This window comes from Paroedura picta, chromosome 4 (genome assembly GCF_049243985.1).
Source record: "Paroedura picta isolate Pp20150507F chromosome 4, Ppicta_v3.0, whole genome shotgun sequence".
NCBI classification, from domain to species: domain Eukaryota; kingdom Metazoa; phylum Chordata; class Lepidosauria; order Squamata; family Gekkonidae; genus Paroedura; species Paroedura picta.
In genome coordinates this window covers 112,579,193-112,698,317 of record NC_135372.1, presented here as the reverse complement: position 1 = coordinate 112,698,317, position 119,125 = coordinate 112,579,193, and the positions used below count along the sequence as shown (strand labels likewise).

At 42.9% G+C, this 119,125-nt stretch overlaps 5 protein-coding genes across 9 annotated transcripts; 2 read left to right on the top strand and 3 right to left on the bottom strand.

Annotated features, from left to right (window-relative positions):
* Positions 1–12,545: 12,545 nt before the first annotated feature.
* LOC143836185 (tubulin alpha-1C chain-like) lies at positions 12,546–21,017 on the bottom strand. Its single transcript, XM_077335154.1, has 5 exons — positions 20,861–21,017; positions 17,827–18,049; positions 15,678–15,826; positions 14,563–15,243; positions 12,546–13,055 (listed from the first exon to the last, which is right to left on the bottom strand). Exons 1-5 carry the CDS (start codon positions 20,861–20,863, stop codon positions 12,762–12,764), a joined length of 1,350 nt encoding a protein of 449 aa, XP_077191269.1. The 5' UTR covers positions 20,864–21,017; the 3' UTR covers positions 12,546–12,761.
* A 16,919-nt stretch (positions 21,018–37,936) lies between these two features.
* RABIF (RAB interacting factor) lies at positions 37,937–39,996 on the bottom strand. Its single transcript, XM_077335153.1, has 2 exons — positions 39,802–39,996; positions 37,937–38,854 (listed from the first exon to the last, which is right to left on the bottom strand). The coding sequence occupies exons 1-2, from the start codon at positions 39,988–39,990 to the stop codon at positions 38,609–38,611; spliced, it is 435 nt and encodes a 144-aa protein (XP_077191268.1). The 5' UTR covers positions 39,991–39,996; the 3' UTR covers positions 37,937–38,608.
* A 3,204-nt stretch (positions 39,997–43,200) lies between these two features.
* On the bottom strand, positions 43,201–69,930 carry KLHL12 (kelch like family member 12). 3 transcript variants are annotated; one of them, XM_077335148.1, is made up of 12 exons: positions 69,793–69,930; positions 66,710–66,948; positions 61,345–61,498; positions 58,161–58,378; positions 54,966–55,115; positions 53,789–53,903; positions 52,328–52,434; positions 49,967–50,162; positions 48,169–48,327; positions 47,054–47,152; positions 46,291–46,477; positions 43,201–45,114 (listed from the first exon to the last, which is right to left on the bottom strand). In XM_077335148.1, exons 2-12 carry the CDS (start codon positions 66,890–66,892, stop codon positions 44,988–44,990), a joined length of 1,695 nt encoding a protein of 564 aa, XP_077191263.1. In that variant the 5' UTR covers positions 66,893–66,948; positions 69,793–69,930; the 3' UTR covers positions 43,201–44,987. The 3 variants fall into 3 exon arrangements, with proteins under 3 accessions (XP_077191263.1, XP_077191264.1, XP_077191265.1); XM_077335149.1 differs by lacking the exon at positions 69,793–69,930 and adding an exon at positions 69,215–69,766; XM_077335150.1 differs by lacking the exon at positions 69,793–69,930 and adding an exon at positions 62,843–62,939 and having other exon boundaries at positions 66,710–66,870.
* Positions 69,931–78,219: 8,289 nt separating this feature from the next.
* On the top strand, positions 78,220–101,180 carry LOC143836181 (uncharacterized). 2 transcript variants are annotated; one of them, XM_077335146.1, is made up of 16 exons: positions 78,220–78,332; positions 79,551–79,654; positions 80,336–80,458; positions 83,249–83,360; positions 84,254–84,391; positions 85,507–85,613; positions 90,365–90,496; positions 90,649–90,853; positions 92,766–92,819; positions 93,795–93,960; positions 94,045–94,169; positions 94,310–94,433; positions 94,530–94,712; positions 95,814–95,933; positions 98,192–98,327; positions 100,197–101,180. In XM_077335146.1, the coding sequence occupies exons 2-16, from the start codon at positions 79,582–79,584 to the stop codon at positions 100,949–100,951; spliced, it is 2,553 nt and encodes an 850-aa protein (XP_077191261.1). In that variant the 5' UTR covers positions 78,220–78,332; positions 79,551–79,581; the 3' UTR covers positions 100,952–101,180. The 2 variants fall into 2 exon arrangements, with proteins under 2 accessions (XP_077191261.1, XP_077191260.1); XM_077335145.1 differs by having other exon boundaries at positions 78,223–78,345.
* Positions 101,181–102,187: 1,007 nt separating this feature from the next.
* On the top strand, positions 102,188–118,911 carry SHISA4 (shisa family member 4). Of its 2 annotated transcripts, XM_077335152.1 has the most exons (6): positions 102,190–102,753; positions 112,313–112,522; positions 114,882–115,053; positions 115,461–115,594; positions 115,928–116,104; positions 116,935–118,911. In XM_077335152.1, exons 3-6 carry the CDS (start codon positions 114,911–114,913, stop codon positions 116,979–116,981), a joined length of 501 nt encoding a protein of 166 aa, XP_077191267.1. In that variant the 5' UTR covers positions 102,190–102,753; positions 112,313–112,522; positions 114,882–114,910; the 3' UTR covers positions 116,982–118,911. The 2 variants fall into 2 exon arrangements, with proteins under 2 accessions (XP_077191266.1, XP_077191267.1); XM_077335151.1 differs by lacking the exon at positions 112,313–112,522 and having other exon boundaries at positions 102,188–102,753.
* The last annotated feature ends 214 nt before the right edge of the window (positions 118,912–119,125 follow it).

Genomic DNA, 119,125 nt, shown 5'->3' with positions numbered 1-119,125 from the left:
TAAATATTTAAAAATATTCATAATTGGCAATATTTTATATGAAGCTCTTGTCATTTCATCAGTGACAATATTTGAGATTTCATGACATTTGTTGCAGATTGCTGATATTTAATATATGACAGCCAAATTCTATTACATTTGCTAGCCCGTACCTTTAAAAGAACTCCCCCCCCCCCAAAAAAAAGAAAAAAAATCATTTCAGATCTGTTCCAGTTGTCTTCCTGGCTGATTAAATGCCTCAGATAAAGATGCCACATAACAGGAAAGCTTTTTTTCAAAATTCCTCCTGTATATCTTACTCAAGATGGTAGATGTTGCCTTTGGACTTTGAAACAGTCTTGGCAAGGGCAACAGAGTTTAGGCACCTGAAAACATTCAGATTGATAAACTTCTCCTTGATGCTACTTTCATGATGTTGTCTGAGATTCCCAGCATTCATATCCAGCTCAGCTCTTCATTTACAAATTTGGAATGTTCATTCATGTTTGTAATTATGGATTAATAAATCCAAACTAAAATTGTGAGACCACTTGGTATTTCTGGCAAACTAGCCAACTCATCAGTGAGCTACTAAATATCCCAGGTAGAGGCCTGATAGATCCTGAAACTCCAGATCCTGAAGTAACAGGAAGTTGTCATTGCACAGTGCTCCCTGGCTGAAATGTCACTTTCAGGACAACTCTGCTCCCCATGTTTTTATTTCCAGACTGCTCCCATGCCTTGTGTAAAGGCTGGCCTCATTGCTGTGACAACAGTCTAGTTGGCCGCACTGCAACTATTTCTCTCTATGACAAATAAGAAGGCTGTTCAAAACACTTTACCACTGTTCAAAAATGGTAAATAAGAAAACCCGCAATATTTTTCATCAGGATGGATGTTGTTGTTGTTGTTAGGTGCGAAGTCGTGTCCGACCCATCATGACCCCGTGGACAATGATCCTCCAGGCCTTCCTCTCCTCTATTCCCTGGAGTCCATTTAAGTTTGCACCTACTGCTTCAGTGACTCCATCCAGCCACCTCATTCTCTGTTGTCCCCTTCTTCTTTTGCCCTCGATCGCTCCCAGCATTAGGCTGTTCTCCAGGGAGTCCTTCCTTCTCATGAAGTGGCCAAAGTATTTGAGTTTCATCTTCAGCATCTGGCCTTCTAAGGAGCAGTCAGGTCCTCCTCTAGGACTGACCGGTTTATTCGCCTTGCAGTCCAAGGGACTCACAAGAGTCTTCTCCAGCACCAGAGTTCAAAAGCCTCAATTCTTTGACGCTCGGCCTTCCTTATGGTCCAACTTTCGCAGCCATACATTGCAACTGGGAATACCATAGCCTTGACTAAACGCACTTTTGTTGGCAGGATGATGTCTCTGCTTTTTAGGATGCTGTCTAGATTTGCCATAGCTTTCCTCCCCAAGATCAAGCGTCTTTTAATTTCTTTGCTGCAGTCCCCATCTGAAGTGATCTTGGAGCCCAGGAAAATAAAATCTGTCACTATCTCCATTTCTTCCCCATCTATTTGCCAGGAATTGAGAGGGCCGGATGCCATGATTTTTGTTTTCTTGATGTTGAGTTTCAAGCCAACTTTTGCAATCTCCTCCTTCACCCACATCAACAGGCTCTTTAGTTCCTCTTCACTTTCTGCCATTAGAGTGGTATTATCTGCATACCTGAGGTTGTTGATATTTCTCCCTGCAATCTTGATCCCAATTTGTGATTCCTCTAATCCCGCCTTTCTCATGATGTACTCCGCATACACGTTAAATAGGCAAGGTGACAGTATACAGCCTTGCCAAACTCCTGTCTCAATTTTGAACCAATCAGTGATTCCATGTTCAGTTCTCACTGTTGCTTCTTGATCTGCATACAAGTTTCTCAAGAGACAAATAAGATGCTCTGGTATTCCCATCTCTTTATGAACTTGCCACAATTTGTTGTGCTCCACACAATCAAAGGCTTTAGCATAGTCAATGAAGCAGAAGTAGATGTTCTTCTGGAACTCCCTAGCTTTCTCCATGATCAAGTGTATGTTGGCAATTTGATCTCTAGTTCCTCTGCCTCTTCGAAATCCTGCCTGTACTTCTGGAAGTTCTCGGTCCACATATTGCTGGAGCCTAGCTAGTAAAATTTTGAGCATAACTTTGCTAGCATGAGAAATGAGTGCAATAGTGTGGTAGTTTGAACATTCTTTGGCATTGCCCTTCTTTGGGATTGACCTTTTCCAATCCTGTGGTCATTGTTGAGTTTTCCAAATTTGCTGGCATATTAAGTGTAGCACTTTTACTACATCGTCTTTTAAGATTTTGAATAGTTCAACTGGAATGCTGTCACCACCACTAGCTTGATTGTTGCTCAGACTTCCTAAGGCCCATTTGACTTCACATTTCAGAATGTCTGGCTCCAGGTCAGTAACTACCCCATTGTGGTTATCAGGGATGTTAATCTTGCTCTTGTATAGTTCTTCTGTATAATTTTGCCACCTTTTTAAAATCTCTTCTGCTTCTGTGAGGTCCCTACCATTTTGGTCCCTTATCATACCCATCTTTGCATGAAACGTTCTCTTCATATCTCCAATTTTCTTGAAAAGATCTCTGGTCCTCCCCATTATATTGTTTTCTTCTATTTGTTTGCACTGTTCATTTAAGAAGGCATTCTTATCTCTTCTAACTTTTCTCTGGAATTCTGCATTCAATTGGGTGTATCTTTCTCTTTCTCCCTTGCCTTTCACTTCCCTTCTCTCCTTAGCTATTTGTAAAGCTTCCTCAGACAGCCATTTTGATTTCTTGCATTTCTTTTTCTTTGGGATGGTTTTAGTTGCTACCTCTTGTACAGTGTTGCGAACCTCCGTCCATAGTTCTTCAGGCACTCTGTCTATCAGATCTAATTCCTTAAATCTATTTGTCACCTCTATTGTATATTCGTTGGGGATATGATTTAGTTCATACCTGAGTGGCCTAGCACTAAACCCTACTTTCTTAAATTTAAGCCTAAATTTTGCAACAAAAAGCCGATGATCTGAACCACAATCAGCTCCTGGTCTTGTTTTTACTGACTGCATCTTTGGCTGCAGAGCACATAGTCAGTCTAATTTCTGTGTTGACCGTCTGGTGATGTCCATGTGTAGAGTCGTCTCTTGGGTTGTTGGAAAAGAGTTTTTGCTATGACTACTGTGTTCTCTTGACAAAAGTCTACCAGCCTGTGCCCTGCTTCATTTTGTACTCCAAGGCCAAACTTGCCTGTTATCCTGGTTATCTTTTGGCTTCCTACTTTAGCATTCGAATCCCCCAGGATGATAAGCACATCATTTTTTGGCATTGCTTCTAGAAGGTGTTGTAGGGCTTCATAGAACTGATCAACTTCATCCTCTTCAGCAGCAGTGGTTGGGGCATAGACCTGGATTACTGTGATGTTGGTTTGCCTTGGATTCGAACTGAGATCATTCTGTCATTTTGGGGATTGTATCCCAAGACTGCTTTTCCTACTCTCTTATTGAGTATGAAGGCTACTCCATTTCTTCTGCGAGATTCTTGTCCACAGTAGTATACCTGATGGTCATCTGAATTAAATTTGCCCATTCCTGTCCATTTTAGTTCACTGATTCCTACAATGTCAATGTTTGGTCTTGTCATCTCTTGTTTAACCACGTCCAGCTTGCCTTGATTCATGGATCTGACGTTCCAGGTTCCTATGGAATAAAAATATTTACAGCATCGGACTGTCTTTTCGCCACCAGTTACTTCCACAACTGAGTGTCCTTTCGGCTTTGGCCCAGTTGCTTCATTCATTCTGGCGCTACTCGTACTAGCCGTCTGCTCATCCCCAGTAGCATATTGGACACCTTCCGACCTGAGGGGCTCATCTTCCGGCGTCATATCGTTTTGCCTTTTGAACTTGTCCATTGGGTTTTCATGGCAAAGATACTGGAGTGGTTTGCCATTTCCTTCTCCAGTGCATCACCTTTTGTCAGAGCTCTCTGCTATGATCTGTCCGTCTTGGGTGGCCCTGCACGGCATAGCTCATAGTTTCACTGAGCTACGCAAGCCCCCTTGCCACGGCAAGGCAGCGATCCTTGAAGGGGGCAGGATGGATACTGGGGGTCATATCTTTGTCTTGTATTTTTCATGTTTGATGTTGGAATACCAGATGCATAGTAGCACAGGTGTGAATTTCTACTTTTGTAGACAGATATCCTTGGATATGGTTTCTGCAATGCAACAAGTAACTGTGATTGATTCTGCCCCTTAGGGGAAGCCATTTTATAACTGGTTCCATACACCTTGTTTAAGCCTTTTTGCAGTTGGCTGAGGCTCAAAGACTCACTCCTACCTTAGATCAGATGCTTTATTCTAATTTTCCACTAGATGGCAATCTACATATTTACTTATCTATACAAACATATCTAAAATGGAATATTAATACATCTAGTAGTGAAAATCAAGGACGTGGTGTTTTCTTCAGAACAGAGGTCAAGTAAGCCACAGATGGAAAATTGTAATGTAGAAGTTTGGTTCCCCCATCCCTCACATATTAATTAATCTTTCTCCACAAGTCGATGCTTGCAAAGCATATGTGGAAAAACTTGGTTTTAAGAATGGGAGTTTTTCCTGGCACCACAGGTAGGACAGATATGCTAAGCACGCAAGCAGACACATACATTTGCATTCTTATATTTCTCTTTTAAGAAATTAAATAATCTTCCCCTTGCAGTGACTTCTTCCTAAGCACTTTCCAAAAAAGCAATAATTTATCTTATGAATGCTTTGAGAGTCTGGAACTGATTATCTGGTCATAGGACCCAAAGAATCTTTCTCCCACTATAATTATTCTTAACATGTCAAAAGCGGCCACAAAAACATTTATTTCTTCTTAGGTATCATACATTTTGTTCCCAAGTAGTATGTTAAGCACTCTAGAGAATAGAAAAGTTGCATCGTCAGTATATGGTTGTCATCTGCCCAGGAAAAATAAGTACTGTAGTCTGCTCTTGTACCTTGAATAATAGCCTGATATGCACAAAGCACCATGTGAAGCTTTTTAAAATGGAAGACAGGGACTGTGTGCTGTCCTGCACATAATAGAGGAAAGGTGAATGAGAGAATAATGTTTGTTATCAATGACCATCCAACTGCAGGCTGTAAAGCTGGCAGTCCTTCAACAACACAAAGATATGTTGTAGTCTTAGGAAAATAAAGAAAAGGTATAGCACCTGTGGGGTTGGTGGGGATTTTCTTCTGTCATGATCTCTGTGATATTAGCCATTGCATAGCAGGAGGAAATACAGCCATTGAAACTTGTCCCATTATTGTACTTCCACACAAAATAAAATGTAATGGAATAATTTTTTGACTGCTATGCAACTGAGCCCTTCCAAAAAAATCTTGGCATCACTGTTAGAAACTGAATCAGAGAGGTTTTGATTTGAATTGAAGGACTGTATGTGAGAAAACGGCAGAAAGGAAACAGGAAAGTGTAAAGAACTGAGAATCTTTAGGTGAGAAAAATTAAAGCCACTATCAGATTACAGCTTTGTATTAGGATACTCCATTGAGTACTCAATCAGGAGGCTACTCTTTTGGATATCCTCAATCAGGAGCAATTAAATGCATCCTCAGAAAGTCCAGTTCTTCCATTACACTCCTGTGCTCTCTACAGGAAGTTAATAGTATGCACATATGGCTTTGTGCTGGTGTCTATACTAGATCCTATCAGATGTGTAAACTGAAAAAAAACTGCATGGATGGATTACTGATGCGTTTGCCACAGAGGGACTATTCCTGTACTGGGAATTTCACTGCAGTGCTCCAGTGTGAGAGCACAAATCCAGGGTGGACGAGGTGCACTGGGTCAAATGCTCCCCTGTGCTGGAGCAGGAAGAGGCAGACCAACCTGCCCTTGCTCAAATTCCAGCCTGCAGCCTGGAGCAAAGCTTCCAGTGTAGAAACGGTTCCTGGGAAAGGCTTATGTAGTTTCCTCTGTTGCTGCTGCAGCTGCAACACAGCACATTTCCCTGGCAAATATTTTTTAATTTGATTGGCAATTTAGTAGCATTATATCAGTATGCCAATATAGATTGCATTTTCTGAATTCTCAGCTTTCTTGTTAAAAAGAAGTAGATCTACCCCATTTCACTGGGGAGAAATGGATTTTCCCATATATCTTCAAAGCAAAAGGAGCTATATACATTTTTTTAATGAAAGCTTGGAATCCTGAGGTCAGAATACGTATTCTGGTATACTAGTATATCAATATAATATTATTAAATGGCAATTTAAAAAACAAAAACAAAATTCTGCAGCAGGTAGAAGAAATGGCTACCTCCAGGGAAATGGGTGCTGTGTGGTGGGACAAACCACATTTTGTCCATCCAGAGTTTGCTGCAATTTTCCTAAAATTTTGGAGCAAAGCAGGTTTGAGGAAGATCAGAGAAAAGCTTGGGAATTAATGCACCATGATGTGGTAGGAAAGCAAGAAACCTCTCCTCCACCTCTGATTCCCCACAGCACTAAACTGTTGGGAAATACCATGCATGAAACCACCCCTACACTAAAACTTCTGAAATAGTGCCTGAATGTACAGGTGTCAAGTCATATTATGTTTGCAACTATTGAGGAATGAATTCAAGGGGAAAGTTAGAAAGAGAGAGAGAGAGAGAGAGAGAGAGAGAGAGAGAGAGAGAGAGAGAGAGACCAGAGTGCAAAACAAAGACATCAGGAGGTAAATATGATGGTAGATAGCTTCTGGAGCTGCTCCACCAAGTTCAAGGTTGAAAGCAGATATCAATCCCGCTCTGTCAGAAAACTCCCTGGACGTGGCAGATGTTTTTAGCTACTTAAAATAATCTCTAGAATAATAAATTCAGCTTCGAGGCACACAGCAATTTGTAAATTAAAAACAAAGAAATTACATTATTCTGACTGCATAGCAGCTAAGAACTGAAATGGAAGTTGCAAAATTGTGGAAAGGACTTGTATCAAAGCCCATTTTAAAAGTGGGCTTTGAAAGGGGCGGCAGGCAGGAGGGCGTGAGAGGGTGACTGCGGCTCCCTTTGGCTTGCAAAGCAGGCTAAAGGGTGGAAAGCCCCCCCCCTGCCAGCGGCACTGCCACAGGAGGCTCCCTTTGGCCCGGCAAGTGCTCTCGCCGCAGCAAGAGTGCTTCCCAGGCTAAGGGAGTGGAAAGCCCCCCCCCCCGTTGGCGGCAGCAGGCCTTTGCAGCCCGCAGGGAGGCTTCAAACTCCTCCCAGCAGGAGCGTACCTGCGGACCGCAAAGCCCTGTCACTGCCTCTCTCCTCGTGGGCAACAATGGAGGCCGCAGCCACAAGGCTTTCTAGCAGGCAAGGAGGGAGGGCGAGGGCCAATCAGGGTGGACCTGGACAGACAGGGCCCTGGACAGTCTTCAACAATTGCACCATGAATTTAAAAGATATAATACCTTTCACATTAAAGATACAAAAACGAATTCAAACCAAAAAGAGAGGAGAAAAGTATAAGGTGGTGACTTATTAGATAACAATAATAGCCATCTATCAGGTTTTTGAAAAATCATTTCTGTGGCTATGAATCTGAGGTCTGACTTACCATCATGCATCCCTGCCTCTCAGTGGACAATATATTTCAAGGAGTTGTTTTGCTCTAGTCCCTCCAGTAATACTATAGTTGTGGGTACAATTCTTGAGCATCTTCCTAACTGGGCTCCTGTATCAGAGAAGGATGTATGTAGTACGATTTGTTGAATTTGATCTAGTAAGTCTCCAGGCTCGGACAGGGCCCCAAATGACAAAAGACAGATCCTTCCTAATAGAGTAGGAAATTAGCACAAGTTTTTTCTCAGATAAATTTGACAGTTAAGTCTTGGTTTGGAAGCATTTTACAATCATTCCAATTTTAAAAAAGAATAATTGACAAGTCATGTCAAACTAATCTTATCTCTTTTAGAGTTACTACCTTGCTAGATCAGGGGACAGCTGTGGACATTATTTACCTTGATTTCAGTAAGGCTTTTGATAAGATTCCGCATTATATTCTTATTGGCAAGTTGGTAAAATGTGGTATGGATCCTATTACTGTTAAGTGGATCGAGAACTGGTTGACAGATCGCGCCCAAAGGGTTCTTGTAAATTGTTTGTCATCTTTTTGGAGAGGCATGACAAGTGGAGTGCCTCAGGGATCTGTCCTGGACCCTGTGTTCAACATATTTATAAATTATTTGGATGAAGGCATAGAGGGTCTGCTTATTAAATCTGCCGATGACACTAAACTGGGAGGGGTTGTTAACACAGTAGAAGACAGAATCAGAATACAAGATGATCTTGACAGATTAGGAAACAGGGCTAAAATGAATAAAATTAATTTCAGTAGTGATAAATGTAAAGTTCTTCATTTAGGTAGGAAAAATCTTATGTATCGTTATAGGATGGGTGAGACTTGTCTTGGCAGTAGTTAGTGTAAAAAGGATCTGGCGGTCATAGTAGACCATACACTGGACATGAGTCAGCAGTGTGACTCAGTGGCTAAAAAGGCAAACAGGACTTGGGACTGTATTAAAAATAGGAAAGTATCCAGATCATGCAAAGTGATGTTACACAGTTTAGCCTGGAGAGAAGACTAAGAGGAGATATTATAACCTCCTTCGAATACTTGAAGGACTGACATATAAAAGATGGAGCAGAGTTGTTTTCTGTTGTCCCAGACCAGAATCAATGGGTTGAAATTCAAAAGAATTTCCAGCTAAACTTCCAGAAGTTCCTGACAGAGCAGTTCCCCAGTGGAACTGGCTTGCTGAGGGGGTGGTGAGTTCTCCTTCTTTGGAAATTTTAAAGCAGAGACTAGATAGTCATCTGACAGAAAGGCTGATTTTATGAACTTAGGCAGATTGTGATTGGGTGGGCAGGAAGGGATGTGCCAGTGTTTGTCTCTTGTAGCCCTTCCTTGCATACTCAGGGAATTGTTAATCACCACTGTGGTATAGTAGGTAAATTTCCTCCAGTCCAGGATGGATTCTACAGATTTTTGGTGTGGGCGGGATCAGTTGGGCATGAAATTGGGTTGGGCAGGTAGTTGTGAGTTCCTGCACTGTGCAGGAGGTTGGACTAGATGACCCTGGGAGTCCCTTCCAACTCTATGATTCTATGAATTGTTCTGACCTTGCTAATTTTTGCCCCATCAGCCCTTTATCATGTGTTGGGAAATTATATTCTTCCCCCTCTGTATCACGTGTTAATGGAATGGACAGAGACTATTTTATGGACTTTGCGCCAGCCGATTGGGCCCACCGCTTGTCAGTCTGGGGGCAAGGGGCCAATTGTTGCCCCCCCAAAAATCCCAGACCAAGCCCTCCCCCACACCCCTGCTTTATTTATACCACTCCCATGGATTTGTTACAGATATTTGTATTTATTAACCACCACTCCTGGACCTAGATTGCTTATGACGGTTTACCATAAAAACCTTTGAAACACACATAAGACCTAATGTATCACAAGAAACCAATGCTGGCAGCGAAATAACAATTGGCAGACCTCCCCTATCTCACCCACCCATACCCGACCACAACAGCCACCACTGCCTGGAGGGGAGGGGGATATCTACTGGTGATGTCTGGCCTATGGGCCAGCAAGGCACTCGATCTTCCTAGCCTGGCCTCAACCAAACGCCTGGTGGAAGAGCTCTGTCTCCCAGGCCCTGCAGAATGCTGACAGCTCCATCAGGGCCCTCAGGTCTTCTGGGAGCTCATTCCACCAGGTCGGTGCCAGGATTGAAAAGGCCCTGGTCCTGGTTGAGGCCAAGCATGCCTCCCAGGGACTGCAGACAACCAGCAGATTCATACTTGCAGAGCAAAGAGCCCTATCAGGGGCATAAGGAGACAAGCGGCCCCTCAGATATACAGGATCCAGTCTGCGAATGGCCTTGAAGGTAACACCCGTTTGGGAAATTTTTCCAGGGCTGCCAGGAAACCCCCGGGTTTCATAAACCCTGGTTGAGAAAATCTGCTTTAGGCAGTGAATTAACCACAATCCAGACAAAACACAGATTATGTCAGAAAGAGGTTTCAAGAATCTGCTAAATGTTAAATGCCTGTTATATATGAGACTGTACGATCAGTTTCATCATTTTGAAGTTCTTCTGGATCCATCCGTTTCTTAAATTCCAGACAGCATCTGTTAACATAAATTTTAACCAGAGCCACGACCTATACCTGTTACTAAAATGAATATACTATTAGTCATGCTTTGGAGATTTCTAAATTGGATTACCAGCTCATATGTAGGTTTGATCTTGAAATTTCTAGGACCGTATTAAATAAATTTAATTGAAATTTCAATTATTCCCAAATGCTGTTGCCCTTCTGCTGTAGGATATGAGGAAGGATCATAATCTGCTTTGAAAATTACAAGTGTTTGTGAGCATATTCAAAATACGGTTTTTAACCTTTGAAGCCCTAAATGCAGGGGTAGTCAAACTGCGGCCCTCCAGATGTCCATGGACTACAATTCCCATGAGCCCCTGCCAGCAAAGGCTGGCAGGGGCTCATGGGAATCGAAGTCCATGGACATCTGGAGGGCCGCAGTTTGACTACCCCTGCATGGTTTGGATGTTGAGCTACCTGAGGAAGTGTTTACTTTCCCATGAAATTTCCTTATGATTGTAATCTGTTCAAGTTCCTGTCATAGTATGAGACTGGCAAAGCAAGGCTTTTTCAATTATTGCCCTGACATTAACTTATTATCCTGGGAAGCTTGATTATCTTTTTTGCATTACTTAAAGCCTATAACTCTTGCACTGAATATTTGATACTGATTATTCATTTATTTTCCTTGATCTTAATATTTTAGTGGTTTATCTGAGGCTAGTTATTTTGTGATGCATTCTTTTAGGTGTCACTTGGAAAGCTTTAGATGTGAGACATCATAGGAATCTATGTAAATATTGCAAATGTTCATCTGTGTAGATTTTTTAGCAAGTTACGTCAGGCAGTAATAAAGTTATAAAGGTAAGCAACCATTTTGAGTCGGATTAGTCCAAGTTAGCAGCACATGTGTTGACCCTTTAGGACAGAAGCTTCAGTCATGTTTCCAGCTCAACCTTTGCTCCTGCCGTAAGTAACTTGAGAAGAGATATGATGGGCTAGCATTCTCAAACTCAGAAGTTGCTGTTCAGGAACCACACAACTGAGAGCACTATAGTGGCCAAAAGAAAAATCTATATAAACCCATAGCAAGGAAATGCAATCTTGTTCTTTGATAATTTTTTTTCTTTTAATAGTTCTAAAAGTGTAGCCATTTAAGTGGATGTGATTTGCAGATGAGATATCTTCTCCCAGCTAGTTTATTTTTATTTAGATCCTGCTTTCTTCACAGCGGGGAAAGCAAATTATCATTCCTGTAGTGCAAGGGGACCCTGGGGTTACACAAGAACTCCCCAGGAGTTATGCAGACTTCCCAGACATTCAGATGGCTCATGACATTGCTAGATGCTACTGGACCCGGTTTCTCCTGTTGCTGTACTGGCCTAGTCTTTCTCCACAGTTGAAATGGTAAATGATTGATTGGCTGCCTCCTGCATCTGACTGCCACACTCACTTCTCTCAAGGGACATTGTCACCACTTCTGGGGTTCCTTGAAACCTGAAAAAAATGTCTAGGGGTTCCCTGCAGTGCCTGAAAAAGGCTGCTGTAGGCATTCATTAGAGCCTCTTGTGGCACAGAGTGGTAAGGCAGCCGTCTGAAAGCTTTGCCCATGAGGCTGGGAGTTCAATCCCAGCAGCCGGCTCAAGGTCGACTTAGCCTTCCATCCTTCCAAGGTCGGTAGGGAAGGCACTGGCAAACCACCCCGTATTGAGTCTGCCATGAAAACGCTAGAGGGCGTCACCCCAAGGGTCAGACATGACTCGGTGCTTGCACAGGGGATACCTTTACCTTTAGGCATTCATTGTCAGTAGGATGAAGGAAGGTGGGGGAGAATGGGGGTTGCTTTCCTGCATGCAAATTCAGTTTCTTAGGTTATATAGTGGTTTAGTATACCATTATGGGATGCAAGACCTACTTGCATCCTGAATGTGGCTGAATGAATGTGAATGACAGAAATTTGAACAAAATAATCTTATAAAGACTGAAAGATTTCAGATTTATTATGGCCTAAGTTTTTTATGGATATCCATAAAAGCTTATAGATCCTCTTGTGGTGCAGAGTAGTAAGGCAGCAGACATGCAGTCTGAAAGCTCTGCCCATGAGGCTGGGAGTTCAGTCCCAACAACTGCCTCAAGGTTGACTCAGCCTTCCATCCTTCCGAGGTCGGCAAAATGAGTACCCAGCTTGCTGGGGGGTAAACGGTAATGACTGGGGAAGGCTCTGGCAAACCACCCCGTATTGAGTCTGCCATGAAAACGCTAGAGGGCGTCACCCCAAGGGTCAGACATGACCCAGTGCTTGCACAGGGGATACCTTTACCTTATAAAAGCTTATACCATAATCTGTTAGTTTTTAAGGTGCTACATAGAAAAAAAATCACTATAACAGACTAGCATGGTTATTGACCAAAAGAACTTAATAAGCATCACAGAAAGACATGACAGTAAATAATATTTTAATTGGTATCCAGCTAGATACTTTAGCACTTGCAAGATCATCTGGAAGATTACTTGGTTATAAGCATTTATTTATTCCAAACATGTTGTCATGGAATGCTAGGTATACAGTTTACTTTTAAGAGATGTACTTCCCATTTACTCTATTACAGGCAAGGCAGCAAGTGGTAATAGCCATACATTAGATTTTTCTGAAGTTTAGTATTCCTCGCCTTCGTCCTCACCATCCAAAGAGTCTGTACCCACTTCTTCATAATCCTTCTCAAGTGCAGCCAGATCTTCTCGGGCCTCAGAAAACTCTCCTTCCTCCATTCCTTCTCCTACATACCAATGAACAAAAGCACGCTTGGCATACATCAAGTCAAACTTGTGGTCCAGGCGGGCCCAGGCTTCTGCAATGGCTGTAGTATTGCTGAGCATGCAAACTGCACGTTGGACTTTGGCCAAATCACCACCAGGAACTGCTGTTGGGGGCTGGTAATTAATTCCAACCTAAAATGCAACAAATACAATAATTTTAAGGTTTTCCTACAACAACAAACAAAAACAAGGAGCTGCATTTGCTATCTGAGCTATGTACGCTAGAGTAGCGATCCCCAACCTGTGGGCTGTGGACTACATGTGGTCCTTCGACTAATTGGAGGTGGGCCCCAAAGGACGACTTCTCTCTCCCCCCCCGGCCCTTTACTTCATCCCCCCCCCCCCGGTCCTTTACAACACACTTTGAGTGTCATTGTCTCCCATCACTCCCAGATGGGACTATCTTCTCGCTGCAGAGAAACAAGCTCAGGGTTCCCATTGATTTGTCATTGTCATGAGTTAAAATTTCCATGAAAATGAAATGTTCCTTATGTTCATTGTTGTGGCGTGTCTGTATCTTATTTTGAAGGGCTGTTTAAACATTACCATAGCGATCAGAGAGCGTTAGGGCAGTGGTTGAGAGTAGAGGAGTAAACTACCCCCTCCCCACTGGGCCTCAGTAAAAGGAGTTGAGTGGTCCCTGGTGATAAAAAGGTTGGGGACCACTGCGCTGGAGGTCAAAGTCTGCACTGCAGTATAAAGAACTGAGGTTTCCAAATAATTTTAAACACAAATGCCAAATGACCTAAGGTGCATCTTCCTAGTACAGTTTCTCTTGCAGGAACATTCAGATTAACTTTTTCTAACAGATGTGGAATGTCATTTAGCAGGTTATCACAGGCAACTAGTAAAAGCATATAACAGCTCATCCCCTCCAGACTTAGTCAAATACAGGTTGGATCCTGCCATCTTTTTTTTAACTAATTCATTCAATTTCCTTTACTTCAGGCCCTTATAGCAGTGGTCCGCAACTTTTCTTAGGATGCGGACCGCTGCGCCGGGGTGCAGGGAGAGGGCGACCCGGGGCCCCGCGCGTGCGCGCGGCAGCCCCGGCGCAAACGCGCATGTGCGGACTTGCCGTACGTGCGTTTGCGCCCCCGGACGCAAACTTGCACGTGCGGCAAGTCTGCGCATGCGCGTTTGTGCTGCCGGCATGCCAGCGGCCGTGGCTCCCTCTCCCCGCCCCTCCAGGCCACAAGGAAATCGGCCCGGCAAGCTTCCCTTCCCACCCCCTCCCAAAGCAAGAAGCTTGCTGGGCCGTAAGCTGGTCGGCCGCTTTGCTCGCAGCCTGGCAAGCTTCTCGCTGTGGGGGGGTGGGAAGAGGGAGCCGCGGACTGGGGGTTGGGGACCACTGCATTTGTACGTCCTATGATCCCCCTAGCAGGCTTTTTTTGTGATCAAAGAGGATCCTGTTTCCTTTTTTACCAGCATTCAGCCTACTGTTTCCACACAAGTTCTGCAGCAGCAAAGTTAAGCCCTTTCTTATCACTTCAACTAATAATGTGCATACCCAGAAGTCATCTTAATTCCACTTGTCTTTTCATGTGAACTGTGGATTATATCTAAATGTGCTTGTTCAGCAAACTACACCATCTAGAAATGAGTAAAATCAATTTTGAATTTGATCAGCAGCACTTACCTTGAAACCAGTAGGACACCAGTCAACAAACTGAATGGTACGTTTGGTTTTGATAGCAGCAATAGCAGCATTGACATCCTTGGGGACGACATCTCCGCGGTATAACATACAACAGGCCATGTATTTGCCATGGCGTGGATCACACTTCACCATCTGATTGGATGGCTCAAAGCAAGCATTAGTAATCTCAGAGACAGAGAGTTGCTCATGGTAAGCTTTCTCGGCTGAAATAATGGGGGAATAAGTTACCAAGGGGAAGTGGATTCTGGGATAAGGCACCAGGTTTGTCTGGAACTCTGTCAAGTCCACATTTAAGGCACCATCAAATCTGAGAGAGGCAGTGATTGAAGAAACAATTTGGCCAATTAGGCGATTGAGATTGGTGTAGGTAGGGCGCTCAATGTCCAGGTTCCTACGACAAATGTCATAGATCGCTTCATTGTCAACCATGAAGGCACAGTCAGAATGTTCGAGGGTCGTGTGGGTAGTAAGGATGGAGTTATACGGCTCAACGACAGCAGTGGAAACTTGGGGAGCTGGGTATATGGCAAATTCTAACTTTGACTTCTTTCCATAGTCAACTGAGAGGCGTTCCATCAGCAGAGAGGTAAAACCTGAGCCTGTACCTCCTCCAAAGCTGTGGAAAATCAGGAATCCTTGCAAGCCAGTACACTGGTCAGCCTAAAAGGGAAATATGCAAATGAAATTAGGCCAATAGAAAAAAATGGGCTTTTGAATAACTCATTTCCCCTTTCCCTTGTTACTTATGATTTCCAATGAGTAACAAGATAACTATTAAATTAACCCATTGATCTACAATTCTTTGTTAGGTTGCTATTTAAATCTTGAGAATGACACTCAGGAGTAGCTTCTTGACATTGCTTTGGCATAAAAAACAACTCTTGCTTCTCCATGAAGCAAGTTACTACCATGTTTCATCATCTGCAGATCAAAGGAATTACTACCTATCACCAACATATGAATCCCAGCACAGGAGCACAAGCTTTTGGCCCTCAAATTACCAGAGGAATCTGGAGTCCCCAGGATCTTTCTACTATGTAAATTATAGATGTCAAAGTTTTTAATTTGTTTGAAATTTTAATAATAGTCCATACCAACTTCCTGACACGTTCCAGCACTAAGTCAATTATCTCTTTCCCAACAGTGTAGTGACCTCTTGCATAGTTATTAGCAGCATCTTCCTTTCCAGAAATCAGCTGTTCAGGGTGGAAGAGTTGTTTATATGTCCCATTCCGCACTTCATCTGCAATACAAAGTTTAGGTGTTATAACAAAAAAACCATGACCCTGTGTTGTTACCCAAATTTTCCTGCAACTGGGAAACAAAAGACAGTACAGAGCAGCACTGGCAGGGAGCTCTGAAATACCCACCCACCTCGGTTTAAACCAGGCTGCAAGAGAAGTTAGCGAGAACCAAAAAGGCTAGGTATGAAAACAATTATAAAAATAGATATATTTTATTGGAGATCATATTTAAAAACATTAAAATATCTGTTGGCACATATAAAATATCTGGGTGAGTACATCAGTACTGCCAAGTTGTTAGGACCTGTACCTAACACGTTTTGACCTAACAGATGTTCATCAGAGGTAAATTTACAGATGCATACATGTGAATATATATGTGTACAATATTACAGGGAAGTGAAAAATCTTATTTGTTCTGGTAGAGTTAGTTCCGGTCCTGCAAGGTATTCTCATTTAGCAGAATCCTCAGCCAGTTTATATCTTATACCTCCCCTGCATATTTGAGAATATTTCCTCCAGCTGACTTCTGCATTCCCTTTAAAGTTTAACATAATTACATTAGCCTCCCCAAGAAACAGCCGAGTTATCTACTTACATCCCTTGTCTGAAAAAAGCACCATGTGGTTATTCAAAGCACTATAAAACAAGTCATGCACAGGGTAGTTTGCATCCAAGCATATGCTGGCAGGGGCTCATGAGAATTGTAGTCCATGAACATCTGCAGGACCACAGGTTGCCTACCCCTGCTCTAGAGCAGTGGTCCCCAACCTGCGGGCTGCGGCACGGCGCCGGGCCGCAGCTCCCTCTCCCCGCCCCCCCCCGCAGTAAAAAACTTCCCAGGCCGCAAGCTTGCGGCCCGGGAAGCTACTTACTGCGGGAGGGCGGGGAGAAGGAATCGGGGCCGGGCTGCGCCCGTGCAGGCCGCACCCATGCGGCCCGATCCGCGGGCGTGGCCCGATGCCCTGCCGGTCCCCAGCCTAATAAAGGTTGGGGACCACTGCTCTAGAGGAGGCCTGCAGCCTTTCCCCTCCTACCTTAATGGATTTTGCCACAAGCTAGGGAACTGGCTTTCTCTGCCCAGAGAGCTTGATGGGTAGGCCATGGACATAAGAATCAAAGGGGGAGAGTTGGTTGTGACATAGTATTAGGGGGGGGGGTTTGTCCTGGGCTGCCTTCTCAGCTCCTGCCCTTCTTTCCACCCTACATGAAGTGGAGCCACCATAGTATTAAGTAAATGCGGGGGAAGATAACGAAAGGAAGGCAAAGGATATGGGTTGTTATGTCACTTCCTGGGGGTGTGACAGGGAAGTGTGACCAGCTGACATCACTTCCAGAGATCCATGAAGCCTGAAAATTTACTTCAGGAGCTCCTCAACAGTCAAAGGATGAAAAAGGCTGCCGTAAGGAAATATTTTATTGTATCAGTAAATTCATGTTGTTTTATTTTGATCTTTTAATTGCTTTTAATTTACTTAAATTGCATCATAGCAACTACAAAACAAGACTGTGACAAGAAATTAAAATCAAACCTATCTGGTAGAACTCAAAACATGCTAGCTATCCTTCGGGAATATCTGTACAATTTCAAACCTGGTGGGTACTTTAGAGACAAAACCAAGTACAAAGTTACCATAATGCCAAGGGATGACTTAGAAAGATATAGCAAAGCGTTCGCAACAGTGTCTACTATGCAAGCTAGAATGTTATTCTAGAACATACAAACATACTTGCCATCAAATCTTTCCAGTACTAAGTAATAGGGATATTCAAGAATTACATATTTAACCTGGCAACAATGGCTATTTTTTAAAGATAAAGAAATGCTATTGGTTGTCTCAACTGCCACTGTATATCCAAGCCTAAATGGAGACAAAACAGGTTAACAGAACATCTGGAAATTAAGCCTTATTGTTAGGGAAACAGGGATCTTCAAATATACACCCTGCAGCCCCCAAACTTCTCTTGTATCCATCTTAGCCACCCAGGCTGTATTTACCTATTACTGCTGGTTCCAGATCCACAAACACAGCACGAGGGACATGCTTTCCTGCACCCGTCTCGCTGAAGAAGGTGTTGAATGAGTCATCACCACCACCAATTGTTTTGTCACTCGGCATTGTGCCATTGGGCTGAATGCCATGCTCTAAGCAGTAGAGTTCCCAGCATGCATTGCCAATCTGCACACCAGCTTGGCCAACATGGATTGAGATGCACTCACGCTAGGGAAAAAAAGGAACAAAGGAAGAAGGGAAGTTAGTATGATGGCCCCTTTTGTTTCATGAGGAACAAAGTGGTAGGCAATTCATCTTGGACTGAAGTTATTACTGTTCTTTAAGCATTTACAACTTTTTAGTTGTATTACAACAAGTAATTTAAGAGTTTTAGCACTCACCGTTACCAACTTAGCTTCAGCTGTAGTACTGCTAGCAAAAAGACCCATTTACAGTACAGTAAAATATCAACTGAACCTTAATTAAATGAAATAAGCTAGCAATCCGGTCAACCCACCTAAGAGTATTATCCAACTAGAGTACCACATAGCCACACTTCCCCAGAACATATAAACTCATGAGCATATAAGGATGGGCTCCTGAAGCACTTCTCAGTGAAGTTTAGATATCCCTAGCTGAGATATCCCAATAATACTAGGTGGAAGATCATTTTCTCACATGAAATTCCACACACAGATGTGTGGAAGGGGCAGGAAAGACTTCCCCCTAGGAAACTTTCCTGCTTAGAGGAAAACTATCATATAGACAAGCCAGACTTAGTTCCACATGTCTTCATTCCTCATTAGAAAGGTCTGGTTTCCTTGTGACTTCCCCTATTCTACTTGCAGGTTAGCCTGGCTGAAGATTTTATATAGTTCAGATTTTATCTCCTGTATTAGTTTTGATTAATAGGACTTGGACCCAACTATTTTTTGTGTGCATCTCTAATGTATTCCAGTTTAAATAATCAACTGAAAATACCTGGAATTTTGATCCATGACAACTCAACACACAAATTGCTGGTTTCATGAAAATGTAATTTGCCCAGTATTACTTGCCCTACTTAAGATAGCTCACTTAAGAGGCACCCGAGGAGTGGTGGTTACTTGAAAGATCCAATCACAAAGTGCACAGCTAGGAGAATTAACCTATAGATGTAAATTGATTTGAACACAGTAGCACACACAGAACTTTAGACAGTAAGAGGAGCACAACAGAAATGGGATACTAAATATTTCTGTTTTAAACCCCAAGCACTGAGGTAACAAGAAGATCTTCAAAGAATATGGACAGTGCAGAGATAAATCTCAAAAGACATTGGTTGCTTCTTCTAGCAACAGGGTTTCTTTTGCCCTTTCTTTGTCATGACTCATGTAGCAGTCATTACTGCCTGTCATACTGCTCCCTGCTGTCTGTACAGGAAACAGAATTTTAATCGCATCAAGCCATTCTACGTAATCTGAACATCCTATATCAATTTATTTTTGCTTTTATCTGTACCGATTTATACAAAACATTCCTTATCTTCCAGTCATTGAAGGCAATGGTTTCAACAACGGAATTCAGTAGAATATTAATGGCAGTTTTTAAAAACACTCCAAGAGGTAGCGTTTGGTGTTCAGCTATGACGTTATGCTTGCTTCAGAGCAAGATTTCTTTTGCATCTATCCTTTACAAAAATTCCAGCATAAAACTCTGTAGGGAGAACACACAGTTGTAAAAAGTAATGCAAGACCTAACAGCCATTTAAGGGTTAAAAAGCCGTACTGCCAAAAAAAAAAAAAATCCCCCAAACTCCCCCCCCCCGCTCTCAGCAGCCAGTTTGTGGCAAACAAAATGAGACAATTAGAAATAATAGACAATTGCTTAAGCAATGCAAACTTTGTGCCAAACTGTAAAGAAAAAAGAAAAAGGGAAGCCCCCCCCCCAGCATTTTATAAGGTCTAACATAGGCTGTTGGAACACCAGAGGAGGAAAGAACATAGAGGGGCAGCCATCTTCTTTAGAAACTTCCCACCATTTTGCAGCACTGCTTCTTAAAGTTGGGGGGGGGGGAGAAAAGTATTCCGAACTACATCACTACTCAGAGCTACCAAGCGAAGAGATTCAAAGACAGCAAAGCCCCGAGGGGCCATAAAAATCAGCCGAGAGACAACTGAGGGTCTCGGATCAAACTCATCCTCCCCCCCCCAGACAAAGAGAAGACTGCTTGTCCTCCTCCTCCCCCCCCCCGCCAATTCAAAGTGACCCCCAAAAGTCATTTTAACCCTCGACGTCTTTGTCCTTGGGATCCAGGCCTCACTCGCGCACTCTTCCAAGGTTGAGGTCCAGCGCCCCTTCCTTCACAAGCCAAGGAGGGTCTCACAATCTCGGAGGGCGACGCTGTGCGAGAAACTCGCAGGAAGAACTAGGCCAGCCTGAGCCTACGGCAAACGCCATGCTGGAACCCGGAGGGGGAGACACGACAAGAGGTCCGGCCCTAGCGGTGCTGGCTTGGCCTCCCATGCAAGGACTTTGCCTTCTGACCCTGCCGCCCATTGCAATGCAAAGCCGAACTCGGGGCAAACACGGGAAGGGAGCGGCCTCTCTCCGTTTGACCTTCCCCGCTCACTTAATACAAAAATCAAAACAGAAACGGCGGGGCTGGAGCTTTTATTCAGCAAAGAGAGCCGGATTCCCAGGGCCACGACATGCAGGTAGGTAGGCCAATGCCTTCCGCACATTTTCGGGCGCGTCCGGTGAGCCGCATGTTCCACACGGGCACGCAGGTTCCTCTCCCCCTCCCGCCCTCAGACCCCCTTTCCTCGCCCTCCGTATCCCCACGCGGACAAAGCAAGCCTCGTTCCGCACGGGAAAATCCCTCTCCCCACGCCGCACTTCGCACGCCTCTGCGAAAGTTGCTAGCGTGGCACAGAAGGCGGAAAGCAGCGTCCGGACCAAGCGCGCCCCGCAGGCAAAGCGGACAACTTCGCCAAAGTACGCACACCGCCTTCGCAGCACTCCGTCTGGAAAAGAGACCCCCCCCCCCGCGGCCCTCACCATGTTTCCGGCAGCTTGAAAGTCTGTGGAGTTGTTGGGGTTATGGCGACAGCAGACGCGCTACGGGTCTGAACAGCACCGCGAAAACAGCTGCGGGCCCCTCCGGACAGTCCTTATATAAGCGGCCCGCCGAAGCCCCGGCCTCCCGGCAGCGCATTGGACAGCGCCGCGGCCTCCCCGCACCGCCCCTTCGGCCCCATTGAACGCCGCGCGGCAAGGAGCGCCCCTCCCTCCGCTGCCATTGGGCTGCACGTATGAATTTGGACCTCGGCGGCCGTCCATTGGGCAATTTGTACTGGAGCAAAAAATGAATTCTGCTTTCCCGCCAAACTCAAGACAGCCAGATAGAATCTACGGCCCCCTCCCCAGTCGCCCCCCCCCCTGCCAGACGCTCAAAGACTCGCTCGCGTTATCTCGGCCCTCCCGGAATGCGGTTTCATTTCCAAGTTCCTGTATGTCTGCTCTTGTCTGGAATCCCGCAGAGCAGGTGAACTGGGGGAGACTTTGCACTGTTGTCCGACTTTAGGAATGCTGCTCCGTCCGCCGCAACTGCTGGCTTGAGGTGGGGTACTGAGTGAATTGTTTGTGGAACTAACGTGGCAAAATGGAATCTCCAAAGGTTTACAGTGACATGTTTTTATGGTGTAGCCATAAAATAAATAAATAAAATAAATCCATCGGTTTTATTTGCTGTACCAGACCAACGAATTGTTGAGGGGCAACATCTGTTGGTGTTTGCAGCTTTGTTTTGCATTGAAGATAGCCCTTCTTCCTTCCTCAGACTAGCTTGCCTAGGAAATGTTTGCTAATCGTTTGCCTGCATTTTTCTAGGGACAACCTGTGTTGTCACATAGTATAGAGGCTCTTACATATGTTTCATAAGGGAAAAAGGCAAACCTAATATGGGAAGTATGAAAAGTGAAGAAAAAGCCTAGAAGTTTTTCTTAACATATTGGTTGGCATTTCTTTAGATGTTTTGTACATCCCCAAGGAAATCAAATTCACATCAGTCTTTATACTATATGTTTGGAAGTACCCAGCTAGCAAAGGTGTATCTCCCCGCCCCTCCCCTCATCTTTAGGAGGGAATTGAAGACAGTTTTACTTAGATCTGCATTTTACTATTTTAGTTTTTATTTACTGCCATTCCTAATTGGACATTTTTAATTGTTGTATGTGTTTATTATAATCTTTATTATTATTGTAAGCTGCCTTGAGTTCTGCAAGGTAGAAAGGCAGCTAATATTTATTTTAAATAAATAAGTAAATAGGACCACCATCATCAGCACCTGATTTGGGGTTTACACCTCCCTGTGATAGATTCATATAGGTAGCCATTTTTGCTATATATTCCCTGTAAGGAGTTCATAGTCTGAGGAAGAGTGCTTGCACTTGAAAGTTTACGCCCTGAAAAAAATCTTTGTTGTTCTTAAAGGTGCTACTGGACTCGGGTTTTATTGTACCTTCCTGGGAGATGAGCATATCATCTGTTCAGGACCATTTGTCTGTTATTCTAAGGCCTCTTTAAATGTCACACAATTCCTGTCCGAAAAGCACTTCTGTACAGTAACTGCATGTAATTTGTATATAGATTACCACCGCATATGACCATATGTGAGTTTGTATTTTGTTGACCACATACACAGAGCTAATGTGGTGGAAAGCTGACATTAACACACTTGCCCACCATGTACAAGTGAATAAATGCAGACATTTTTCAGATTTGATAGTCTATATTTGGGTTTCTCTATATTAAAGTGTATTTATGTAGCAGTTTTGTAATGTTCTAGGCCAGTGGTCCCCAACCTTTTTATCACCGGGGACCACTCAACGCCGGGGACCACTCACTGGGGACCACTCAATGCCTTTTACTGAGGCCCGGTGGGGGGGTAGTTTACTCCTCTACTCTCAACCACTGCCCTAGGGCTCTCTGATTGCTATGGTAATGTTTAAACATCCCTTCAAAATAAGATACAGACACACCACAACAATGAAGTGTCTTGTAAAGGGCCGGGGGGGAGGGGAGAAGGCGTCCTTCGGGGCCCACCTCCAATTAGTCGAAGGACCACATGTGGTCCGCAGCCCACAGGTTGGGGATCGCTGTTCTAGGCAGCTTTCATTTTGTGGGACTATGCTACAGTTGCTAAGTGCAGTGAGCAAAGAATCTCTTGTTTCATGTCCCAATCCCATCCTATTTTATTAAATGGCTGCAATTCTGTTGTTACTGAGCATGGGTTTTTATCATGGTTCAGTCTCTCCTAACTGACTAAAGGAATATTAATGTGTGTTAACCATTGTAGATACTTCCTCAAGGGGCCTTAAGCGCCATCTAGGCTGGAGGAATTGAGGGAGTGGCAGGCAGTGCTGATGCTGAAAAGGAAACAGGCTGTTTTGAATGGGCTGAAGTTTCTTGAGTGTTCAGGATCTCTCTTTGGGGATCTGATATAGGTTTGCAGTTCTATGGCTCTGTAGGAATGCTCCTTTGCCCCCACCCATTTATACACAGATTAAATACTACAAAAACACTATCAATCTCTGAGGTGCTTTCCTCTACAAAGCAAGCCAGCCGGAGGAAGAGCTAGCCATGGAACTTTTTACCACTCAAAAAGTGGGGCATGCACAGATAGCTCGTGTACCCTCCAACACTTAGGCAGCATTAAAAAGTTATAATGGATTTATGATAGACAAATGGAAGTTCTCACTTCCAGCATGGTGTAGTGGTTAAGATTGGTGGCTTCTAATCTGGCAAACTGGGTTTGATTCCCCTTTCCTCCTCATGCACCAGCTGGATGACCTTGGGTTCCTCACAGCAACGATAGAGTGGTTTCCTGTTGCTAATGTATTTGAATACATTGTTATTGTTGGTCTTTATGTTTTTTGCAATATGCTCCTCATAGTCCCTTTTTGCCTGTCTGGTCACTGAATTGCATAGTATTTGCCAAAGCCTGCCCTCCCTTTCATTTACCTCACTCAGACTAGCCTTCCATGACTTCAGGGAATAATTCTTAGCTTTTAGTGCTTCCATTATTTTGCAGGCCTCTTAAATACCTATTTGTACCTTTCCTAACTTGTGGGTTACATTTTATCTGTACTTTTAAACAATCTCCAAGCTTCCTGAAAGGATTTGACCCTCCTTACCTTTCTTTTCAGTTTCTTCTTCACAAGCCCCCTCCTTTTCATTTGCCCCTTCCTCTAAGAAGCCCATTGAAATGTACATGGCTCTCCCTTTCTTTCTGCACACCAGCCACATAAAATATGTTAGGCTGAGAAAGCGTGACTGGCTGAAAGTATTTCTGCAAAGTTCACGGCTGTATGACAATTTGATTCTGGGTCTCCCAGATTGCAGTCTGATCCTCTAATGCTACCTCACATTGGCTCTTTAATGAGGTCATTAGGTCCTGAATCAAAGACTTCCAGATTCAAGTCCAGCACTTTGATTATACTTGTTTTGCTTTGTTTTGTTCTGTGAGCAAGCCCAAGAGATGCTCAAGAAGTCAGACAATGCATAATGCTTTAGGATCAGGGCACTCAGATTCCCAGAATTTCATTGTCCTTTCAAGCCACTCAGAGGCCATAATCAAGTTTGCCCACCTATTAGCAACAGGACACTATTATTATGCAGAATTTACTTTTTATGAATGGTTTGTGGGAAGAATGGATTTGGCAAGATAAGGACCATATGAGAAAGTTAGCAAGAGAAATGCAGGAGGAATTTCCATTGCTTTGGGAGTTCCCTATCTGCTATAATTGCAGTGTGTAACATAGTTATTATCCAGTCAAACAGGCCTGGCAAGATAAACCAGGAATTATTTCACATTGTTGAGTGTATAAAATAAGGTTGGGTAGTAACAGCAAAAATGTCGCCAGGTGTAAACTGTGGGTGTTCAGATTCTTTGCTATCGCTTCCTGGAATGACCCACATAGTCTGAAGTAATTTATGAAATAATTTGTTGTATAGTTGGTGGTTTCAGACCATCAAGTGAAGGACAAAGTTTGCAAACTGGTCAGGAAAAATGTGCTTCCTGTTTAATTAGTGGAAATGGGCAATTGATGCTTTTCATGGCATCACCTGATACCTGCTTGCAGATCAAACAGATATTGTAAAGTAGCAGATGTAAAAGTTAATGACCTTAGTGACAAACCCATTGTTTTATAGTGTTAGAAAGTTGCACAAGGCACAATGAACTAAGTAAAACAGCTTACTAGTAGTATCTTAGATAATATGTACATTTTGAGTACAGTTTGGGTTGTTTTGGCTGTCTTTTGATAACAGTCTCTGTTGATGACTGTGCTTAACTATGCAAGTAGTAAATAGTCTAATAGATCTGGTTGTGAGGGGGTATTACTTTAAAATAACTACATAGAAACTAAAAGGTACTTTGGCTGAATTATAGCAACACACTAAGAACTGGGTGGTAAGTGAGCTTTCCCTCAGACTTTCACTACTTACAGCAGTTGAGCTTCCGAGTTTAAGGGGAAATCAGAAGTTTATTGACTTGTTCCAAGTTCAGTCTGGAAAACTTGTATTTCCCAGCCAATAATCACTCAGTGTTTTAGTTAAAAATGTATTTAAAAGTAATGTAGCAATTCACAAAGTAACTAGATAAGAGATTATTAGAGATACACAGATCACACTCTAAAATCAGAGTTCAGTAGCACTTTTAAGACCAACAAAAATTTATTCAGGGTGCGAACTTTTGAGTGCAAGCATTCTTCATATTACTTAAAACTTGCACTCAAAAGCTCACACCCTGAATAAATCTTTGTTGTTCTTAAAGGTGCTACTGGACTCTGATTTTATTGTGCTACTTCAGACCAACATGAACAGATCACACTGACATAAAACAATTAAGAACACATGAGCATATATAACCTTTCCTAATCTAAAGTGGAATTAAGAATGAACTGAAATTTCTAGGCTTCTTACTAAGAGACTTTGGCAAAGAGGAAGCAGGCTCACTGAAATCCGGATTGGAGAAATTCCTACATCATAGTATGCTGATACCTTAATAGGATGTACTTGCGTGTAGGGGAAAAACCAACTCTAAAGAATTGCCTGATTTTCACCATCTAAAAGCATGATGTTCCTCTGAACATACAAATAATAACTTAAGCTCAGCAAAACTAACAGAAGCCACTAATGCTATTGTTCTTTTTTTCAAGATTTATGCAGGCAGATGACCAGCTATTTACAGCAATCGGTAACAACAACGACAGCTGGTTACCACTGGATAGTATCTCCATGTGTGGGACTGAGAGAAAAATGCCTGATTTGAATTTTTCATGAAATCTCACAAACAATTTCTGTGAACCATTGCAATGTCAGGACTATTTACATTAATTTAAGAACACCAAATATATGAAAAAGCACATAGAATCTTTACAGCATACCTGATTGTTATTCCATTTCATGACAATGTAAGCATGCTTTGCAGATATCACTGATAGTATGAGTTTCCAGCATGTGAATTTGGAAAGATAATGCAACTCAGAAGAGGCAATTGCTTGTGTTAACAGATGCTATGCTTGACCCCATTGGTATTATCCATAACCCACTGGTATTATAGCAGCCACAGCGTAGGTATAAGGCTAGCCTCTTTCTCTCCACACATAAGTCTCTGGTAATGCCATGTTATGGATTTTATATTTATTTTGTACATTGCTGAGTATTCAGCACAAAGCTGAGAATTTCCTGATATGAAGCAGGGTCCCAGGACACTTTTAGCTGAATCTTTCTGCCCAAAGTGCAGTATGATTCATCAGTATTACTGGCTTCATCGTTGGATCCCTGGATGATTATCATATGTGTGTGTGTAGCTGGATGATTGAAAAGAGAAGGATCTGTTTGGTAATTTTAGCACATCTCTAAGGGGAGAGTTTGCGTCTATAAATTTAAGGATTTAAAATAGTTGCCTGGAGTTTCATATTGCATTTAACGGGAAAATCTGAAGAAAATGTCAAGGAATGATGCAGCAGTTTAGATTGTTATTGTTAGGCAACTGTCAGAAATGTGGAAAATTGTTATCAGTAAAATTAGATTTTAAAAACTATTCCTGATGAAGAATTTATCCACAAACTTAACTACAGAACTTAGGCTCATTCCACACAATGGTGGCCCTGCCGGAATGCTGCCAGTGTGGTGCAGCAGAGCATAAAGGTCTGCAGTTTACTGTGTCCCCATGGGGGACATATTACAGTGCCGGATCTGCTCCAGCACCAAAATGTGTTCTTGTGGGGGACACAGTGCAGTGGGACACCTGGTATCTTGCTGAAATATGTTCCCCTGGGAAACAAAGCAGTGACGGAATAGTTCCGCTGCACGGCAGGGTGGGGGCGCAGGGTTTTTAAAAAAATTCCATGCAACCCCACCTTCCTGTAAAATAAAACTGAATGCCCCAGTCCTCTGAATGCCTCTTCCCTGTCCACACAGGCCTGCTGCAGGACAGGCCCTGTTGGCCCCTGCAACAGCTACGGGAATGCAGAAGAATCCACATTCCATTAGCCCGGGGCAACTGAGGGCCTGCCCAGCAGCTACATCCATATGACTGCCCTTTCAGCTTTTTCCACCCGTGTGGAATTGGCCTTGGTCTGATAAAAAGGTTATATTGAGAGCCTTTACAGAAGTTTAATGAAACATTGTAGAATTTGTGTTTGATATGTTTTTTAATGTGGTACAAGTAAATAGTGTTTGTGCAATTTAACTTTAACACTAGGATAAGTGGAAGGTGGCAGAAGAAGAGGAAGTCCAAGCATGAGATGGACTAACTCTTTAAAGGAAGCCAGGATGCTCAGTTTGCGAGATCCAAGCAAGGCTATTAATAATAGGAATTTGGGGGGGTCATTAATTCATAAGGTCACCATGGGTTAGAACTGCCTTGATGGCACTTAAAAGACACATGTTTTAACTTCCCCGTTATACATTAAAGTTTAACATATTTGATACAAGTAAGTTTCCCCCAAGGCAACTGATTGGTTTAAGAAATGGATTACTGAAATGAGATGGTTTCATCTCTTGTCCTAACAAGACCCACCACTTTCAACATAAACATCTGCTTTTGGAATGAGTCCCAGAGTCAGATTCATGCTGTGAACATGCGTGCAATCTGGTGATTAAAGAGGTATCTCAGAAGATAAAAAGAACTTGATTTATGAGGAAAGATGTAAGGAGCTGTATTTTGTGGTACATGTAGATGGAGTCATTACAGCCTGCTTGAGCAGCTGCCTTCCCTGAGGAACTGTGTCATCAGCACACAGTAGATGAGGTATTTTGTTCCTTGCCCTGGTCATTACACTGCTCTGCTTTTGGGCACCCAAAACATTAACAAAAAAACTACATAGTAGCAGGAAAAGAAACTTTGGTCCAGTCCAGTAGGACTGCTGTTTGCAACAGTTATTCTACAATATGACAAGTTACCTAATGAATACATGAATATGTCTTCTAAAATTGAAATGAAAAGTACATAAAAGGTATACAAATGGCAATAAAAGAAGAATATTAAAACATTTTGAAAAGAGCATGAAGAAATATTTTTTCACTTTATTATTCTAAAGCATTATAAAAAATGCCCATTGCTGAGTAAATTTATTTGAGCATTGAAAATTTTTTCTCAGGGCCCTTTGATAATATAATAATATAGTTAATGACAGTCTTCCATACTGAGTAGAAACATTAACTCTCAGAGGGAAGTTATATAGATATAGATATTGCTGCTATTACTAGCTTATCATTTGAAAGGGCAACATATATATCCTTTTACGCAGCCTTACAGAATGACACTTGGGTGAGGGGATGTATTACAGTTCTACATTTAGTTAACAAACTGAATTACTGATTTATAAAAGGACTAAATTTTTAATATGACCAGAATTGTATTTAAAACAATCCACAATAAATGAGACATATTACCAATATTGGTCCCTCATATCTTTATACAGCTTCACTGTATCATTAAAGGATAAGGGCTAGGTGAGTGGAGAGTGGGTGGAGCCTGTCTGGACTTTGGCAAAATTGGGAGGTGCTTTGCACTTATTGATTGGGCTGTGGTCCGGACAGGGTCCGCTCCCCCCAGCCTGGCCAGGAGTGCTCTGGCGAACTTGCCGCCATTGCACTCCTGGCCACCCCAACCCAGTGGTAAGTGTCTTGGGGAAGGATTCCCTTCCCCCTTCCCCTGAGAAGCCCTCAGGCCACCTCATAGAGGTGACATGAGGGTATCCTGAGGCAATGGGAGCCACTGAGGGGAGGGGTGGTGGCTTCCATTCCCCGGGGAAACACGCTGCCTTGCAGGGGCGATGTAAGGGCTTCCTGGAACACAGCCACCTGCACCCTCTCCGCCCTGCCCACCCTGTGTGGGGGGGGAACCACTAGAATCTGCTGTATTTTTTCTACAGTGGGCTTTTTTGCTAGTTTCTATATATAGTAATAAGCCTGTCTAGAGTGAAATACCATGAAAACAAGCATTTAATGACATTTTCTTTTAAACTCAGAAATAAGTTTTAAGTACCACACAATTCCAGATCAACTTGTGATTCATCTGTATCAATACTGTTCAGTAAGTCCCTGTTTATTCTATGATATACCTTAAAGGAGCACTTTCTAGTGTTAATATCAAGAAATAGTAATTCAACCACCAGGTACTTGATCAGTAATATAAACTTAATGTTCCCATAACATTCCCATAACATTGAAATTATTCTTCCAAACCTTAAATTCATCTAAATTCTGAATATTCTATGACAGCTAATACTAAACTTAGTGGATGGTTAGCTATGTTGATCTGAAGCAGCAAAACAAAGTTGAAGTCCAAGGCATAGGCTTTCATGTACATGTACACTTATTCAGATACATTGAAAAAAAATCAGCAACCATTACATATAGGTAGAGCATGAGGAGGTTATTGCCAACTAGAGCTCAATGGGGAAAGAAAAGTATCTAAAGGCATGAGTTAAAACAATTCTAAATATATTGGTTTTAGAACTGAATTACTAAATCCTAATAAATATGTTCAAAGCATAAACTACCTCACAGAGTACTACGATCATGAGGACAATGTAAGCCACGTTGTGTCCCCATTGGAAAGAAAGGGAGGGTAGAAATACATTTAAAACAATTAAAAATAAACAACTGAACCTGGAAACTTATTGGTAAACAATGGAGCAGCTGCAAAATATGTGTTTGATGGGCGTACTCTGTCTAGCTCCTGATAAGAGATATTTTGTACCAGCTGAAAGGTATGAATTGTCTTAAAGGGCAAACTCTGAGTATGTTACTTTGCTGTAGCCTGGAACTGTGGCAGAGGCTTTTATTTCAGCATTTTCCAAACACTCCAGTATATTTTCTCAAGCATATTTGGCTCTTTTGGTTTTCAGAAGGCAGAGATACTCTGTCTAATATGCAAACTCCTTCACTAAATATACCAGTACTCTTCCTGAGTTTTAACTGATTCCTCAGAATTTAAAAGTCAGTTTCTAAATACACCAGGGATCTCTCTTCTCTTCAGAGCTATCTTCCTGTTTTAATTAAATGGATGGTCCTATGATGATCATCCTATGTAGACATTTCTTCTTCAAATTAAGAATCCATCAGCATTTCAAAGCACCTGATATGTGTACTATAGGCAAGTTTCTTGTTTAATTTAAATAATTCATTATACTTTAATATAAATGTTCAGTGGGTGCAGAATTCTACTAATGGAGAGGTAAAGAGGCCATTTTTGTGGATTCTCCTTCCCACAACAGACACCCTCCAGACACAATATTGTACCTAGTGCTGTACTATGGATGTGATGTTTTGGGAGCACAGTGGGTTATTGCAGGAGCACAGAGAAAAGTTATGTTCTGTAGATATGACTTGGCTAATAGTTGTGGGACATGACTCCTTCAATTTAAATTTCAAGTACATTTAAATGGGAGACTTGCAGAGTAAAGACTACAGACCTCTAGTTTCTTCCTTGTTCTACTTGTTAGGGAGGATCATATTTCTTAACAGAGCCTTTTAAAACCCTTTGACCAATCAAATTTCTTCTGACTCCATCAACTACATCTCAGATTATATGTTTTGTTAACAAGTCTTAACCCAACTGACAATTTGTTACTGGAAATTAATTGCAACCCTTGTTAGATAATTTTTTTTCCATGCACAAGGAAAGCACAGTTGCAACTCAGTTGACATTTCCCTAGCATGTGAATTGCAGTATTTTTTCATTGGGAAAATATGGTTTTGGCCCCAGCTGTTGTTTTCATTGCTGTGAATAGTATTTGATGGGCATTAATTGGTTAGTCCCCCTTCAAGGATCGCTGCCTTGTTGTGGCAAGGGGGCTTGCGTAGTTCAGTGAAGCTATGAGCTATACCGTGCAGGGCCACCCAAGACGGACAGGTCATAGCTGAGAGCTCTGACAAAAGGTGATCCACTGGAGAAGGAAATGGCAAACCACTCCAGTATCTTTGCCATGAAAACTCTATGGACAATTCCAATAGGCATAACGATATGACGCTGGAAGATGAGCCCCTCAGGTCGGAAGGTGTCCAATATGCTACTGGGGATGAGCAGACGGCTAGTACGAGTAGCGCCAGAATGAATGAAGCGGCTGGGCCAAAGCCGAAAGGACGCTCAGTTGTGGAAGTAACTGGTGGCGAAAAGACAGTCCGATGCTGTAAAGATTTTTATTCCATAGGAACCTGGAACGTCAGATCCATGAATCAAGGCAAGCTGGACGTGGTTAAACAAGAAATGAGAAGACTGAACATCGACATTTTAGGAATCAGTGAACTAAAATGGACAGGAATGGGTGAATTTAATTCAGATGACCATCAGGTATACTACTGTGGACAAGAATCTCGCAGAAGAAATGGAGTAGCCTTCATAATCAATAAGAGAGTAGGAAAAGCAGTCTTGGGATACAATCCCCAAAATGACAGAATGATCTCAGTTCGAATCCAAGGCAAACCATTCAACATCACAGTGATCCAGGTCTACGCCCCAACCACTGCTGCTGAAGAGGATGAAGTTGATCAGTTCTATGAAGCCCTACAACACCTTCTAGAAGCAACGCCCAAAAATGATGTGCTTATCATCATGGGGGATTGGAATGCTAAAGTAGGAAGCCAAAAGATAACCGGGATAACAGGCAAGTTTGGCCTTGGAGTACAAAATGAAGCAGGGCACAGGCTGGTAGAATTTTGTCAAGAGAATACAATGGTCATAGCAAACACTCTTTTCCAGCAACCCAAGAGACGACTCTACACATGGACATCACCAGACGGTCAACACAGAAATCAGATTGACTATGTGCTCTGCAGCCAAAGATGGAAAAGTTCTATCCAGTCAATAAAAACAAGACCAGGAGCTGATTGTGGTTCAGATCATGAGCTTCTTGTTGCAAAATTTAGGCTTAAATTGAAGAAAGTCGGGAAAAGCACTAGGCCACTCAGGTATGAACTAAATCATATCCCCGACGAATACACAGTGGAGGTGACAAATAGATTTAAGGAATTAGATCTGATAGACAGAGTGCCTGAAGAACTATGGACGGAGGTTCGCAACATTGTACAAGAGGTAGCAACTAAAACCATCCCAAAGAAAAAGAAATGCAAGAAATCAAAATGGCTGTCTGAGGAAGCTTTACAAATAGCTAAGGAGAGAAGGGAAGTGAAAGGCAAGGGAGAAAGAGAAAGATACACCCAATTGAATGCAGAATTCCAGAGAAAAGCTAGAAGAGATAAGAATGCCTTCTTAAATGAACAGTGCAAACAAATAGAAGAAAACAATAGAATGGGGAGGACCAGAGATCTTTTCAAGAAAATTGGAGATATGAAGAGAACGTTTCATGCAAAGGTGGGTATGATAAGGGACCAAAATGGTAGGGACCTCACAGAAGCAGAAGAGATTAAACAAAGGTGGCAAAATTATACAGAAGAACTATACAAGAGCGAGCTTAACATCCCTGATGACCACAATGGGGTAGTTACTGACCTGGAGCCAGACATCCTGGAATGTGAAGTCAAATGGGCCTTAGGAAGTCTGAGCAACAATAAAGCTAGTGGTAGTGACAGCATTCCAGTTGAACTATTCAAAATCTTAAAGGACGATGCAGTAAAAGTGCTACACTCAATATGCCAGCAAATTTGGAAAACGCAACAATGGCCACAGGATTGGAAAAGGTCAGTTTACATTCCAATCCCAAAGAAGGGCAATGCCAAAGAATGTTCAAACTACCGCACTATTGCACTAATTTCTCATGCTAGCAAAGTTATGCTCAAAATCCTACAAGCTAGGGTCCAGCAATATGTGGACCGAGAACTTCCAGAAGTACAGGCAGGATTTCGAAGAGGCAGAGGAACTAGAGATCAAATTGCCAACATACGCTGGATCATGGAGAAAGCTAGGGAGTACCAGAAGAACGTCTACTTCTGCTTCATTGACTATGCTAAAGCCTTTGATTGTGTGGAGCACAACAAATTGTGGCAAGTTCTTAAAGAGATGGGAATACCAGAGCATCTTATTTGTCTCTTGAGAAATTTATATGCAGGTCAAGAAGCAACAGTGAGAACTGAACATGGAATCACTGACTGGTTCAAAATTGAGAAAGGAGTTCGGCAAGGCTGTATACTGTCGCCTTGCCTATTTAACTTGTATGCAGAGCACATCATGAGAAATGCGGGATTAGAGGAGTCACAAATTGGGATCAAGATTGCAGGGAGAAATATCAACAACCTCAGATATGCAGATGATACCACTCTAATGGCAGAAAGTGAAGAGGAACTAAAGAGCCTGTTGATGCGGGTGAAGGAGGAGAGTGCAAAAGTTGGCTTGAAACTCAACATCAAGAAAACAAAGATCATGGCATCCGGCCCTCTCAATTCCTGGCAAATAGAAGGGGAAGAAATGGAGATAGTGACAGATTTTATTTTCCTGGGCTCCAAGATCACTGCAGATGGGGACTGCAGCAAAGAAATTAAAAGACGCTTGCTCCTGGGGAGGAAAGCTATGGCAAATCTAGAGAGCATCCTAAAAAGCAGAGACGTCACCCTGCCAACAAAAGTGCGTTTAGTCAAGGCTATGGTCTTCCCAGTTGCAATGTATGGCTGCGAAAGTTGGACCATAAGGAAGGCCGAGCGTCAAAGAATTGAGGCTTTTGAACTCTGGTGCTGGAGAAGACTCTTGCGAGTCCCTTGGACTGCAAGGCGAACAAACCGGTCAGTCCTAGAGGAGATCAGCCCTGACTGCTCTTTAGAAGGCCAGATCCTGAAGATGAAACTCAAATATTTTGGCCACCTCATGAGAAGGAAGGACTCCCTGGAGAAGAGCCTAATGCTGGGAGCGATCGAGGGCAAAAGAAGAAGGGGACGACAGAGAATGAGGTGGCTGGATGGAGTCACTGAAGCAGTAGGTGCAAGCTTAAATGGACTCCGGGGAATGGTAGAGGACAGGAAGGCCTGGAGGATCATTGTCCATGGGGTCGCGATGGGTCGGACACGACTTCGCACATAACAACAACAATTGGTTAGTGTCAGTAAAATCACTGGTAGGCACAGTCTATATCCACATAGGAGTATAAAAATGTGCCCCCAGTGTGGCAGGAGCAGCGGCACATAAAACCAAAGTGAATGGGAAGCATGCCCACACAATCTATTCCTGCATACTTTACAGCTATGCTCTCCTTCTCCTTTCCCTCCTGTCATGACTGCACAAAACACAGGTGTGATAGTGATCAGAATGGGAAAGCTAGATGGACCAGTTTAAATTGTGTCTGTCCTAGCTGATAAGAACATTAAAAAGTATAGAGAAATTTCTACTAGCCCTACTAAAGTTCTCATAGCTGTAGATAAATTCAGTTGAAAACAATGGGAATTAAATAGGAGTCTTTATTCTTGTAGCATAAGCTTTTGTGAGCTGTAGTCTACTTTTTCAGATGAGTAAAATGGGCCTTTGTTGTGACCTACGCACACATGCATACCCAGGGTCAAAGAACCAAGAAATAAGGACACACAGATATGATAGAATTATGTAACATTCAAATACAATCAAGAAAAGTACGGAAATCATTCACAATAGTGGTAATCAGTGGTATACGATCTTCTAAGTTTGCAGTTGTTTTGAGCACTTTCACATGTGCTAAATAATGCAGTTTCAATCCACTTGAGCAACTGTTTGCAAATGGATTTTGCCTTTCCACACATTGAAATCCAGCTGCAAAATACATTGAAAGTGCATTGAATGTGTGTTATTTAGTGCGTGTAAAAGTGCCCTTAGAAACAATTACGATGTAACCTGAATAAGAATTTATCTCTTCTTAGTTAATGTATCAAGTGAAGATATTGTAATATTCTCCTGTTTTCTGTCTCGATCCCATGGTTCTTCCATTCACCCATTAAAATACATCTTTTGCAGGCTGCCTGCCAGTAGAGCCAAGCCACGATTTACACAGAAAGTCATTATTCTATAGAGAAGAAAAGGCAAAAATTTTCTGGCACTTGTTTCCCATGCAATAAGTTTCCCCAGCAAGTTGGTTACAGTAGCCTGGATTGCAGTGCCTCTAAAGGTGTTTTGTTCCATCACAGGAGGGTGCTATTTCACACATCTACCTGAATAGGATGAAACTGCTGATGTGGCATCTGTTTTCCTATTGCATACTAGCTTTTGGACTACAGCAGGCATTAGTCCTACACTTGTCAAAGTTGCTTGTTGAAATGTTGTTCTAGCTAATATGTTGTTATTTGTTATATTGATATCTGTTATATTGTTATTGTTATCTGGATATTGTTCTCTGTAAATGTCCTATATGTTTTATGTAAACTGCCCAGAGCCGTAGGGATGGGCGGTATAAAAATCTAAATAAATAAATAATCAACTATTGGATGGCCATACAACTTGCTGTGTTCAAACACTTTAACTAAAAATTGATGTATAACTCAAAAGTACAAGAGATGCTCTCTGTCCCCTCACCACTACCTGGACAGGTGTATCTGGTGGTAACGATAGGCAGTGCTTTTCAGTGGTAGCACATCACTTTCAGAACACCGTCCCCCTTGAGGCTCCCCCAGTGACTACTGTCCTTTTTCCAACTCCCATTTATTTAACCGAGATTATTAACAGAGAGGGTTTCAAATTTTAGTACTGTTTCTATGGTCTGAGTTCTAGCTAGAAGACTGTTATATATATCTTTTTAGGCTGCTTTTTAATGTCCCTTGCTTTTTAATAGGCTTCTTTTAATATTGATAATTCTTGTGTTGTTCATTTTATGATTGCATTCTATTTTCACTTGTGAGTCACTGTGAGCAGGTCTCTGGAGGGGCAACATTACATAAATATTACATAAACATTACATTACATAAATATTTAGTTTATATTTTCAGTGACATGGAATGTTTTCTGTATATCCTACAAACAGATTAACTATGCAAATAAAAGACAAGGGAATGAAAGAAACTGTTAGAAGATGGCATAATCACATCTATAATAGGGCCATGTTCCCTGTTTTGAAGAGCCAGGAAGGGAACCTACAAGACAAACCCCTTCAATTATGGAGCCACAATGCCACCAAAAGGTGGAGTTTTGAAACTGAACTGTCATTATAATAGGCCTTCCGTAAGAGGAATACAAAATCATTCCCATTGTTTTGTATTTTCAAGCCATGGTATAGGGGTTAAGAGGGTCTGCAAGACCCAGGCTTGAATCTTCAGCCTGTCAGGAAAACATCTGGATGACCTTGGACCAATCATATACTCTTAGCTTAACCTACCTTCAGAGTATAGTTTTGAGGATAAAATGGAAATAATTATGTAAGTCCTTTTGGGCCCCTATATTTTGTATAAACGATACAGAAAAATAAGTTCAGACCCATTTCCAAAACAGCTGATGAGGTAGCATGATGTCAGCTTATGTTTACATATTTAAGGATCTAATCTTGTGTAAAACAGAATGCATATGTGCAGTCTCACTTTGGCAGTGAGGTTAAGGAGCCAAAGCTTTCTTACTTCCATCACCTGAGGCATTCCACCCCTCCCCCCCGCCACTCTCATCACTGGCGAGCCAGTCTAGGAGAAAAGTATCCAAAAGGGCATAGCATGAAAAGGAAAGACAACAGACAATTCACCTGTATATTTAAAAGAAAAAATATACCCCACTTTATATAAGAACAGCTATGTTCTGTATTCATTTTCATTTCAAGTTAACCCTCAATTGTTAACCAAAATTCACATTATCAGCAAAATTTAGACCAGTAGAGGCTAGACAAATTTCACCTACTACCCATTGTATTTCAAGACAGAAAGCTGTATGCAATGTGTCATAATGTTCATCCACTCACTTTACCATAGGGACATTTGCCACTCACTTTTAAAGCCAGGAAACTGGAAAGGAGGTAGGGGTCCATACTTTGCTATGCCATGTAGTGAAGGCCCCCCAAGGCCCCCTGCTCCTGCTCTTAAGCATGCCACAAACAGCCTTTTGTTGTGGTACAAGCTGGGCATGATTACCCAAGGTATAATATCCACCACTGGTAATCCTTAACAACTATACAATTTAGCTTAAAAGTTACACTGGATCTAGTTACAGGTTTTTTTTAAAGTGTTGGTGTTTTCAGAAAACTATATTTAGACATCCCCATATAGGCCAACCACAACCTAAATCTTACTGGTCCAAACAAAGTAACAATACTTCTCTTCTTACAGGCTCTGAGTCATATTTTGTAATTTTAGTCCACAAATGGTTCCTCCACTGTGCCATTTTCCATGGCTGGCTTTTATTATTTGTTCCATTGATGAGCTGTTTGTCATTGCTATTTATGCTAATTTGGTATATACTTTTCCTCATATTAAAAATAAAATGTTACGTTATTTCCACAGAACAAAGGTTGAGTCCTTTAATACTAACAAAGTTTTATTCCGGGTATGAGCTTTCGTGGTTCACTGTTGGCAATAAAAATGGATCAAGCCTGAAAAGTTGTCCGTAAGAGATGGGGAAAGGAAGGAATGCATTCTCCTGAAGCATACCCTCTTACTTCAGCTGTGTTCTACTGTTTTTGTTACCTGATTCATTCTTCCCAGGAACATTGTATGGAAACAATTCACATACACAAATTGAGAAGCATAGGTTTAAATTTAATAATAAAAAAAACCCATTCATAATGCTTTGAGACTTCACTGACATTAATTTCTTGTAGTTTAATTTGTGACTTTCATTCAACTTAAAAAAAAATCTGCAATGTCCATCAATCAGGATGTGGCTTTCAATAAAAGCACAAGCTATCCATATTATAGTTATGAAATGGAAACCAACAGAAATATAGCAGCGATGCTTGTAAACGTAGTCCAATGTGTCCATCCTTTGGTCCAAAGCACACCAGAAAGACATAGATCTGGATGTGATACTGCTGAAAGAGGCTTTTTATATACTTTTCACAGGACAAACAATTCAGATATATTGCATTTTCTATTTCAGTAATTAAAAATGGTGAACCACCAAAGTCTTGCATCTCAGAATATACCCATGGAATCTGCATAATATTATCCTGGAACAGAAATAATGATGAGTTCTGAAAGAGAGAGGCTCTAGAACTCATTTGAGAATATATATAGATACTTCTTTTAAAGCACCACAGTAGTGACTTTTTTTTGGGGGGGGGTATTTTTAGGGCTACACATTGGCATTACAAACCAGATATTCAGTAGAGGGAAACGGGATAGTTATAATGTGGAATGAGCCAGTTGACAGGATGTCCAGCCATCTGTCTTCAGCTGCCCTTCGGCACGTCATTCATGGGACACCCGATCCAAGGCCACATAGAAACTCTTCTTGTCATCCAGGCAGTGCCAGCCAATAGGACCAATTTCACAGTCTGCACAGATCAGAAACTTTATGTTTCCAACATCCTTGGTAAAGCCAACGTTTTCAAAAGAGAACATGTCATCAACCAGCCAATGGTCTTGCAGAACGTCTCCATCTGGATCACTACTTGCCACCAGTGCAGTCTTCTTCTTCATGGAGGGAAGGAAAAGCTATCAAATAACAAGAACATTTATGTTACGTTGAAGCCAACAATGTGGTGTGACTATTACAGCAGCCGAACTCCAGGTGGGGCCTGGATTTCTCCCAAAACAACTTATGATCTCCAAACTACAGAGATTAGTTTGTCTGGATAAAACAACAGGTTCCCTCTATAACAGTGAGCACAGGGGATAACTTTACCTTTACCTTTAGGGAATGGCAAACCACCTCTGAATGTCTCCTGCCTTGAAAACTCTACAATAACTATAAGTATTGACAGCACTTTCCACTACCAGCACTTTGTATCTTGGATAGATACATGCCACAGATCTTTTAATGTCTCCATATATGTTAGGATTACTAATTCTGGCTTGGCTGATTCCTTAGATTTGTGAACAGTATCTACTGAATGTGGAGTGTAGGGAGACAGTTCACGGTTATAGAGGGAACCTGCCATTCCCTAGCCAAGGTCAATTCTGCGTATCTTCTGAAATCTGATGATAGGCTGAGCTAACTAGTAGGCCATGGCCAAGATACAAAATGTGGCAGCTCAAAACGTGTGTGTGCATATAAATACCACCCCCTTTCTTTATTGCACTGAATGTCTATATTCATGTATTTCCTAAATACCGGCAGTTTTTGCGTGCAAAGTAGGCCCTCCCTCTCGGTTCTAAAGCCAAGGCTCATTTTCAATGCCCAAGACAGCTTAGTACCACAACCTGCGCCCAGTGCCAGATCTGTAATACAAAGCAAGGAATAAGAGCTGGGTGCATCTCTGAGCATGGGCAGCATGCTCTTAGTCTCACCACCCAGCGACCCCAAGCAAAGGATCTCAGGAGCGGACGGCCTCCACGGAAGCAGAAGGCGCTCCAACAAGTCAGTTGCTCAAAACCCAGAGAAATGTCGCCGGCAAGGAAGCCCCTTCCTCACCCTGGGAGGCTGCCCTTGCGCGCCCTACCTCTCTGCGGGCGAAAATGGCCGCCCCAGGGAGAAGGACCCGGGAGCCGCAGCGCTGGCACAGGACTGCCTTGCGGTTCCGGCCCCGCGCGCACACCAGCTCCTCCGGCCCAGTCGCGGCGGCCACCTCCATCTCCGCACCGGGCGCCGCCATAGCCGCGCAGGCGCAACTGAACGAGGGCGGGGCCATGCCCTGGAGCGGGCGGGCTCATGCAAAGAGGAACCCACGACCCCCCCGAGGTCGCTGCAAACGCGTCTTTTCTGCGCGCCTTCTTGCCCTCGGCGCTGAAGCGCCCCTTCTTGCCGCGCGCCCCTTGGGACTCGCCCGTTCCCTCGTGGTCTTCCTCACGCAGTGGCCTCGCAAAGAAAATGCCCCGAAGCCAGGGACTACGGCGCCTGACTTGCTGCGAGGGTGACTTGCATGGGTTCAATCAGCGATTTAAGGCAGTGCTTGGGCGACTAACCAGGAAGCTCTGCCACACCGTCTTGTGCGCTCTGTTGAGCCGGACATGCACCCCAGTTTGGGTCAGAGTCCTAGGTCCGTAAGTATGGACAAGAATTGAGTATCGCTTGACGGCATCCCTCCCTTCAAGTACTCGCTGGCTGCTCTGGGATCTCTCTTGCCTTGCCCTCTAAGCACTGCCAACGCTGTGCTCTCCTTTCTCTTATATCCCCAAACATCTGATTTTATTTGTTATTAATTTTATGCCACCCTTGAAAATAGCTCAGGGCGGTTTACCTACTAGTAAAAACATGCAGTTATAAAACATAATCCCAGTTTCACAGAAAAAAATAAAATCAATAAATATTTAAAACTATTTCCTGTATTTTAAGTCCGTTCTTTTGGCCAGGAGAATCGCTTTCCTTCCTGTAGTGGGGTGGGTGGGAGAAAGTGCTAAACTGGATGTTTCAAATATGTTGAGGTTGCAAGGTATCTATTTGTGGACAAAGGGAGGCCAGGTATGTTGATGGATTCTGGTCTCAACCATAGGTCTGGCGAAACATCCTTTTTCCTCCAGCTTCCCAACTCTTTTCTGCCCGCAACCGTAGAAGTCTCCCCTGCCACCTCTCATTTTCCAGTCCTTGCTAAAAGCTCACCTCTGTGGAGAATTTTGAGTGATGTGCTGAATTAGTGCTGCATTCCCAAAAATATCATGAGCACAGCAATTGCCCATGGACCTCTTTATTGTGCCTAGCAGACTGATAGTTTGGTTTCACTCCCGTCATTTGATTCTTATATAGAATAATTTGATTCTATATAATTTTTATATCTTTCCTAGCAAGCGCAGGGCAACTCATAACAATTTAAAACCAAGACAAAAATCTAACAATAGAGCAAACAAGAATGGAAGCATACAGCTCAACAAATTCATCCACAACACAGCAATTTACCAGAAGTACTGTTCAGCATTCATTTGGTCTCCTTTTCAACAAAGGTCTCTGAACGCCCAGGTTTTACAAGCTCATTGAAAAGCTAGGAAGGAATCTACTTGACGTACCAACAAGGGAAAAAAGCCCAGTTTCTGATTAAAGGTAAAGGTATCCCCCGTGCAAGGACCGAGTCATGTCTGACCCTTGGGGTGACGCTCTCTAACGTTTTCATGGCAGACTCAATACGGGGTGGTTTGCCAGTGCCTTCCCCAGTCATTACCGTTTACCCCCCAGCAAGCTGGGTACTCATTTTACCGACCTCGGAAGGATGGAAGGCTGAGTTAACCTTGAGCCGGCTGCTGGGATCAAACTCCCAGCCTCTTGGGCAGAGCTTTCAGACTGCATGTCTGCTGCCTTACCACTCTGCACCACAAGAGGCTCTTAGTTTCTGACTAAGGCTAGTTAAATTATCCTTTGTTAAAGGTTGGTCAACAAATTCATAGGCCTGTCTAAATGTGCTTAGATTTATATTGTGAGAGGCAGTGGTATAATTCAGAAGTGCTGTGGCTCAGTGGTAGAACATCTACTTGGCATACAGAAAGTCCCAGGTTCAGTCCCAAGTATCTCCAGTTTAAAAGATCAGGTGAGAGGTGACGTGAAAGCCTGAGACACTGAAAAGCCATTGCTAGTCTGAGTAGACAGTGCTGACTTTGATGGACTAAGGGGTCTGATTCAGCATAAGTCAGCTTCATGTGTTCATGTATTCCTCCTTCTCCTGCCATAATTTCCATACTTTCTCATGGGAGTTTCATTATTATAGTACAAACACTAGATTATGAAATAACGAATTCTGTTGTGCCCAAATATTCCACACACACCGCGAACTCTGTATAAGGAGGCTCATAGTTCACAGAGTTATTTGTTGTGTCAGCCTCCTTGCCCAATCTGAGCTGCATTACACATCTCTCATTCACTACCAGATATGGCGGCAGGCTCCTAGAATGAGCAATGAGGTCATCCTGTACTACAGTGGTCCCCAACCTTTTTGAGGCTGGGGACCGGCAGAGCAACTGCCCCGCCCGTGCATCTTGCAGCCTGGGAAGTTTTTTACTGCGGGGGGGGGGCAGGGAGAGGGAGCCGCAGCCAGGCGCCATGGCCTTCGCGGCCCGACACCGGGCCGCGGCCCGCAGGTTGGGGACCACTGCTGTACTGTAAGCAAGAAAAGGGTAATTTTTGACTGAGTGGTTAAGAAAACTAGGAATACATCTGACTGTCAGTGTGACCTTTAATCTACATTATGTAATCTACAATGGTCACATCAGCCTTCCTTCCCTATCAATTAGCCATGTGCTTGGCCTAAGAATTAGTCTAGACATAGTCTCCAATTGTCTTCTGAGCCATCTTGGTGTACTGGTTAAGAGCAGTGGTTTCTAATCTGCTGAGCTGGGTTTGATTCTCTGTTCCTCCACATGCAGCCAGCTGGGTGACTGTCCTATATACAGCTGTTCTTACAGAGCAGTAATGTCAGGGCTCTCTCACCTCCACCTACCTCATAGGGTGTCTGTTGTGGAGAAAGGAAGGGAAGGTGATTGTAAGCCACCTGGAGACTCCTTCAGGTAGAGGAAAGGGGATGTTAAAAACCAACTCTTTTTCTAATAAATCAATCAGCATCTCTGGGTCCCAAATGGAGTTGGTAGCAGGTCTGCCCAGATAAATTCACCAATCTGCATCCAATATAGTGAAAAAGAAGACGAGTTGATTCTTATAAGATAGTGAGCTGATGTGACCATTGCTTTGAGCTCTTTATTTAGAATAAATATGACTGAAGAAGCAAAAAGAGGAAGCACCGAGAAAGGGATCAAAACCAGGTTGTTAATTGCTGGTTAAGAATGGAAGCCTACATAGCCCTATATAGAGCTTGAAATGGTCCTCTCAACAAATATTGATCATCCTGATTTGAAATGTGACAACAATACTGCACATACAAAAGCAATGCACCTTAAAGACAGGCAGCAACAGAGACAAAATATTCACATGTACCAGAGATACTTTTATTAAAAAATACATAAGAAATTAATCACAAACACTGGTGTGATAGGACAGAATTCATATACTCAGTGTTGTTTGAAAGTGCATAATATTCTCATGCTACTGTACCCCCAAAGCAAAGAGTCAACAGCACCCAAGAAAATAAATACATTCACCCCTTGATACCTGATAGGCAACACAGAAAGAGGCTCAGTAGATCAGGGGAGAGAGCTCCAGGGTCATGCTGATAGTTTATGGCATGTAAATAAAAGATAGAGCAGCATTATCCACAGGCTCAGGGGTCCATTTCAGCAACACAGGTATCGCTGCATCTTCACACACCTAAAGTAGACTGCATTACATACCAGAAGAGCAGCAAGAAAAAACATGGAATCCTAGCTGCCACTATAAACAGTGATGCTCAGCAAACAATAAGATAATTCCAGTTCAGGCTGAGGAGAAGGATTTGAAATTTATGCTGCAACTAGATCTGGAGAGATGCTCTGCAGGAAAAAAATATGTTGGAAATATCTGTATGCCAGGTAAACACAAACTTGCCATGTTCCTACTTTAACACTAAAGCAGGAGAACAAGAAACAGTGTTAAAAATCAGATGAAGGAAAAGGAGAACACTGTGGTGACAATGTTCACCCTAGGCATGCAGCTTGAGGCCTGTGCAGGGCATCAAGCTTCCCCTTCACTTCAATCCAGTGTACAGTTATTCCCACCCAAGGGGACTGAAATCAGAGTGCTTAGATTGGAGTAACTGCACAGGATTGTACTGCTTATCTGCAGATTGGCAGATGATTAAAGTGGGTGTGAGAAGAGGTGCTCTATGATTGTGAGAATGGGCTGCACTGCAAATACACATCAAATCCCTGAAAAGTTAACTGAGCAGACATACTCTTAGAAAGCATACATTGCAGTTTCCCTCCAATGTAGGCATCCAAGAACCCAAGGACACAGTGGTCAATACATTATTCCACTGCTCTGCTAATGCCCCAAAGTTCTGTATTTAGAAAAAAGATGCAATCTAGATTCAGGTTTTTATTCAGAAGTTCTTGGAAATACCCCCACGCTCCAGGAAATGTTGGTGGCCCAACCACTAGAAGACACAAAATACAATATTATCTCCCTGTAAGGCTGCTATTCTTCCCAGTTGAAAACAGTATTACCGCAGTGCTTGGTCTCCATTACCACCTCTGTGTTTATGTACATGGTCAGAGTCCTTACATCAAGACACTGAAGTCTTTGCAGTTCCATGTGCCAACCATTGTCTCTGACTCTATCCCACCACTGTGTACAAGTTTGTGCACCAAACCTGAACAAGCATCCAGAAAGCACAGTCTGCCCACTAAAGCTTCACTAACAGTATGTCTGCACTGCAGTGTATTTGGTTCATAAAAACATTCAAGCACGAACCCACTTGTGGACTCAAGCTCTCATCTCCCTGCATGGATTGATGCTTTGGAGAGGACAGAGATGAACTTGTTTAATCTCAGGCATTCAGCAGGTCAGAAGGCAAAGGCATCCTTGCTGTGCCGACATACCACTTTCCCTAGGATAGTCCAGATGAGTATGTGATTCCTCCATGGTCACCTCAAAGTGCATTGTGTGTGTGTGGGTTTCCCCCACTAGGATCAGTAGCTTTGAAGATGAGCCTATGGGTATGCAGCACAAGGTCAATGGTCCCTGCATACACATCTACAAGATGTAAGCCAGCTGCTGCTTTCTCTGATAGTCCCTCTGCTCTGAGAAGTGCTCTGACAAGGTCTTTCTTTCCGGACGTCATTTCTCCCGCAGCACACAAACACCAGCATCACATCGCTGGGTCCCCAGTGATGTCACCACTTCCCAGCTGTCAATGATGGGGTCATAGCACTCAATACTGCTCAGCAGTGAGTTACCATCATACCTGCAAGTGACAAAGGTAAGGACAGGTAAGGGCACATTCTTGTAGTCAAGGACTGATGAATCATATTAAACACAGCAGTAGTTCTTGGGATGGCATCCATCCTTGTTAAAATGAAGAGAAAGAAAATGGTATAAAAAGAAAAGGATCTTCAATAGTTAAATTTTGCACCATATGTTTCTTTCAATTCATTATGCCTTCGTATGGCCCCTGTTTCTTTTCATCCGTCCTTGTTAGTTGTATGGTTATGGAGCTCCTTTATTTTTGAAAGACTAGCGCAAGGGAAAAATTTTGGTGCCACTAATCCACATTAAGGATCAATCCTCATGTTCTATTTTTGTACAAGTTCTATGCCTCCATGCAAGAGCATGTATTCCCATATAACATGGGAATTATCATACACTGTATATTGTTATACCATTGTGTGTATCAGTGCCTATATCTTTTATACAACATGTGTAGTCACTAGTCTTTCTTGCATTACAAAATATTTCTTTGTCCTTGAGTGTTCCGTGTAAAGAAGAAGAAGACTTGGTTCTTATATGCCGCTTTTCTCTATTAAAAGGAGTCTCAAAGCTCCTTACAATCGCCTTCTCTTTTCTCTCCCCCCAAGAGACACCCTGTGAGGTGGGTGAGGCTGAGAGAGACCTGATATTATTGCGTCGGCAGAACAACTCTATCAGTGGTGTGGCAAGATCAACGTCACCCAGCTGGCTGCATGTGGGGCATTGCAGAATTGAACCCAGCGTGCCAGATTCGAAGTCTGCACTCCTAACCACTACAACAAACTGGCTCTGACTAATTAATAAAAAATCATCAGTCCTAGGCATATGAGACAGGGCAAATCCTTCAGCCCTTTTCTACACAGGCATGTGGGACTGCAGTCCTGTGTTTAAGGAACCGGGGTGGGGTGAGGGCAGATAATGGATGTCCAAATAAAGTCTGGCACTGGAGATGGGCCAGTCTCAAAACAGAAATGGGACCATGGACTAAGAAGAATGGAGAAGAAGTCAGGATGGTCATTCTGGACTATCTCAGGATTCCTATCCCCAACAGACTGAATTTGGGGGATAGGCACAAAAAAGGAGTGAGATTATAATACTCTACCTGCAGAACTACAATGCATAGCTGAGAAAAATTAAGGTTTCACCTAGCCATTTTTGACTGGTACTCACTTACCCTGCTATGGCATAAAGCCTTCCCCTCAGCACTGTTGCTCCCACATAACAGCGAGGGGTTGTCATGCTGGTCACTGTTGTCCAGGAGTCTGCACGAATGTTGTATGCTTCTACAGATGAAAGATGTGCTGTTCCATCGAATCCTCCAACAACATAAATATGATCATTCAGCAAGGCTACTCCAGCTCCTAGAAAGAGAACAAAAGGAATGTATTATCCAGGTATATGAGCTATGCTATCCACACAAGTATATAGGATAGAGCATTCTTGGTGGTGGCACCAAGAGCCCTGTATATTCATTGGGCTGCATTTAACACAAAATTTCTCGTGCCAAAAATCTTGTGAAAGTGGAAATGAAGAAAAAAAGACAGCAATAGCCACTTGTATCCTGGCCTGCACCTGATGGAATGAGCTCCCAGTGCAGATCCGGGCCCTGTCGGAACTAGCACAGTTCTGCAGGGCCTGCAAGATGGAACTCTTCCGCCAGGCTTTTGACTGGGGCCAATGAGATGAATAAGATCTACTGGGCCCTCCCTATAAAAGGCCCCCTCAGACTGCAGTCAAGTTCTGGGTGAACTGCAGGAGTATAAAACCGACACTGCTGATATGGATATTATTTTAATCTATTCCCTTTTCCCTTCTTTTAGATGCTCTATATCTGTGCACCATTGTTTTTACCACTGTGTTCTCTGCAGTCTACAACTTATCAAAGCTGGTTTGTACATTTTATTATGCCCCTCAACAAATATGATCAGACTTCTCACCTGAGCGCTTGGTGGCCATTGGAGTGACATTTGTCCAGTGCCCAGTATGGGGATCATACCGTTCCACAGAATTTAAGATGTTCAGACCGTCATAACCACCTGAAAAAACACAGAGAATTCAAACAAACATTTCAGTTTTTTACTGCTTAAAGGCAGCATTTATAAGGGAGAAGTGAAATCAGTCCTCTGTCCAAGGCTTTGAAAACAAGGAAGTGACATAAAGCACATAAAAGACAGAGTTTACACTAACTAATATAAAGGCAGCGTACAACAATCAAAGATTATATAATTAGGAAAATAGTTGTTTTCAATGTCATACCATTATAATAACTTACTTTTGTCATCCAGGACAATTTGTCCCACCTGTCCAAAGTACAGTGCAGTAAATTTACTTAAATAGTGGACTAATAAACAACCAAATTCGTTAAAAATCTGGTACAAAACTATTTGAATTACAGAAAATTTAGAAATCTGTCTTGATCTTGAAAATGAACTGGTTTTCAATTTTTATATATTCCAAACACACTCCTAATTTTCCTTTATATGGAGATTTCCTTCAGACACCATGGCTAGTAGCCATTGACAGAGTAACCTGCTGTGAATCCCCCTTAGATGTCTCTTTTCCATACTGAAAAGTCCCAAACTCTTCAGCCTTTTCTCATAAGGAAGGTTGCCCTCCTCTGAACATTTTTCAGCTCTGCACTTCATGCTTGCTTACAATTGAGGTTCCACAATTTTCCCTTGCTCTTAGCTGTAGTTCTCATCCTCTTTAATTTGAGGTGCAGCCCTGAACATGGAGTCCATGTTTAATAAGAATCTGGTTATGTGTCAAAATAAAATACATGAAATGCCAGTTTCAAGAAGCAGATATCTGGTAGACAAATCTAGAAGAGTAAGGGGAAGTGTAGCTGCCTTCCATAACTCTGATGCTTTCTGAAAACTCCTGCACTTCAATTCCATGCCACAGGCACCACCTCTGCTATTCCAAAGAAGGGTTTTTTCCTGCTTAGTAGACATGTCAGGATAGAATGGGATCTGCAAATATATAACTCCTTGAAGAATCTGTTTGCTGGGATATGGTCAAGGCACTACACTAGAACACTGAGTATACCTACCAAGACAGTAGATAACATTGTTAGCAACAACCAATCCAGCACCTTCTCGAGCAGTCTGCATATCTCCCAACATACTCCACTGATCAATGTTTGGATCATATCTCTCCATACTTGTATGGCGCCGGCTTCCATCGAAACCTCCAGAAACATAGATCATGTCTGTAACAATACCAAGGAAAGACTATACAGAGCCATCTCATGTAGAGAGCCAACAAGGCTATATTTTGACATAATCTTGTATGATTTTTGATTTTCAATATGTGCGCCAGTCCCTACCACCCATAACCTTGGATCCATTGGAATGGATGGAGAGATATCTGTCTACAGGAGAGTGGCTTTCTCATCTCCCACTGCAGCCCAAATAGTCTCCCCAGTGCTCCCAGGATAGGGGACCCCTACGAAAAGCATTTAGAGAGCATTTGGGATTGCAATACAAAACAAAAAACCCTCTCACTCTGCCTGTGAAAAGCCTTCCATACAAAGTAAAACTTGGTGGGTGCAACTGTTACATTAGAATGGAGCTCACAGAATTGCTTCTCTTCAGCACTAAGAATGAAAGTTCTTTCTAGACAGAAGAGATGACACCAGAATCTGATGACTGCATAATTGAATTTACAACTTATTCAATTAAGTGTTTTCTTTTTAATGAACCAATTGAAATAGATCACAGTATTTAGCTGAGGTATAGAGAAAGACCGCCTCTCTATCTCTATCCTCTGAAGAATACCAACCAGTTGGCGGTCCCAGGCCCCAAGGAGGCGGCCTCAACACATCTGGCCTCAACCAAGGCCAGGACATTTTCTATTCTGGCCTGTACCTGGTGCAATGAGTTCCCAGAGCACATCAAGGCACTGCCAGAGTTAGCACAATTCTGCAGGGCCTGTAAAATGGATCTCTTCCACCAGGTTTTTGGTTGGGGCCAAAGTTAACACCTATCTACCTACCTTTTTATGGCCACACCCACACATAGATGCTCTGTGGACACATCACTGCTATTTTTAACTTCAAATTAATTTAAACTCAATTTTATCGGTTTTAACTTTATATATTTTATATACTTTTATACACTGCCCTGAGCCGGTTTGCCGGAAGGGCAGTCTAAAATTCCTAGACAGACTGATAGATATTGGTCAGATAACTTGGGTTAATTTCATCTCTTGGAAATATTCTGAACCTTACCTATATATAACCACCTGAATAAAATTCAAGAGGCTGTCTGATTAAAATTAACTGTTTTATAAAATGAGCAGTCTACTTCTTACATCTTAAGTGAATGAAAGTAAACTAATACTTGGACCTAAGTTACATTGGTACTAGCATCTAACAACTAGGACAGGGCTTCCTTCCTACAAGTTTACTACACAAATAGATGGCCTCTTAAAAACAGCTTATCACAAACAGCAAATATAGTGGTGCTAATTTTCATCATGAGTTTCTAATTAGGGTCTATCTTCCTGAAAATTGTCAGTTATGACCCAGATAATAACCATGATGTAGGTATTTGGGGGTCACATTTAACATTATGAAGACAAAAGAGCTTTAGGCAGTAGTATCAGTTTTGATCTTTGCAAATTCACCACTGTCACTAGGAAAGATGTGTGGTCCCTAAATTTATATACTACGCAAAATTACCATTCCAGGTTTACTTGGTTATCTATAAATGAAAGGTCCCCGCCCTCGGCCCATATTTGTACTGATCCCATCACTGATCAGATTCCTAAAAGATTCTGGCATTCCAAATGACATACTGGCCACTATTCAGACTGCTTAGTGTACCCCTGTGTTACTTAGCACATACCTCCCAGAGTGGTGGCTCCAGCTAGGCCCCGCCTAACGTTCATGGGAGCCACAGAGTACCAGATGCTGTCTTCATCCGACGTATAATCCAAGCACTCCACAGAGCTGAGTCGAGAACGGCCATCGTAGCCACCTATCACGTATATTCGATCATGCAATGATACTGTGGCAACATAGCGTCTTTTACGACTGATGCTCTATGTATGTTAGAAAAGAGAGAAGATGGAATCCATAAACAAAGTTGGCATTTGGGTTTATTGCCAGCTCTGGTACCAGTGTCCATGTCCAAACTGAATGTTGTATGATTGTGGGTGAGGAGTTGTTGAAAGACCCAGATGCCAACTTTGTTGCCACATACACCCTGACAACACAATCACTGGAACTAACAACATCAACTACACCATCTCAAGCTTATTCACTTGCTCATCTTGTAACACTGTACGTGTCATTAAATGCTAGCAATGCCCTTCCATTTGCTACACAGGGCAAACAGGCCAAACCTTATGATAAAGGATAAACGTACACAAATCTGACACCAAGAATCTCCAGTAAGAGAACATTTCAACCTCCCATAGCACTCAAACGGGGAACCTCAAAGTAGCTGTTTTATTGCAAAGAAATTTCAGAAAGACTGGAACAGGAAACTGCTGAATTACAAGTTAGTATAACATTCAGGACAATGCAAACCCCAGGGATTAACAGATAGATCAGGTTCTTATCTCACTACACATGCAAAGTCATTCAGTTCTCACTTATACACAGAATTAAACTTTGTCTAAAAGGTGTCACTGGACTCAGTTTTCACATCTGTTAACACTTTTACTATCTGTATGTTTGCTGCTACTCACAGATCTTACCAACTCCACTATTCCAATCTTAGCTGTACTTATGCATCTTGCCTCTATAACTAGCCCCCCATATGTAATGTTTGAGGAAATATGTTCCAATATATCTGGAGAAGTGTGCATCTATACATGCTAAGTCTCTCAGTTCTCACTTATACCCATCATTAAACTTTGTTGGTCTTGGAGGTGCCACTGGATTCAAACTTAGTCCTCACAGCTGTTTGCCAACTCTTGTATTTATATGCTAATTTGCTGGCATTCTCAGGTTTTATTCACTGCTTTAATCTAATATCAGCTGTATTTATCACCCAGTTACTTATGCATCTTGACTCTAAGTAGCCCTTCCTGGCAACTAATGCCTACATCCTCTCTCTATCTACATGTAAGGCTTGAGGAAAACCGATTCAATGTATCTGAGGAAGTGTGCATGAACATGAAAGCTTATATCCAGAATTAAACTTTGTTGGTCTTAAAGTTGCCACTGGACTCAGACTTTGTTCTATTGCTTCACCTAAATCCAAGATGATAATTATTCCCTCAAATAGAATTAATCTTGCAGATATCTGACACTGAACAAGAAGCATGAATTTTATTTTCCTGTGCCACAGTGGCTTTTTTTCAAGCTTTTTTTTGTAGGTGAACTTTTTGTGGACCTCTTAATTAAAAAGTTAGTCCAGTTGTCAGACTGAGATCAGCCAGTGGAAAACAGGAATTTGTGGCTGAAGGAAACAAACTCATGCATACACAAATTACATGTGCCTAGATGTGATGATGAAGCATATCTTAACACCATTCTGTATGCAAAGACCCTTCTGGTAGCTGGGGAGAAAGGGGATTGAAGTACGAGGAAACAATAGGTGCATGATACTGCTTTTGTGTCTTGAAGAATTACCAGGCAGCCAAAGCGCAGAGCAGGTTAAGATCAGGTTGCGATTTCATATGACATATCAAAATTATATCCAAAAGAGGCTTTTCCATCACGGGGGGGGGGGGGGGTTGTCTCAGTGACAGGCAATTAATCCTGAAGGCTTTTGACATGCAACAGGGCTAATCTCCAATTTAAGTTTTGGTTTTCTCTTAGAGTACAACAAAATTTAAATTTCAAATGGAATATTCCTTATTCTTCATCTGAAGATGCTTTTCTACCAGATGACTTTCCTGCACTGATACTGCCTTTGTGGGTATAGTGCTTTTCATGTGTTCAGTTATTCTCTGCAATTTATATGGAGAGATTTTCTTTTGGGAGAGGAACAGGGAGGATAAAATCTCCAGGAGAAAAATGCTGGAGCTGGTTTAGGAATCTGAAAGAAGAAACAGATGATAGAGAAAGGACAAACCAGCATTGCAGCTTCTCTGTTCTAAACTCCTAAAGATGACTGTGCTTTTAAAAGTAGGTGCTGGAGCACAGTTTACATGCCCATCCAATTGGTTTGTTCATTTTGGCTGCACTGCTTATTAAGCTAGGTGCCTAGCATTCATTATTGTAAAAAATGTAACAAGGGTGGCAAAATACTTACTGGTAGGAAACTCCACTCTTGTGTCTTCGGGTCATATTTCTCTACCACATCAATAGGTGACTGTTGACTTCCAAAGCCACCAATTACCAAGAGAACTTCATTGGCACCTATATGAAAATGGATCACACTAATGTTAATGCTTTAGTAGGTCACCAAAAAAAGTCACTTGTGTGCTTTGTCTCAAAGGAGCAACACAACACATAATCAACAGATTGACAATAAGCGGAGTTACACCATTCTAAGTTCAATGAAGTTATTGGGCTTAGCAGGGCACTGCTCTGTTTAGGATTGCACTGTGAGCGCTGGATTGTACCCAATAGTTTTTTGGGGGGTATGTGTGTCATGGTCAAGGTAACAATGTTGAAAAGGCTGCTGTTAAAATAAGCTATATTTCTACTGATTTCTTCTATACTGATTTTTTCTCAAGGCAATAACCCTGAACACAAAATCCAACTATGGCTTTCGGCCAAATTAAGGGTGCTATTAATATCCATATCTTTTTCTTCTCACCACCTCCACAGTAATGATAGTTTGCTGGTGTCTTAATTTAGCCTTAGATCTTGCTTAACAATGCTGCTGTCGCATCTGTGTTTATGTTTTCTAACTGCTACTTGCCCTTGGTGAACTCCCATTTAAATATTCTAATTAACAAGAAATTCGGAATCAAGGAGGCTTCAGAGCCTAATGGCATCTTTGAATTGCAGCCTGGGCAATAATTTGGTTGTTACATTTCAGAGCATTCTTGGAATGTTGTCTTTTAAATAACATTTTTAATCTCTCTGAGCATGCTCAGCAATTTGTCACCAAGGAAATCCAGGGTAGCAATGTGGCGGCAGGCAATGGCAAGCCTCCTCTGAACAGCTCTTGCCTTGAAAACCCTGGGGGGGCCACCCTTTCCACCAGCAAACTGAATAAGCAGTGGGAATGTTTAGCATCTACAAATAATAAGAATATGTAAGATAATCAGACATGGGCTTAAGGTTTAAGGTCAACATCGAGTTAAGATATGCTTGCCTATGAAAAGCTGATCTCAGGTGCTTATATTCACTATTCATTTAGTAAGAGCAACACGAAACTGCCTATCTCTACAAAGCTATTGTTTAAATTATACACCTTATGCTTGGCCTTTATTGAACCCTAAGAGACTTGGTTCAAGAGTCCTGAACTTAAAAAGCAAAAAAATGTGCCAATTGGAACACCAGCAGTCCTTTCATTCTGTTGTTTAGCCAGAGGCATAACACAAGATAAACAACTTGTCCCAGCAACGTCAACCCACATCATATGCATAGTTCTGAATGATCAAAAGGAAGGGAAAGTACTCTTTAACCATCTAAGCCTACTGCCATGTAATATTAGTGGCTAAAATAACTATTAATAACCAGTCAGTCGTAAACATTTTAAATCTTTCCTAATACTGTACAATTCTCCCGGTACTGTGACACCCATTCCTCTGATGCTTACCCAAACGTGCTCTGGTTCTGGGACCCTGCATTTGGCTGCGAAGCTCAGGTCTTAGATGAAATTTCTTAGCCTCATCCACAAGATCTCTGCACTGCAAGCTACATCGAATAAAAGGCTAGGGAAGACATCGAATAAAAGGCTAGGTATTATATATTAAATTACAAGACTGTTTTGAAAAACTCTTAAGTAAGTAATATATGCAAAACCTACCCAGATGAGACACTGCAAGTTCATGACTGGATCTTCAACACATTTCTTCCTGATCAAAAGTGGCTGTGGGGAGCCCTACACTGGATCAGAGTTGCAGTGCATATAATGGGTAGGCAGAGGTGGCCCTCCATGCCATTTTAATAATTCCATGCCAATGGTAGTATTTGCCCTACTCATGCAATTATGTAAGAAGTGTTCAAGCAACCACCATCTTAATTGTAATTTGGGGGGTATTGTTTTATGGGGTGTTTAAATTGATTGTATTGTAGATTTGTATTGCGATTGTTTTATGGGGTGTTTTAAATTGTTATATGATGTTTTATTGTTAACCTGCAAGAGGCGGTATACAAATCTAACAAATAAAATATCTATGTTTGCCCCAGCAAGATAAACAGCAGTTCATGCAGGAGGAAAGAATTAACTCCTACCCCAAATCAACTCTCCCTGTGGCTGTTAATTACCAAGAAACCATGTGTTTCAGATCTTCCATTGTCCCATCTTTATTGACTCTTTATTCATAAGAGGTCTGTAATGTTCTGCCATGTAAATACTCTTAGTGTGTTTTATTTCTACGTTTTAATGTGGAGTTTTAAAAATATGTTGCTGTGATCTACAATCTTGTCCTGTAGAATAAGAAATGTGGGACTGGATGGGTGAGCACAGTGTGTAACAACTGAATGGTATAGCTGTACACACACACACAGACAAAATACCTTTATTGGCATAAAGTAGCTTTTATTCAGGTTCAGCTATACCAGTAGCTGACCAAATCAGAGAATCTGTAATCGGTGTCAAATAATATCTGAAAAATACTGGTAAAGTTTCCATGTATTTTTTTCAGCTTAGTTCAACCAAATGCACTACCCTAGTGAGGATCTAACCAAGGGCACTACTATTGCAAGTCAGTTCTTTTAGAATACAGTAGCAACATTAGAGTGAGATGCTTAAATAAGACTGTCGTCCCTACCTCAGTGTCTATGACATCGGTTATGTAGCGTGGGGTGAGAAGTGGCATGCGGACATATTGCAAAAGCTCAGGCAAGGATGCTTCCCTTTCCTTCTTTGAATGCTTCACCCAGTTAATGACTGCCTCAAAGACAGGCTCTTCAGAATCCACCTACAGAAAAGCACAGTAGTGATTAATCTTTTACTGATCAGATGGTCTTAGCACAGGAGGAAAGATTGCAGCAAATTGTTCCAATCTAATTCTATGAGACTAGAGTAATTCTGCACAGGGCTGCAACATTTGTGTATTAATTTTTCAGTTTTGCTTTACATCCCACTAGGGGGGTGCAATTTTTTTTCTTGGCATTTTTTGAACTGGGTCTTATTGGACCCCCCCCCCTCCCAAAAAATCTGGGATCCCCAAAAACCCCAATACTAGTAAAGCATCCGATCTGGGATTTCTTGGACATTCCCATTTTTTCGGAGTACAATAAACCTGAACTTGAAAATGCCAAGAGAAAAAAAGCAGTGGCAAACCAATGAAAACCAGCTGAAAGGCAGCTCAGGCAAACTCTCCCCACAGGCTAGACTGGGGCTCTGCTAAGCAGTGCTGGTTAAATCAGGCTGCCCGATATAGCCTGCCAAGGAGCTGATCCTGTATGGAGCGTTCTTTCTGTAGGCTGGGTTGGGGCTCTGCTGGGCAGCCTGGTTTAAACCAAATCACCCAACACAGAGCCAATCCTGTGGGGAGACTTCTTTCTGCAGGCTGGGCAGGGGCTCTGCTAAGCATTCTGGTTTAAGCTGGACTGCCTAATACAGTCCGCAAAGGAGCCAATCCTTTGGGGAGAACTCTGAACTCTTTAGAAGTCTGAACTCTCTTTTAGAAGCTAAAAGGACTAAACTGAGGCTATCAAACTTTGGTTGCCTTATGAGAAGAGTCACTGAGAAGACAATAATGCTAGGAAAAGATGAAGGTAGCAGGAAGAAAGGAATATACATGATAAAATTACATTACAAAACCATTAACTTCAGCCCCATCCCAAACAGTCCAGTGGCACCTTTAAAACCAGTAAAGTTTTATTCAAGGTAGAAAATCTGGGTGCATGCACATTTCTTCAAATACAAAGAAGTATATCTAAAGCAGTGTGCAAGCACATGAAAGCTTTTACCTTGAATAAACTTTGTTGGTTTTAAATGTGCCACTGGAATAAAACTTTGTTCTGTTGCTTCAGACCAACATGGCTACCCACCTGCATCTATAATTAAAATCATTTAAAGGAGTGAAAAAAAGAGTTATAATACATGCAAAACATAAAAACATTGCTTAAGAAGTCAGGATTACTGAGGAAGTGCATGGTAATTCTGACCTTTATAATTATGTCATATGTGTTCCTAGGTACCTCTTGCTATTTTGACTGAAGACTGTTGTACTCAAATAGTTAAAATGTAACCCTAATATTTCAACTGTATTAGAATAAGACAATTCAACTCTAATTCTCTTTTGGGATGGATACTTTTATGAAAGACATCTTTTCCTTGGTACTTGCTGATATTCTGGGGAGGGTCAGGGAATGAACCTGCCAGTCAAAACACAGTTGGCTGCCCTAAGAAATGGAAAATAGCCCTCTCCATTCTTGTATGAACGGAATAAGCATCTGAGTTTTGCTTTCCCTTTGTTTGATAAGAAGGTATGAGGACAGTACTTTCCCTTGATTCTCAGCCTGTGATCTGCATGATAATCTACTCAATGGAGTCTCCTGACCCTTAGCTGAAGTTTATTTTTAAAAGGGAGGGGAAGAGGATTGCAGTCCATAATTGCAGCCAATAAGGTTTCAGAGCAAGGTTAGTTATCCCATTCATTTATGTTGTCACCTGCCCTGAGCTCCAAAGGAAGGGTGGGTAGATAAAAATAAAATTTATTATTACTACTACTACACAACAAGGGGGAGGGATGTTATTTGACCAGATTTTGCAAAAGTGACCTAACAAAGCCTTAACTCAATGTAAGTTTTAAAAACACACATGGGAAGTCTTTGATAGCTACACAGCTGAAAAGCAGGCACTAGATGGCAGTGGAAAGGCAGGGGAAAGGATTTTGTAGTACATGGAGTCCATATCTGAAGAGTCAGGCTTGATTTAAAAGTAATGCTGGCAAAGCCCCACCCAATAAATATGATTTTGTACATTCCCAGTGTCTCATTTTGAATAGGCTGCTGCATAAACATAATTAACAAAACGTACTTGGGTTGCAGACATCCAGGTAATGCAGGTTTGGTACAAGTATCAGAAGGAAGCTTCATAAATCAAGAAGTAAAAATTGTCTTTCCTAGATTCCAGTAACCCTATTGAAGTCTTGTTTTTCTGTTACATGTAATTAAAGTTTTACCTTCTCCTCACCCTATTTATTCAGATATTTATACCCTGCTTTTCCCCATGTGAGGGTTCATTGTTTTCTTCTTAATTTTATCCTCATAACAACTCTGTGAGGTGGTTACATGGAGACAAAGTGATTGGCCCAGAGTCACACAGCAAATTTCCATGGCAGAACAGCAATTTGAACCAGGGTATCCCAAATCCTAGTGCAACACTATTAACACCCCAGTAGTACACCACAGGATAGAACTACAGAGATGCAATTTGTTGTTTCTCAATATTTTGTTACAATAATCTCTGTATCAGGCTTTCTGAATTTAGGGTGGTGGTGCTTAAGTGAATATGGAGATATGTAAAAAGGCATGTCTTCACAACAAAATGTGATAGAAACTTCAACTGAAAAAATGAAAACTGAGAATTTAATGCTATAATAATATCCATCTTTCAGTTAAAAACAACAACAGAAAAAGGCCTGCTGGCAGACGGGGATAGATGCTGTCAGGCGATTAGGTCATGGAGACCATGGGGAAACCTGTCACATAAAACACCTGTTGCTGCCTGTTCCTGTGTAGAAAAACACCTCATCAGGTATGAGAAACAGCCTGGGATTTTCACTAGTTAATAGTTTTAATATTTAAAAAATTCTAAGCACGATACAAACTACAATAAAGTAACAAGCAAAATCATCAAAACACAGCCAAATAGTAAGAAACCAGATAAACGACAAGCGAAACAGGGAGAGATCAGTCACTGATAGCATTTCACTCAGTAACCCTGGGGTTCTGATTGTCATGTGCCAAAGCTGAGCAGCATCTCTTAGCTTCTTGCACAGCAAAACTTTTACCTGTATTTCATCACATTTAATGAGCTTCTCCACTTCTTCTTGACTTAAGAGCATGAACTCTTCATGCTGAACTACGTCTGGGAAGTGCTTCTGACTGAACACCTCTGCTGCCTGCATTAAATCGACACAATTGTGTGTTTCAGCAAAATCTCGGATTCCCAAGCAGTTGGATGGATCCAGCTGACTTTCAAGGAATTCACAACAAGCCTGCTTCACCCCTGTAAGGAAATGGAATGATTATCTGCATTTCAGTTGGTCTAGCCACAAGTACTTCAGAGAAACAAAAGTCTGCTTTTGAAGTGAGAAAACTAGCCACAGTAAAAAGTAATTTTTTACAGCACTATATTCTGGCTAATATGAAGCCATCTTATTATCTCTGCAGCTTTTAAGTTAACTAAATTGTGGTTTCATATTTGATTTCCTATGTGAGGCTACACACATCACTGGATGACACTTGATCATGACCTGGCTTATAGAGAAATTTGGACCACTAACATCAGTGATCTGAACAGTTATCTTCAATGGTCCTAATTAACAACAAAAGGAGATACACAGTCCATGGGGAAAATATATCTGAATATTTAGTGTTGTGGTCAGGTATAGCCTGAATCTCCAGGGAAGGGCAGGGCATAAATTCATAAACAATCAAATAAACAAACAGTATATGGTATGATGTCTGTCTCTTGGCATTCTGTTTTTGAAATACTGATTATCTCTGCCTTCCTTGTAGCTTGTCTGTGCTTCCATCCAGTAATGAGCTGAAACCTGAAGCCAACACAGGAGGAAGCAGCTGGCTTCCCTCCCCTGCCTGGGGGAGATGGAGAATGGGAAGAATCTGAGAATGGAGCAACTGACCTGCAGCGGGGCCTTTCAGAAAGGCCAGCACCTCTTCCACCCAGCAAGCAGCAGGAAGAGGAAGAAGAGAACAGATAAGCCCCACAATTGGCCCTCATTGGACAAGTGCTCTCTCCTTATTGGCAGCATACCCCTAGAAAGGGCCAATCAGGTATGGAGTACATCGTCTGCATGCAATTTGAACTAATTGGTCCTCATTGACAGTGCAATTTGCACTGATTGGCCCTCACTGGCAGAGTGTTCTCTCCCTATTAGCTGCACACTCCCAGTGAGGGCCAACCAGGTAAGGATTGAGTTGGTTGCATGCAACTTCAACTTTATAAAGTTTACATAATCTTGTTTTAAAATACCAACTGGGATGCATGTGTTTGCTTTTGAGAGCGAGCCAGCCAGTATGATGTAGTGCAGGCTTTTTCAACCAGGGTCTCACTAAACCCTGGGATTTCTTGATGGCCCTGGAAAGGTTTCCTGAATGGGTGGGAGTTAAATAATTCTTTATATATATTTTAAAATCTGTTAAACATTTATCAGGTAATATGATCACATATCATGCCAATGATGGATCTGGAGGAGGTGGGAATGGGAGCGTTCCCAGGTGGGTGTATATGCAGTTATGTTTCACAACTATATTCTGCATGATCATATACATCTGGGATTTCTCAAAGCCTGAAGAATGTTTCAGGGGTTTCTCAAAAGTAAAAAAGTTGAGAAAGGCTGGTATGGTGGTTAGAGTGCTGCACGGGGATCTTGGTAGAGGTGTGAAGGTCTAGAAAAAAACTGGAAAAATTTAGAAACAAAATAGCTTTTTTCTGTATTTCAAGGCCTTTTTCCAAGTTTTCCAATGTCAAAATTGGAAATGTGGCCAAGCACTGAAAAAAAACTCCTATGAAATATTTTCTCTTTTTGAATGAGTGAAATGCTTTTAAAGTCAAGGTGGGTGTGCAGTAGACATGTGCAGCTTTTACATCCAAAATGCATTAGTGCCCCTAGAAGGATATCTAATTTTCATGAGGGGAGTATGCAGGGCATCTTGACTAAGGATGTCAGCCTCTGGAATTTATTTATTTATTTTTATTGTATTTCAATACCACCCTCCCATAAGGCTCAGGGCGGTTTACATAATTACAGTTCAAACTACAGAGATCAGTTCCTCTGGAGAAAATGGTTTGGGGGGTGGGCTCCATGGCATTATTCCTCCCTGAGGTCCCTGTCCACCTCAGTTTCCACCCCAAATCTCCAGGAGTTTCCCAACCAAGAACTGGCAACCATACCTCCATCCCCCGCTGGTGGCCAAGGGGGCCCTGGCAACCCTTTCGACCTGATGTGGTTGGATTTTTCATAAGGGGCATGCAATGTTTTTTCTTAGAATTTTGGAATTCCCATCTTGGCTCAGAGGTGTCTAACACTGGCATATAGACAATGTGTGTCCCTCTCCCATAACCTTGCCTACCAGTGTGGTGTAGTGGTTAAGAGTGGCAGCTTCTAATCTGGCAAGCCGGGTTTGATTCCCTGCTCTTCCACATGCAGCCAGCTGGGTGACCTTGGGCTCACCACAACCCTGATAGTACTACTCTCACAGAGCAGTAACATCAAGGCTCTAAGTCTCACCTACCTCACAGGGTGTCTGTTGTGGGGAGAAGATGGGAAGGTGATTGTAAATCACTTTGAGACTCCTCTGGGCCATGAAAAGTGGCGTATAAAAAACAACTTCTTCTTTTTAGTCTCCTTGCCACACGTGGCCCTCAGTAACCATTCTACCTTCATTCCTAGCTCTGTTAAATGCCTATCAATGTTATCCTGAGTGTTTACATGATCATCCCCTTGGACTGACTTCTTCTAAGCTGGAGGCTCCCTAGTTTCTGTCGGCTTCTCCTCTGGGATTAATTTCAAAGCCACTCTGCCATCTTTTTGATATTAATCACCAGCAGCCTGGTTCTCTTTTGGTTCAAGTGATGCCTGTCTCACTTGTACAGGTTCAGCTTGTCCGAATAAGTTTCCCAGTGCATAACAAATTCAGCACCTCCCAGCAAGTTTCGCATCCACATATTGACATCCCTGATCTATGCCTGCCTAGCTGGCACGGAACAATTCTGCTACCTTTCCGGCTGCCTAACTTAAAAATTGAGTTTAATTATGCAAAGGCATACCAGCATTACAGAGAACAGCTGGACTGGTATTTTATTGTCGCTTAAATATAATTGTTTTTGACTGTGTCATTCAATTCATCACTAACTGCACAATAAATATATACATGACATGGCCAATATGGTTAAAGAACATGGAAAATATCTCCATTCTTGATTTGCAAAGTTATGGTCATTGCCGTTACCTTTCAGCTGAAGCAGGCAAGCTGCCGGGAGCAACTCTTGAACATTTTCTACTGTCACATGGACTGTCTCTGTATATACAAAATCCAGCAAAATTTCCATTGTAGAGGCTGTTAGACCTTGGATATCCACATAGGGTTTGTCCTTCTCTGAAAGCTGCAAATATGAATAGGAAATGCTTTATTTTCAGTGGGCTATATTAATATCCTGACAATGACCTATATAGCCTGACCCTGGAAACTCAAGTACTGGTAATATAGAAGAAATGGGAAATGCCCTACAGAATGGTTAGGCCCTGAACTAAGATCCCCTAAGCAGAATCAGCCCTTCTTTCAGGAGACAAATGTATTAATCATAATTAATCTGTGCCTCTGTTTATAAACAGCTCCCTTGTTACACTGAAGTCAAAGGATGAAACAACTGGTTAGTACAGTGAAAGAAGAATGTTTCCTTCTGTCTCAAAAATTAACAGAGATTATCCAGTTCTGTGCTTAACTAGACTCAGGCAATGGCAAACCATTTCTGGCTTCATATATGGCTTCATAAGCACTAGTCTGGAAGATGATAAACCACAATGTGTGCATTGTTCTTCTAAACAGTTTTAAAAGGGGATTAGATAGATTCTTCATGGAGTTTAAGTTTACCAATGGCTACTACCCATGGTGACTGAGGGCAAGCTCCAGAAGGACTAAGAATCTCAATCCCAGAGCCAGGAGACAGTATCAGGGGAAAGCTTCAGCCTCTATATCCTCTTGTTGGCCATCTAGAAAAACTAGTTGGCCACTTCCATAAGGATACATTCAAATGAGGAGATGTTGGACTCTGATTTAGTTGGCCACTGTGGATGCTGGACTAGATGAACCAGCAAGGGGCTTCTTCTTATGTTTCACCACCAATGTTGCTTGCAATTGAATCTACTCAATAAGGTAGGGAACAATGCCAAATAGCTTATTTATTTTTATAAGGTGCTGGCTAAGGCTAGTTTGAAACCACCAAAGCTGATGCAACACCAAAAAACCAAGCACAATGAAACTATTACAAAACCAATTGAGTTTTCCATGCACAAACTCGACCTAGTAAAACAGCAAAAATGATTGTCAGTTAAAAGGGGTTCAACAAATTCTGATGCACTGAAAACATTTTGAGGTACGTAGTTCTATATATAGTGAAGGCTAAGAAACCTCATGCTATAGCTGAAGAGCTTATTATGTTGTCTGCTGTACACATGATGACAACAGTCTCAGGAGAACATATGCTGAATATGATGTGTGCCATTCCTCTTTCAAATAATACCATCAGTCATAGAATTTTGATGTCAGAAGATATGAATGAACTGTATATATGTTGAAAACTAGTGAGAAATTTGCAGTGGCTCAACCGATGTTCCAAATTGTTCAGTTCTTATGATTTCTGCACATTTTGATTAGGAGTTTGTACAGAGCAAACAGAGAACTCCGTGATGAGCTCAGGAAGAAAAAGGAAATGGAGGGAAGGACATACCTCTATAGAAGAGTATCTGAAGCTTGCTAGGCACTGTAGGTCAGCCATCAGGCAGGCCAAAAGCTCAGAGTAAGTGGAGGTTGGCCAGGGAGGCTCACTACAACAAGAAAAGTTTCTTCAGCTATGTGAGGAACAATTGCAAGGTCAAGAGGGGGATAGGCCTACTGTTGGGTGAAAATGGAGAAAATGACAGAAGACAGAGTGAAAGCAGAAAGGCTCAGTGTCTATTTTGCCTCAGTTTTTCCCCTGAAGAAGATACTTGAGTTGGCAACAGGCAAATCATGGTGCCCAGGCTGCAGATTCACACATGGAGAAACACCTGGCTGCACTGGATGAGTACAAATTTCCAAGCCAGATTATGTGCAACTGAGAGTGGTTAAGGAACTTTCTAGAGAGCTTGGAGAGCCTTTCTCCATCAACGTCAAGACCTCTTGGAGGACAGGAAATGTGCCATAAGACTGGAGAAGATCGAATACTATTCCAATCTTCAAAAAGGGACAAAACATAACCGAGGAAACTAAAGGTCAATTCAGTCTGATCTCTTTTCCAGAGAAGATATTAGAGCAGATTTTAAAGCAATTGATAAGTGAGCTTCGGAAGAACAACTTGGTGATATGGTGAAGTCAGGATTTGTACCTGAGCAGAACCTGCCAGGCCAAATTTGTGATGAGCATACTGGATTGTGGGCATGCCATCCATGTTTACCTGAATTATCTAACAGGCTTCCTATGATGTTCTGGTGGGTAAACTGAAGGACTGCTGAATGGACTTTAGGATAGATATGTGCTTAGGGAATTGGTTGGCAAATTGCACCTAAGGAGTAGTTGTCTATGATGTTTTATCTGATTGGTGGGTCGTATCCAGTGAGGTGACAGAGGTCATGGTTCTGGGTCTCATAAATTAAGTAGTTTTATAAATAAACTGTAGTATAGGTACTACTCATTAAATTTGGAGATGACACCAAATTGGGAGTAGTGAACACATGAGAGGATAGAGAGAGAATTCATTGAGATCTGAATACACTGGAAAAGCGCATATGAATAAGATGCAGTTTGACAAGGATAAGGACAAAGTTTTAAATCTGGATAACTAAATGAGAATCAAGCATACTAGATTGGGGGCACACTTCTGGATAGCAGTGTGCCTTAACAATATCTTGGGGTCATGTGCTGCAGACTTTTTGTTAAGACAAAAAAATCTATTACATTCTTTTGAACAAGAAATCTGATCTTGCAAATCATTTGGTCAATACTAACTGGCTAGCAAAATTAGCATAACACAATGGCATGTTTGGTAAGCTGAATGTACTGAATTTAAACCTACAAAGTAGAGTCAAATAATCTTCATGCACTTAGACAAAGTCACAGGTGTCATGAGACAAATGAAATTCTAGGCACTTCAAGTTCAGGAGGGAACAATGAATGTTTTTCCATGCTTGACATAATTTCTTGTTCCACTTGTAAAACAAAGCAGATGAGATGAAAGTTAACATTAAGCAAACAATTACAAACCATGGAAAATTTATCCACTATTTTTCTGTTGAAGAAACAAAGATGTTTCAGTGGCCTCAAAACCCATTTGCAATTGATGTCACAAATGTTGTCTTTGTGCAAAAAGAACAACTCCTTGAACTGTTGTGACAGGACCCCCAAAGATACTTCTTGGAAATGAGATTATCAGAATTTTGGCTTTATTTAGCTACTGAGTATCCTGAGCTTTCTGTTGAAGAAATATCTGTGCTGCTGCCGTTTATGAGACAGGTGTTCAGGAATTACTCCTATGAAGCCAAAATACAGGGGCAAATTATATATCATTAATGATCAGAGACTGTCTGACAATCATCAGATCCCTCACTGATCTACTTGTTAACCAAATGCAGCTCAGCCAACCCACTGATACTAGTCAACAAGGACTTCATTGTGAATAAAACTAGTAAAATATTTTTACTTTGTTCTAACACTGCTTGTGCAATGGTTTAGACTGCTTCTTATAGCTCATGAAGTTATAAACTTGCAGTCAGACAGTTGTGTTTACATGAAAAAAATGACACTAATTTTGTAAATGCAATAAATATTTCAACAAATGCGCGGGTGTGCCGTGAATGCGCGTTTGCGGCCGCGCATGGCACAAACGCGCATGCGCGGCCGGGCGCGGCCCTGTGGAGGCAGGGAGCCGCGGCCCAGTGCCAGGGCCTTCGCGGCCTGGCTCCGGGCCATGGTTGGGGACCACCGGGTTAGACCACACCTGGAGTGTGCAGTTCTGGAGGCCTCACTTCAAAAAGGATGTGGACAAAATTGAGAGGCTGCAGAAGAGAGTGATGAGGACCAAACCCTATGAGGAAAGGCTGAGAGACTTGAGAATGTTCAGCCTGGAGAAAAGGAGGTTGAAGAAGGGACATGATTGCTCTCTTTAAGTATCTGAAAGGTTGTCATTTGAAGGAGAGCAGGAAGTGGTTATTGATGACAGCAGAGGATAGGACCCTCAGTAGTGGCTTTAAACTACATGTAGAACAGTACCAGCTAGATATTGGGGGGAAAAGTTTACACAGTTAGAGTAGTTCAGCAGTGAAACAGGCTGCCTAAGGAGATGGTGAGCTCCCCCTCACAGGCAGTCTTTAAGCACCAGTTGGACAGATACTTTAAGCACCAGCTGGACAGATACTAAATATTTTCATGGATGCTTTAGTCTGATCCAGCGTTGAGCAGGGGTTTGGACTTGATGGCCTGTATGACCCCTTCCAACTCTATGATTCTAAGATTCTACTACGTTGCTATCCTCACACAATCTTTGCATCAGAACAATCATTATCACTGCATTCTTTCAAAATATTCTGCAAGAACTGAATATCAAATCATTAGGAAACCAAATGCAATAAGTATTTGTCAGACATGACTCAGTGATTTATTAATGGACAAACATGGAAAAGCAGCAAATGGTTGACTGAATTATGTGCATGAAATAATACAAGAAAGTACGTTGGTGGAAAGTCCTGTCAAATCACACCCAAATCAAGGACAGAGATGTTCAGAGTTGATTTGCCATTGCCTGCCTCTGCACAGAACCCTGGTATTCCTTGGTGGTCTCCCATCCAAATACTAACCAGGACCAACCTTGCTTAGCTTCCAAGACAGTTGGCTAGCCTGGCCCACTCAGGTCAGGGCTACAAAATACAAAGTATTAAAAAAAGGACAAATAGGGATAACTGTTATTTATATTTCAGCTGCTGAAAGCCAGCAAACACACAAATAAAAGCAAAACGCAGAGGTACTTGGAAGGATGCTTTGGGCTGATCCTGCTTTGATCAGGGGGTTGGACTAGATGGCCTGTATGGCCCCTTCCAACTCTATGATTCTATGATTCTATGAAGGAAAACCTCTGCCAAAGCTGCCATTGGCATTTCTATGGGAAGAGAGAAAGCTGATGCACTCTTAACCTTTGTATCAACTAGCACAGGAAGGAATCAGTGGCAGAGCCAGTGTTGTTGGCCATCAATTCTTGGCCACTGTACAAAATCAGTGACTGATCAAAGGTTTAATACACAAGTGCCCTGGGCCCATGATAGCTGACTTGTGTGTCTAACTAGTTGTAATATGCCATAGATCAAATATTCGGATATTAACAGTTAGCATTATCTACACTGTCTTATTTGCAATCCCAAAAGATTTAACTGAAGAGGTTAAAAACGTCCTAGTAGCGTTACATTCGCATTTTGAAACTTTAATTTAGTTGATTATTTGGCATCCTCTTGAGTATCAGCAGTTATTTACATTTTTTACAGAGCAAACCTATGCAAGCTTACTCAGAATCAAGTATTTCCTTATAGCATGTATTAAAAAACATTGCACGTGCTGTATCTTGTCTACCTACCTCACTGGTGAACATTGCACAGAAGTAGTCACTGCAAGCAGCTAACACAATACGATGGGCTGGAAAGTCTTTCTGTTCCACGCGTAAGGTCACATCACAAAGGGTGTTACTTTTTCGAAGAGAATTCATTGCATTGAGAATGGACTTGGCGTGAGAATTAGTCATTATATCTTTAGGGGCCATAGTGAGGTAATGCAGCTAGCCAGGAGTGTTGAGAAGGCAGGTTCACTCTCAGTAGCCTGTGAAGAGAAGAATCTGCTTCAATGAAAGTATCTAACAGCCATGCAACAGAGAGTGCCAAGGGCAAAAATGAAGAACAAGGACACTAGATCCTGTTGAAGTTCTTTTATCTGTTCTTCCATTTTTTCTACTAGGCTTATAAAGCTTGTTCTATTCAGCTGCATTAAAGTTCTAATAGGGCAGAGGTAGTATATTTTGTATATTTTTTAAAAGCTGTATATTTTAGCACACTAAAACTCCAGAACAGACTACTACATTATAAATCTATCTCCAGATTTTTACCAGTTTAAACAGAGAACATCAGACTGTATTGCACAATGCACAGTTTACAACACACAGGGACAAAAAGGGAAGACTATGCTTGATAAACGTAGGGCTTGTGTGAAAACCACTTTAGACACATATCTGTGGAGAAAGGTGGTATCTTAACACAGCCTGCGGCGCTGCGGACAAAATAAAGCCGTAAGGGCTTAGGGGGAGGAGTTAGGATGGGCTCTGTCCGGGATGAAGAAGGGTGCCGATTGGCCCCTTCCTCTGGACAGACCATCGGCGGGGCCAATCCTCATTGGATTGGCCTCGCCGATTCCCGTCCTGGCGAAAAGGGAGCAACTGCGAGCCACGCGTAGCGCAGCTCGCAGTTGCTCCCTTGCCGGCGGCCGGGAAGCCCCCGGCAGCCGCACTGCGCGCGACTGCCGGAGGCTCCCTTGTCTAGCGCTTGCTGTATTTTGATTACAGCGGGCTTGATTACTAGTATATTAATATTTTAACAAAGTATACTGCAATGAACCATCACACTCTTTTAGCATGGCCAATCAAATACAGTGGCACTTTCTTACCATCAGCAATTGTTTCAATTTATCTAAAATGTTATAATAGTGGGCTGGATTCAAAGACGGCCTCTGCAAACAGAAGGTACTTCAAATGAAGCCAGGAAGGCACTACAATTTTTGGATATTTTCCCACTTAAGCTATAAAACTGAGGAACTATGCTATGAAATATTGTCTAACATTTTTATAATACTTTAAAGTGTTCAAAGTACTTCCTGTTTATTTCCTCAGTAATTGCTATAACACCCCTACAATGAAAGTCAATATTTTTAGTCTGCACTGCAGCTGGATGCTGAGTCTAAAAGATAATAGTTTGCTATCAAGACCACTTACAACCAAGGTGAGATTCAGCAGATTTCAATAGTGAAGAATGCATTTTTCCATTCATATATACCAGTTCAGTAACCTCATCTAATATTTCACATCAAGACATCTACTTTTTGTTAGGATGACATAAACAAATAAAGAACATGCATTAAACATAAGCCAGTGAGCATCAAAATGATTCACCTTTTCCCAGGATGGGGACATTAATGGGCCTTTCTAGAACTAAAGCCATGAACCTTTAAAAATGTGAACTCTTATACTTCTTATAGAGTTCACTGTGATTTAATCATGTATCAAAACATTACTACGGCAATTGTAAACAGCCAGATCTTAAAGATGTGTTTAATCAGAAATCCTTGTGTTTGATGGGGTTTCTTCCAAATCACCAAGGCCATGTGTATGGAGCCTGATAATAAAAAAGCTGGATTCCTGCTAGCCAACTATTCATCAGGGGAAGTAGGAAAGGAACTGAATTGATAATTTTGAACAGGACTTCCATGTCCTCTCTAGTTTCGCAACACTGCAACAGACATACATGCTTCATTCAATGTTTTGCTGCAGCTCCTCTTAGCAACCACGTCTCAAAAATAGTGTGAGAGGCCATCTCTGCACTAAAAGCTAAATCTTGATATAAAATGCAAAAGTTGTGACGTTCAATCAAAGGCATCCTGGAGATCTCTCATATGTGAATGTAGTGTGGGCAGACTCCAGGAATGGGATGTGTCTCAGTGTACTGGACGCATGACTTCTGCAAAACAATCTAGTACAGATGTGTCTGGTGATGTCTTTCAAATACCTCCATGTGTGTCATGAGAATCTATGCCTGAAATCTATTATTTTGTCCTACACAGAAGCCTCGAGGCAGTGGATCTATGAATTCTGCATGAAATCTAGAAACAGAAACGTGATGCGATTAGATGCCAGATTTTTTGGTATATGGAACCAAAATTTCCCCTCCCCCCACTAGGAACTGCCAGTGGGCTGACACAGGATGTGCCCAAGGCAGCACTATGCTGCTGTTGCCTGGGTCCAAGATAAGTGCAAAAATATACTGCTTATGAAGTCTGTCCTCGAATCCACTGATACATTATCGGGCAAGCTATGTCATACCTCTGCTGCTGTCTGCAGAGAAGGGATGGCACGAGATGTCATCCCCCATGCTGAAGGCAGCCTGTAAATGCACAGCTACCAGCATCTCCCAGGGCAGCATTATATGACAGCTATCCTCCCAGGCACTTCTACTGCCCACTGTGCTGGCATTTAGATGAGGTACCTCACAGGAACGGCACAAGACAAGGCATAACCACTCCTGTCTAAGGTAGGCTTCCAAAGGTCAGCCTCTGAACCCCCCTGCGGCAGTTTAAGGGGCATTCTCCCTAGCTATAACGTCTTTGGCTTAGTACTCCTAATATGCAAATACAAGTCAGGCAGCAAGGAACCTCCTGTGCTGGACAGAGGAAACATCCGGTGGCTCAAGTAACTTTGCAACACGGGCCTTCAGCTTATCAAATGGGGAACCGCGGGCAGGGCTGATCCCGCCTCCCTCCTTAACATCCTCATCCAGCTCAAATGCGGGGCCGACGCTTCGGGCGCATGTTGATGGGGCCCCGGGACCTTAGCGCCGCAGGGCCCCTTCCCCTTGGGAGCTCGGCACCCAGGACTGTGGCAACCCCTCCCCCGAAGCTCACCGCCGCGCCCTCCCCGGGAGGGGAGAGATTCCCGGCTCCTCAGGCCTTCCCGGCTCCTTCCTCCTCCTCCTCCTCCTCCTCGGGCACGCGCTGATGATGTCACTATGGACGCTCAACCATAGACTACGAGCGCCATGTCAGTTTAACCCAGGCGGAATGGCTAGAGGGGCCCCCTGTCTGGCTGGGTCGGCTTCCGAGATCGATTGCAAACAGTCTGGGGCGGCTGCTGTGCAGAAGCGACATCCCCCACCACCCCACCACCCCCGTGTGTGTGTGTGTGTGTGTGTTCATGTTGAAAGGCGCCTAGCGCTTTGTATCCGGTTGAGAACTCATTGCAGTCTTCAGGAGGGCTACAAGGGTTGGGGTTCTGTTCTGCTCGGTTTATCAAGGGTGGTGATGATAATAATGAGTGCTCCTGGCTTCAGGGTGGATCTTTTGCATTCATCCAAAGTTCTGATGAGACCAAACGGCGCGCGTTCAAGCAGAGACTGCAGGTTATTACAGTCTCCAATTCCGCAGGGGCTTTTGACCGCTGAGTTTCAGGACTGAGGACACGCAGACCGCTCGCTCGACTCCCCCGGCCCGCTTAACGTTAGTCGCTGCCGCAACACACTAATGTTTTCCCCACAACACCACTGATGCGCAAATTGTGTGAAGGCGGAAGAAAGTAAAGTGGAATCTACACGCGGATTCTCATGGATCCTTCACGTTTAAAAACTGAACTCTAGTATGACGACAGAATACTAGGCCAATAGTACCTTTAAGACCAACAAAAATGTATTCAAAATGTGAGCTTTCGAGGGCATGCACTCTTCCTCAGAAAATACAAAATGGAACAGGGATCATGAAAGTACAGATAGAAAGGAGAAAGTAATTGCATAGCAAATTAGTAAATGCATAACATCCAAATTATGCAATGTGATGCTCTCTTAGACAACACAAAATGGAACAGGGATCATGAAAGTACAAATATAAAGGAGAAAGTAAATGAATAGCAAATTAATACATTCTCAACATCCAAATTATGCAATATGATATTCCTTTGCTAAAAAGGCTATGTGGTCTTTTGGATTCAGTTGTAGTTCACAAAAAACACGAGAAATAAAAACGTCAAGGTTAGTAATTCATGGCAGATACTTTCCCAGTTGAGAAAAGAAATAATTTAAAGAGACTAGTTGCTTGCCCCATCTGTCTCCACCCAAGCACCGAAGCATCCCTGCAAATGACAAGCCGTGCTCACAAGTTATCTAGTCCTGAGACCAGTGAGTTAGATTCTAAATTACTTTACTTAGAACTTACATCACATTATAGTCACATTGTACTAAATAAAATAAAAAGAAGAGGGGATTGTAAGGAATGTGGTAAATGACGTTAGCATACGTAGTGAACTATGTCCTTGTTGAGTCCAGGATATTCCATTGTTTTGAGTGTTCTAATAACTTGCATTCCTGCAATCTCCCTTTCTAGTCTGTTCTTGAAGTTCCTTTGCAATAAAGCAGCTGCATTGAGATCCCTTACTGCATGTCCTGGAAGGTTGAAGTGTTCCTCTGTGATTTCAGTCCTGTGATTTCATGTCAGACTTGTGTGCATTAATTCTTTGGTGGAGGGTCTGACCTGTTTGCCCTATGTAAAGAACAGAGGGGCAGGATTAGATAACTTGCAAGCATGGGGATGGTTCCATGCTTGGGTAGAGATGTATGGGCAAGCAACTAGTTTCTTTTAATTACTTGTTTTCACAACTGGGAAAGTGTCTGCCATTAATTACTAACCTGAAGAAGTGTACATGTACACAAAAGCCCATACCTTGAATAAAACTGTATTGGTCAAAGGTGCTACTGGACTCAAAATTTGTTCAACTGACTCTGGTTAATACTTGACAGAAGAAGGCAATGGTAAACCATTTCTGAAAAACTCTTACCTTGAAAACCTCTGGTGAGACAATTTGAATCAAAAAAGAGATATAGCACTGGAAGATGGAACTTCCAGGTTGGATGGCACTCAGTCAGCTAATGTCCTGGAAAATAGTTTGTAAGACAATAGGAAGCCAGCTTGGTGTAGTGGTTATAAGGGCCAACTTCTAATCTGGCGAGCCGGGCTTGATTTCCCGCTCCTCCACGTGCAGCCACAGCACTGATAAAAATTGTTCTGACCGAGCAGTAATATCAGGGCTCTCACAGCCTCACCTACCTCACAGGGTGTGGGGAGAGGAAAGGGAAGGTGCTTCAAGACTCCTTCTGGTAGAAAAAAGTGACATATAAAAAACAACTCTTCTTCTAGTAGTGGGATGAATAATAGAGTACTTAATAATCTTTCCAGCTTCTGTGACTGGATTCTGAAACCCTTATGTATCTGGATAAGCATGTGGATAACAGTGGTTATAGCAAACTGGATCAGCATGAAAGACTGGTTACAGGACCGTTAGAATGTTGATGTTCAAACTGTTACAATGCTGCTATTATTAAACCCTGTTCTGTTGTTATCACAGTTACTACCGAATTATTGTTCTTCTTGTTTCATGTAAACTACCTTGAGCCACAGGGGAGAACGGTTTATAAATATAAGAAATAAAATAATAAAATAAATAAATACTACTTCTCTAAAGTGTGCAAAGTCATCCTAAAATGACACTAAATTGTATCCTGAATCTGTTACAGTCAGCAACTTTCCATTGACCTTTGGAAGGGTCACTGAGCCCTTCTAGATTTGCCCTGGATTGAGAGATTTTGCATGCCATGTTCTGCCAATACAAATAATTTCAGCAGCCTTTCTATACACTGTCTAAATTCTGTACTTCGAAATTGTCAAATGTTAAAATTACTGTTCCATCAACCTATTGGTTCTGAACAGAACTGTCAAGTAATTTTATTTGACTCTGCTTATTTGATTTGTTGATCTGGCATTGAAGTGGGCTTTGGTTTTCTAGGAACTTTCCCCTTTTCCTTCATTTTATCCAGTATGGTATTCCTAATTTTATCCAGTATGGTATTCCTGATGTGCGGAGCACATCATGAGAAAGGCGGGATTAGAGGAGTCACAAATTGGGATCAAGATTGCAGGGAGAAATATCAACAACCTCAGATATGCAGATGATACCACTCTAATGGCAGAAAGTGAAGAGGAACTAAAGAGCCTGTTGATGCAGGTGAAGGAGGAGAGTGCAAAAGTTGGCTTGAAACTCAACATCAAGAAAACAAAGATCATGGCAGCCGGCCCTCTCAATTCCTGGCAAATAGATGGGGAAGAAATTGAGATAGTGACAGATTTTATTTTCCTCGGCTCAAAGATCACTGCAGATGGGGACTGCAGCAAAGAAATTAAAAGACGCTTGCTCCTGGGGAGGAAAGCTATGGCAAATCTAGACAGCATCCTAAAAAGCAGAGACATCACCCTGCCAACAAAAGTGCGTTTAGTCAAGGCTATGGTATTCCCAGTTGCAATGTATGGCTGCGAAAGTTGGACCATAAGGAAGGCCGAGCGTCAAAGAATTGAGGCTTTTGAACTCTGGTGCTGGAGAAGACTCTTGTGAGTCCCTTGGACTGCAAGGCGAACAAACCAGTCAGTCCTAGAGGAGATCAGCCCTGACTGCTCTTTAGAAGGCCAGATCCTGAAGATGAAACTCAAATACTTTGGCCACCTCATGAGAAGGAAGGACTCCCTGGAGAAGAGCCTAATGCTGGGAGTGATCGAGGGCAAAAGAAGAAGGAGATGACAGAGAATGAGGTGGATGGATGGAGTCACTGAAGTAGTAGGTGCAAACTTAAAAGTACTCCAGGGAATGGTAGAGGACAGGAAGGCCTGGAGGATCATTGTCCATGGGGTCGCGATGGGTCGGACACGACTTCGCACATAACAACAACAACAAATTCCTAATTAATCAGACTACTGGATTTTCTTCTCAACCTATTTAAGGTTTTGTCTTTGGAATTCAGCTTTGAGAAACATAATGGAGGGAAAGCTGCTCAGGTAGATATCCTTCTTTAGTGAATATTTAGAAAGAATATTTAGAAAGAATGAAAGTAGAGATTGATAGTGCTAAAACACTTCTCCAAAAACAGAGTGAGGAAAAATAGAAACACTGAGAAAATGAGTGTATATTATATCTTCAGCATTTCCAAGTGGTAAACAATTTGTTAAACCATACCACTAGCAAGTTATTAAAATGTTGCAAGGGACCGTGCATTTAATGTTCCCACTTTCATCTGTGCTTACATGTACACACCAGCTCAGCAGGGTTCTCTAAACACAGGGGGAAAACACAGGTTGATTTGAACCCTGACATGGCTTTCAATGGGAGAGAGTTAATTGTTCATAGCTCACTTTTATCTGTTTGTTTTCTCTTTAAGAGTTCATTCCACTTCTAAAAAGCTTTGCAAGCTGCAATATGACTTATACAACTAGTTTGTAAATCATAGTATTCATTGCATGGGTAACAAAATCATGTGATTCTGCTTGTTGAAATTCCACCCACCCATGTACCTGGATAGGCTGGGCTAGGCTGATTTCATCAGGTCTTGGAAGATAAGCAGAGTCAGCCCTGACTAGTATTTGGTTGGGAGACCTGCAAGGAATTCCAGGGTTGGGATGTGAAGGCAGGCAATGGTAAACCACCTCTGAATTTATCTTGCCTTGAAATCCCCACAGGGTTACCATAAGTCAGCTATGCCTTGATGGCACCTTCTGCCTTCCAGACATTTCATGGGAAGGGGCATAAGGGAATATGTCCTGTAGGCTTAAAGTTACCTAATTACAAACCAAATTGACTTTTAAGTGTCAGGGGCCACAGTGAGCACTTAATTCTAGGCGGTTTACTTACTGTGATTCCATTTGTAATAAACTCCCTGCTATAAAGTCACAAACAATATACTTAAAGCACTTAACACCTGGGAGTTTGTGAAGACTGAAACCGGAGAGCAACTGCCACTCTGACTGGACTATACTGACCATGAGGGTGTAAGGCAGCTTCATGTTTGTTCCTGCGAGGATAATATGACAGAAAATGGAGAAGGAAGTCAACTCTTTAGTTTCCTCATTGGGTAAACATGAATTCCATCCCAGGGGAGGATCTAATTTTAACAGCATTCACAAACTGTAGAGCAAAGAGGGAGTGTATTGGGAGCTGCACCTGAATAGTGATATTTCAGTGTACATTGCTTGTGATTTCGCGGGACATTAAGATGGCCATGATGCCATTTTTAGCAGGTGTGGAAACAGTCAACGTTTGATGTATAACACACTGTCCACTAACCAGGGGGAAAGATTGCCTCTCCTATTCTATTTGTGACATTTTCACTCATTCAACCAAAGCCTTCTGTAGGTGACACTCTGCAAATGGGTAAGATTTGCAGCTGCCCAGTCATGTGCATTCTTAGTGTCGATTCCTGCTTTGTGGAACAGTCTGCTTAAGAGCAGTGGTGACCTCTAGTCTGAAGAACTGGGCTTGATTCCCCATTTCTCCACATGTAGCCAGCTGGGTGATCTTGGGTTAGTCATAGTTCTCTCAGAGCCTTTCCGCATGCCATAAATTTAGCGTGATACTTACTCCCCAAAGACACTATATTCCAAGCACTCCGCATGACGTCGCCAGCCTTCCACGTCCACCCAGCAAACTTCATGCTAAATCCGCCATTTTAAAGCGTAAATTGGTGAATCCCAAAAAGTGGATTCACCAACCTAAAAAGTGCTTTCCCCCAGCAGACAACCAGCAGACTACATGCCAAAGAAATGTATGGCGGTGAAGAAGCACTATCTCTACCTCCGATGTCCCGCCCTCACACCTTCCTCCCTCTCCCTTCTCCCAGGGATGTTGTTTTTAAGTGAACTGCCTGGAGCAACAAATAGGTGTACACGCATGCAGGCAAAGCCAAAAATATTTTCCCCCAAAGTTGTCTCACAGATGCTTCTCTAAAGTCCCTCCCCCCAAAAAATCAGGAACAAGATTAATTTTTTTAGGATTCAAGGCTCACGATTCCATAAAGGGTGGTGTTATAAAAAGCACTATGCCTATATGATTAAGCGTAGGCGCTTAAATGGAGAACTATTAATTTTAAAAATTGGCAAGCATCGCAGGACCTTCAAAACAAGAAGAACGGGGATTGGCTGCATGGCTTGATTGACAGGTGGGTCACGTATAAACTGCGTTCTCTTCTGCCATTTCCAGCAGCACTTGTGGAAGGTGAGAAGCATGAAAAGGCAGCAGACTGCAGCGAGATGGCAAGGTGAAGAATGTCTGGAGGCGCGATAATATTTAAAGCTACACCATTCAGCTGACGCAATGCTATTTGTTGCAATGTGCGGAAATGCCCTCAGAACTCTCTCAGCCTCACCTAGTCCTCAAGGTGTCTTTTGTGGGAAGAGGAAGGGAACGCAATTGTAAGCAACTTTGAGACTCCTTCTGGTAGAGAAAAGTGGGTAAAAAATCAACTTTTCTTCTTTATAGAATGTGCAGAGATTTTTTTTATATAAAGAAAGAGAACTGTGATAGAACTACAGGAACAGCCTGAGGGCACTTTTAAAAATTATTTTAAGGAACAGGATTTGAACACATCAGGTCTGCTGCAATGATTATTGTAGGTTTCATCTACATTAGCTGCATTGTGTTATAATAATATTTGCCCTGATATTTCAACCATTGGGACAGCACTCTGTGAGTTGGAGCACAGCTGAAAACTTGTAGCTGGCAGGAAGTCTTGGGTATGAGCCATCAAACCCAAGCACAGAGTACTTGAGTGCATGGTTTACTATCTCTCACCTTGCCAGACTGTTGCACCTAAATGGACAGAGAAATGAAACAGCCAAATGGCTTGAAAGTAATCTCTTCCTCTTCTGCCAGGAAGATCTGAACAATTGCAGGAGGGAAATTCCCCAAAGGGAAGATTATAAATTCCCTGAACACAGAGAATGCACTCATTTACATCTTCACCTTGGATAGGCAAAAGTAGTAAGTTTTTATCTAGGGACTCCATCTGGTCTATGTTTCAAGGGACAATGAGGATAAATGTTGAAAAATGTTCAGAAATTTCCACTGGTGTGGAATGCTGAAACCAGGATGTAGATTGGAGTGGGGTTTAGGGATCATATTATCCATCTATACAGGCTCCCAATCTGTTTCTGGACACAATTCAAAGTGCTGGAATTGATCTTTCGAGCCCCATGGTTTGGGAGTAATGTACCTGAAAGACTGGCTAGTCCCTTATAAACCTACACAACATCTACAGTCATCTCCCAAGTTCATGTTTTGAGTGCCCCCATCTTCTGAGCATGGGTCGCAACTTGGGAGCCTTATCAATCCTGGCTCTGAAATGCCCTCCCAATATATATGCATATATTTGTATTTTATTGTATTGTATGTAAACTTTATCTTGGTTTTACTTGTTTGAATGATATGTTCTTGTTATGATTTTAAGGGTTTTTAAGTTGAGTTTTTGCTATTGTGCTTTCAATCTGCTAACTGCCTTGATGTCCCTGATGAGGACAGAAAGGTGGGAAACACGTTTTTAAATACAGTCTTGCTATCAGAAATATGGTAACAGGGAGAGGCAGCAAATCACTGTCCCTGGTCAAAAGTGTGAAATTGTGAAAGATGGTCACTGTGCTATAAAATCAGAGTCCAGTAGCACCTTTAAGACCAACTGGACTCTGATTTTATTGTGCTACTTCAGACCAACCCGGCTACTCATTTGAATCGGTCACTGTGCTAGTTTGCCAGAGAAAAGTCAGAAACACAGCAGTGAAGTACAGCCTATAAACAGCAGTGCAGGTTTGGAGTGCTAGATGTGCTGAGTTGTTAGTGGCAGCAATTGGTATCTAGATTGTTTTTGGTTTCCCCAAGAGTGAGGGGAAGGGGTGGTGTTACCAAACAGAGACTTGGGTCCACCACGGAGTTTTTCCAGCTTCCTGGGAACTAATCCAAAGAAATGGGGTGGCTTGCAAGTCCATTCCTTCACACCTTGCAATACAATATATTTAATTATTATTATAATATATATAAAATATTATAATAATATTTATAAAATACTTTTACACTGAAGCTCTGCAACCTGCAGCTACACTGCTAGTTCCCCTTTAGGTCAGAATCAATAAGATTTTGCTCTGTTTAGGCTTAAAACAAGAAAGCCCTGGGATGCCCAAGAGTTGATAGAAAGACCACAGGATCATTTAGAAACTCCTTAATAAAATAGGGGGATGGTTTATGCCAGGTGGGGGGAAATTCTGGTTTGGAAACAGAATTTATCATTGGTGGTTAAAACAGCTCTCAAATCTATGCCACTCAGCCACTGTTTCATGCTGGATATATACTAAATTAAGAGACAGCTTTGTTTGTTCAAATTGTGTGCTTTGGCCCTATCAATTATTTGATAACTTGACCCTATTTATTTTATTTGTTGACCTGACACTGAAGTGAACTTCAGTCACTTGGAAATGCTTCCCATTTTCATTCTTGTAGCTTGATGTTCCTGACCAATCAAAGGCACCCAGTTTTAATCTCAAAAGGTGTTTAGGCTGTCTTAATTGTTACTCCAGAATCCAGATGAGCTTCCCAGGTAGGTGTCATTGGTGAGTATTTAAATGTATGCAGGGCTTTTATTCAGATGTAGGTACAACTTGTTTTATTAACATTTTCTACCTGTTCAAGTTCTTTAATATGTCACCATTTGGGTTTATTATTATATGGGTGATGGGTTATTCCCATCTCTAAGTTCTACCTACACATCAAATTGCAATGAAATTCTCAGAAACAGTCACATCTTTGAAAGGAGTCTTTCATTCCAAAATTTTAAGAAAACTGGAAAGGAATGGAAAGGTGCAATATATTTCTGGAACCAGCTTCCAGCACCAGTCCAATAAGAAAGGGACTGTAGCTCTCACTACAGTCATTATCATTGTCAAATTGCAGAAAGAGAGGATTTGTTTCTGGAATTCATTACTTAATTTCTGCAAGAGCACATCAGGGGTTTGCTTTAATGCTAAAAATGATACTTTGAATACCAAGTCTGAGAAATCAGAGTGCCTTTTTCCTCACTGCTAAATAATTGCAGGCAGCTGCCTCTCTAAAAAATCAATAATTCAGAACCAGGTTGACTCTGAGCATAAATGGAATTTTCAAATATAAGGGATGAGCTTACAAATTCTTTCCTTTTCTGTTCTTGATTTTCCCCTTGCCCTTCCTTTGGCAGTTTCCAACCACATATAAAACAAAGGTCCAAATCTTAAGACAATATACCAGAACATTAGAAGAAAACAATTTCGGGCTTTCAGTGTCAATTTTGGACTTTGACAGTAGACTGAAGTGTGTATATAAGTTTATTCAAACGCCTCACCTCTATTTCTTATCTGACAACAAAGGCATTGCATTTCCATTTAATATTCAGTCTTCTGGAAGTGAGGTTTAAGAGTGGAAAAACTAAACAATCTAGTATCTGCTTGCCTCAATAACTTATGTGCCCATCAGTTATAACTGAAAGAGGTGTGCTATGTCACTATAATCTGTAAGGGTTCAGTCAGGAATGGTGTCTTGCCCACTTTGAGTTGGCGTTGTTATTGGTCAGTAGAGGTTTCACTTATGTCACATAAAGGTGAAACATTATGTTGTGTATGTAAGTGCAGAGATCTTCCTGAGATCAGTTGATGTGCAGTATCAAACACCCATGGGAAAAGAATGGCATGATTCTCCTACTGGTCAGAATGGTGCACACCTGATAACTGCCAGTCTTCAAACTACCTCTTTCAGACTGATGAAAAATAAGTTATTTTCTTTGCAGAATCTGTCCCTGTTTTGTGGTCTTAACAATAATGGAGCACTCGCTGGAAGGTCTCCTAGTCCTGTTGTGCTTACTGATTGTAGGACCAACTGAGAGTGTAAACGGTAAGTTAATATCTTCAATGTGCCTTTGATTTCTGTAAGTTCCAAGGAGTAATGATGAAACTCAGTTTTTATACACCAGAGAATAATCCACACAGTAGCTATGGGGGAACCGGACAGTTATTCAATGTACATTTGACTTCCACAAATCAGATGCATGGGTTTTTCGTCTTCGGCAATAAGGATCCCGTGTATACAATAAATAGAAGGCATTATGGGGTCAGTGCAAACCATACAATTCACACAGCTGACTCCCAAAAAGTAGTGTTTTGAGACAGGGGAGGGGCTTTTATAAAAGTGATATAGGGTATTGAAACCTAAAGACCTAAATATCTGTACAGCTGAGGATGCACTTGAATTCCAGGATGACAAATCATAAAGTAGGTTTTTAGTCCTTATAGCTATGTTGGGGGAACAAATTCCATCACCATAAGTTTCATCAGCAGAAACCAGACTGAGGTGTTTTCCAGATTTAAGCTGCCTTCTGAGTTTTCAGTGGTGTTCTGACTGTTCTAATGATCATGCTTTTTCTGCAATCAATACACACTTATACACTTTGTTTCCTCCCTGTCAGTGTTCCATTCTGTTCACCATAGAAAGCTGCTGCTAGAATAGACAGGATTAGTTTGATCACTGGTTTTGCTCAATATAAGTCCATTCAATATTTTTAAATCTTTTCTTCAGAGGACACAATAGAAGAAAAAATACCATCAAAATTCTGCAATGTCTATAAACACATCGCCACTCTTGCTGGAACAGGAGGATCTAAAAACGTGTCCTTTTGGCATCTGAATTGTCCATTCGAAGGTAAAGAGAAAAATGTCAGTAGCTTCAATATTACGCTGCCCACATATTTTTGTAGGAAGATAAAAGCAAGGATCTTTGAGTGCACGGGATAGCCCAGTTTCATCAGATATTGGAAGCTAAAAAGGGTTGACATTTGGAAGACTCCACAGGAGGACTTTGTCCTGGGTAATGATTCCAGGTGTTGATTTTGCAGAGGTCTTTCAACACAAAAATGTGGTTCTACATGGAATCAAAGATTTTTAGTTGCATGGATTTTTTTTTTAAGTTTAGAATTTAAGGAACTTTCCCCAACTTTATATGTTTCACGACTTCAAAACTGCTATTTTTCTTCTTGAAGCCAACAAAAGCAGCTTTCACTTTGGCTGTTCTTGCTGAAACAAAACTAAGCTGCATTAGATACCAAAGAAATGAGAACAGTTTCAAAGCAGTTGTTGGCGAGGAGAGGGATAGTTCAGTAGAACATATGCTTTGATATTTGCAGAAGGTCCCAAGTTCAGTTTCTGGCACCTCCCGCTAAAGGATCTCAGGTGGGAGGACCGGAGGAAGTCTCTGCCTGAGGCCTTGGAGTGCTGTAGCCATCATGACTGGGAATGATTCCTAATCAGCATATTTGCCCCCTGGAGTATTTGCGGTTTCCCTACTGATTTATTCCTTGAAATCAAGACAACATTGATTTCGGATTTTTGCATCCTCATCTTTTCCCTTTCACACAAGAGTGTGGGAAAAGGCACCCCAGCAGTGCAAAAAGCAGTGAGCAGGATTTAGGCCTTTAGGGACAGTTTGCAGGAATGCTTTTCTAGTGCCGTTCGTGACAGCATAGAATCCAGCCTCCTACTGTGACTCCCTCCGATACCAAAGTTTGATGAAACTGGCATGGTGGAAAATTTTTTTATCAATTTACCTACCTTTTGGGGGAGGAGGAGCAGTATTACAGTGCAATCAAGGGCACCTACATGTGCTCAGGCAATGTTTGTGTTTCAAGCACCCATTCTGTGGAACAGGGGCAACAGAAAAGCCCCGTGCCACAAGGTGAAAGTGGTGGATTCCATGACCAGAGGCTGGAAGAAGGAAGGGCGATGGTGGGGCAGCTGGTGACAGATGAGCAAGTTAACTTAGTTCTCACCATGGCTCTTCCAGTGCTGGACACAGCATGTATGCTCTCCTTGGAGATCAGACTATAGTTGCCTTGCCTTTTCCTCCTGCCATGCCATTCCCTCTGCTGCTGGGCCACCTGCTCTCTCCATCTGAGTAGGGACTCAGTACTATTTTTAATACATCCAGTGTGATAAAGACTCTGTCACGTTAACACAGAGGGACTAGATAATGTGCAATTGCAACAGAATGGGATGGACACCAGTACACTATGAACAACAACACACATTTACATGCATGGGTTTGATGAAATCCGTGAATACAAATACGTGGTGCCCACCAATAATGCAAGCACACTGGAGGTCATAGGGGTGGGTAGTGCACAGCAGCGACTGTCATTCATATCAAGCAGCTTGTATTTAAGGTCCCCTCCCTCAACATGGATTGTGATTGACTGAGGTCAGGTGCAGTTTTGTAGCTGTACTGTCTACTGCTGCATGGTGACAATATTTTCAAAGGGTGTCCATGATACTATGTGCAAATGTAACATGCCTCCAGATCTATCTACTTATCAATCATCAGTATATCTAATTCTCAATACTGGAACCATGAACAAGCAAGACAGCTCTTTCTATAAACCTGAAAAACTCCACAGGTTTGCAGAAAAATCTCAAATCTAAACAAATTTAAAAATTAAATAATAAAAGGACCACCTGTACCTTTAAGAAATGAACACCCTCTGCATGGGTCACTGTGGGCATGCTAGGCAGCCATAACAGTATCACCAGCCTACAAATTTTGGTCTTAGTCAATAAAAGGCAGGGGGAGAGCTCTTTTCAGGGCTATTGTGACCTGTGAAAGAAGACTCATTGGGGCTGAGCTCTGCAGCAATCACTTTATACAAAGCAAATTGCATGACTCAGCCAGGAATGGCTGTTTGCTACTGTTCAACAGCAGCCACTCCATGAAAGCCAATGTCGTGTACTGGTTAAAATTTCAGACTAGGATCTGGGAAATCTGTGTTTGAATTCCCACTCTGCTATGAAAGTTCATTTGAGTGACCTTGAGCCAATTATACATTCTCAGCCTAACTACTTCTTAGGGTTGTTGGGAAGATAAAATGGAGAAGAGGAGAATCATGTAAACTGCTTTGGGTGCCCACTGTTGAAAAAATAGTATATAAGTGATATAGAATAATAATAATAATAATAATAATAATAATAATAATAAAGGTGGATTAAAATGGAAGGCCGATAAAAATAGGTGGTGGGTGCGTGAAAATGAGAGAAGGAAGCAGGGAAATATGAGACAACAGGGACTGCCAGGGGGACAGAAAGAGGAAATAGTGTGGGAAAGAGGATATAGGGGGAAATATGGTGCCTTCCATAAGTCCTTGTAGATTCACCAGCGTGAAACTGGGCCTTGCCCCACTATGTAACTGGGCTGGGGCTGGGCCAATGGTCAGGAAAAGCTGCAATAATAAATACCAGTTCTTGCCAAATACCACATATAAACAAATATTACAGAGTAAAACTTAAGAAGTTCCCCCAATTAAGATATATAAGGTAATATGAGACACAAGAAGTCACTTAAAATGTGAATTAGGCATTGTTCACTGCTCAGAACTCTGCTTTGGTCTGAAAAGTGTCAAGAAGAGAAAATTCTTGAACCTGGTCTAACCATGTTATCCCCTTCCAGGTTATTATTCTCTTGGAGATGTGGCTAAAAGAGGTTCTGGGCAGCCTGTGACTTGGGCTTTGATGGTAAAGGAAGAGAATAATGGTCTTCTGAAACATCCTCAAGGTTTCAGGTATCTTGTAATTGTGTCAAAAATTGGTTTTATTTATTGAACTTAATACAATGAATTCGGAATCAACCTGTGGTCCGAAGTGTAGCTTGAAATCCAAAACTGGCAGAAAGCAACAAAGTGGCTAACAAATGCTGTAAATTGCAAGTTGATATTTTGAACAAGTGGTTGTAGTTGGATTGCCTGACACCAGCTGGTGCTACACAGAGTGGTGGTGGGGAAAAAAGAATTGCCACCAGCGTGGTATCTATGAAATCCATGAGTTAAAGAGGTATGGATACTGTGAGTTCATTTCAGCTCTTTATTGACCCCACCTATAAGATACAGAGAACCATACAATTAAAAAAACATTTTACATAATGCCAGATCCAAAAAACCAAACAAACCCATGCATTGGAAACAGCTTAACAATAAACAACTCACCATACAAAAATAAAGTTTTTCATATTCTCCAAGAAGGAAAAGACTTTGGAACAACAACTCTTGCAGAAATTGTTTACTATACTTTAAGCCAGGGGTAGACAACCTGTGGTCCTCCAGCAAACGCTGGCAAGGGTTCATGGGAATTGTAGTTCATGGACATCTGGAGGACCACAGGTTGACTGCTCCTGCTTTAAGCCATTATTTGCATAGGCATTTCTTGGAGCTGTCCAAATATCTCTGTGCAAAGCCCTTTTTTATTGTAATGCCAAATAGTCCATCTTCCAAATTGACCAAATTGGTAAACTGATCTCTGTTGCCTGGAGACAGATTGTAATCCCAGGAGATCTCCAGCCACCACCTGGGAGATGGCATCCTTACTGCAGATAGATAATTCCCTCCAGATTCTGAGTTTTCAGATGTGAGAGTTGTTCACCACTGTTTTAATAACATATTTCAATGTTTTGGATTTTTAGGGAACTCTGGAAAAAGAGAATCTATGGAGCAAATAATGAAATTAAAATACTAGAAATGGCGTGTTCAAAGGGATATAAAGCTCTAGGAAATGTAGTAGTTAAGGGCCACAATCAGCATCCTGATCGGTATCATTACAGGCAAGTTGAGAGCTCTATATTTTTATCTTGCTTTAACTAAGGTCTCTTTACAGAACTGTAAAAAAAAAAACAATTCATTGTTACATTTGACGCAGCAGGCCAAAGTTGAGGTGCCTCCCTGCAGGTTTCTGGGAGCTAGGGTGGAGACCACATGGCTTGCCAAAGTTGCACAACTGCCCTGGAGGTCTCTGGGATCTGAGGTAGAGGCTGCATGGACTGCCGAAGCCACAGCACTGCCCTGGAAGGCTTTGGGGGCCGGGATGCAGCTTTCTGAAGCTGTGCTGACACCCCACAGGTCTCTGAGGTCCAGGGCAAAGGCCACACAGCTCCTGGGGACTGGTCCGCTCCCCTCCAGGCCTCTGAGGGGTTGGGCCGCAGGTTGCGATGCAAGCACTGCCCTCCATGCCAGAGGAGGCTGGGGCCCTCCTGGGAAAACAGGTAAAGAGGGAGGGGGAGGACTCTCTGTGTGTGCATGTTTTTGTTTGTGTTTGTGGGGGGAGTGACTGAGGAGTAAGTCCCGGAAGTGAGAGGGGAGGAAGAAGTGGGGAGGGAAGGGGCCTGCGTTTGTGTGTGTGTGTGTTTGTGAGAGAGAAAGGGGAAGGAGGATGGAAAGAGGTCCGGAGCAGGTATGTTTTCCACATACCTGCGAGAGCCTGGGTGTCACTACTTTATTTGTAATTGCTATTTAAAATTAGTTAGCTGCAATCATGTTGTCAGCCGCCTGTCCATAAACTTCAGTTGTAGATCAGGAGTCACATCATGTGGCTCTTTGACACATTCCCTGTGGCTCTTCTGGCCACTGTTCTCCAATGTAGTACCCATCTGATGTTCTAGGAAAGTTTGCAACAATTCCAGCCTCCAATAAAACTACTCAAGTAAAATCATATGATTCTACTCATCTTGGGCCAGAATCCCATGATTTGAAATTTGCTTTCTGTTTTTGACTTTTTGTGATTGATAAATATGGGACAAAACCGATATTTGAAGTTCACTGTGTGATACCCAAATCAGTATCATAATCACAGTTAAGTATCTAATGATTTCACAATAGATTAAATGGAAAAAGAACTTCAGCTGCTTGGATAAAATTAATATTCTTATGACAATTTTTATAGGTGTGTCCATGAAAGGCTGCTTGTACGAGGAAAATCTGAACTTATCTTAAGTCTGACCCATGAGCTTGGAGCATGGGAAATTGAAGCAGATCATGCTGTAACTCCAGGTAATTCTACTTAGTATAACTGCTACAATAAGAGCATGATGATTATAGGGGAAGAATATACAGATAAGTGGTATTTTGATGATGAACCTTTCATAAAACTTGTGAGACCAGGTATGTAACATCTGGCAACTGAAGATACCTTTTAACATATATCTGTGCTGTGTTCATAGACTGCAAATATAACAGGCAGACTTTGAACTTAATATTGGCTATGGACAGCTGGGGATCAGTTCCTGGCATTCTTGGGTGAAACTTCTGCACTTGATCTATTCCAGTTGTGCTTCCATCCTGGCCACAGGGTAGAGATAGTGCTGATCACCCTAACAGATGATATCTGGCACCAGCTGGACCAGGGCAGTTCAGCCATTCTTGTGATGTTAGATCTGTTGGCCATGTTTGACATGGTTGACCAGAAGCTGCTGGCCTGTTGCCTCGCCATGGATGGGAAGTGGGACAGTCCTTCAGTGGCTGATCTTCCTTCAGAACTGGACAGAGGGTCACAGCGGGGGAGAGTTGTCTAGCCCCTACCAACCCCCATGTGGAATTCTGCAGGGTGTGGGTCTCTCCCCCATGCTTTTTAACATCTTTATCCACCCTCTGGCTCAGCTGGTCTAGAATTACAGACTGGGTTGTCATCTATATGTGGATGACACCCAGTTCTATCTCCTAATGGATGGCCACCTGGAGTCCCCCTCAGATACGTTTGCCAAATGTTTGGAAGCCATGGCTAGATAGTTAGAACAGAGTAATCTGAAACGCAACCCCTCCAAGATGGAGGTCCTGTGGCTGAGGAGGAGGGGGGCAGACCAGGTAGCGCATTTACCCTGCCTGGCTGAGATGCAATTTAACATTGCACTGTCCACCAGGAATTTGAAGGTGATTTTTAACACCTCCTTATCAGTGGAAGTGTGGGTCACAAGAGTATCCTGGCAGGCATTTTTACATCTTCACCAGGTGAGGCTACTAGCACCCTATTGGTCTTTGGAGCACCTAGCCACAGTGATCCACATGATGGTCACCTCCAGGATTGATGTCTGTAACTCGCTTCATGTGGGCCTGTCCTTGTCTTTGACCAGGAAATTGCAGCTGGTGCAGAATGTAGCTGCTAGCATCCTCACTGGAACACCTTGGAGAGCCCTTATCCAGTTGGTGCTGAGGCAGGTGCATTGGTTATTCATCAAACAATCCCCAGGCTAGAAAAGATTTGACTATTTCAGTTAAAAGTTTGGATAAAGAGAAATATTTTGGCTCGGCACCTAAGGGTCAGTAAAGCAGATGCCCAAAAAAGCCTCACGAGGGAAAGCTTTTTAAAAGCAATGTATGTGTGAATGTGTAAAGCAATATCAAGCCACTGCTGACTTACCACGACACCATAGGATTTTCAATGCAAGACACTAATAGAGGTGGTTTGCCATTGCTTTCCTCTGTGTTGTAACTCTAGAATTCCTTGATGGTATCCCATTCAAACACTAGTGAGGCCAACCCTGTTTAGCTTCTGAGATATGATGAGCTTGAGCTAGCCTAGGCCATCTTGATCTGCAGGTCTGAGGCAAGGAATAGCCTTTTCAAAATCTCTTTCTTTGGTTGCTGCCTGCCTCATCTTTGCAGGCAGAACCACAGAGCATAGGGTTTGGAAAGAAGGTCTTAACTGGTAGGCTGGGCAGTATGGGACTGCCAGACAGCTACTGCACATCTTTCAACACAGAGGTGATATAATCCTACATCCTGTCATTTTTGGAATAAGCAAGCCAAATAAGAATAGACCCACCAAAACATGGTGCTCCCTATTGCAAATGCAGCTAGCCTCTTCATAAGTATACTATGATAAAGGGAACTGCAAGCCACTAAGAGTTCCAGAAGATTCAAGAAGGATCAATTTTTTTCTTCCTTCCTTCCTTCCTTCCTTCCTTCCTTCCTTCCTTCCTTCCTTCCTTCCTTCCTTCCTTCCTTCCTTCCTTCCTTCCTTCCTTCCTTCCTTCCTTCCTTCCTTCCTTCCATCCATCCATCCATCCATCCATCCATCCGGTAAAGATCATCCACCAGTGTGACCAAATCCAGGTTTGAGCCTGGACTAAAATGGGTCTAGGTAATCCATGTCCTACAAGAACACCTGAAGCTTCATAGCTACCATCAAGCACTTTGTCCAAAAATGGAATGTTGGCCACTGGGCTAGTTATTTAGTCCATTTGGGTCCAGTGATCAGGTGCAAGTTGGGGGAAGGGCCCGACTCAGCCTCCTTTGGCTCATTTCCAATCGTATTTCCAGCACACCACAGTCCTGGACCCCAAATGCAGAAGGGAGAGCCTTCTTACCATCCCTAAGCAGGAACCTTGAAGAAGGGATGTGCATAACCCATCCTGTATCTCCCCTTGCTTGGTTCTCCATTCTCCATCACCAAATTTTCCATTGATACCTCTGATTAAGCTTGTAGGTATAAAACAGAAATCTATAAAGTCATTTTAAAATTTTGATATTAAAATAGCACAGACTTGGCAAGAGGAAAAAAATCACAGTGTAAGAAATACTAGAAGTATTCTAAACATTAAATATTGATAAAACTCCAGGAAGGAATGAACTCCCAGCAGAATTGTATAAGCAGTCCAACAACAAAATACTGACTTCTCTTATTGATCTCTTGAATGCTGTTCTAGAGAAGGGCAGAATTTAAAAGGTATAGTGAGAGACACAAGTAGTAGACTTTTGCAAAGCAGGTTTGTATTCTGGGAATTGCTTTCTACAACATTGTACCTGCTGAAACAGAACAGAAAGATGTTCACATCCCTGTTTGCTGGGAGGATGAATCTTTTAATCAAGGAAGACATAATAGACATTTATGCGTTATGCTATCGAGCCAAATGTCAGAGAACATCAGACATGCTTTAAATATTATCCACTATAGCAAAATGAAGTCCATCCCTTTCACAAAACATTAACCTAATGCTGAGAAATATTCACGGAATGATTCATACCAAAGATGTTGGGACATGTGAACTTTGGACTAAGTTATTTCAGAAAATATTTTATAATAACCACAAAGCCATATGTGAAAGTTAATAACCTACCGTTGGTAGACCATTGGTAGACTACCGTTGGTAGACCGTTGGTAGACAGGGTTAACTGTTGCCTTCACTCTTCCTTGCCATGTCTCTAGAGCCCCCATCTGAACAAATTAGATGCAACCCTAATCTTATTGGTATAATAACAGAACACCTTTTGGAACTGTCCATAGAGTTTTCATGGCAAAGATACTGGAGTGGTTTGCCATTTCCTTCTCCAGTGGATCACCTTTTTCACAGCTCTCAGCTATGATCTGTCTGTCTTGGGTGACCCTGCACGGCATAGCTCATAGTTTCACTGAGCTACGCAAGCGCCCTTGCCACGGCAAGGCAGCGATCCTTGAAGGTGCAAACTTAAATGGACTCCAGGGAATGGTAGAGGACAGGAAGGCCTAGAGGATCATTGTCCATTGGGTCGTGATGGATCGGACATGACTTCGCAACTAACAACAACAACAAAACCACCATAAGATCAGCCTTTCTCCCCAATGATATAATATTTAAATGCCACCTTTCCAGAAACCTCACTTTCCCATATTTAAGAAAAATTAGACAAATCTAACAGAGTCTTGGGTTTTAAAAATAAATTATGACAAATTTGAAATTATATCCAACAATAGGTGTAATATCTAGGGGGGAAAGTTATTATTGTTCTTTTCCAAATGCCCCAGCTTCCATAAAGTGCCACTTCAGGCAAAACCATAATGACGTACCCATTCAAAGTAATCAAACAGAAAATTCACAAACAATAATATTGAGAATAAATTATAAATGCTACTAGAGGAAGCAGAAGGGACTCAGATATTCTTTCTCTGGAACTTTTGGTGAAATGTGTTAAGTCTGAAATTCAAGTGTATGACTTAGATTAGTGATCCCCAACCTGTGGGCTGCGGACCACATGTGGTCCTTTGACTAATTGGAGGTGGGCCCCAAAGGATGTCTTCTCCCCCCCCCCGGCCCTTTACTTCATCCCCCCCAGCCCTTTACAACACACTTCATTGTTGTGGCGTATCTGTATCTTATATTGAAGGGATGTTTAAACATTACCATAGCGACCAGAGAGCGTTAGGGCAGTGGTTGAGAGTAGAGGAGTAAACTACCCCCCCCACCGGGCCTCAGTAAAAGGCGTTGAGTGGTCCCCGGTGATAAAAAGGTTTGGGACCACTGACTTAGATCATTTGAGTATCTCTTCAGATGGGAGATGCACACATTCACCTTTGAGTATTATAATGTAAAATGCATGATAGGTCTTGCACTTTTTCTGTCATTTCTCTAGTATGTTAGGTTAGATCTTACTAACTGTCAGGGGAAAGTATTGAAGGTCATAGATCTTTTCTGGCATTCCATTTGCCCAGTAGTCCATTATGTCCCCAAGAAAAATTATTCCAAAGGCTGTGAAACTCCAGTGGAGTAATAGCCACAGGTAGGGAGGAGGAAAGAAACAAAATCACCCCCTTCTGTCTCAGCACTAACCTGTGGGGTTATTAGCTCACATGGGTCTCAACACCTTAGGACCCTGCTGGAGAGAGAGGATTGTGAGAAAGATCCATGATCCTTGAGTTCATGATCATGAGATCCAATGTATGAGGTCTTTCTTTAATCTATACAGAGTATTGACATTGGTTGAAGCTTATAGCGTTCAATTAATAGGAAAAGAGTATTATTATGCTAACCTTTGTATCTGGATTATTTTAGATGGCTTGACTGTGGGGGCTTTTATAATCATGACCAATCACGATGAACACATGGAAAGTGTATATGTCCTCAATGAATACAAAGTTTTGTTAAAACAACATGCATCTCTTCAGACAAACAATTCTGAGGATGGTAAGTTTGCTGTCAAGAAGAATCAAGTTATATGATGTATTAATATTAGGATCACATATCACCATTTGTTGACTTTCTGCCAAACATAATGTTAGAAAGAACAACACTATAAATTTGTTACAACAACCACACAATCTTTGTTTTCTTGCCAGGTTCTCCTTGTAAGATTGTATGTTACGTCACTAAGTGGGCTCAATATCGGCCCAATCCTGCAAAGTTTTACCCAGAGGATATAAACCCAGATTTGTGTACTCACATCACGTTTGCCTTTGCGATCATAAGGAAAAACCGTCTCTCCTGTGATGGATGGAATGATGAAAATGTCCTTTTCTCCCAAATCCAAGCATTAAAGATGAGGTAAAGTTTTTTTTTAAAATACTTAAACACAACACTGAGGTATAAATGACAGCTGAGAGGAAAAGGCTGTTTATATGATAAGCATTCTGTGGGAAGTCTAGAGACTCAGATTCTATTCTAGCATAAATTGATATAGATATTGAGAAGATCCAGGCGATTCTAACATATCTGCAGCAGAATTTGCCAGGTAATGATTTAGGAATAGTTTTAGAAAGTTTTAAGAAAGAACATATTGTTTTGGTCTTATCATTATACTATTAGCCACAATTAAGGCCATGTGCAGGCTAAAGAGATTTTTCTGGACACTTTGAAAACTTCCCCTGAAAGTATCATGGACTTATCTGTTACTATTAGTGGGCTTGTTTGTTACTATTACTACACTTCCCTATTGCTATGCAGATAGCTAAATCTACAGATAGCTAGATCCACAGATCAGGGACACACAGAGGCTAAAGAGATTTTTTTGACATGCTTGAGGGACTCTTCAGGTATGCAGAAAAATCTAAAATAAAAAAAAGTAAATGGGGGTATAAATCCTCCCAAATATATTTATATTACCTGATGAGGAGCTGGAGGATGCCAGCAGCTGGGCCCATTGGTGGAGGAGGATGCCAGAAGCCAAACTGGACCCAGCTGTGGGGGCACCAGCAGTCGCACTGGCCTTGGCAGAGGCCACAGAAGATGCCAGCAGCTGCACTGGGCTCGGCCATGGCAGCTTAACCTAGGAGCCACTGCAAGCTTGGCCATAGGCAATGAAGCCTGGCAATTCTTCCAAGCTTGATTGTGGTAGATCCTGGTAGCTCCCCTGGGCTCAGAGTGGCTCCCAGACCCCACTGTATTGCGGCTGGGCTCTCAGGGATTGCACTGAATTGTGATGGACAGAAGTGAGATTCTCCTCCATCATGTGAGTTTTGTGAATTATATAACTTGTGTTATATAATTATATAACTTGTGTTATATAATTTAGCAAACACAGTATGTACAATGGTTCACTGGGAAAATGTTTAGCTCTTACCACTAAACATTGCTGAAAGGGGCAGAGAATTTTCTTTACTAGAAAGAGTCAGGAGGCAGCTTCCGGCCATAGTTCCTGAGTGAATAGCGAAATCTGGTGGGGTCAATGACGTCATCAGCTGCATACAGTTATTTATTTATTTAATTTTTATGCTGCCTTCCCATGACAGTTAGTATGAGCTACTGGGCAGATGTGTGCTAACACAGAGCTGCACTGTCTCTCTGTGGGTACCTCTAGATGTCCTCTGGTGACAGTAACACATTATCTTCAGTGATGTTCAGGGGCAGTTTCAGGTGGCAGCCATGTTGGTCTGAAGCAGCGGAACAAAGTTTGAGTCCAGGAGCACCTTAAAGACCTACCAACCACGTTTTGTTCGAGGTTTAAGCTCTCATGAGAGCACACACAACACATTTGGAGCCTAGTAGCACCTTTAAGACCAACAAAGTTTGAGTGCACTCACTTCTTCAGATACAATGAATTGGAAATTACCAGTCCATACATATAGGCAGAGGATGAACAGCATAATTAACATTTTTGAACAGATGCAAGAACCAAACTGGTATAACAAGTTTTGTTTATATATTCACTGAAGAAGTATACATGTGCTCAAAAGCTTATAACTTGAATACAACTTCATGGGTAGCTGTTTTCCAAGCAAACTGCTACACAAGCCCTGTTGTTTGTTTATGGAAGTGTCCAGTGACAGGCAAAACCTCTAGTAATTAGAAATATAAATATCCAAAATCTGAATTAACATGTTTGGTTTGCTGCAGTCTGTGTGTCTATGTATGTATGTCAGAACAATAATTATAGATTTCCTACAAAAAACTAAAAACCTGCTCTATAATTATTGTTTCTTACTTAAACATATCAAATATATTTCTTCTTTTTTTGTAGAAATCCAGCATTGTTGACTCTGTTAGCTGTTGGAGGAAACAGATTTGGCACTGCGTGAGTTTTCTCATTCACTGTTGAAAGGACAGGGACAGTGATGGCAGACATGATAAAGAGCTGGAGATTGGGGAGGGGTATGGAAATGGAGTTAGAACTGTCACCTGGCTTCCACTTGTGACCTCGCTTGAGGCAGGGGAAGTTGGAGAAAGAGCAGTTCCACCAATGTCTTCTATCATCTCTTGCAATTGATGCAATTGTCTCAAAGGGCACCAGTTCTGCATAAGCAACAGCGAGTTCTATTTGGTTTCTGGTGCTGTACTTGCTAGCACCTGAGATTTGATTTGCTTGTAGCCCTTGGAAGGGGTGGGGAGAGGCATGGACTATATACTCTCTTTAGCCCAGAGGAAAATGTTTTCCTGAACTTGGCAAAACACAGGCTGTGCAGATTGGGGCAGGGGGTGAGAAGCACAGGCTATTTTCTCCCCCACCAGTATGGCCAGACTGAGGGGAAAAGCTAATAAGGTTAAAATATATATATATGATGATGATGAGCGATCAGAGGCCATTATTCTTATACTGTTAAATACCAGAATAAATGTTGATTTTTTGAGCCGCTATTACATCTTTCATTTCCTAAAGAATGTAAAAATACCTACAGTAATTCTTCTGCTGATGAGTTTGTCTAAGACTGTACCTCCCAGAGATCTGAAATCTAAGAACTTTACCTGTTCCAACAGCAGTCATAGTTTGTTCTCTGCTTTAATTACTGAATTTATGTTTGTTTGTTTTTTACTAACACATTGAAGAACACAGTCGTGAGCTGACAAGGGAACTATCAGTTTGGGAGCAGCAGTTCTTGTTTTTGCTATTAGCAAGATCCTTTGTCCTGAATCGATAATGCTTCGATATATTTCTGTAGCGTTGACGAACCAGATCCCAGCCATTCCTCCACCAACTCATTCAGAAAGATAGAAAACTTTCCAGCTCTGTATAGAACAGTTGTTTAATGATGCGATCTCTCCCCGCCCTCAGTTTCAGCCCCATGCTTTCCACAGCCGCCACCCGTAAGATCTTCATTGATTCAGCTATACCTATACTGCGGCGCTATGGCTTTGATGGGACTGAGCTGCACTTTGAACATCCTGGGTACAGGGGAAGTCCTCCTAAGGACAAGCATCGCTTTACTTTGCTGACAGAGGTAGGAAATCAATGGGCTTAGCCAATTATCTGGTTCCACTGAGCAAGCCGGGAAGAAAGCTGAAAAGACTTTTTGCTTTCTTAGGAAATGACGGCAGCATTTGAAAAAGAGGCCAGAAGGACTGGGAATAAGAAGCTGTTACTTACTGCAGCAGTTGCTGCTCGGAAAGAAGTAATTGATGCTGCCTATGAAGTCGAAAGACTGTCAGAGTAAGCTGAAAGAAAAGGATGCTTGAGTTTCCTGAAAGCAGTTTGAGGGGAATAAACCTGGTGTAACAAATGAAGAAAATCTTTGCAGAATTGGTTATGGTTACTAGTGATGATCTAATTCTAACTTATTTCTGTTGCAGACATCTTGATTACATTAGTGTGAAGGCCTACAATTTCCATGGTGGTTTTTCTGACAGAGTGGCTGGGCACAACAGCCCCTTGTATTCCGGTCAGCACGCTGAGGAAAGCCCTTATTCCAGCTGCGTAAGAACATGGAGCACTGTTTTGTTTCCCTAACCACCAGACAAGTGTTTGAACACCAGCCACAGAGATATGCCTTTCTTTCTGTCTTTCCTACAGAAGTTTGCTATGCTGTACTGGATCCAAAAAGGTGCTCCTGCTCACAAACTTATCATGGGGTTTGCCAGCTATGGACGTACCTTCAGGCTTAGCACCAGGAACACATCAGTGGGCGCCCCTGCCTCTGGACCTGCCCATCCAGGACATTTTACACATGAGCCTGGATTTCTATCATATTATGAGGTGTGAAGAAATGGAGAAAATTAGAAGCTGTCTGCTTTGTAGCTTTCCTATGGCTTACCTAAACCACGGTTCCCCCCAATGCAGATGTTTAGCTCAACATATAGTAGCTAAAAAAAAAAGTTGGCATTGCTTTAACATTTGATATATTGCCATCTCTGTTAACAACAGAAAAGGCTGTATTCAGCAACCCTATTTCTAGAAGGGTCAGTGTGGTGTAGTGGTTAATCTACACTCTAGGAGACTCTCGGTTTGAATCTCACTGCTGCCTAGCCTGCTTCAAGGATAAAGTATGGATAAAATGGAATGGGAGGAATGTTGCTGTAAGGCACTGTGGGATATTAAAAAAGTAACCTCTTTAAACAGTGCTGTGGCTGGAGAAGCAGGTTAGCATAGTCACAAACAGTGGTTTGTTTTCCAAATACATGCAATGCAGATTCATGTTATTAGAATCATAGAATCATAGAGTTGGAAGGGGCAAACAGGCCATCTAGTCCAACCCCCTGCTCAATGCAGGTTCAGCCCTAAGTATCCTAAAGCATATTGTTATGTCAAGGCGCGACTATTACTGTATACCTCCTATCTCGGGCTGCCCTTACAACCTGGGAACTCTAATTGGTGCAAAGTGCACTGGCTGGGCTTCTGACCGGACCTGTCCAATTTAGACATATAACACCTAACAAAGTCGCTCAATAACTGCATTGGCAAGAGGGTGGGTGGTTCTAGCCATCACAAACTGAATGGCAGCATAGCCTGATATCAATTTAAAGAGTGACCTTTATTTTTTTAAGTTAAAGAAGCTCATGCTTGTGTTAAGTAGACTAGAGAGAGATTTTACTTCAGTTCCCATCATTGCTGGATTATCCTGTGATGCACTTAGCTTGTGAGGCTGTCCCAATCCTCAGAGAAGAATTTTGGAACAAATAACAGGCTGCTTAAGGAAATGATAAAGGAGGAAAGAGCCACTCTGCCGACACCTTCCATGAGCTCTTTCAGTGGATCCAACCCATATCATGTGCATCTCTGATGGCACTGTGGTCATGTGTCAAGATATACGGATAAGATCATTGCTAAGGTCTTTCTAATGCTGTGATATATTTGCAGATCTGCAGCTTTATAAAACACGGTGCTACGGTTCAGTGGCTTGATGACCAGAAGGTCCCATATGCCTACAAAGGTTTTACCTGGGTTGGATATGACAACAAAAAGAGCTTTGGTTACAAAGTAAGGCCTTGTTTTCTCATGACCATGACCTTTTCTTTGCTTCAGCACCATACTTCTCAAAGTGGTCAGCGTATATATATTTCACAAATGAAACAGTGTGTCTCTTGCAAACTTGCGATGTTTAATTGTCACACTAAGGAGCTCCTGCTATATTGCTGAGGTTCATTCTTTGTACCTATTCTGAGTTATTTGCAACTCAATCATACTCTGCAGTTTATTGTTTAGACACACTTTGCTGTGAGAGGAGGGAAGAGAAGTAGTACATTCAACTCACATAAACACACATGATGTGTATATTGCACACAAGCAAATTTAATTTCTACAGACCATCTTGAGAGATTCGGTTCTGAAGAACTTTAGTGTACATGTGGATTGGAAACCAGTAGCATCTTAGAGACCAACAAGATGTTTTGATATAAGCTTTTGAGAGTCAAAACTCCCTGCATCAGATACAAATACCCATGCATGCAAACTGATACATTTTTACAAAGTGTACTTCCAAACAAATTAAAGACCTTCTTATATCAGATAACAGTATAAGAAACCAGTGGCTGACCTGGTAAATATGCCAAGTGAGATTTATGTACAGAATTTTTAAAAACCGGGGCAGCCAACCACACCTTTATAGGGCAGACTAAGGTTATGTGTCATGCATTCAAACTTTCCAGCTGACATCCCCCAAAAGATATAACCTTAAGTAGTGTATCTTTACATAACAGGGCTGTTGAGTGGCTTTCCTTGTACTAGGTTGATATTTCCCTGTTTGGGTTGGGGAGCTGAGTTTGCCTTGTTTAAGCTTCCCGCTTTAAAAAAGAAGTCTGTGCCAAGAAAGGCTGAATTCTTAGAATCATAGAATCATAGAGTTGGAAGGGGCCATCCAGGCCATCCAGTCCAACCCCCTGCTCTACGCAGGATCAGCCCTAAGCATCCTAAAGCATCCAAGAAAAGTGTGTATCCAACCTTTGCTTGAAGACTTCCAGTGAGGGGGAGCTCACCACCTCCCTAGGCAGCCTATTCCACTGCTGAACTACTCTGACTGTGAAAAACTTTTTCCTGATATCTAGCCTATATCGTTGTACTTGAAGTTTAAACCCATTACTGCGTGTCCTCTCCTCTGCAGCCAGCAGAAACAGCATCCTGCCCTCCTCCAAGTGACAACCTTTCAAATACTTAAAGAGGGCTATCATGTCCCCTCTCAACCTCCTTTTCTCCAGGCTGAACATTCCCAAGTCCCTCAACCTATCTTCATAGGGCTTGGTCCCTTGGCCCCAGATCATCCTCGTCGCTCTCCTCTGTACCCTTTCAATTTTATCTACGTCCTTCTTGAAGTGAGGCCTCCAGAACTGCACACAGTACTCCAGGTGTGGTCTGACCAGTGCCTTATACAATGGGACTATGACATCTTGTGATTTTGATGTGATGCCTCTGTTGATACAGCCCAAAATGGCATTTGCCTTTTTTACTGCTGCATCACACTGCCTGCTCATGTTTAGTTTACAATCCACAAGTACCCCAAGGTCTCGTTCACACACAGTGTTACCTAGAAGCGTATCCCCCATCCAGTATGTATATCCCCCATCCAATAGTATATTCCCCATCCAGATAGAATTCTTCTATCTGTCTAAATGATACAACACTAGAAATTTGCTTCTTTTAAATAGGGACAATTACTTGGGTTAGCTATGGCAGTCTGTCAGCAGATGGGGCTGACAGGTATTCATTTGGGCTTTCCTCCCTTATCAATAGCCATTTCCAAACCCAGGAAAAAATTTCCCCAGGGTCATGGGACTCATGTGCAGTGGGTTGGGAGGCTGCAAAAGGGTGGGGCAAAGAGGTGATATGTCTCACTCCCCCCTGCCTCATTTGTCAGTGAAACTCCACTGACTGAACAGGCAGAAGGGAATTATTTTGCTCCCTTCCCCCCCGCCCCATTGTAGCCTTTCAACCTGGGTGGCCTCGGAATAAGCTTCCCTGGCATTGGCTGTGAGGAGGAGAGGAGAGCTGAGAAGATTGATGATTCCTGTGCAGACCTTGCATGGCAATTTTTTGCTTGACTCAGCCCTTTTGGAGGATGCAAAGAGTAATAGATCTGCACTTCCTAGCATCTAAAAATTATACTCAGTCCTTTCTCTGGATCTGCAGGCTATGCCTCCCAGTTTTGCCAGCTTCCTTTTAAAAACAAAAACTGAAATCTGTGCTTGAGTGTTGCAATTACAGAACCCCGGAATTCATATTGCCTTGGTCGTTTTCATTTTCAGGCCCAGTTTGTGAAGAAGCATAAACTTGGTGGAGGCTCAATCTGGGCCATGGACCTGGATGACTTCAGAGGCACCTTCTGCAATGAAGGACCTTATCCTCTGACAAGGGAGCTGAAGAGACTGCTTGAGGGCAATGGTGAGAGGATGCCTGGGAAGCTTTTAAGGGAATTACCACAAAAGAACGTCAAAGCTGCTCTTCCCAGTCAACATTTATTATGTTTTAAATTATTTAATATTGGTAATCTGTCCAGCAAAAAAAGCTCCAATTGAGCCAGCTCACAATCACCATAAACTCACATTTAGCACTGCCCTTTCCTTCCTGCTGTGTTCCACTGAGGAAGTTGTTTTGCATTATCATTAATCATTGCCTGATTTGTTTCACATTAGCTTATTGGCACATACACCATGAACTGGGGCCAAATTATATGGCTGTCAACATTTCTAGTGATTTCGGCAGTGCATGATCAGGCTTTTTGTATGCCTCATTGATAACAAGTTTGGTGTGGTGGTTATTAGCAGCGGACTCTAATATGGATAGCTGGGTTTGTTTCTCCACTCCTCTTCCACATCCAGTTGGCTGGGTGGCCTTGGGCTCTTTCAGACCCCCTAACTCACATGGCATCTGTTGTAGGTAGAATTAGGGTAATTTTTGTACACTCAAATCTGATGGCAAATTCCCTTACCCAGGAGATCAACAGAAATATTTTGTATGTGCTGGAAAGCAAACATGGATTCTGTATTGTCCCAAAGGTGAAGTATTTAGTGAAATCACCAAATGGTGCAAAGAGCCAACAGACATCTTCTGTGGGCTGTGGACTAGCAAGGATAATAGCACTCCTGACAGTAACTGTAGTTCCTTCCCTCCCCTTCAAATGCAGCAATAAAACCTATTCAAAATGATGGACATTCTGTTTTATTGTTTGAAAGCAGCTGGGGGCAATTCATTGACATTTCCCCTCAGGCAATTGTAAGCCACTTTGAGACCCCTTTGGGTAGTAAAAAGTGGAGTGCAAAAAAATAGCTCTTCTTTTTGTATGTCTCATTCCATAAGTATGTACTATTAATCTTTAACATCTTATTTCATACCAAATGATGTACCCAGCTCTTCACAACTGGGTGCTTTCCTATCATGGGTACTTTCCTACTACAGTCTGCATGCAAATTAAAAAGAATGCTTCTGGCAGGTTGGCCTGCAGTTCCTAGGAGGAGTCAGACCCTCCTGGCAGCTACCTGGGCAGCAGCTGTGACTGGGCCAAAGAGTCAGCAGGGGCAGGGCACCCCAGGGACTACCATGCCACAATGAGTACTGTATCAAATGAGCACAGGAGCAAACGTCTGTATTTAGATGAATGAATTTTGTTCTTATTAGATTTTGATACTGCCCTTCCCAGCAAGTGGGCTTGGGGCAGTTCACAACAATAAACATGTTTGTAATGGCTTAAAAGAAACCCACAGGAAAGGACCTACTGTTATGGATTTCTTCCAACAGAAGGTGTTTTGCTGATCTGCCCCCCCCCCCATTCCCATTGCCAGCATCGACTTTGTTCCTCGTGTGGTTGCAGAGGATTTCAGGAGCCTTGAAAGGCTGTGGTAGAAAAAGGGTCATCATAAAGTTCTCATCTTTGCTGGAAATATTGGGCTATATTTCCAGTAATTAGCAGAGTGCATGACAGCTTAGAGTACAGCAGAAGGCCCTGTGGTCTGTGTGTGCACAGGCAAGAAAATAACAAGAGACTTATTTTTTTCAAAATGAATATGGTCGCTTTATTATAAGGAGATCCATTCTAGATAATCATGAAGATACACTTCTGATCTAGTCCAGCTAACTAGGATGGAGAGAGAGGAAGGAATCCATGTCCAGCTCTCGTGGTGCCAAGATAGAGATCTGGCCATGTGTGAGGGAAGAGGTTAAAACTGGAAAGAAGTGGCCAACAGAAAGAGGTTAAGATATTCTGATATAGTGGGTACTAGAAGTCAGTGAACTAATCCTGTACATATCTTTCAGAGTGTAGTGGTGCTGGACATAACATAGTACAAGCAAGAACCCTTCAACCACCTACCACCCTTCAAATTTCTACCACCCTTCATCCGTCTACCACCATTCTAACTACTAAGACCTTACGACCAGCAAGCACTCTTCAAACTTCTACCACCCACCGACTGTCCACCACCATTCAAACTCCAACCAGGCTTCAACCATCCACTACCATTCCAACTCCTATGACCCTTCGACCAGCTAGCACCATTCAAACTTCTACCAGCCATCTAACTTCTACCAGCTTTCGACCGTCAACCACCATTCCAACTCCTGTGACCCTTCGACCAGCTAGCACCATTCAGACTTCTACCACACATCGACAGTCCACCACCTTTCAAACTTCTACCACCCTTCAACCTTCAACAACTTTTGGTGTAGAACTTTGTTCAAAAAAACCTGATGGCAATTATTCTGACCCATCTGACCCACGTAAATACTTCCTTTGTGTAAACAAGACAACATATATCAGGAATTGTTCTCAGGACATGGTATATGATGTATACAAAAAAGAATGTACGTCGTCCATTTTGCCACCTGGTAATTTTTGTGCACTCAAATCTGATGGCAAATACCCTTACCCAGGAGATCAACAGAAATATTTTGTATGTGCTGAAAAGCAGACATGGATTCTGTATTGTCCCAAAGGTGAAGTATTTAGTGAAATCACCAAATGGTGCAGACAGCCAACAGACATTCTCACTGGACTGTGGACTGTGGACTAGCAAGGATAATAGCACTTACCCTAATCCAGGAGATCGAACTAGATAGTAAATATGTTCTGCAGGGCAAGCTTACCTCTGTGAATTGTCTGGATGAAGCAGTCACCTGCAAGTGCCACACATTTGTGAGCAAAACCCCTCTTAGTTAATAGATGAATACCCCCTTCTCCTGACAGTAACTGTAATTCCTCCCCTCACCTTCAAATGCAGCAATAAAACCTATTCAAAATGATGGACATTCTGTTTTATTGTTTGAAAGCAGCTGGGGGCAGTTCATTGCCATTTTCCCTCAGATTCTATTGTATTGTACCAGGGGAACTACTTCACAAAGCAGTGACTATCAGCCCAATGTTTGCAACATGTGTGTGTTTGCAGGGTGTTTGCAACTGTTTGTTATAAAATGTCCTCCTTTAATTCTGTCATCCACCCTCACATTTTTCAGATAACACAGCAAACCCCCCCCCCCTTGCTCAGAGGAAAGGCTGTGGAGCTCAGGAGCCATCTAGATTTCACACATTTCCGTAACTTGATTGTAATATAGGAGGATCTCATTTGGTCTTAAAGCTTCATAGTAGAATATCTAGTGAAGGTTCAAATACCACATGGAGAATTATGTAATGGGTGGCTGTAGGCTTGTTCTGTATGGGAGCCAGTGTGGCTTAGTGGGTAGGGTGTCAGGCGAGGATCAGGAGACCCAGATTTGAAGTTGCTCGGATGCCCAAGTGCAAATATTTCTACATCAAATATTCAAATGGCTGGTCCCTGTGTGGATCCTGCAAGCAGAAAAAAAAGGCAGGGATTGCTTTATGCTTCAGAGACTCCCCAGGTATAAGGACAATGTGACAAACAAATCTGTGCCAACTAGACAGATAAGGGGTCTCAACACAGGGGTGAGACAGTGGTGCCACAAGAGCATGCATGTTTGAGAGTTGTCCCAGGGCTGAGTTCAGTGGCAAAGCCCCCCAGCTCCTTATATTAGTAATGTCTAACTCTGAGGCATTAGGCTACAAAACGAGCGGAGGGAAACCAAACCGTTAGATTGATGGCATGTCAGAGGAGAGACTCTCCCAGGATAGCCAAAATATTTTGGGGAGCAGTGGTGTGTCCTTTTTCTGAATTCCCATGCATGTTTTGTCTAGGTTTTGCTCCGGATGCGATTAAGAAAAAGGAGAGAGTTGTTACAGTCACATATAAGTTACAAGTAGGTGCAGTAATGTTGTTTTTAAAAATTATATAACATTATAGCGTCGTCATCCCTTCGGTGGCAGAGTAATTTCGAAATGTGGATGCTTCTCCCCCTTCCCAGAGAGAGACTTCTTCCATCGCTCTGGCGCTGCTTGGCAACGGAGGCCAAATCTTGGTCTCTAGGCAGGTTACCCGTTCATTTTTGGGTCGTCTTCAAAGGGCCGCTTCGCGCCCCTCTCCCTCCGACCGTGCCCGCAGAGGAGGAGGAGGAGGAGGAGGAGGAGGAGGATCGCGCTCCCGGGAGCGCGGCAGGAGTCAAGGCAGCTCCTGGGCATCTCCCCGAGAGCGGCTGGGCGCGCAAGGACAGAGCCCCGGCCAAGCTCCGCAGTCGCCCAGCGGCTCCCGCAGCGAGTGGCTTCAGCCGCGCGCCCTCTCGCCTTCCCTTCTTGGCACAACACGAGGCGGCTGCCCCGGCTCGGGTTTCTCAGGAGCCCGCCGGCCTCCTCCGCTGCGCGCGGCCCCTCCTGCAGAGCCGGAGACGCCCGGGAGCGCCGCCGCGATGGGGACGTGGGCCCTGGCGGGGATGGCGCTTTGCAGCCTGGCTGCCCTCGCCACGATAGGTAAGAGAGGGCGGCGGCGGCGGCAGCGGGGCTCGGAGGGGAAGGGGAAGGGGCCCGCGGGAGGCGGGAGAAAGGTGCCAGCGCAGCAGGCCTTCCCCGCTGCAAGTCGCGCTGACCCGAACACGGAGCGGGACGTCGAGGCGGCGCTCCTTTCGGGCCCCGGAGCCTTGGCGCCCCCTGCAGATGCCGGCGACGGAGCAGCCGGGGCTGGCTGGGTGGGAGGGAGGGAACCCGGGGAGCCTCGGAGCTGCTTGCCCTGCGCCTGGCCGAAAGAGCTGGCCGGGAGACCCTGGGACGGCAAGCTCTTCAGCGAGGGACTGTTCTTAAGCCCTAACAGAAAGTGCAATCCTACATAGAGTCATGCCCTTCTAAGCCCACGGGCTTCAGTGGAGTTCGAAAGATTGCCACTCTACTTAGGACTGCAAGGGAGGCTGACTCTGTGCATGTGAAAAGTGCCTTCAGTTCTCCTTGCTAGGCAACCGGAATCAGAGGCTGAGAGTAGGGAGAAAGGGTCACTTTCCTGTACCATCCATCCCCCCCCAAATAATGCTTCTTGCAACCCAGGAGCCTGGAACTCAGTGTGCAGTTGCTTCAGTGTGGCTTCCTGAGAGCTCCAGGATTCATTATGTCACAGAAATACCTTAAATAGTCAGTCACTCATGGCAGGCAAGATGTTCTGTTAGTTTGCCCATCAGTATTGAATATACTGTTTTAGTAATGAGTGTACTGTGTTCATGCCATACACCACTGTGTACATGCCATTCAACAGGCCTAGCCAAAACCTTCCATTAAGCAGAGTTCTGTGTCTTAGAATGTGCCTGTTCTGTGTCAGGTGCCTTTGATGGGTGAGTCTTGATGTGGGTAAGGCTCTTTCAAGGGACAGGTTGAAAGCCACTGTCTTACATCACATGGAAGACCTGATAGAAGTAGAGCTTCCATCCTCTGGGCCTTACAGCTGGCCTTCAAGACGTGTGATAATGCCCCCAGACCTGTTTTGTAAGGATAGTTTGCTTCGGAAATAATGGCTACATCCACAGTATGGGTTTCTGTACATTGCTCTCTACATGGCCTCTGGATTTGTGCTCGTGAATACCGATAAATCAGCCACGATCCAGCATGGTGTAGCTGTTACAAAGATGGACTAAGGCAGCTTTTTAAAACCTTTTGACCATGGAAGACCCCCTGGAATAATTTTTCGGACTTTGAGGAGCCCTGGAAGTGATGTCAGCTGGCCACGCCTCCCATCCGCGCCCCCAGAGGTGACCAGTCACCAAAAGTGACATCACCTCCTGTATTAACAGGCAGGCTTAAGGAAGACTGAGTGGGGGAGACAGGAGGCAGTTTAAGGGGGGAGTAGGCAGGCTCCGCCCCCTCCCAGGCTCAGGACCATGAGAGAACTCACACTTGGGAGGGAGGAGGCGGAGCAATGGAAGTGGCCTGTTCCCTGAATTGGGGCTGAGTCCAGTAAGGCGGGAGGAGGAAGACCATGGATTCACTGATTGCGAATCCCTAGACTAGGGTTTAAGAACCCCAGATTGAAATTCGAACGGGCATAATATTTCGCCAATCCCTGCTGTTCAGCCAACCCCCTTCACAGGGCTGTGAGGATAAAACAGAAGAGGGGGGAATGGTGTGTGATGCCCTGAACTTCTTGGTGGAAAGGAAGAATTAAAATGTCTCAACCGATGATAAAATGTAACACATAAAGAATCGCATGTCAAAAGTGCTAATCACATATGAATAATTCAGAGTAGGAGGGAGTGAGAATTTAGTAGTCTGCTAGGGCCGAACCACACATGCTCTGTATTGTTTCCTTACAGAGCTAAACACAACTGTGGGGTGTATGCATGATCTAGATATTGGAAACAGCACCCAGGAAAGAGTTAAATCCCACAGTCTCCAGTGCTGGTGCTCGGATCACACATTCTTGGCATTGACTAAACAGATGAAGTTAAAGGAAACCTGGAGAAAACATTCCTATATAGAATATCAATAGGTTTCTTGTTCTCGATATACGCTGTTTGGTAAGAACTGGAAGATCACAAATTAAATAATTTCAGACTGCAGTGGAAAAGCAGTTAATGAGAAATCATCATTGGAAATCTGGCGGCTAATCTAGAGAAAAGATCCATTGCATCACCTTGCATGAAGAAAAGTTATAATTAGCGCTGTGGGAGAAGTTTTGTATAAAATCTCTGGGAGAAGTTTTGCATAAGTTTAACCCTGTGTCTCTGTGACAACCCTGTGGCTTTGTGGATAACTGTAAATATAATAAACATCAGATGTCACAGCAGCAAAACAAACAACCTCTTACAAATGGTGCTTTCCAGGTGCACTGGCCATTAAGGGATGGCTATGCAGAGGCTGGAAGTTTTCAGAAATGTCACCCTGTGATATTTAAAAAAGAAATATGGACAGATTCAGTACTGGTGGTTTCATATCAACTGTGGTTTGGCATTTGAAACATGCTTTTGCCATTGGAATGTCACTCCTGGAATCCAAGGAAATCAGAAAATATCCTCTGTCAAGAACTTTTTTGATAATTCACTGGGAATTCCTGAGCATGCTCCATTGAAATGAATGGGAGCTGCAGAGTAGTAGAATGTGCACAGAGGGAGCTACCGGAAGCAGTTCCACTCTGTAGCTGCTGTGCCTGTCACCATCAGGCCATGCCTTAAATTTCAGGTTCTTGGGCACCACTGAGCCCCTTGAAAGCCAGTGAAAATGCAGTTACTTACATTTGGGCTCTTTCCCCCTTCCTGCCATCCATTGCCTATTTGTGACAGTTCTGTGAAAATTAGGGTTGCCAGCTCTCAGGAAAACATTATGTCCTTTCCCTTTAATAAAGGCTTACTATCTTGAAATGGGCAGGTGAAGCTTTTCGTGGCATGGAGGTGAACAATATCAACTGGTAAATAACACCCCATTGAGCCTCTATTAAGGGGACAAGACATCTGCTATTCTCCAAGTTGTTGGCAACACTTGTGTAAATTATTTTTATCTGTGGCCTGTTCTCTAACATAATTTCACTACACATACAATTAGAGTGAACCATAGGGAACTAAATATCCTATTCTATTTGAGTTTTAAAAGTATAAACAAGCTATTTGGCATTATTTCCTGCCCAACTGAGTACATTCAGTTGCAAGCAACATTGGTGGTGAAACATAAGAAGAAGACCCCTGCTGGATCAGACCAATGGTCAGTCTAGTCCAGCATCCTGTTTCACACAGTTTCCACACAGTTCATCCAGATGGCCAAAAAGGCAAATGGGATTTTGGGCTGTATCAAGTGGAGTATCGTATCCAGATCACAGGAGGTAATGGTATCACTTTACTCTGCTCTGGTTCGTACTCACTTTGAGTCCTGTGTTCAGTTTTGGGCACCCCTATTGAAGAGGGATGTAGAGAAACTGGAGCGTGTCCAGAGGAGGGCAAGAAAGATGGTAAGGGGTTTGGAGACCAAGATGTATGAAGAAAGGTTGGGGAAGCTTGGTCTGTTTAGCATGGAGAAGAGATGACTGAGAGGTGATTTGATAACCATCTTCAAATATTTAAAAGGCTGCCATACAGAATATGGAGCAGAGTTGTTCTCTCTTGCTCCGGAGGGACGGACCAGGACCAATGGGATGAAATTAATTCAAAAGAAATTCCGTCTAAATATCAGGAAGAAGTTCCTGACAAAACGATTTCTCAGTGGAACAGGCTTCCTCAGGAAGTGGTGGGTTCTCCATCTTTGGAAATTTTTAAACAGAGGCTGGATAGCCATCTGATGGAGAGGCTGATTCTGTGAAAGCTTAAGGGGGTGGCAGGTTACAGAGGATGAGCGATAGGGTTGTGAGTCTCCAGCATAGTGCCTCTCCAGGCTAAACCCATGCGGTCTCTTCCAACTCTATGATTCTATGATTCTAAAAAGGCATAGAGGCTGAGGCCTTCCCTGATGTTGTCTCTCCTCAGTCACCATGGCCATTCGCCATTGATAGGCTTGTCCTCCATGAATCTATCTAATCCCCTTTTAAAGTCATGTATTCCTGTGGTCATCATTATATCATCTGGCAGCAAATCATTCTCTGTATAAAGTAGTATTTCCTTTTGTCTGTCCTGAACCTATTGCCCATCACTTTAATTGGATGCCCTCAACTTCTAGTACTTTGGGAGAAGGAGAAAAAACAGGTTGTTACTTGTGCCTTGTCGCTGTTCTCTGGGAAACTGGAATCATCAAACTGCTGTAGAGTTAGTATAATATTTTTGCCAATTTATGTTCTGTATCGTACCACTCCACTCTACTCCTCAAAATCAAAAGCCTCACTTCAGCTTAAGCAGCCTGTCTCAAATTTGTGGCCCTACTTCTGATAGTAGACTGAAGTCTACTATCTGAAGGAAGGCTATATATGTTGTTGACTGGACTGGAGTGATACAACCCCCCCCCCCACATCTTTTAGGTTAAGGTAATTATGTTAATGTATAAACTAGAAAGCTGATTGAAATATCCAGAAAGGGTCTATGGTACAGTCCTCCCAGAATCATATCACTTCATAATCCAAGTAGTGGCAGATGACATATTCGCTTCATGTGAAAAGCTGCTAAAATGAGAATATGCCCTGGAAGAAGTGACAGTAGAATGAGCTGGTATCCATGCATTTGTTTTTGCTTATTTATTCTGTACTTGAAGTCAGTGTAATACATGGCTACAGCTTCATAACTGATATTAAACAGTATATATCTAACAAACTGTAACATCTGCCTCGCTGTTTCAATAGCATACTTGAGAGGATGGAACTTGTATTTTTTTTTCTTATTTTGATGATGACGGAGGAAAATAATCCTTTATTATTCAGGGAGCTCCATGCCAAGGCCTAGGCAGGCTAAACACCACCAGCCTCAAGAGAGGATGTATGTTTAGCCTCAGCCGATTGCTTTCTGTTTGTAACAGTAGCCTCTTGCAGACAGAGAGTAACCTGATCCAGTCATGTGGCTGTGCTTTAGGTCCTCATATAGTCTCTTTCCAGTATTTCAGACTTTACTTAAGGACTTTAAAGGTCTTTCCAGATAATAGTTTTTAAAAGTCATGTTTTTTGCCTTAGTAGTAATATTATCCCAATCCTTCCACAATATCCAATTCCCATATAGTGTGAGTGGGTGGAGAATAGAGAGAGAATAAATGGGCATACTAACCAGAAAAGTGAATTCTCGATCTCATTACTAAAGGGATCACAACCAATTATTTGTTGTGTTAAGGAGTGTTAGGGAGTATTTTGAATTCCTGCATGGCCCCTTCCTACTCTATGATTCTATGATCACTGTTATCCTGCCAATGTTGACTACTTTTTCTGAAAGAATATACCTTTCTAGTCTTACTGTTGCTTGATTTGCACTGCTATTGTTTTGCAGTTGCTAAAACTCTTTATGAGAGAATGCAGTTTAGTGCCAGTCTTCTGGGGTGTCAAAGGCAAGCCTCTGAACGTGGTGGGTAACTCTGCCTGCCTTTCTGGGGGTACCCAATGCCTTCCTGTGCCTGTGTAGTTAAGTGTGAAATTTTTAATAGAAGATAGGGAGAGACTTGCATTCACCTAAAAATTTCCAGTCAATGAGGGGTATATCCCCCCAAAATTGGCTGGAGGGCTTAAGAACTTGAAATATTATTGTGCCTTTAAACTGCTGACAAAATGAGGACGTGTGAAATGTGGTGAGGGAGATATCACTGATAATCAACACAGTCTGAAGAATTTTATCCCTAAAGTGTTCAAAACAAAAAAGTTACCGCCAGAAAAGGGTCTTCTATTGAAACCACTTAAACAGTATGAAGAATAGAAGGCAGACAGGACACTATTATGTCTAAAACTAAAATGATAAAATTACTAAAACTAGAAATAGAAATAGAATTTTACAGCGCAGCCCTTCACTGAGCCCTTCTAGATTTGCCCTGGATTGAGAGATTTTGCATGCCATGTTCTGCCAAAACAAATAATTTATGCAGATCAAGAAGCAACAGTGAGAACTGAACATGGAATCACTGATTGGTTCAAAATTGAGAAAGGAGTTCGGCAAGGCTGTATACTGTCACCTTGCCTATTTAACGTGTATGCGGAGCACATCATGAGAAAGGTGGGATTAGAGGAATCACAAATTGGGATCAAGATTGCAGGGAGAAATATCAACAACCTCAGATATGCAGATGATACCACTCTAATGGCAGAAAGTGAAGAGGAACTAAAGAGCCTGTTGATGCAGGTGAAGGAGGAGAGTGCAAAAGTTGGCTTGAAACTCAACATCAAGAAAACAAAGATCATGGCAGCCGGCCCTCTCAATTCCTGGCAAATAGATGGGGAAGATATTGAGATAGTGACAGATTTTATTTTCCTGGGCTCAAAGATCACTGCAGATGGGGACTGCAGCAAAGAAATTAAAAGACGCTTGCTCCTGGGGAGGAAAGCTATGGCAAATCTAGACAGCATCCTAAAAAGCAGAGACATCACCCTGCAAACAAAAGTGCGTTTAGTCAAGGCTATGGTATTCCCAGTTGCAATGTATGGCTGCGAAAGTTGGACCATAAGGAAGGCCGAGCGTCAAAGAATTGAGGCTTTTGAACTCTGGTGCTGGAGAAGACTCTTGCGAGTCCCTTGGACTGCAAGGCGAACAAACCAGTCAGTCCTAGAGGAGATCAACCCTGACTGCTCTTTAGAAGGCCAGATCCTGAAGATGAAACTCAAATACTTTGGCCACCTCATGAGAAGGAAGGACTCCCTGGAGAAGAGCCTAATGCTGGGAGCGATCGAGGGCAAAAGAAGAAGGGGACGACAGAGAATGAGGTGGCTGGATGGAGTCACTGAAGCAGTAGGTGCAAACTTAAATGGACTCCGGGGAATGGTAGAGCAGTGGTCCCCAACCTGCGGGCCGCGGCCCGGCGCCGGGCCGCAAAGGCCATGGCGCCGGGCCGCGGCTCCCTCTCCCCACCCCCCCCCGCAGTAAAAAACTTCCCCGGCCGCAAGGTTGCGGCCCGGGAAGCTACTTACTGCGGGAGGGCGGGGAGAAGGAATGAGGGCCGGGCTGCGCCCGTGCAGGCCGCGCCGGCGCGGCCCGATCCGCGGGCGCGGCCCGCGGGTGCGGCCCGATCTGCGGGCGCGGCCGGGCGCGGCCGGGCGCGGCTCACGGGAGCGGTCGGCGGGCGCGGCCGGGCGCGGCTCGCGGGCGCGGCTGGCGGGTGCGGCCGGGCGCGGCTCGCGGGTGCGGCCGGCGGGCGTGGCCGGGCGCGGCCCGATCCGCGGGCGCGGCCGGCGGGCGCGGCCCGATGCGTGGGCGTGGCCCGCGCGTGCGCGGTCCCTGCGGGCGCGGCCCGATGCCCTGCCGGTCCCCAGCCTAAAAAAGGTTGGGGACCACTGTGGTAGAGGACAGGAAGGCCTGGAGGATCATTGTCCATGGGGTCGCGATGGGTCGGACACGACTTTGCACATAACAACAACAACATAGAAACAAGGATTTACAAGACTTCCAGGGCAAGATGAAAAGCAAAACAAGAAAAGCATATTTTTAATCCAGTTTCCAAATGCCTTACAAAGAACAGAAATTTACAATTGCAAATGCAAGTTAGAATGTGAAAGAATTGTTCTTAAAATGAGAATTTGAAACAGCAGATAAAACATTATTATAAAACTAGTTTCAAAGCCCCTTTATAAAAAGGGGTTTTGAAAGGGGAGACCGGCAGGGAGGGAACCCCCAGCAGGCGCGCTTAGCGCGACTGCTGGGGATTCCCTCGGGCGGCGATCTGACGCTGCGGGAGGCGCTTTGCGCCTCCCGCAGCGTCAGACCGGCAGGGAGGGAATCCCCAGCAGCCGCGCTTCGCGCGACTGCTGGGGATTCCCTCGGGCGGCGATCTGACGCTGCGCGAGGCGCTTCGCACCTCCCGCAGCGTCAGACCGGCAGGGAGGGAATCCCCAGCAGCCGCGCTTCGCGCGACTGCTGGGGGTTCCCTCGGGCGGCGGTCTGACGCGGCGAGAGGCGCTTCGCGCCTCTCGCCGCGTCAGTCCGGGAGCAACTGCGAGCCGCGCTGCGAGCGGCTCGCAGTTGCTCAGCCTGTTGCTCAGCTTTGCGCCTGCCAATTGGTCCCTCCGATTGTCTGTCGTGAGGAAGGGTCCAACCCGGACCCTTCCTCATCACGGACAAAGCCCACCTCTAGGGGGCTTAACGAATTATATAGTCCGTGGCGCCCGTGGCGCCATGGGCAGTTTAAATATTATATTCCTTTTATTATGCACAATTTTTAAAACAACTTTAGGAATTAAAAACATATATCCAGCCCACAGGCTATTGCAAACCAGTATGCTGTGCACTATGGGACCCAATAGACCAACACGTTTTGGCCCTTATGGAGCCTTCTTCAAAGGTCTGGTTTTAACACACAGCAGTTCTTAACACATATAATATATGTACAGCAGCCAATAAAAGCTCCAAAGTAAGAGCTGTAAAGTATTAATGAAATAAGATGTCTAGTTTTCAGTCATTAGCTCTCTTCCAAAAGCTGCCCAAAATTTTCAGTGGTGTTTCCTTATTGGTGCATGTATTGTTACGAGTTGGGTTTTTATGGCTACACATAAAATAAATAATACCTGTACTTTATAATCTCAACCTACCTCAGAAATCTGCACTTCAGACATTTGCCATACTCTTTACACAGACACAATCCTGGATGCTGCCTCCCACATTAGCACAAAAGCAACTGATATGTTTTCCAAATATTTTACTGCACCAAAGGAGTTTGTGCCAGAAGCTTTGATTATGCAGACTCAGTTGGGAAGGTGCCTACTCCATCCTTGACAATAGGCAATATAAAAGGAAACAGTGATTAAACCCAACAATCAATAATCCAGGCAAGAGCAAGCCTCTGTCTTCTGGGTGCCTCTGAGAGCAAATTCAAATGGACATGGGAGGCATTTGATAGTGATTTCAGATTGAAGTTCATGCAAACAACTCCTTGTTGTTGGTCCTCCCGTTAAAACATGGGCATCTAAAAAACCTATGTGTCAAGAAGACAGGTTGGCTAGCCTTTCTACGTTTCTGTTTTACCCAAGCAATCTCAGTAGTATTCCTGCTGCCATCCCCAACTGCAGTATAAGCAGTGCAACTGCATTATTATCACACTGGGTGAATTTTCTGCACTCCCTTTCTTGCTTCTAGTTTTGATCTTTAGGGGGCAGGGGAAAGAATGGCTGCTGCAGGATGCAGTAAAGCAGAAGAAAGAAAGAAAGAAAGAAAGAAAGAAAGAAAGAAAGAAAGAAAGAAAGAAAGAAAGAGAGAGCAGCAGTCCCTGCTGCAGATTTGTCCTGTAGGAATCACATTGGTTCCTTGCCCTGGTGTAGCAAATGAGCAGGCCAAGAACAGGCCAATGAATTCTTCTTTGCCCAGGACCCAATGTGTCCATGCCAGTTTCTAGACCACATGACAATTATATTCAGATGACCGCCAGCCCCATAATTCTGTGTTCTCGTTGTTCCTTTCTAACCTTTAAAGTCTACAGTGTGGGGTTTTGTTGTCTCCTGACTCAGTTGATTTGTTTTCCTTCTAAGGACTCAGTGCATACTTGGAAGACATCAGGGTTACCAACCTCCAGGTGGAGCCTGGAGATTTCCCAGTATCAATTGATTCCCAGACTACAGAAATCAGTTCCCCTGGAGAAAATGGCTGCTTTGGAGGGTGGACTCTATGACATTGTACCTCCTGAAGTCCCTCCCCTCCCAAAACTTGCCCTCCTCTGGATCTACCCCTGAAATTTCCAGGTATTTCCTAAGCTTGGGTATTAACCTCAACCACATGGACTGGGAGAGTGCATCAAATGAGCACACTGGCAGTGAAGGGAAGAAACTCTGCACAAGCACTGTTTACTTCAATCATCACAGATTTTGACACTGATTGGGACTTTGCATTGCCAGAGGTTAAGTGTCCTCCTGGATGCTTTGTAGCAGCAGCAAGCCAAGCCATTTGGGATGTGTAAAAAAAGGATGTTTGCCTATGTGGGTATTTACTTCAGAACTGCAGATTTAAAGGCTTAAAACCCACTGTCATAAAATGGCAAAAGTTCAGCAAGTTGCTTTGGGAATGATCTGTATTGTTAGTCCAAATATCTTGAAATACAAAACATGACATATGCATGATTTAATATAACTGGTATAACTTGGAATCAAAATGTCAGTTATGTTGGTGTTCCTTTGATGGGCAGTCTAACCTTCAAAAGCCCATGCAGGAAGGAGATAAGCATGTAGATCAGGGTTACAGTGTTGAGGAGAAGGGAATTAATTCTTTTCCTTTGGATCATTTGCCTGACCAAAACTGCCTCTCTCCCCAAGGTTTCTTTTAGTCCAGGGAGGGAAAAAGAGAGGCAGGTGGCCTGTTTTATTCTGCACTTGAACTAAGAGTGGGCCATGGAAGCTTGGAGGAGTTTCAGCACAGGGAGAAAGAGTTGAGCTTCCCCATCACTTGCTCCACATCAGGCCTCCTGGAGGTCTACGTTTAGGTTTACCTACTTGTCTGGGGAATCCCCTCACAGATCCCCAGTGAGACTTCAGATTGGCTTGATTCCCTTTCGTGGAGACAGCACTAGAGAGAGGTATGACATTTTTGGAATACTTGCATTATATAAAAAAGGTAAAGGTATCCCCTGTGCAAGCACCGAGTCATGTCTGACCCTTGGGGTGAAAAATATATTAAAAAGAAGAAATATTAATGTCTTTTTCTGGTCCCAGTCCCATTCGTCCAAACCATTCCCAGTAACTGTACGACAAACCCATAACACTAGCAAAGCATTAGGGCTGGTTTTTCTTACTGCTGAAAAAAGAATGTGAATGAACACTCTTTTCTTATCCAAGGCACTATTTGCAGCTTCTCAAATAATCTGAGGAAATTCCTGGCAGAGGAGATGTAGAGTGCAACAGGGTAGATTCTTGAATATAAAGTTGGGTTTGGCTGCCAGGACTAGCCAAGGGTGCAGTGTGTTTTGCAGGACTGAGCATTTCAGGCATTCCAAGGCCCCTGGTCATGTTCCATATGTGGAAATCACATTTTAAGAGAAGGGGCTCAGACCTTGAATATCAACTCCGACATTTGATACACTAGGCTGGCAATGGAAAGCCACTACAGCTGCCCATAGTACATGCTCCAGAGATTATGGAAGTGACAGCTTCCTCTGCCTGATGAGCTCAGTGCTAGGCTTGAAGTAATTTATTTTCTTCTGTGTGATAACTTTTGTACAGAAATGCTTATCCATGTTTCCAGGCTGGAATTAAATGTGTGGATGAAATACCTGTGCTTTCAAGAGTGTTTTGACAGAGTCCTCCAACAAGGGGTATCAGTTAAACCAGAGGTAGTCAAACTGCGGCCCTCCAGATGTCCATGGACTACAATTCCCATGTGCGAATGCTGGCAGGGGCTCATGGGAATTGTAGTCCATGGACATCTGGAGGGCTGCAGTTTGACTACCCCTGAGTTAAACTTTGCAGTCTGGGGTAAGATTAAATTGGTTCTCTTGTGGAGTTGCAGTGCATCCTAAGGCCCTATTAAATAGACTTGATTAGGATGCTGAGAAAACTGGCTTAGGATTGCTCTGCTGGTTATTGAGCAGAAAGCAGTGAGTAGGTGTACACAAGCAGTTCTTGTAATGGAGGCCAATATGCACCGAAGTCCCTCAGCAGAATGTTCACCGTGATCCAAGTTAAGGGTGAGTCAAGAGAGGAGGTCAGGGGTGCACAGGGGATACTAAATTCAGCCTATTAAACAGATTTCCCCAGTTCTCCTCCTTGTTGAAATCCCTGCCCCACTGCCTTTTGTCCAGGCTTTTTCTTGATAAACAATGGGACCACAAATCGGATTGGAGCTGCTGGTGATGATTTGGGACATCTCCAGCCAGCATTTTCTTGGCCTATATGCAGTGTGCTGCTATGCATTTTAGACTTTTGCCTTCTGTAGAAAAAATCACATGGCCTTTTGGTTCAGCAATAAACAGGATTCATGTAGCTGTTTTCCAAACGGAGGCTGCCTGCAACCCAGCAGGGGGTCTTCCCCATGAGACCCCCAGTTCCAATATACTCGTTGTCACTGCCCTTATATGTGTTGTTTGAGCGTCCAAATGGCTTCTTCCAATAGTCTCAGCGGATGAAGACTGCAAGTGGTTCATGGACAGGAATGGCTCATGGCATCCTGGCTTCAACTGTCCCTTCTTTTCCTTCTGCTGCGGTGACTGTCACCAGCGCTTCTGCTGCTACGACACCAGCAAACTCATCACAGAGCGGCAGCAAAAGCACTGCATGGCATTCAGGTAAGAACATCAGGCAAACAGCCACACTGCTTGATTGCTTCCAGGCATCCCTGAAGTTCGGGACTCTCAGGGATTGATTGGTGAGGGCTGAAAACAAAAAAAAAAGTTTCTCTTATTTGAGAGTTCTGTGGGTTGTGAGAGCTCTTCAAAAACCTTTGCTGCAATAAATCAATTTTGAGGCCCTCAAAAGGTCTATGTGTATCCTATCAGACTGCTTGCTGGAGGTAACTTAATACAGATCGATAAATAAAGCAAGAGTCCAAGAATAACAAACTTTAGTTCAGTATATGCATGATTAGTTGCTCTTTAACTGATGATCAGGAGAATTCCTTCCAACCCCTCTTGGTAATTGGGATGCAGCCAGGGGTAGGTGGGCCCAAATAACACCTCTGTGCTCTGTCCTCCAGCCCTAAAGCAATTGCTGGTATCGCTTCAGCTGTGATACTCTTTGTGGCCATTGTAGCCACCATCGTCTGCTGCTTCCTGTGCTCCTGCTGCTACCTGTACCAACGACGGCATCATAGTCAAACACCTTATCAAGGTAAGAGAAATCCTACTGTTGTCTTCCTTCTCACAAACTACGTCAGAAATAGAGGCGTTATGATTCGCTGTGACCTGCAGATCCCAGTGCAAATACTGCATATCCACAGTGATGGAAAAGAGTCCCAATAAGTGGCAGATGGTATTATCTGAGGACTAAGCTCAGAATACTTAATGAGTGCACATTCTGTGGGATGGGAGGAGGGTGATTTTTAATCTGAAAAACTGGAGAGAAAGCCTCTCTGTGGCACCAGGGGGAATCACCTGTAGTTGGCTGTTCTGCTGGAGAAGCATCAGCCCTGCACATGCTCACAGCCTATGCTTTGTATCTCAGATCATGAAATCCCCCTGTCGGGATACCCTGTTCACGTTCCAGGACCTTACCCAATGGATCCCAAGGCAGGACCAGCACAATTTCAGCCTTATGCCCCTGTGGCTCCTTATCCCCCTGAAGGTCCAGCTGCACAGTACCCTTTATACCCACCTGGGCCACCATACTACCATCCTACAGGTAAGGAAGAAATGGGGAGGCAGTGGGGAATGGGATTTGGAGCCTTGTCGCACTCACTCCCATTGGGCACAGAATCTGCCCTGAGGATATGGCTGAGGATATGATAAAACTGCTCTATGAACAGGAAAGTGATAGTGACTCAGTGGCAGAATATATATAGGCTCAAATTTAGTTCCCAGCATCTTCAGTTAACAGATCCCAGCTAGCAGGTGTTAGGAAGGCTCTTTGGCTTTCTCTGCCTGTGTTGCAGAATAAAGTATCCGAATGGTCTGTTCTGCTTTAGAGTGGCTAGAGGTTGGACACACCTGTGAGGCTCTCCCATGTCAAAACTGCCACAAATTAATAATGATTACCTCCAGGGGAAAGGTTCTTCCCTAGGCCTTGTATGTTTTGCCACTTTTCCATTTATGGGAGTTAGTCATATAGGAGAACAGTGGGCAATATAATCCTGTCCCTGCAGTCTGAAATGGAAGGGTCCATTTTACCACCTCGGCACTCTGGCATTTTATTCTAGACATGTCTAGACCAGGCCTTTCTCTCCTTGAGGAACCTACAGCTACTGAGCTAGCTGGGCCAATGATCAGACTCCATATGAGGACTCCATATCCTCACAACAGGGAATGAAAAGGGCCACCCAAGGAAATGGACCTATTTCATTGAATTCTAGGCCAACATCTCCATGACAGCAGCTACCACTAATGGAATAAGCTTGAGAGAGGGAAATAAATCCCCCCCCCCAGACTTATACACACTGTAGTGTGCAGCAGCAATGAGTTACCCATACACTGGAGTCTTACTTTGTTCTGATTTCCAGTCTCTTCCTTCCTCAGCTCCCCCACCCTACCTCCCACCACAGCCTTCACAGCCCTACACCTGAAGAACAATTTAACACCTGAAGAACAATCGTTCAACAAAAGCCTTTGACTATGAGCCTCCAGATCCATCTCCACCACAGAACTCGTGTGAGTCTCCTGCCACACTGGAACATCTGTATTGTCCTCTGCCATTCTCCTTTCTTGGTTGTCTTTTGCTCTGCATGACAGGAAGCATTTTTTTTTACTCTTCTCCTGTGCACTCCCCCCCCCTGCTTCCTGACTGTATCATTGAGGGGAGATTCTTCTCTTCCTTGTCATCTCCCATCAGAGCTCTTAAAAGGCCTGGTGCAAACACAGCAAAAGAAGGCTGGTAAAGATACTGCACATGCTGACTGATCGAGTCATGTGATGAAGCCTCTCCTGAATATTGGAAGGCAGGCAGAAAGCCTCTGGAGGCAAAGTGAAATCGCTTTTTTTCTCACTGGGACTTTGTTCCACTGTTCCATGATAAGATCCCACAATCAGCTGTGTGTCTTAAGGAAGCTCTCATTGCAATTCTAAGAATACTTTCTTGAGAGTAAACCTCGTTGACCTGAACTGACTAGGCTTCTAAGTAGGACTGCTGTTTCGGATTACTCTCGGTCTCTTTGAAAAGATGACTGTCAGGGACTAAAATACGCAAAGACTCTGTGGGCATATGGCACAATGATAGATTATTAGCCCAAGTAGTTAACCCAAGTCCCCAGATGGGAGATAGCCTATGTAAGTCATTCTGAGCTGTTTGAAGAAGACTGTGTGTGACCTGTTGAAAGGAGACTGTGAGAGGGCGGTAATGCACTCACAGTTTTTCATCGGTTAGATCACTCATGGTGTTAAATTGCCCCTTTTAAAATTGCCCCCTTTTAAAATATGTTCAGGTTTTTTTGCAAAGCAAAGGATTTTGCATTTGAGAGAGCTTTCCTCAAGTGGGAGAGGACTTCATCTATTGTACTAGGAGCTCATTGGTAGGCTGTGGTCAGCAGCAATGTCACCTGACCGACACATGCTGCTGGCAGAGCCTCATGGGAATTTCCATTCAGCCATTACGTTCAGTTCATGGGCTTTCCATTCAGCCATTGGTGTAAGACAGCTCAGGGGAGGAGGCAGAAAGTACAGTAATGTTTACGTATGCCATAAGCAGTGTTCCTGGAACCGGCTTACAGGAAAGAATCATAGCAAAGCAAGTTTACAATACTGCAAAGTAACGACACAGAAAACGCCATGAAGGGTGAGTGCAATGTATAATAAAAAATACGCCAATGGCTTTTCTGTGGCAAAACCACTGCCACATGCAGAATCAAAAAAGCAGATGTCTTTTTTTGCAGATTTATTGTGCATTTTCCTGCTGTGCATAACTGATTAGAGTCGCCTGCAAGAAATGGGGCAAGGGTTTGAGGTGAGCACGCAAGCTTCTTAGCACAGGCGGGAAGAATTTGAGGAGCAAGTCAGGAATCAAGTTTGTCATGGGCATTTGCCTGTGGGGAAAAAAGGATGACTCCATAGTTGCTCTGAATTGGGCATCATTGAGTTTCTTTGACCATTTCCCCAGGAGATACTGAAAAAGTGCCTTTGATCCTCTCTCATGCTGTGCACTATGTGAATGTTGTTAACAAGGACCCAGTCCTAAACCAAATACGTATTCTGCCAAAGTAAATTTCACTTTTACATTACAGATAAACTGAACAAAGGCCCATGTATAAAAAGCCTTGTTGATCCATGATTTCAAACATTGGAACAGTAGCATCTGTTCTATAAAATGATATGAAACTTGGCTATTTGTAAATAGCAAATAACTCATTGAAATAAATAGATTTACAAACAATGTCCTTTCTTTCCTTGGTTTTATTTGTTTCACCAGGACTTCTGCCAGATAGCACCCATTTTCAATAGCCAATTGAAAACCCATAGCCAGGTTTCCAGATAGCACCCGTTTTCAACAGCCAATATTTCTTCAGTGGCAAGTCCTCCATTTTTCATTAATGTTTGTAATAATTGTCGAGCAGCTTCAAACTTTCAAAACTTCAGTCCAAGTCAAAGTATACCATGGCCAATCGGCTCCTATCAGTAAAGATGGGTACTTCGTCTTTACTGATTTGGATCTCTGTACAGATAGGAGCTGGTTAGGCATGGTATACTTTGACTTGGACTGAGGTTTTGAAAGTTTGAA

Excerpts from the sequence above, each read along its gene's own strand:
- LOC143836181 (XM_077335146.1), top strand. The coding sequence starts at position 79,582 with ATGGAGCACTCGCTGGAAGGTCTCCTAGTCCTGTTGTGCTTACTGATT. Across the intron at positions 90,854-92,765 it reads ATCCAAGCATTAAAGATGAG|AAATCCAGCATTGTTGACTC; the intron begins GTAAAGTTTTTT and ends CTTTTTTTGTAG. Across the intron at positions 93,961-94,044 it reads GCTTTACTTTGCTGACAGAG|GAAATGACGGCAGCATTTGA; the intron begins GTAGGAAATCAA and ends TTGCTTTCTTAG.
- SHISA4 (XM_077335151.1), top strand. The coding sequence starts at position 102,693 with ATGGGGACGTGGGCCCTGGCGGGGATGGCGCTTTGCAGCCTGGCTGCC. Across the intron at positions 115,054-115,460 it reads AAGCACTGCATGGCATTCAG|CCCTAAAGCAATTGCTGGTA; the intron begins GTAAGAACATCA and ends TCTGTCCTCCAG. Across the intron at positions 116,105-116,934 it reads ACCATACTACCATCCTACAG|CTCCCCCACCCTACCTCCCA; the intron begins GTAAGGAAGAAA and ends TTCCTTCCTCAG.
- LOC143836185 (XM_077335154.1), bottom strand. Across the intron at positions 15,244-15,677 it reads TGGAACGTGTCAGGAAGTTG|GCTGACCAGTGTACTGGCTT; the intron begins GTATGGACTATT and ends TTTCCCTTTTAG. Across the intron at positions 13,056-14,562 it reads GGTGTCCTACTGGTTTCAAG|GTTGGAATTAATTACCAGCC; the intron begins GTAAGTGCTGCT and ends GTTGCATTTTAG.
- KLHL12 (XM_077335148.1), bottom strand. The coding sequence starts at position 66,892 with ATGGCCCCTAAAGATATAATGACTAATTCTCACGCCAAGTCCATTCTC. Across the intron at positions 55,116-58,160 it reads TTAAATGTGATGAAATACAG|GTGGATTCTGAAGAGCCTGT; the intron begins GTAAAAGTTTTG and ends GCTTTTCTGTAG. Across the intron at positions 47,153-48,168 it reads CAATGTTATCTACTGTCTTG|GTGGTTATGACGGTCTGAAC; the intron begins GTAGGTATACTC and ends GTGTTTTTTCAG.
- RABIF (XM_077335153.1), bottom strand. The coding sequence starts at position 39,990 with ATGGCCCCGCCCTCGTTCAGTTGCGCCTGCGCGGCTATGGCGGCGCCC. Across the intron at positions 38,855-39,801 it reads CCATTTTCGCCCGCAGAGAG|CTTTTCCTTCCCTCCATGAA; the intron begins GTAGGGCGCGCA and ends GTTATTTGATAG.